A 106530-nucleotide genomic window follows, 5' to 3' on the forward strand; every position below is an offset into this window, starting at 1 on the left:
TTTGCATCTTTGGATTGCTGAGACAGCTCCAAGGTTAGCATGTTACTTCTAACACCTGAACAAGGTGGTAAAGATAAACAGAGAAATCACTCAAGAAGCACCGTCAAGAGTAAAGGAGCAATTGTTAGGCAAGGAATAGTAAAACTGAACAATAAACTTGGATAAGCACTGTAGACGGGAAGTCAGCAAATCTAAACAACTGAAATAAGAGATAAGACTTTGAGGATAGATAAGAATTCCCAAAGCTGCAGTTTGGCTGAGCCGTCCACATTAAACATTCCTTCAGATCCTCAAGGAGAAGTGGCAAAGGAGCCTTATGGGCAAATTCAAGTGCAAAAGGCAGGACTGTTCCCTGCAATGTGGTGCCTCGTGCTCCTTCTCTGGCTGGTTGTTCAAGTCCTAAACTACAGGCTTCCTCTACTACCCTGAGGTGATGATCCCATAATCTCAATGTTAAGATTTTTCCATTTACATGTAGCCCAAGTTTTGCTTCTCATTTTCATCTCATTCCTGCTATTTATATCTCCTTCCATTAAAAAGAAAATGTCCATCCTTACCATTTGATTATTATACATATTGGCCTTCTTTTCATTCTCTAGCTAAGCAGCTGTCATTAACAAGGGTGTATTTACTTCTCTGACAGCCTCTGTGGAATCCACCTGGCAGTGAGGGGTCCCTTCAGCCCTCCAGGACCAGGCTCACTGCAGTGGCTGCAGAGAGGGAAAGGTCCTTGTTTCTTACTTCCATCACATGATACCTTCAAATGCCCCTCTCAAAATGCACTGTTTTTTTCTTTTTTCCCCTTCTCCAATCACATGCTGAGTGCATGTCTAACCTCACTAGCAGTGCAGTTTCTTGCCTCGCAGAAAGTTTATTTGGTCCAGGTTATTTTTTCCCCCACCATCAGTTTTTCCATAGCAACTTGAATTAGGACTAACTGTCCCTCTGATTTGTCACAAATTCTGACAGCTGCCTACCCACCACCGAAAGCTGAGTGATGGCAGGACAGAGACGTCAAACACTCAGGCAACATCTGGGCTTGTTTTTACCTTCAGTCTTTGGAGCCTCAGCTTTCAGAGTGGAGAGTTAGTAAGGATGCTCTGCAGCTGCTCTTCAGCTGTGACAAAACCCAGACTTAACTCTGCCAAAGCCTCTGTAGCTGTAAATAAGACAGTTTTGGTAAACAGAGAATAATGCATAGGTCTGGGAGGAAAGAGGGGAAAATGGGGGACAAATGCTCAGTTGTGCAGGTACAGCAGGAGTTCAGTGCCGGAGTCAGAGCTACTGAGCCCTTCCTGATTCATCTCAAACAGGCCAGTTTGAAACACCTCAGCAGCCCAGAGTGGAGATTTGAGCTGCAGCCACATTCCTGGCCCTCAGTGGTACCCCCCACTCTGACCCTGAGGAGCAGCGCCAGGGACAGCGCTGCCCGCAGACCCAAGAGCTCCAAGGCTGCCCGGGGCTGGAGCTGCTGAAAGCCGGGCTGTGATGCAATCCTGCTGCAATCATCGGCTGCGCTGCAGTAACGCTTGCCTGGCTGTGCCACTTGTGCCTTCTATATCCCTCCTTTTGAGGAATGAATGCCATGTGCAGACTCAGTGAAAGGAAAAACATTTTCCTTGCCAGGAGACTGCATAGGCAAGTCTTGCATATTCTGTTGGCTGTAAAAATAGAAAACCCTGCTTGGTGATGGAGATGCCCAGTTTCTTCTGACCTCTCAGTTCCACACACAATGTTTTCTCAAAGTCTTACATCTTTCAGTTCAAACCTATTCCTTCTTTTTCAGCCAGCAAGATCTTGGAGAATACCTTGATGTTTTCCTCTTTGCAGCAGTGTTAAAAGTATCAATAGATAATTACCCTCTAATGAAATGGAATGGGATTTAGAAATATCAGCCATTAGGAGCCTTCAGCTAAAAGGGAGATGAAGTATGACAAAACCTTAAGTGTAGTATTTCAGGATTTAACTGGATTCACACTGTTAAATGGAAATTCCACAGCAAATGGAATTCTAGGCTTGCAAAACAACTTCCTCCCATTTATAAATGGTATCACTTTGCATATATTTGAATGGTCAAACACATATTTAGTCCCTGGAATTATTTGTTCTTTCATTAATGGAGACTAGATGAAAGCTGCAGATAACAGCTAATAGTGATTGAACATAAAGTAAAACCCCTTTTATTGTACAGGATCTGCAGCCCAAGCACCATGGCAATAATCTAATGATGCCAAAACTTGGATGCCCTTCAAATGCTCCAGAACAATAGGTGCTGCCAGCATGACCTACACGAGGCACCAGCGGCTGAGGAGCCAGACTCTGAAGTTGCACTTTAACTCTGCGGCCGTGGCAGCGCCCCAGGGGCACCCTGGAAGGGCTGTGCCTGCACAGAGCTGGGCAAGGGGCCAGTGCTGCTCAGACCCAGCCTCTTGGGGCTCCTTCTGCTTTAGAGCCTCTGAAGTCCAGCTGCCAGAACTCAGGAGAAGGGAAATCGGAATCCTCGTGAGGGTATTCCAGAGCAGGGAAGCCCAGCAGCTCCCAGGGACTCCAGCAAGGTTGGCCCAGCAGTGAAGCTCAAACACATCTCTGTTAGCAGAACTTCTACAATTTAAAGTTGACAGGGCTCGGTCTGGGTAAGGAGTGTGAGATGAAAGTTGCCTTCTCAGGGACAAACATGCAGCACACTGTGGACAATTAAATGCACTGATTGTGTGCACTCAGCTGTGCTTCAGCAACTCCTTTAGAAACATTGTCCAGCTTCCGTCATTTGATACCAAACCCCAAACTATTTGAATGGCTGGTGGGATTATTCAATGTATGTGCCATAAAGTCCACATGTACTCTATATAGCATGAAACTAAAACACTGATGGAGAAAATACATTTATACTAGCAAGCAAAAAGTGATTTCTCAGACTAATACTTGGAGTAGATTTGGTGCTTTCAGAGAATTTGTGGGAGTGGGAAAGGATAGGGAAAATAACAAAACCAAAACATGGTAATGTGGTGTAGTTAATTTCTTGACTATTATTTCCCTTCTGTCCACCAAATGGTTGCATTCACAGACTACCTAATTTCCAGAACAGAAATCTTGTTAATTCTGCATTATGAAGAAAGAGACCCCACAAAGAAAAAATGTGAGAACATTACAGACCATTCACCAACTGAGATCACAAAAGACGAGAAATGGACAGGGAAAAGGCCAAGTTCTTCAACAGTGAGACATTTCCAGCTGTACCACAGTATTTATTTCAGTTTCAATTTATGCCTCAGTGAATAAATGAAATGAAGGTGCAGAGATCAGGACCCACCAGAAATACCTCTACCTGCTGTCATCATATAAATCTGCATATTTTTCAAAAGCCTAAGTGGTCACACCTGTTATTAGTCCCGTTTCAAAGTGAAGATACTTCCACTCCTTAATGAGAGAGTGCTTACATTTGAGATAAATACTGGATTTGCAGCATGACCATTCTATCTATGGATAGGACATTATTATCTCATATTCTGTAAAATAAGCAGGGTCTCCTCAATACTTTTTAATATATTTCTGTTTTGTTATCAAATCAAGACAGCATTATATGTGCTGGGCTGGCATTCCTGGTTGTAGAGGACAGAAACTTGGGTCCTTTCCTTGCCAGCTTATCCAGCATTTATCTTTTCTCTCTGTTTTGATGGTAATTATCACTTTTGAATGCAAGAAACCTGAGGGGAGAAGTAACCTCTCTTTCCTTGCCATGGAACGTACTTCAAGGCTTTCAGTTTTTCTGGCCAGACTCCCATCCCAGATTTTTGGAGCTGCAGTGGAGCTTGCTCTACTATTATAGCTGCCAGCAGAGTGTATTGTAATATCCTGTAGTGTCCAACTACAGCTGAGTAATCCACCTTTACAAAAAAAGGCCTTTTCCAGAGTTTTTTTGCTCTCATGCCTGATACTGCCAGCCCCAAAAATAAAATAACCAAAATTGCCCTTCCAAGCTGTAAGACTGAAAAAACATGATTTTACAGAAGTACTTAAAAAATCCCCAAACCCTCAAAACTTAGTCCCATCATAAATACAGACTGCCTTTCAACTACTGAGTCATAGGTATGTGACAGCTAAACTTTTAAGACTCTGCTTGAGGACTGGACATTGTCAAGACAGTCTTACACAGATTAACTCTCAGGCTGTCCATGGGAGAAATATAAGTATCTTCAGCTAAAGACAAGGAAATTGAGGTGGAGATTCAATTTACCCAAGGTCATGCCATAAATCACTGGAAATGCACAATTAAAACTGAATACCCATGGGCTCACGAGTTCTGGAGAAAGATTCAGGGTCAGGATTTTTGTTCCAGCTAGAGATTTATGACAGAGGAGATCATGAATAAAACATTTTCACCACAATTTTCTTCTCAAAGAATGGTTGTTAAGCACCAACACTGATCTAAGTGAGTCTTACAGATGATATTTTAGAGGAAGAAAAAGACAACTAATAATAGTACACATAACAGAGAGAAAGGAAATATATGATCATATAATTTAAATGGACCCAGAAATACTTTTTATTTTGCTCCATCACACTGCTGTAAAATAAAACTAAACTTTTCCATGAGAGAGAAAAAATAATAGATTATCTTTCTCATGAAATCACATGGGCATAGATTGTACCAAACAGAGCTACCTCATTTCTTGCTTTCTGCAAAAATCTTAAGCATCCCTATTGTGTCTCCCAATCCTTACCTCTTCTACACTAAAAATTCCAATCCCTTGCACATTTTTTGTAGGTTTCTAAATCTCTTGTCATGCCCACTACTGTTCCCTGAATCATATTCAGTATGTCTGCCAGATCCAGTATGCAGTGCCCAAAACTAAAGCAAAGTTCCTGCTGAAGGTTCACCAGCATAACTTGGGAAGAAGTACTAATCTGTTCTTACACACTTCACCTCTGCTAATATCACGTAGGTGACCTTTTTTTCCAAACAGACATAGTGTGTTGATGATTCACTTAGCTTTCCTTTGAACCTGTCACCTTTCACATTTTTCTGCAATGAAACTGGAAAGCTACTTTGTATTTTTGTCTTTGGTTCCTTCTTCCTCTAGCACAAATCTTACCAGCTCCAATTTTCCTCATTTGCACCATTACTTCCATTTTCTAATAATTTTTAATTCTCATCATGTCCTACAAACAGCCTGCAAACTCCTGGTGTCACGCACACAGTTTATAAATACAACTACATCATCCAGCTCATTAATGGAAATAGTGAATAGAAGTGACAGAGAACTGACCTCAGGGACCTCACTTGCAATATCTCCTTGGTATGATAACTAAACTTGGATAACTCTTTTTTGAATGCAGCTTTTCTTTTTTAATTAGTTACGCATCAACTCCTTGTGATAGTTGACCATATATTCCCCCCCCCCCCCCATATATTTTTTTGGTAATAAAAAACATCATATAAGATTATCAGGATTATCAAAAATCTTACTGAAATCAAAAGTCATGCCACTTATTACACTCTTATTCACTTAGACCACTTTTACTGCCCAATGAGTGAGTTGAATTGAATATCTATCATCAGTCTTTTTCATATAAAGATTTTTCCCCAAAATGGTCCTTAAATAAGCACAGAATTTTTTTTGTGAAAAACTGTCAACATTTTCAATATTTCCTATGACAATGTAGTCTTATTCTTTTCAAAATTTGTAAAATCAATGCTGGTATTTTTTAGTAAATACTGATAAAATATAGCTAATGAATTAGGTCTTTGAGTATTTAGACACAAGTTTCTGATTAAAGTAACTAATCTGATTTCAGTTGAAACTCACAAAACCAGCTGTAAATTAACCTCAGCAAAGTGGAAACAAATAATCATTTCAACATCTTTTGACAGAGTGTTTTCTTGGTTTTCAGACAGCACTAAGAACCCATACCACAGCTTTTCATTTAACTTTCCAAAGCATTTCCAAATGCTTTTCTTCCTAGAGCAGACACTTTAGCACCTTAGGACATAAGAAACAAAACTACTTCTACTCACACCTTTCTAGGCAAAAAAGTTGCAATGATAGCGGCAGATCAGCAGCCAACCTGCCTGCACAAAAAGCCAACCTTCAAAAGGGCCGACGTAAAACAAGGCAGCTATATCAATATTTGCACAGATTTTTCCAGGAGTGGGCAAGTTCTTTGAGCCACAGGAGGCACGAGGGCCTGAAGCAGTGAGTCACCGCGGGGATGGACGGCGGGGTGTCCGTCAGGGAGATCAGCGGTGCTGGATGCCCGGGCAGCTGGCACACTGCCACCCATCCCATTTCTCCATTTCAGCTGGACTTTTACACAGGAGGCAGGAGGCCAGCAGGGAACTGAGGGCGGCTGGGAGGGAGAATGGGAGCAGCACCACAAATTGCATGTCCTTCCAGGAGTCCTTAATCCCATCTGACATGTGCCACTGCTTACAAATCTGCGGAGAGCCAGGCCTGTTTTCCACACTGCTGCACTGTGCAGAGGGACTGCCAGTGCCCTGATCAAGCACTTCTCTGCTGGCATTGCACAGGTTCAAATGGCAGCAAATTCTCTTTTCCTCTCTCTGGCTGAGTTCTTATTCAATTTATAGGATTCAATTTGACCCTGTGAGATGTATTCAGGACAAGAAAATCCAACTCACACCAGAACTCTGCAAGTTAGGTTAACCAGCATTCAGCTACTGTTGTAGGCACAAATACATCTTCAATTTGGAACCTGTGCTGGTCCATTGCTGGGTCCTAAGAAAGCAAGTATTTAAATTTAGCTAATTCTAGCTCTAGGAAAATATGACAACGCTCTGGAAAAACATACCAATTGTTCAAATGAACTAGGAATAGATTTCTTCAATTATAGCAATTTCCAATATGTTTTACCACACATTCAAAACAAACAAAAAAAAGGAACAAAACCACTAAAAAAAAAAAAAGACGAAAAAAAAGATAACCCAAAACATTCACAGATGTTACAGCACTGATCTTAGTGTGGGAAACTGGTGGAGTTCAAACAACTCAATGAAGCAACCTCAGCCTACAAAAAGACCAAACCTTGACAGTGTTTGACCAATGTCAGCCCCAATGTGCTGAACTAGTCATTCTTTCCTCTCCTTGCAAAATGTGTCCTGAGAACAAGCAACCTGAGCTAAATATTAGCTTTATCACCTTTGGTGGCAGGCCTTGTATGTACATTTAGGCTGGAAGATATTTGAGTCTTACAGCTTTCTTCTCCTAGTTATCATGGTTCAGGAGAAATCTTTGTTGATAGTGATGTTGGTAATGGCTGTCAGCATTACTTGTTCTGTATCACCTTCCATTTCACTGGCAAGAAAAAAAACAATCAATTCTAAGCATTGTTAAAAATATTAACTCTCCTGATGAAGGAAACTGAATCCAGTTTGATGACTGCTAGATGACAGCACAAAGCATCAGGAAATTGTATCTTACACCGTGTCTACATAGGCCTCTTCCTCCAACACAGAACCTGAACAATGAGCAGAACCTCAGAATTATCAGACAATTTTTTTCCTTGTGAATTGAGGCTACCCAGGATCTAACTGGAGCCAGCCAAGTCTCTAATTCTTGTCCCACAAACTGATATCAAAAACACTGCCTCAAGTAGGTCTCAGCAAGAACCAGGTGCCCAGGTTCCCAAACATGACTTGAAAACCCATACTACTTGACAGAGTGTACAAAGGGCAAAATGCCAGAGACTCAAAGAGCTGAGCTGCCATGGAGGGCTTTTTCTACTTTCAGAGAAAATCTAACCCGGACTGAAAGAACAGCAAGGAAAGACAACTGTAGCAACGACTTCAACCGAGTGTGAGGCAAAAGTGCTGCCTAGAGCCTCCACCCTCCTTCCCAGCACTGGCTCGGTGACTGGCACTCATCCCTAGGGAGCAGGAAGCCCGAGCCCTGGCCCTGCTCAGGACCAGCCCCTGGGTGCTCCTGCTCTGAGGAGTGAGGGTGCCCTTGCTGACCCTAAGGGCAGCCCACCTCCTTCTCATCCAAGCCTTTGGATACAGGCAGCCTTTGGGGTCTAAACTGGGATTCCTGATTCCGGGATGTTTCCCATGGAGAACATGGCCTGCAAGGTCCAATGAAGCTGTATCCTTGGGAAGCAAGCCAGTGCAGGGCCAGTGTTGCTCCACACCTTCTGTGTGCCTGCACACACCCACAGTGCATCACCAAGGAAAGCCACCCTGGGATGCTGATGCTCTCTAGCTCTGTCTCAGTTAACAGAAGAGCCACTTTCTGTCACCCTCCCTTGCAACCTGGACCTGCTCAGCTCTGCTCATGCTGTTGCTTAAGGAGGAGGGATGTCAGGAGAGCTTGGCCACACTGCAGAGCACATTTACTGCCCCTTCTGCCCTTTCCCTGATGTCACTTTTTTATTATGACATTATACTAAACAACAATGGGGATTAACCAAACCCGTATAAGCTTATTATAGACTTATGCAGCCTGCTAAAGCTTGGCTTTGGATGGCATTTATTTTAATGAACCTTGGGCTGATGTCACTATTACACCCACGATTGGATATCCCCATCAAGCTCTGAAATGAATGCAGAACATAACATGAAGTTGCTTTATGCAGTGTCTGTACAAAGGTGTCAAAATCCTGATGACATACACTAAAAAAAAAGCAGGCTCATGATGCAATGGCAAAATAAAAATGTTGAGGTGAAACTAAAGGAATAATTATGGTCCATAAAAACCAGCACTGCCAAGTGAGTAACACTTGGTGATGATAACAACTTGCATGTACTCTGCACAGCTCACCTACAGCAATGGACACACAAAGGCTTAATTTGTGCATTTTAAAACATGCAGCGCAAGCAAAGGAGCAAACCAGCCTATTCTACTTACCAAAAATTTGGAAGGGGAGAAAGAGCATTTTCTTCAAATTATATAGCTGAGCAGTGCTGAATTAGATATGTTTAGCTGTGGATTAATAGCAGGATGTTCAACATTGAAGATAACCTCCAGGAAAAGATGAAATTCAGTTTTATTTTACCTGAGAACTGAGGCAATTAACTTAGGATAAGCAGCTGAATGCAAGGACAACCTGTTCTAGTCTCCTCTGTAAGAACTAGAAACATTAAAAAACTGATTTGTAAGAAATCTGTACTAATTTTCTTTGCAACTCACAGACAATTTCATTGGAACTCTTTTACTATTATTTGATGAAACCAAGAGTCTTAAACATGGGCAGTAAAACAAATATGGACTGACCAAGAAGAAAGTTAAACCAGCACTGAATGTCTCAGCTCCTCTTATTAACTTCATCACCAGAAGACATGGCCAGGCCTGTGCTGACTCAGAAAATGTGTGAAAAGAGGTCCCTCAGTTGAACATGTCCACGGAACTTCATTAACTCTCCTTCTGATCCCAGAACAGTAGGATCTAAGCCAATATATTCTGCAACAATTTCCTTCCCAGCTAGTGCAGGCAGAGGTACTGAGTCTGCCATGTGCACTCCAGGATGCTGGTGAATGTGAGTCTGGTGAAAAATTTCTACATAACAGAAAAAGAATGGTAACACTGGGCTACCTTTTCTTCTTTTTCCTTTAATACCTGCATTTTATGTGACTACAGAGTTTTCAAACAGCTATATCATAACAGTCTGTCGCAAGCGTATTGGGTGTTTCAGTTTGCCAGACCTGTCATAATAAATTAATTACAGGATGTTGCAGAAGTGGCTGAGTTCCAGCAGCATCTTGCACAGTTTAATATAGACCTATTTCCCCATTTCGATGTATTTGTGGTTAGATAAATCCTCAGAAAATTTACAGCTGCTACACACTAGTTTATTATACTCCCTGCTTTTGCAGGCGATATAAATGCAACAAAAATTTGAAGTCTGCTCAGAGCATAGATTTTACTGATATTACTTTACCGGTGTGGAAACATTTTTTCCGCTAAAAGTGGCATCTGCAGCTTCTGCTGATTGTTGGCATTTGAGCATTACACAGGACTTGTAAACTTGCTTCTCACAGTCAAACACAGTGAAAATTCATTTGGCTTGACAAAGTCCTCACAAACAATCAGATGGACGAAGTTTTGTATGAAATGCAGAGCTGACACCTTCATCTATGACTGCAAGAGAGAAAATGTTTTCCCAGCCTTTAAAGTTAGTATACACTAATTTTAAAGTTAGTATACACTAAATACACTAATTAGTATACACTAATTACACTAGTATACACTAATTTGAGCCATGATGTTGTGGCTCAAAGGCTGTTCCTTGCAGATTTTGCTGGAGTTTTGAGTATAGGGGTCCATCTACTCTGAGCAGCTTGCAGGACTGGGACTCTATACAAACATCCCAGGGCTGGTAAACAAACCCTTCTGAAAGGGAGGGCAGCAGGCAACCTGCACACAACAGATGAACAAAAGACAAAACTCTTGTCAAAACCACTACGAGCAGAACACATCTACATGCAAGAAAGGGATCCTATGACATTAAATGTTTGAAAGAGCAGCTTGATTCTTGAAGTTCCAATCTCTGCTGCAGCTGTTTTGCACCAGATGAAGAGGCTGGAGAGGACTAAATCAAGGCAGAGGTGCCTATCACAACAGACAACTAAAAAGGAGCCTCCTGAAAACCCGTACCAGAAATCAGGGAATGAAAGCCTCATCTCTCCTAACAGCTCTGCATGTCAGACTACATGGAACTCTGCAGGGTGTAGCTCAGAGTTAGAAGACCACAGAGTTGAGTTACTGGAGAGACACAGAATGTTGTTCATGGGTCCTGAGAGTTCATCCCAAAAGTTTCTGTAAATGGCACAGAACAAATGTTTTAAAAAGTGAAGTGGTTAAATATCTGAATTTCTAAAGTCTAAAAAACATGACTGAAGCAACCAAAGCTCTGCTATAACACACCTACATGCTATCTTCTGTTCCTTCTTCTTAAGTTCCAATTTCTAATTGCCACATTTTTGCAAGTCTCCCCCAAGCAGCAGCTTTCTTCTCAAATTGCTTATTTCCCTCTCTCAGACCTCCTCTTGTTTCTCTTCCCTACATGCAGCAGTTTTGTTCCTAAAGCAGGTATGCTAAACTCCAAGCAATAAACCCCCTTGACTGAACTAACACAGTACATTTTTACAAGTGCAGGTGTAGTTAAAGTAAGTGAATTTGTTTGCAATATTCTGTATGGACTCTGGACAGAACGCTAAGGGAAAAAACCTGGAGTACCAATCTTTACATGAATCTTCCTGGCTTCCCTCCACTAGTCAGAAAATTTTTCTATCCCCTCCCAATTTCCACATCCATAAAATAGGTTGCACTGCATACATACTAATTTCATACGTGCTGGAAAAGGATCATTAAAAACCCCCGTCACTCTTTGTGTTTACCAAACAAGTGTTTTTGCTCTAGTCTGTTCCCGCCTTCAACGAAGTATTTCCTATTCACCTGAGTAATTAGAGCAGAAGGATGTAGTGAATGAAGTGCCTCATTATCAAGTTTGCATCCACGGTCCCTGCAGAATGACTACCATGCCGGCTATTTTTCATAGCTGTCTGCTTTTGCTTGTAATGGGCCATTGTTAACCATAAATGATCCTGACATTCAATTCTCCGTCAGACAATTGCGTCCAGCCGGCAGATTTAGTTCACTAGTCAACAGAGACTTTCGGTTGTCATGTTCCTCTGTGTTCTCATTAGCCCTTGTTTGACTGTGATCCATCCCCTACTGCCTTCTGAATTAAGTGATGCTACAAATACACTTATTATGTTTTATGATGTCTGTTCCTCAAATTATTTTAAGGAAAAAAATGAAATGCAATTTGATGGCTATTGGGAAACACAGGAAAAACACGGCCACGTATTTTCTTCTGCGTTGATGATTTACACGCAGCTCTTGATATCTCTGCCCTACCATAAAAACATAATAGCAGCTCTACGGTGTAACCACACACACAAAACCTACAAACACCAGAACAATGAAAGACCCACAATGATGCTATTGCCAGGCTGCTATAAATATCTAATATTCACACTTTTTAAAGCAACATTTTATCTGGTTTCTTCCAGCAATGAACTCGTGTCACCCTCTAAGGAAGTCTCATAGAGACTTATAACTCTTGCATTTTAATTCACACATCATAGCTCAGGAAGCAATTTTGCAGGACACTGTAATGCTTCATCTAATAAAAAAGGAAAATTTTCAATAGGCAATCTGAATCCTTCTGAAATTCTTTTCTTCCACTGAAATTTAAGTCCCCTAAGTACTTAAGCAATATTCAGCAAATGTACATGATATTCACTATAAAGTGATTTTATAAAATGTGTAGATTGCATTAACACAGAAACACGAAGTATTATATAAAGTTTTTAAATTAAAAACTTCCTTTTAAACCATTAAAGCATTTAAAAGTTTTATCCTTTTTTTAAAATTTAAAATCCCAACAGCACTGTCTGAAGAATAAAAACTCTAATAATACCAAAAAGCAGTTCTTCTAAAAATGAATGCATTAACCGTATTTTTGAACAAAAGGTAAAAACTGTCTTTGCCATTGTGCCACGCTCATAATTTTTTAAAGAGATTTTAGGGTGAAGGCTCTAGTTTTAATACTGGAGGATCATAAACCTTTTTAAATTTCAAATATTTTTGTTCCTTTTCTGTGAAATGAATGCAGAAAACTAGCACCACAGTGACACTGTGTATAAAGGAAAAGAAGCCTCTAAGCAACCATGTGGTAGGGAAGAAAAAAAAATTACAGAAGCAAAACAAAAGCTACAGCAATTACAAGAAAACATTATGAAAAGTTTATTTTCAACTCCTGCATTTTCATGTTTGGCTCTTATCTGATTCCTTCTGCTTAATTGTTATTTGGAACTGTGCCTTGGAAGACACTACTGCTGCCTCTCCTCTCAATTTGGAAAGTGTGGCAAAGCAGCTCTATTCAGCTTCAGAGCAGTGAACATAATTGGAGCCCTAGTTCGCAAGCATGAAAGGAGGTGCTGTGCCTTTGATTAGAACTACCATCTCTCCGTGGTGTTTATCTGAAGTGTTATTTCTGTCTTCAGCGTCGACAATGGCAAATTAACATTTTACAATGCTTTCCAATGAGCTCCCAGATCTTGGCTACTGCTCAGCTCTCCCTGATGTGGAGCCTGATGTCACGCTCTGCCCTTGTTTTAAAAGTGACCCAGGACATTTTAAGAAATGTAAGATGTCGAGATTTTTCCCCATTATAAAATCTCTAAATGCCACATGTCACACAGGATGATGAGCTGGAACGCACTGCAGGGACAGAAGAGGTGGGGAGCCTGGACAGAATCAGGCAGCCCCAGGACTGAAGTAATTTTACACCACCTCTGACCGGGGAAATAGACATTACTGAGTTTCCAGTACACATACACAAGCCCCATTTAGGGCAAGGCTCCATGCAAACACTCCAGGCAGAGCAAAGTTAGGACTTCTGGCAAATAACAACTACCAGTGGGGTGAAAAGAGGATCTGCTGCTGTGCTTTACTCAAAAGAAAAAAGTTTACAGATTTTTCTGGCTTCCAAACATGTGCAAGGAAGGTATTACAATATACAGCAACTAGTCCTCTGCATCTGGGTGCATTTCACACATCAGTGCCCAGCATTGTTATTTTCACTTCTTTTTTTAATGGAATCAAGTGCCCTGTCTACTAAATAAGGGCTTTCTAATTTTATGTTATTTATTGCTTCAGAGGGGGAGGAGAAAGAATTTCCTAGCAGAGTAAAAATAAACTGGACATAATCAGCCAGAAAAAATACCAACACTAACTGATAGAAAGTGTTTTGTTTAATATAAAATATAAATTATTTAACACTGTAGATAATTAGTGAAGTCATTAGTAAAAGTTCACAAAATAATACTCCAGTAAAAAAATAAGAGTAATGATGCTTACAAGTGAATAAGGACTACAAGTAAAACAAACAGCATAGTTGGATATGACATATTTCATTCAGACAAAAGAAAGTATATTTGGCAAGACAGCTGCCAAAACAGCCAGGAACTCTGACAAAACTGCAATGAATCTTTACTATGTGCAGCACACCTCATTTGAAAAATACAACTGGAATTTGCAACCCTAATTTATTTTCATAAGAACAAGTAGTCCTACTGAAGACAGTGTAGTTGCATAGGTAGTTATCCCACAACTCCCTTCAGAGCTGCAAAATGCAGTCCGAACACATATTTGACGTCAGGAAAATATTTTTTGAAAGCTTCTGTTTTCAGGTACATCTTAATGTCAGCACTCCTTTGGTATTTTACCATTCTGAACACTCTTCTATTTAACTTACAGCACACTTTAAAATGCTACTTTAATAACTTACATAGTGGTTGGGCACGTTTTGCTCTAGAGCACACTTTTTCACTTGATTCTTTGCTCACAATGGATTGATCTACAGCCTACACAAATGCCTAAGTACAGTTTAATCAGATATCAAATTAGGAAACATTGTATTTGACAGTTTCAGTTCTTTTCCAGTGCAGTGAGGAGCTGAACCTTCAAGTTCTGTTGATTTCAAGGAAGCCAGGGCAAAAGTCATCCAAAACAGGTCTGCACTATTGATAAGTCACAACTGGTACCATTTTGCATATTTAAGTATTTAAGTATTTTAATTTGTTTGTTGTTAATCCTAGAAGAGAGATCATAATTGCAGCCTTCAACGCGTGTAATGAACGTCGCCCCAGTATTCAGAAACGAATTACGCCTCTGCGTCATGGCGCTCGAGCTCAAAGGCAATATTTGTCCTTCCACTTGTGCTTAAGTTTGAGCCTCTCGCTGCCTTTTTCTTCTTCTTCTTCAATTCCACCCCACGGGATGTAGGTTCGTTTTCAACACCATTAGTTGTAACTGATGACAGAGGAGTATCGACGCTCATTAAGTTGTGCTGATTTTCTCCCTCGTTCCTTTGTACCCTTTTCTTCTTTTTCTTTGTACCTCTAGAGGAAGGTGGATATAAAAAGAGTAAAAGAAACACAAAGTTAGCCCAAATTTAGAGCTTTTTCCACCTACAGCTGATGTGTTAGAGCAATTGTCTGCCTGTCCTCTTGAGCACAATGCTGAAACAACTACAAAAACTACTGTTCCACAGCAGAACAAAGACAGAAAAACCATGAAGACAAAATATGAGACCACTCCACTTGTCTACTTTTTATCATAGCATTGCTTTGAAAATAACTGGTCATGATCTTAAAAATCAGCTCATCTTGATCAACAGACAACAGACGTAATTAAAAAATACAAATTAACAGTCTCCTCCTCTCATAAAAGCAATTGCACTTGTCTTTTTTCACTTTCCTAAGCTCAGACACCAAAATACTTACAATTAAGGAGAGACTCCTGGTTTATTTATGCAACAAGAATAAGACACACAGCCAAAGTGCCTAAGATTAGTTTTTCTATTTTAATATACTTGAACAAGGACAGAGTCAGAAATCACTTTAATGTCTATTTCTGCTTATCAGCCTTCATACAGTGCCAAAAGGATCGGTCAAGCTCCTGTATTCCAGTTGATGCCTCTAACTGGTCTTGCACATGATGGCAGGGATTATGCAGGTGTTACACCACTTCTACCATGAATTCCCACTCTTGGCAGAAGTTGTAACTTTATTTAACTATAAATACTTAACAATACTTTGACTCTAATCTTTCAAAGGAAGGTACTTGTCTTTGTTCAAAATTTGTATTGTGCCTAGCACAAAAACGTCTTGGTTTATGCCCTGAACTGTTTAATGCTGCTGAAACACATAAGCAAAGAGATGAATCAAGACTGAAGAATGTAATGTGTGTCTTTTCCACAAAAATGGCATTACAAGTGCTGCACTGTTGATGATACTGTCCTAATGTAATCAGGCTTTATAGATGAAAATATTTACACATCAGCCTTGCTAATGAACTGGTGAATATCTGCCTGCAGTTGGAACTTTTTTTAAAGCTAAATTGTATACCTATGAATATATGGATTGCTGCAGCTCTAGTACTGAAAGATCCTAAGGAAAAGGTCTGAGAGTCTAAGAACCTCTGTGTTAGGATTCCTAGAACAATTTGAGGAGTACTGCTGCATATGGAAACTAGGGTACAAGATCATAATTATTCAGTGTTATAAGTACCAATGCACCAAACCCTATGTTCAGCTGGGTCTTGTGTAAATTTATGCAGAGCACTACCTAGTGCAACTCAAGGAAATCATACAATGGGAACACACCTAAGGACATACTGGCTGTGCTGACAAGTAGCAGCTAATCATTACTATGCAAAGGGTAAGGTTACTATGCTATTTCCAATATAAAGCTACTTGAATTTTGAGAAGCAGTTTCATCTTTTTATTATTTGAATATCAGATGTGATGATGTACCAAAATTTCGATTAAAATCACTTAGCATAATTTCTCTATTTCTTCTAGAGTCTGCAGAAGACACATCAACTGCTTGGCTAAGATAAAATTCCACTGCCATCTTGTATAGAATTTGTTTTCCTATTGCAAAAGCATATTTTTCACCCAGAAATTCTCAAAAAAAAAGATATTTCATAAGGACTTGAGTTTCATGTTCTTTCACAGCAGGTATTGTGGCTGTAGTGAATAATACTGTTCTAATAAACTAACCAGTAATCATTCATTTGACTTAGCAAGTTGCGCAGGTATTAAAGTTTCACCTCTCTATACTGAAAGTGTGTACTTGACAACCACTTGATTTTTAGGATTTATGCAGTAAATAAATTTCATATCATATATGTCAATGTGACATGAATATTAAGTGCATTTTCACAGAAAACAGGAAAATAACAGCATGTTTTAGGTGGAACAACTATTTAAGTACAGATTGGACTGGATCTCAAGTCATGTTGATTTTGCTGTCAGATGCTGAAATATAAATATTTTCCAGTTAGGATGGCAACGCTTGCATGTATGTAAAATTTTAAGGATATTTCAAGACACATTGACTGAAGTGAGCAAGAAAACTAGAGTCCTGACAGGTCATGTTTTTGGTAACAATAAAGTGAGAGTTTTAATGAAAAATAGGCAGCCCTGTTTCTGATCTGTTTTATTATCTAATGTGTGCTGTATAAACACCTATAAATATTGACAGTTTTTCACACAAGTGGCATCAGCAGCGTCAGAGGATTTTTTTCTAGCTTCAAAATAAGGCAACACCTTGTAGTCTTTTCTGAAGAAAACCTGATCCACGTGGTCACTGTTGTGAAGTGCTTTGTCATGGAGCATGCATGATTTCAGACATGGAATCTCCATGATGCTCCTGCTCCCTACAGTTCAGGATGAAGGAGCACAATCCAGTGATTGAAGCATGCAGGTGTCTTCTCTCACCTTTTTGAAATGTAACAGAAATAATTTTTGGGCTCTATTCCTTCAGTGTGACATCTTCTCAGGATAGCCCTAGTTTCCATTAAAATGAAAATTTGTGTCCGGTATGACTCAAAATTCTTGAATTTTCTAAATCATTTGCGATTCCACATTTTCTATCCGTGGCCCCACATTTTTCTGTGGATGCCCTGGAAAGGTCACTCAAAATAATTGTTTCCTGAAGTCCTACCAACGGAGTTGAGTTATCCCAAATTTTTGATACTGACTTCTAACAGACTGTCAACCACCACAGTAACTGTGCTTTCAAGGCATTTCCTTCCTTAATGTATATACTACTAGAAGAGCTGTGTCCAAAATTCAACACTGAATTCTGTCAATGTGTGGTTGTACAGACCACTCCTCATCATGCTTGAGGGTTAAACTTTCCACTCACAATATATTTTCAAATCTAGATACAGCTGGAGATACAAAATTCAGATTTTGTATCTACTTATAATCTACACAATCTAAATAATCTACATTATGCTGTAAATGCAGATCCATACCTGAAAAGGCAGGTTCAAATGAGGTATGTATCTGCATTTACAGCATAATGTAGATTATTTAGATGAGGAGGGAATCAGTCTGGAAAATGATCAGTGAAATAACTATGCTTAGGTGATAGATACCATGGCAAACAGGGGAAGTATTTTCAGATATAAATTTTTGAATCAAAAATGTTTGCAAAAGCTACAGATATTGTGGAAGCTCCTGTTCAAAATGCTGAGATCTTATCTGCTTACAGCTTTCACACAACAGAGAGATACAATTTTTAAGAAAGCAAGTGTCATCATCAAAGGTGCTGCTGGGATCTTTTTAGAATGTAAAAACCTTTTGGAATTTACATTAATTAACTTTTAGAAGGTGCAAAAATAGCTTTCAGTCTGCAGCAATAAGTCCTAATACAAAGCTAAGGGATGCCAGTGAGCAACCACATATCCCTGAGTTTTGACTGTCATGTACATTATAGTCCTTGCTCCTCTGGGGATGTGCATATGTATATGAACTGTTATTTCCTTCACATTTTGGGTGTGAAGCACTCTCCCACTGATCACCCTAAAGCTAATTTCTTGTTTTGCTTGAAAAAAAAAATATCAACCCTTCCAACATTTCTCACAGTTTTCAAACAGTTGTAGGAATAATACTGCAAATTGTTTTAAGCATTTATTGCTTACTCTGTTGCAGGTGAGTCTCTATCTGTGTCATGTTTGGAGATAAATTTCACGTCCCCTGACTTACTGGTGGCTGGTGACATCTGTAAAAGAGACAATAAAAGCAGGAAGGTAAAAAGACAACAGACAACGGGGCCAACACATGTGCATAGAAAACCCACCAGCTTCCTGAATAAGGAGAGAATATACCTCGTTTGAAAAAGAATGTCTATCAGCCATAAAATGTTAACTCCTATGTGGTTACAAACAAGGAAACAGTGCCCTGCTATAAAAAAAAAGGCTGCTTGCAAATAAAAGACAGTTTTCAGGTATGTGTAGAAAAAAGAGGTTATGACTCTGCTTGAAGCCAGCTTAAAACACACAGTTTTAAAATAATTATTTGTGCTTCTACAAGTAAAAAAGCAGAATGTTATAACACCTTCTTATTCACAAGAAAAACCTGTCTTTTTTAATCCTGCAAGTTTCATTCAAAAGCAGTGCAAATCACTCCAGGTTACTCTGTAGTTCAGGGCTAAAAAGATTCCCCAAATCTGGAAAAGTAGATTCTCTCACTTTCAAAGTAATTAGAGGATCTCTGTACAACTTGCTCCCTCTACAAATAAACCTAATTCTTACAGGTCTCAAACTTAATGAAAGAATTCCCATAAGGAAATGTGAATGCCCTTCCTGAATCTTCAGGGATAGGTTATTTTATTAGTTTAATATTATTTTTCTGCTGACTTAGAATAAACAGGATCAAGCTCCCATTGACTTACTGAATTCATACATTTGCACTGCACACAGCCATGTTCAAACATTAGTCATTAGAATTAGTCTGCTGTAAAAACACAGATTGCTGGATTAGCTTGGACAAAAGTCAGCCTATTAGAATACAATAATGTAGCATTGGCAGGGCTAGGAAGAAAAATCATCTACTTCACACACAAAATCCTTGTTAATACAGTAATAAACTTGAGACTAAGTCAATGGTAAAAGTAAACACAAAAGAAGGAAACACAATACCACTGATATGAAAAATACAAGGGAGTGTTGTAAAGGGAATGACTCCAAGTAATTAATACTTCCTTCAGCATTTATAACCTTGTGGTTCCTTGCCATACATACAATCATTAATTCATTCTGTTCGCAATAAAAACAAAATATTTTTCAGAAAATCCTGTGTGAATGATGTTGAACCATTTTACCCACGTTTTTGAGCAAATATTACAGAATCTTCTCACTATACTAATACCATAATCAAATATGAACCATTCCAAAGAACTGTAGAATTCCCTGAAGTGCTGCTACAGAAGACTGACCTTTTATAAAAAATACACTAAGATTTTTAATACTTTCAGACACCTAAACACAGAAAATTATCCTTGTTTTACAGTTAGAAGCTAGAAGTATCCACTAAATTAAGCTGCTTAACTGAAAATTCTTATGATCTGTGTTAAGAAGAATTCATCACATAGCCTTTCATATATTAAAGCACAGCTTTTCAGTATGAGTACCACGGAAACAAGAGCACACAATTGGAGACATTTGAATAGCTGTTCATCTCACATAGCAATTCATGAGAATTCCTAGGTCTGCGGAGACAGATTCCCAACACTCCACAGTACTGTGCATGACAGCTTTTTTACTTCATTCCTACAAACTTTCAAGCATGTAACAAAGAAGAACTAGATACTAAATCTTTGTGAATCAGATCTTGCTGCCACTACCTCCTTTTGCCTGTCCCGAACACTTTTGTGTCCCTCTCAGCCTACTCCTTGACCTTCTTTTCCTATCCTACTGATGTAAGAAGTAGCAGCACTGAAGAAACAAGGGGATCAGCAGCAGATGCAAGGAGGCAGTGCAGGAGCTGGTGAAACAAGGGGATGAAGCATCAGGAGGAAGAAGTGGAGGCTGGGAAAACATGCAGGAGATCCTTGGCAAAGGAGGTGTGGTAACACACACTGGGAACTCACTAAGGACATGTCAATGTCAGGAGAAAGCCAGGGAACGCTGAAATACGGAGGAGTTGAGGAGGCTGTTGATCTCATCTTTGTCCATTTCTAAACCTCTCAACCACATGTTATGCATGGACAGATCTCCCAGGAAGCTCCAAACAGCTCTGCACTATCCTCACTGCCCCTGTACTAAGATGCTGGTGCTGGAACAGGCATGGTGTGAGCCATGCCACTCCTCCAGATTGCATTATTAACACAGCATTATTAGGGCACTGTTTGCTTTAAAGAAAAACACCCTAATATTTCAGACACTTCTAAATATTGTTCTGTTCACAGGAACAAATACTGAACACAGTACAAAAAATGAGCTCATCTGCACAGGGCCAGTAATGGTGTTCAATTTAGTTGCCATGTTCTAATTCTCCCCTTTTTGAGAGATATAGCCCACCAGAAGAAGAGAACATTAATTCATGTCAACTGTAGAAGCTTGACTTGTCTAAAGTTTTTGGTTTTTTTGCTTTATGATCATAGAAGTGAAAATTGTAGTAAAGTACATATTTTCCTTTTCTAAAGGGCTTGCTTGCTTCACAACTCTTTCATTTTATACTTAACATTCTCTCTTGCTGCCACATAAGAAGCAACCAAAGCAATATAAATAAAGGCAAAATACACAAAAGCATATCAAGTTCCTGATCCCTGCTATAGAATCCACAGCAGTAAATCAAGCACTAAACCCTTCCTCTGCAACTTGTGGGAGTAATCAGGTATTTCAGAACACACTTTCTAAAAGAACCTGAAGCACATGGAATCTAAAGGAAATACTAAGGACATAGCCCCATCCCAATTCTAGATTTTTTGGTGGTGCCTTCCTCTAGGCTGTGCAGAGTTGTCCCTAAGACTGGTCTGCAGATTCTGTGGCAGGTAGATAGACAGAATAGAGTGGTGCAGGGAATCTATTCAGATGATTCAAGCCATGACAGTAAATGAGTTTGCTCTACAGCCTACAGAGGAACTCTCCCACAGAAGCTGTTTCTACAGAACTTCACCTAATTAAAACTCATTGGATCACAGATGGCAAGAATGAACATGTCTCTGTGCCTTTTCATGCTCGCCTTTAGGACACTACACTCAGCACTAACCCTGTATCTTGTTTTCCATTAGGCAGTCCATGGATAAAAGATTCACAGCCACGTATTTAACTACCCAAAACTATGCCAATGCCTGCTGTCAAAACTGTTCTAACAAGTCAAGTTCAGGAGAAATGTGACACCACACCTCACTCATCATTTTCTTCCCTGCTATTCTGCACCCGTCCACACATTTCCCCATTAAATGAACAACTGGCAGAGACCTTTGCTAGCAGAATTACATGTGTTTCTTTTGCCATGACCTTCCTATTTAAAACGCAGTTAACTTACAATTGCTTTTCCCCCTCTTTAGTGTTTTTAAAGAACAAGCCTATGTATATCAGACTGATCATATTCTGGCCCTTATATCTAACAGTATTAGCTTAGATGAGAGAATCTAGAAGAACCATGGCTCTGTATACAAGACAGACATTGGCATGAATTTCCCTCTTCTGCATAAAAGGAAAAATCTGTTGGGTGAAATTGTAGTCATGGCTTAACACCAGCAAATACTGCATCTCAGAAATCAAATCCACTACATGAGTTTTTGAGGGATAACAAAAGGAGGAGGAGGAAGAGTGGAGACAAGATACTTCAGATTGAAGCAGTATGGCTTAGAACACCTGTTTTCAGTCCTAACCATTTGGCCTCTGGGAATTTATATGGGATCACAGCTTTGCATTAACATTTGCATAAAAAAAGTTCAATTCTCTTCAGAAAGAGGCTAAGAGGACCCAAGGAGAAAAATGGAGAAGGAAGAAGTCAGCTTGCTCCTGAGACAATATGTGTCACTTAACAGGACTTTTGGTTCTGCTTGACTAACTCAGTGGCTCAGCCTGATTCTTCCTGTCTTTAAACAGACTGGTTACCTACAGTAAACATCTATGCATGGTTTCCCCTTCTCTTTTTTTCCTCAACAGGTATTAATTTGCTTATAAACCAGTTACCTTCTCCTTCAACGACTCCAGTAATACTATAGACACGGGTGTAAATATTTCTTGAGACAGAACACATAGTTACCAGCTTAGAAAGCAAGTAGCAGCACACATGCTTAAGAGAGAGTAATTCAACCTGCATGTGCAGCTGACATGCTGGAGGGAAGGGATGCCATCCAGAGGGACCCCGAGAAGATTGAGAGCTGGGTCTTTGCAAACCTCATGAAGTTCTACAAAGCAAAGTACAAAGCCCTATACGTGGGTTGTGGCAATCCCAGACACACCTACAGGCTGGGTAGGGAAGTGACTGAGTGCAGCCTTGTGGAGAAGGATTTGGGGGTGATGGCTGATGCAAACTCAACATGAGCCAGCCATGTGTGCTCAGAGCCCCAAAGGCCAAATAAATCCTGGGCTGTATCGAAAGGAGTGTGGCCAGCAGGTCATAGGAGGTGTTTTGGCCCCTCTACCCTGCTCCTGTGAGACCCCACCTGAAGTGCTGAAGTGCTGCGCCCAGTTCTGGACATGGAACTGTTGGAGCAAGTCCAGAGGAGGGTCAAAGTTGATTAGAGGACTGGAGCACCATCCCTATGAAAAGACAGGCTGAGGAAATTTGGGCTGCTCAGCCTGGAGAAGAGAAGGTGGTGTGGAGACCTCATAACCTTTCAGTATCTGAAGAGAGTCCATAAGCTGAAGAGGGATTTCTTTTTCTGTGTCCTGATTTCAGCCAGGGCAGGGTTATATTTTATGCAGTAGCTGGGAAGGGTGCAGCCAGGACCCAGATGAGATAGGACCTCACATCACTGCCAGGGGTGGGGGAAAAAGGACTCTCTTGGAGAAGGGTGCTCCTTCCAGTCCCACACTTGGTGGGGAGAAGCCATCTGGCACTAATTTATTGTAGCAGGCTCCACAGAGAGCGTCTTTGGATGAGAAACACTCTCTCTTTTGTACACTTTTGTTATTAACATTGCTGATGTTACCGTTCATTTTCTTATCTCATTGCTGTTTACAGTAAATTGTTCTTATCGCAACCCACGATCTTCACCTTTTGTGCCTCCAATTCTCAACTTCATCCTGGCACAGTGGAAAGGGGGGAGGAAGCAGGAGCAAGAGAATGCTGTGTGGATTGGGAGAAGCTCAGTGGGGGCACTGAACTGGGGAGTACCATTCCCACAACAGCCTGTAACAACAGGACAAGGAATAATGGGTATACATCCAGAGAGGGGAAATTTTGGTTACATATTAGGAGGAAATTCTTTACTGTGAGGGTGGAGAAACACTGAAACAGGTTGCCCTGCGAGTGTTCAAAGCCAGGTCAGATAAAGCCTTGAGCAACTTGGGAGAGTGGGAGGTGTCCCTGCCCATGACAGAGGGGGTTGGGACTAGATGATCCTCAAGGTCCTTTCCAGCCCCTTCAAATTCTATGATTCTATCTCAAAACAGTATAAACTGCATTTTAAAGGAAAAAAACAGAGTACCAAGAAATAGGAAACTGAAGAACTCAAAAGCTAAAATATGTTAATATTGGGTAAAAACTAAGAAAAATGACCCATTCCTCATAGATGGTGCCATAGTAGCATTTCCTTCAGATGAACGATTTCTTAAAGAATAATCAAAGTAATTACTACTTCAAAAGTAGGATTTATAAAGAAATATCTATTTTATAATGCTATTAAACAATATATGTCGAAGACTAGACAGTGGCTTTGCAGACTGATTCTAGAAAAGCAGAGTTTCTTTCAGCCCAGATGTCAATACCTTCAGAAAGAGAGATCTGTAATCATATTAGCTAGGAATGAAGCCCAGAATTATGAACTTCACTTCAATACATTCTAATTCAATTGAAAATCACTTTTTTTCTGCTATTTCCCTGAACCTTGAAAATGAACAGACTTCATGATGTGTCAAAAGTCCTCAGATCTATTCACTGCAAGAATTTCATTGTATTAATTCCTTAGTATTTCCCTCATTAGCATAATCACATCTTTCTATTTCCCCCTCCTCTTCCTAAAAGATAATCAGACTCTGAAGTGTTCCTCAGTAACCTGAAGAAAGGTAACATTAATGGAGAAAACAGAAACAGTACAAACTATAAAATAAAAGTGTTTGATGAAACAAATAGAAAAATTTCTAGCTATTATTTTTGAAATATGGAACAAGCTTTCCATGCTTTTTAAATTTTTAGATTCCATAGATAAATTTTAAGCCCACAAAGTCATCCACATGTAGACAGCCCAAGCCCAGGGGAAAAGCATCAATTGTTTGGCAGGTTAATTTCAGACACACTGGGCTAAGAATTCACAAAGTCTGACAAGAACCTCCTCTAGCGGAACAAGAGTGAGACCATGAATTATTTATGTGAACAGTGATAATCTGTAAGTTTGTTTAAATACACATGGAATGAAGTTTTGATGACCTTTGGGTAGATTATTCAAATTATTGTGCAATAGTAATGTGGTTCTTGCCAGTAAGCCTTGTCTTTTTTTTTCTATTTACATCTTGACATCATTTTCCAAAGATAAATATACCAGAAAGAATACTTTCTTATAATTTTAATGGAAGTTTTAAATTTACTGTTTTGTCTATTATTACTTCCTACTATTCTCATGTAACATGGCATTGCATGTTTAATATTCAGAATCCAGTTACATGTATTTCATGTAGTGAGTGGCAGGCCATTGAATTATAAAATATGTTTACACGATCTTATAGCCAGTAGAAAATTACTGGGGAACAAAAAAAGAAAAAAGACACTATCAACTTTGAAATGTTTCTGATTGCCCAAAATTTTGCAAAACCCACACTGTGGTTTCTAATAGAACCCTATCTGAATTCCCGTCCTTTCCACCTTCATCTTAAGGAACATGAAAACAACACATTAACTGGAGCAGCCAGATTATAAGTCCATCTCTATTTCTTGGAGTTCTCCATCAGTGCAGCGAGAACTTCACTCCATGAAATTTCAATTGGCAGTTTACATGCATGTTGTAATTAAAGATGATTATGACCTAATTTTGTGGCTCAGGAGTTAAGTAACTCCTAAGGCAGGAAAACAAGGTTTGCATAAAATTATTGTTATGAATGCAAAACTGATGGTAGAAAGTATTTTGAAAGAAAGTTCTTTGAACTAAATATTTTCTAGAAATTATTTGCAAAGCTTAATATTGGATCTTAAGTATTACACCCTCTTCTAAAGTTAATAATTCCACTTTATTCACTCATAAGGCTCTGACGATTAGCTAGATATGCATGTGTAATATCTGCAGTTGGAAAACTATTCTTAATTAGAATATCTGGTATACTCAGTAATTAAAACCATATTCATAGTCAACATTTAAAGTGCCTTATTTAGTCTTGAACAATACCAAAATCTCACATGTAATTGCTAGGATGATTTTCGCAGTCACTGTTTTGCAGTCTTAACAGTGCTAAACATTTGAGTAGTCCTCAAAAAAACCCATAAAGAACAATAGATATAGCAGACCTAAGTATAACTAAGTATTTGGGAAAACATTCTTGTGTCCAAAAACCAGACAACTAAAATATTAATTTATATTTTCCTGCTTGTGTCAACAACTTAAGCAACAACCTAATTACTCAATAAATATTTTTGGATTAAAAAAAATAAAAGCTTTTCTACCAAAGCAAAAAAACCCAAGCCCAAACCCAACAAAACCCCAACAAAACACAGGGTTTTACTAAGTTTTTCTCATCTCCCATATAAAGGAAATTGGCATTTCCCTTCATCAGGTCTTATACTGAAAAAAAGTGAAAGGAATGGGAAGAAAAGTTGCTGTGTCACTGCTGCAAGACAGGAACTGCCATAACCGATGAGCCCCCTCAGTGGTCATCTCAGCAGTTTTGTCTCAGAAGTCTCTGGTATTGCCTAAAGCCAAAGCCCTGCACAATTTTCATTCATTCTGGCAAACAGCTGAATGACAAGTTGTTTCTTCTTTGCAGAACTCTGCAGCTTTTGTAAACCTATTACACTTCAAGGCATCATAAGTCTTACAGAGATTTGATTCGTCAGTTGGTTCAGCTCACTATCTTCTTGATGGCTTATACAGTGCTGATGTGACTCAAAATTTAAAAAAACCCACCACATTGTGTTTCCAGTTATTCCAATGCTTTTGAAATTTCAGCCATTACCTCAGCCTAAAACATGTTATTAAAGCAATTAATCCCTAAACACACACATTTAAGAGTGTCTTGTAGTAGCTGAGTTCACCAGGGTAACTAAGCATGGCATAAACAAAAATTTCCTTCTACCAATAGTAGATGTGTTCCATTCCAGCTTAATGCTTCCTGACCTTATTTAACAGCAGAAGGAAAGAAAAGTAAAAGAAAGAGGAGTGCATTGACTTCACATTAGGTTCTATTTTGTGCTCATTCTTTGCTAGTTTAATCTCATAGGTATATCCCCTTATATAATTTTTTCCAGGACCTATTTCACAATTTCCGTCCAGAATCTGTATGATTTTGTACTACCCTTGGCTGCTGTGCAAGATGAAAAGCAATGTATTTGCCTGGTTTTGGACTGATACTGAACATTTGATTCATTATGTCTTTCTTGTAGACTATGTAGACTACTACAAAATTCCAACTAATTATTAAATATGTAGTTAATTTAACTCAAGGCACAAGCAGAATTCAATTTAAGAGCATTTTAATTACATAATATTAAAACTCAGTGTTACTAAAACAAGTACTACCAGTAATAAAAAAACTGGTGTTAGAAAAGTATGTCAGCCATAGACACTTGAGAAATTCTGAGCAATCAAAACTAATAAAATGTTGCTTCTCACAAAGGTGAATAACAAATATGGGTTGCAAATGTTAATAAGTTATGTAGTTGGTGTACATAAAAGTAGTTGGTGTACATACAAGTATTGTGATGCAGTAAATTGACAAAATTCCTACCAGATTAAAATAGAAAAAAAATATGTGGATAACAAAGACCAAGCCTAATAGAAATAGGAATAACAGTGCTTCTCTCTCTTCTAATCCAGGTATGAGTGAAACTGGGTGATTCCAAAAACATCCTCTGGGATGCCCTCCTTGCCTCTAGCCATGCAGACAATAAATTAAATAAATCATCAGTAATATAATTTTTCTTGTATTTATTCCAATCTGCCTTTACAGAAGTATCTGGAAGTAGAGCACCCCTGTATTTCCTGGACAATGATTTCCCTAGGAATTTCTCAGCTACAAAGAGGTAAAGAATACTTCAGATTAATTACTACTACTCAGTGTAGTGATAAATTCCATTTTTCAAGTATGTTAGAAACAAACACATAGCAGTCAGCTTCAACAAGACTGCCAAGTGAGTAATCTGTGCTCAATAATTTATTAAATGCTACCTCTCTCTATTCACTTACAAAAAACAGAAGCTGCACAAAACGGTCAACAGAAATAGTCTTGAGTGTTTTAACCTTGAACACTGCAATGTCTTTTCCAGCCTAAATAATTCTATGATTGTATACACTATGGAGCAAAGATTAGATGAATCATTTGAGAAGAAGTCCCCAGAAGTTGTAACTAAGCAACACAGAATATGCTTAGAGTCTTGCAAATCAGACACAAAATATTAGATTCAATTTTAGTAAAGCACATGGAAAAGTCAAATAATTTGAAAGAAATCTGAACAACACTTTTAAAGTAGTTGTGTTAGTACCATTTCAGTACATGAAAATGAACAGTTGTGGAAAGCACACTTATTAAGGATACAAATATTTTGAAATAAAAATTTCTTGAATTCTAACAGTTGTTGAACTAATTTTTACTTATTTTATTTCCTAGAAGATATCCCATGTTTTAAGACAACTGTCAGTTTATTTCACAGAAAGGAAACATAGGCATGCAAAATTTCTAATCCCCTCAAGAAATGAGAGTTAATTGGCCCGCTTTGCATACAGTGGAATCTCTAAAATTCAGGAGAAAAAACACCCAGTCCATAAAAATCAAATGTCTACTTTTTTTCCTGGACTAAAAACCAGGTCCTCTTTCTTTTTCTTCTGCATATTCTGACTAACAAAAATCACAGAAAGAGGAATGCTTACACACGCATAACTTCTGTAAACTTGGAGTCAATGGGAGATTTGCCACCCATCAGAACGGTGGAAGTAAGCAGGATATTTAATTGCCACATAATGAAACAGCTGATTCAACATAAGATCAATATTAAACTTCTGCTTGCCTGGAATGAGATCTACATGTAAAATTTTTTTACATAAAGGCTCAAAAATTAATACATTCCATGTGGCATGCAAAAGGCAACCTATCTCTACTTACAGAATCCTTCCTTCTCAAATTATCTAGTGTCAGAAAACCTTCCTCTGCTTCTCTTGGTCCTTCTGGTAGGAGAGGAGCAGAATCTGGTATTAATCCTGAAGGTTGTTCTTCATATTCTTCTGAAAAGAGGAACCATAATTTGCCATTATTAGAGCTATGAAAGAATTTGTGAACCACCATGACGTTACAATCTAGCCAAAACCAGGATGTGAACGAAAACAGGTGAAAAACGTTTGAAGGCAAATGTTATATGAGAATTTATGAAAATTTCTCCCACAAACATTTATTTATACTAACAAGTTTAGATTTAAATGTGATTTATATATCGGTTACTGTATGAAAGCATTCAAACATTTACCTAAGAACAAAGTCTACAGTGTTAGGAAGCAGTGGATACTTAACAAACGTATCTTACGTATTTCTTTTGATTCAATAAGATGATTATCAACTGCAATAGCAATTATTTACCAGAAGTTTTTTTTTTCACAATTGGACAACTGCCTCAAAAACTTTGTTTAGGTTTTGTCTTTTTTTGTTTTCAGAACATTTTTTAAGGTCCTCACTGAAGACTCTTCCTTCAGACTTCCCTCTGGGTTATCTTACAAGGAGGAAATGCAGGGCAAAATGCACAGGATGACAAGGAGAGGACAGAAGGGAAGGGCATAGTAAATCTAACTTTAATTGACCTCATCAAGTGAGCACAGTGCTATGTGCAAGTGTTTTTTAGGAAAGAGGCTTAAATACTAGATTTCACTTTAAAGACATAGGGAGGAACTAAAAAATGAGGGAAACCATCTTGAGAAATGTTGGGTTAAAAGATTTCTAAATACCAGTATAACTGATACTTTGATAGTTTAGGAAGGCAAATTAATTTCTTGTAGTGTGCAACCACATGCTGTGTCCACAAGCTGAATGTTTACACCAGCACACTGAGCATCCTTACAGCAGTGGACTAAGTAGAATGCTTCCTATATTATTTGTTCAAATTCACCTATGTTTGTCTATATCAGTTTAATCAAAACAGTTTTAATGAAAAGGACCTGGTAGCAACTTCAATGCTCAGATGTGAGATTTAACCATTATTGTTCTTTTAAAACTTCACACTGAAATCCAGATATTTGGGAACTGAACATTCTACATTAGAGCAGGGGGAAAATTAAGTTTGTACAAAAGCTAGATTTAATGGAAATTGCCTAAGAAAAAACCCCAAGACGTTTGCGAAATGCTCTGATGTGTCCTAAAACATTGCTAAGCTGGGGCCTGAATTAGGTGGTTCTGCGTTAGAGGAGACAAGGGATCAATCCAGCTGACAGATAATTAAGTCAGTAATAAACTGACTTATTCCGTAAGCTGAAAGTGCTATGGTTAGCTAACTTAATACAATTTTTGCACCACAATAAGCCATCATTATGCCACATGTGTACTACATAAATTCCTATCTTCAGAACAATAAGCAGAACAACATGGTAAAATCTTGGAGCATCAGTTAAACCCACACCGGTATACCAGGAAGACAGCAGTAAACTTACTTTCACCAGCCACATAATTAGCTGGAAAATAGCCTTGCTGTCCATTTGCTAGGCTGCCAAACCACCAGTTATCATTATCTTTGTATAACACTTGGATAATGTCACTGCGATGGATGGTTAGCTCATCTGATCGATGCGCTGTGTAGTCATAAAGAGCCACTACCTAAAAGAGAGATAAGAACACCACAGCTTTATCACAACCATGCCACAGAGAAAAAAGCGCAACATTCACTTCCTCTTGCAGAAAAGCAGCTGAAACCAAAGCTGCACTTTGGTAAAAGCTGAGGCTGCCTCAAGTTTTGCTAATGGGATCAGGGGTGGTGGGAAAGCAGCAGGAGAGGCAAGATAAAGGACTGTGGGATTGCAGAAATGGTTAAGAACATTCAATTCACTAAGATTAGCTTCAAAACAGCAGCTGTTAGTTTTATAAGCAATTTGCTTGTGAAGCAAAAGGGAAAAAAAAACTTCATACAGTCACTTTCTCAGAATTGTTACACCACCTTCAGATCCCGTTCTCTCTGTGCTCATGAAGCATATGTGTTTGAATAAATACTTCAACAGTATGACAGCTTTATCCAAGGAAAAATTTAATACAAAAAGACACTGCAAAGTTTTCCTTTGATCACTCCGCTTTTTTCTTTTTTCTTTTCTATTTTTCATTTGTTTTGTTTAGCAATAAGCATTTGGATATACAATTTCATAAATATCTGCAAAAAATACATTTCTATTCCATGTCACAGATTAAATCCATTTGACAGTGAAATTCAGCACAGATATGCTTTTATGAAAAAAAGTACTAACAGTCATCAGAACTATGGATACTACATAAAATAAACTACTAGAAGCCTGCTTTTTACCCTGAATATGAAAATATCAAGTACAATTTCTTATTTATCTCCTATGCCCTATGAACAAAAATCTGTCCTAGTGAACTCTGAGCAGAGAAGCATGAAAGGAAAACAAATGAACTGAAAGAATAACGGAATTGTTCACTTCCCTCATCATAAGTGAAGAGCAAAATTATGACCTATTTTACACACAGAATGCTGCTTCCCTACCTACAATCTTCACCTCATATTCCTCTACTAAATTGTAAGTAGAGGTCAGAAACAGGGATCATTAGGAGCAATAGGAGGGTAACGGGATTGAAGGAGACAGCAAAGTTATGGTGATATGGATAGGAAAACCCCTTATTTTTTATTACTCATGCATGCATTTAAATGTTAAGACTGCTGAATTCCACAGTGCTTTTTGTATTTGTATTTCTGCTTCAAGCAAGATCACCTGCGAGTTGCGTGTGTAGAAATATAGCCAATGTCACTTGTATTTCCATAATTCCATGTCACCAATTAAACAGATTAAATCAGTTATGAATGGGAAAAGATGGAAGTGATTCTACCATTGTAAATTTTATGTGGCAATTTGTGAGCTGGTCAGCACCAAAGAATTAGTATCAGCATAGTTTTCAGTAGACTGGAAATTTACCTAAATATGCATTCAGTAGTCCTTAATTTACATAAAGAAATGAAACCGTGAAATGTGTTTTATCATAACTCTCCTCCCTGCATTAGGAAAGCTAACAGTAATTACAGGTGATGTTGGCAGTACAGAAATATGAATTGTAGAACAGAACCAAACTAAACCACACTAATGAGCACCATGACCATGTCCAGTAAGAGGTGCTCTGACAGTGCCCACTTCAGTTAAGTGACAATCTCATGCAAACCATGAGGTCACTTAAGGTAAAAAAAACCAACACCCAAAAAGGAATATAGGAATGTAACACTAATTGCTTGGCAGCATGAAATACAATGAAAGGCAGAGCATGAACTACTGGGGTTTTTTTGCAGGGTCTTTTGCAAGATGCTTCTGGTGCAAATGTTGTATAAAAAAACAAAAACAAAACCAAAAATTCAGTCACATGGAAATTGCCACAAACAGTTCAAACTAACCAAGCAAGTGCCACTGCCTGTCTCTCAGAAATAAGAAATTAATATACCAACGTGTCTTGTAATACAACTGGTTTAGTAAAGCTGGCAATTTAAATAAAATATGGAAATTGTCGTTATATAAGAAATGCACCTCAGAACCAAAGAATAATGTAAACCACTCACAATTACACCTAAAGCAGTGGACTTTCTTCTGGTGTAAAATTTAAAGATTTGTCAAGTTCTATTTGGGTCAACGTCCAAGAAAAAAATAAAAAAAATCTATATTCAAGAAAATTTTACAATATTGTTTTTCAAGATTGATATAAACTCAGAAGTAATATGAATATATTTGTATGAATTACAAAATCTATAGTAGAAAAAAATGTCCTTAGGATCATGCTAAAAACAAAAAAGGCATGCTTTCAAAAGCAGATACAATATAACAGGTACAGAAGATATTGCAAAAAATTACATAACACTTACTGTCTCTTGCCCCGGTGGACAACTGTTTCCTCCTCCCACTCCTAGTGCAGTCAGGCTGTCATCATTCTAGAAGAATAAATTGTTATACATTTTAATATGAAGCATTTTGCTAAACTATTATTATATTTTCATTTCTCCTGTATGACAGTAAAAATTATCCACAACAAAATGCTTTTTTTGAAAAAAGAAAAAGCAGAAGTGATGTTAAGCAATACTGAGTAATATTGGCTATTGGCTGGTAGATGTTTAGAAAAAGATGTTAAATTTTTCAAGTACGTACACTGCACTAAAGACAGCACTGGACTGAAGACTGTGCAGTCCAAGCTTGTTTGCATTGCAAACACTACAGCAGATATTTAAGAAGTTGTTGCAGTGTACTTTACCTCTGAACCAATATGCAAAAATGTCACTTCCATGTAATGGAGAATTTTAGGTTGGTCTTAATAACCAGTACTTTAATTCTAATTGTTCTATCCTCACCACTTGCTCTTCAGACTTTCAATGAATTCAAAAGAATAGCATGCACACATTGCAAAAATCAGGATAAGCCTGTACCTAAAAAAAAATTATTTTTGTAAAATAGTCAAATGCTTAAGCTAGAAGAAGATTTAGAACAGAAAAAATATGAAAATTAGCAGAGGAACAACAGACTAGGGGAAAAAAAGGAAGAGCTGTAAGTCCTTTGCTGGTGTTATTTAATTTTTTTTCAATGGTCTATCTTCACAAAGGGGAAACCAATTTCCCCTCTATTTTGTGTGCAAAGGATATACACTGCCATACATCAATTAAAATATTTTAGAAGTGTTAAATGTGTGCTTTGTGAAGTAAACATTTCCACCTCTAACAGATATACTGCATTCTAACCATTTAATTCTGAAAATTTTAATCCAACATACTTAATCTCTTTCATATTTTGCAGCCACTCCTTTATATATCTTTTGCATGTTTTCTTCTACTTTTAAAAAATATATCTAAAATGTATTGTTCTTTTTATTTTCAGTGTTTGCATTTAAAAATTTTTTTTTATTATGGTGGTCCAAGGAACACCATTACAAATTACAGAGAAAATCCTTGCAAGTCCTCAGTAGAATAAATGCCATTCTTGAGAACAGGCATTCTTGCCCTCAGTGTGGTTTGCATAATTTAGCTGGGTTTATCCCATATGGGAAAGAAATCACTGACTATCCTGAACTCCATCCAGTCTCCAGACTGTTTTGGTACTGCCACAGTAGTTACAGAAACACACTGCAGTTACAGATGAACTCAGTACAAAAGCAAACAGTTGCACTCAGTTCTTATAATCTACCAGAACATCTAAGCCTACCACCTAAAGAGTTCTGAATAATTATGTACATGCACAGAAGGAAAAAAAAAAGTAGTGTAACTGCTTGATTTGATAAACAAATTTTCAACAAAGACTGGTTGAGCTGCAGTTCAGAGTACACTTCTTGTTCAGTGATCTATTGGTAGTCAGCACTGCTGTACAGGTTTCAGCTAATTCTTATTTTTCCATTCTCAAGGTTAAGAGAACTGTGCAGGCAATGTGCTTAGCCTGTGGGATGGGAGTGCCTCCTGTTGCTCAAAAATGATTCATCAGAATTATTAGCAGTATTATTTTGGTATCTAGTTCAGGTACTCCTATTGCCCCATTATTGTGTCTCAATCTGACTCTCTCTCATTTTTAATAAAGTATTTATGTGGCTCTCAAACACTGGAGAACAGCTTGAAGAGAGCAAGCTGTGTGGAAATAACAAGCTAACATCTCTGAGTCACCCCGAGACTATGCTGAATGTTCTCAGACACTGCCCTAAACTTTCCAGGCAACAACAATCCAAAGAGGTGCCTCTTGAAGAGGTGCTGTGAGTACGTCACGGGCTGCACACACCTCCACCTCCAGCTGTCAAGGGCAATTGCCATGGCTGCCTACCACACACACAGCAAGGCTGCCTCTGCTGTGCCCTGCCATCCCTCGAGTGGTGCCAAGCCATTCCTCAAATAATGCCAAGTACCAGTTACACCACAAGAAACATCCAACAAAAACTAGTGGCCTTTCAGCTTAGAAATATCATTTTTCAAATGCGGTGTCACAAGCATTTTTTAAATGCTGTGTCACACATTTTCAGGATTTTGAAAAAAGCAACATATTGAATGGTATGAATACATCATTCTTAATACAATATTAATGTCTCCTTTTTTCATGGAGGATGGAAACTAGCTAATCCTTTTCTTGCACTGGAACAGATGTGGGGCTATAGTTTTGTCCTGAGGAGTTGGTCTTTTTGGGAGGCAGACCATCTGTGAGAAACAGAAACAAAATGCTTTCTGAAAAAGTGTGCTATGTCACACTGATCATGGTTGAACAAAGCTGTTAGGAGCTTTCAGCATTAAGGAACATCCTCAGAGGAAGACAAACACATTCATCAGTTGACAGAGAGTTCTAAACCACGGAGTATCACACTGGTTATCCGTGACTAAACTGCTTAGATACCCTTGACATTTCTAACTCAAAACCAAACAAAAATGTTTCAAGATGCTGATACAAAAGAGATCATTGCATGTGAGGGCAACTTGATACATTGTCACATCAAGTTTTATAGATTCCTGATAGTGGCCCTAATTAAAATGTTTATGGCTTCTCTAGTGGATCTGTTTCAGTGATTGCTCACATGGAGGTTTTGTTTTTTTGATGCAGATGTATACAGGACTTGGGCATTAGATAGTGCTCATTCCCTTAGGAGAAGGAGCACTGAGAAAGAACAAGTGATACCTTATTGCTGCTTTTTCTGTAAAAATGTCAGGATTTAATTTCTACTACCGAACCAGTATACTTCAATTACCATAATATCAAAATTTAAAGAAAAAAAATATTCTTATAAACTGAAATACAGTTTCATATGCATCTTCCTTATACATAAACATATTCTTCATTGTAACAGAATAAACAGACTAAATCCCACTTCTAATTAGCCATTAACTCTTAATAACAATACATGGAAAATAAGCTTTTCTAAGATTAATTTTAGGCAGACCCTACACATACCAGGGTGAACCCAGTATGCACACTTGGCCAAAGTCATGCTGCCTCCTTTTCCCATCAGTGACAGACTCAGGGACATGAAGAAGGACAAACATCTATTTCCTGGATGTTTCTCAGTGGCACTGCTTCCCTCCACTCCACCCCCCCCATACCTGCTGACACAGTGTAAGAGAAACTGGGAATATTACTCATGCAAACACTCCAGAAAAGACACAAAGAATGTGTGTTACAGCTTCTCTTGTGTGTCCAGTCAACCTGAGCCTCAGTGTGTAACAGTCAACATTCTGAGGCTGTTACCTTTAGCAGATTTCTTTTGTTGCTGCTTTTGGTTTTTGGTGGTTTCTTGATTAGTTTGGGGTTTTTTTTAAAGGAGAAAGAATAAGAAATTAACTTCTAGAGTCTGATTGAAAACTCTTGGTTGACTTAAAAGTTAATATGCAAAACATTAAAAAATTCTACAGAATAAATCTGAGATTTTACTGTTGCTCCATTGTTTTTTTCCTTAATAACCTAAAGGTTAGGGATTTACTTGTCTCATCACCTAAGACCACTATGCAATTCTCTTTACTAAGTGACGTTTTAAATTAAATACTATGTAAGATGAGACTTAGAAGAAAACAACTGGATACTGTTAGCACTTTTGTATTTTGTTCTTATTCTCTGGTCCTAGCTCAGGACAGCTAACTACAAATTTAGTCTATGGGAAACAGAAATACAAATACTAGTATTGATAGCTAAATTAAAATTATGCTAAAAGTATCAATTGGCAAGGATGATAAACTCTTCTTCAGTCATAATTAAAATGTCTGTAGATACTGTAAAGTTACTTCCTTAGGCTTCAGATGACTACAATCCTGATTTGATTACAGCCCTTCAATATTTAATAAGCACGGGAATCTATAATTCGCCTAGAGGAAGAAAGGACCAAAACTGCACTTTATTGAAACCTGCAATGTGCAAACAGAAATCAGAAATGCAAACACAGTTGCTGCAGTAAAACCTACAAGGATTACAAAAAAAGGAGAGAAAATAAAAAACAGAAAAAGACCAATTCAAAAACATGTTAAATACTCCAACTCCTGAAATGATTCAAAACCTCTTCAACTATTTTGCCTTTTCTAAAAATGCTAGTTTTTTACATTATTTAATAACCTGCATTTATATATATTAATGTGTTTATAATAGGAAAAGTAAAAAATATACTCAAAACCTTAATTTAGCCCTCTCAAAAAAACCCCAAAAAACAAAACTATTTTAAATTATCTGCTGCCTAGCATTTCACAAAACAGTTGGTCCTGCAAATGTTTATCAAGCTTGCTGTGGTGGAGAATACTACAGTACTGCTTGAACAATATATATTTTTCCCTAAAAAATTACATATTGATGGCTAAAAATTTGAAAACATGAAAACAGGAATCATTTAGCAACTAACACAACACCAACGTAAAACCACGCTTTCAACATTTCTTGGTGAATCCTGTGTATCTTACAAGCTTGCCACAACAGTCTTAACAGATTCTGTTAAAAAAGGTAGGTCCAATAATCCCGAAACAATTCAACCAAAACCAAAATTTAAATTGTAAAACAGATATAAATGACCCAAAATAATTTATGTCCATTTATTACATTTTTCTCAAAATTAAAATTAGTGCAATTACAACAGAAAATTAAACCATGCCATTCTGTCCATGGGAGCAGGAGGATTAACATCTCCAGTAGAACAGGCCCAGTTTCATGGAGACACAAATGCACTCAGTATTCAGAAGCACCACTGCTTCTTTCTTCACTAGTTTCTCCACACATTTTGTGCTTAATACAGGTTTATCAAATGTATAGCTGCAATTAATGGCATTTATAGATTCTGTTGGATTTTTATTATTGTGATCAGGAAACCAGAAATAAATGAAATAACGAATATAATTAGGAGAAGCTTACAATCAATATTTAAGAGATAAGCAATTAAGTAAACAGAGGATAGCTGTGATTTAACTTGTTACAAAAAGATGAAGTATGAGTAAACAATGAGAACATGGTGCTGCAGTGAGAATTTCATTCCAAGTTATTGTCTTTTTCTCTTAGCTACTCATCAACACCTGTTTTTTTAGTAAAAAACAGAAACCACATGAGTGTGATCTTATTTAGTTATTTCTAAACAACAAAAATTAAGTCATGAAAAAAAAAAAAGCTTTTGATTTGCAGATATCTGATCTCACTACCAGCTGGTCACAGCATAAGCTAATTTGACCATGTAGACAATTGGTTTGAAGACACCTCTTTTATGAATAAAGACAGGATAAAAAAACACCTCTCTACAATGAGAACTTGTGAATAGTGACATTTTATAGTTAAACATCAATTTAAAAAAAATGCAAAGAGAATTCCTTACCTTCTGTAGTCTACCCAATAGTGTTCGACTAAGAGGATTTCCTACTGGGCTGAAGCACCCTGTGAAAAGAAAAGGCTGTGAATTTTCTGCTTGTTATCCTTTTCCATCGAATAAACCATTTTATTTTAAAATCATTATGTTAGCAGGGTATGTTTGACAAAATTCTAATGAAAAGCAGCAGCATCTTTCAGTCACAACTATGCATCCTTCAGTCAGGAACAGTTGGAGGGTTTATTTAACTAACAGACCTGACACAAGGTTAACTAATCCAATATTTCCATTCAAATGATTTGGAGAAGTAGCTCAAGCTATGTCCACATGCCACCTCGTGCTCAAAGCTGACACTATTATCTAGGCTGTATTGCTTTTCTCTTCATTGAAATTCCAAGTAATGCATACAAAGTTTTCCAACAGAAATGATCACAAAAACTCACAAAGGAATTACTTCCTTATTTTATCTGAAAGAATAACTATTCCTATTCAGTGGTTCCCTTTGATCATCTGAGTTCCTATCACAACACATCTTGCTGTTTATTTTATTCACTCTCTACATAGCACACTTGAACAAGTACTTGTAAATTCTTTTCTTTTCAGACTATTACGTTAACTACTAAGCTCAGGAAAATCCTTTCATCATCTATGGATTTATCTTTTTGTTATTGGTCTCCTCAGCTGTATACTTAAGAAAACATCTTAAAAAGAAAAGATACAAAAAAGTCGGAAAATCGTTGAACATGACAGTGAAAAATGCTACAGCTTCACTGGAGAACAGTTTCTCAAGTACAGAAACGCCAGGCAACACAGAGTTAAGCTCACTGGATTTTCTCTGTGAGATACAAGCTTTGAAACAAATTTTATTTTCAAAGAAAAATAAGTTCTGAAAACTCATTTTCATTTGCCACACCAAAAACCTGCTTTTGAGGAGTCTAGCATCTGAATAAAGAGGACTTTTCAGATTCAGATTCCCATGTACTGGCAGAGCTCCACAAGGAAACTTGCACAACTCCACCTACAGTATATTTTCTAAAGCCTAGTGGTTTTGTCTTTCGCAGGAGATTTACTCACAAATGTTTAATCATTAAGATATTTAGATATTTCTAACTAGAATAAAAGCTGCAAGCTCAAATAACTGCAGTTAAACCATGCTCCTGCGCATCTGTATGTGACTAATCTACTTGTGAGAAATCCTAAATACATGCAATAATGGATTATTCAGCTTCATGTATGAATTAAAAACATTTTTCTAAATTAATAATTTAGAAAAATCTTGTATAAATTCTAAAATACTTTATTTTGAAAGGCTTTCTTTGCTTTTATTAATTTTTTCCACCTCTTTTAAGAAGAAAGAGATGAGAATGTAAACCATTTGCTGAATTCAACCCATATTTAAAGACAGTAGTCCTGAAGGCAACCTTTTTTCAAATAAGCTATTTGCTAAAACATTTTTTCAGCACTAACCAAAAGTCAGTGGGGATATTACTCTTATTAATATTGTTATCTACACACTCACAAAGTCAGAAAACCAGATGCTACAGAGATTATACTATGGATATACTATCACATACACGTGTTGTATCAAGTCTTTGAAGAAAAAACAAACTGAAAACCAATAAAATGTCTGCATAATAAAATTATTTTTTAGACAGACAATTTGAGCATGGGAGTGTTGTGCCAACTCACCCAAGCCCATATTAAGATAAAAGGTATACAAAATATTTGATAAAAACAGTTGTTTGTCTGGAAAAATATTCAAGTTTTAATTAAAAACAACACTAATCTGCATTTTTATCTGTAACATCATTGACCTTCATATTTTTCTAAGGAAAACACGCATTACTTCCAAGTGCTCCTGGACTGTATGTTTATGTATGTCAGTACTCCTGTTCAGCCTCTGTATTCAGCTGTTTATCAGGTGAAAACTGTGTGGTTAGACTGATATTCCCAATTCAGCCCCAATAAAGGGCAGTGCAGACCTGCTATGCTGTAAGTGTAGGACAGACAGATGTGTTACTCAAAGATATAAGGAGTGCTGTATGGAATTCTAGAAGCTGGCACTGGTTCAGACTCAGTGTTTTCCATAACTAGAGACAAAACAAACAGAAAATTCTTATTACTTTGCTTGAGGTATAAACAGACCACAGGACACCTGGGCACAAATATTCTATGATCATGCCTACTACTTACCCAAAAGTAGACTTTAGGGCTATCTGTTACTTGTTTTTAATTATCAAGCGTCCATTTTTGTAGTCCTTCCCTACATTCAAAATGGCCATTAAACACTGCCAAGCAAACAAAACAAAACCCAAACCTACTAAAAAACCTGTTCAAATCCTCCTCATTCACAAAACAAGCTCCATTCAGCAAGCAAGGGAATATCTATCCCTTCTTCCCCAAATGAAGCAGTAGAATTTTAAAGCAATGTTCCACAGCTATGGGCTTAATATGGTTCCATGCTTGACGAAGCATGAAAATGACATCAAGCAGGTGTGACTAACAGCCTCAGCAGTGCTTGCTTTGGTTCCCTCTCATCCAGGCTGTACACGCTTTTTAACTACTATATTGAAACTGAGGTCCACATTCCAGGAGAACATTTCCACCTGATCTAAAAATTAAGTTTACAAGACACCGTGACCTGCGGGGACTCTCGCTTAGTCTGAGCTCATAGAAAGGTCATTAAATCCTATGTAAGGTCAAGCTTGAAACAGCCCCAACACCCAGGGTAATCTAGACTGTCCTAAGGTTACCTCAGAATCACTAATGGAGAAGCATTTTTATTGATGCAGATGCTTTACTTATGCTCTCCAACAATCTTCTTTCTTACCTGCTGTCTTCACCTTCAAAATCATATACATCTTGAGAAGCTAATCTTCCCAATGGAAGTATCAATATTTGAGTAACTGCATTTTCTATTACTCTGTATTGATTCTCAGTGGTTTCCTTTATATGGAATTTTACATGAGAAGATCATACTACTTCTAGGAGAACTTACTGCTAATGTCTAACTGCGAATCAGGTATCTCAAACCAATAGATGCTAACCCCTTTCCCCAAATGATCGGAATTTTCACATTGACACAATTTAACAGCAGGACAGCTCTTCTTTAGTAACCCTATTGCTACAACTATGTTGTGAGCCTGTCAAAGAACTGGTTTGAAAAACAGTGTCTCTGTCTGCCTTGAGAGGAGTCTGAAACCCTGGTAGTTTCCTGTACAATTTGAACAGAGAACTGAAAGTGTACCCTCAGTTCCCCTCGGTCACTTCTGGCAATTTATTCTTTGCCAGTATAACTGCAGCCTAACAGGAAAGAAGGCAAAATCCAGGCAGTTGTCCTGTCCAAAACGTGTTTGTAATACCAAGTCCCCAGTTTTATTGCATGCTTTCACTGAAAAGCTGCCCTCTGCTCTAGATCACCTCACATCAATTCTAAGTAGTTGGACTGAAATGCACAAAGTTGATGAGTTCACTACCAAACAGATTTGACTTACATAGTAGCAACAGTGCCCCAGAATAGAACTTGCAATAATTAAGAACACTTCCTTTAAAATAACAGCATCCTAAGTGATTTTGTTTCAAACTAATAGCATGAGAAGCACAAGAGGGAAAGAAATATTTCTAAGTAGTTACATAATTCCACTATTATCCTACTGGACTGTCTATAATCACCCAATGTGAATTGTTTTTGTGAAAAAATGCTGCTATAAAAAATCTAGGAGAACATTTGTTACAGAACTCCTGCTTTAATAAATTTTTCAAAAGAAAGCTTTTTCTCACTTTCTGAAAGGTTCTCAATAAATTAATTTGTAATTACTAAAGGTATTTGAGCATAATAAATCTCTAAGGCTTCCAGTCAAATAGAATCTATAGCTAATAAAATAATCTGAAAGTTCATCCTGGAAAATTCCCAGGAAATCACAGAGCAAAAAACAAATACATATCTAAGAAAATTGAAATATGTTAATATTCAGACATTTCTGTGACAAACACCTCTAAAGCATACAGGGAGAGAAAAAATATCTTACCTACTCCGTTCACACACTATTCTTTTTTTAACTGAGTTTTACTTTAGGTTTATACTAATTGCTAATATCTCAAAACCCACAAAAAGTCCTGGAAGACATGAAAATAAACAATGCCTCTAGGAAATGGTATTTCTTATTGCTGACATTCTTATGAATTATATCACGGTCTCTTGCAACACACTGTAGTTAAAATACACTCAAATAACAAACACTGGAAAAAAAGTCAAGTCGGTTATAAGATGAATATGTGTAGATCAGCTCATTCCTCTTCCTACTCATCTTCTGTGGCTTTATAACTGTTTCCAGTAATGAGAATCAGATTTTCAACACAGTCACCTAGTGTAGTATGACCAAAAGTATGACCTTTGTGACCAAAGGATCTTTTAGTGTGCAGTATCATCTCTACTTTAGGTTTCAAATAAAGTTTTGAGGTTTTTAAAGTAAAAGCTTTCAGCTATTTCTGAAATTTCATTTTTCAAACTATGTATAATGTAAAGAAATGAAGATAATTTTGTAATGATCTAAATATATATTACTCTTCCCTCAAAGACTTTATCCTCAAACCAATTATGCTCTAACAGATCAAACAGAATTCATTATATAAAAAGATTGTTTATATATTGGGTAAGAACCTGTTTTCCTTTATTTAAACACATGATCACAAATACATTTAAATCCCACCACAGACATTTTCAGATGCAGTTCACACAAAATGAAAGGAGTGGATGCACCTACTTAACACAAGCATACCTTTTCATTCTACCAGCAAAGCAGATGTTTCACTAATATCCATTGCTTTAGGTGAAAACCCTAAACTTCCAACTCTGTTCTACATAACTTAATCTAGCACCTATGATTTTGAAGATATTCCAGACTGAACAGCAGAATTGATAGGACCAAAGTGTATTGAAAACTGTTTTTGTGAAGTTTAATCTGTATCACAGTGACAGGACAAGAAGAAATGGTCTCACTCTGCATTAGGACAGGCTCAGGTTAGACATCAGGAAGAATTTCTTAATGGAAGGGGTTGTTAAGCATTGGAATGGTCGGTCCAGGGAGGTGATGGAGTCACCACCCCTGGAAGTGTTCAAGAAATTACTGGATGTGACACTTAGTGCCATGGTCTAGTTGACAAGGTGACTTGGTAAAGCTTCAACTCAGCGATCTTGTAGGTGTATTCCAACCTAAACAATGCAGTGATTCTGTGATCTTGCAAACCACTTAAAATGCATGTGCTTAAAACAGGCAGCTCTCATGTGCTGTACATGCAAAGGTGCTGTGATGGCAATATTACTGAATGCAAAGGTCTTCTATGAACACCCGTAGGATTCCTGCAGTGTGTTCTGCACTGACAGAAGTCTACTCAGTGTCAGCCCATGCTATTAATAGCACTCTCCTTGTCTCTTCCCCACCTTTTTCTCCCACGAAAGCATCCAGAAAATGTACCTCCTCAATGTCATTCTCATTTTCTAAGTGGGGTTCCAATTTATTTAACTAAATCTATTCACTTAAAACCAAAATGCAAAATCTATAGGACAAATACAATCCCTCTCTGTTTACTATCTCATTTTTTGTAAGTTATATAGAGATAAGCATATGTTTATTTATTTTGCCCATTGGATATGAGAGCTGTTTACATGCTATATACACTTCAGTAAAGTGAGAGACAAAAAAGCTCTGGCAGCTCCACTGCTGCCAGACGTCACTCCTCCAGTGTGGAGATAGATCTAGATGGCAGGCATTTAAAAAATCCTCAAATCCACCCACCTTACCATCTCCATATTCAGTTGAAACAGCTATGCTGATAGGTGGAAAAGCATGGCTTATTTTTGTTTCTTTTCCCCATCCCTATTAATACAGTGAAAAATTGTAAATGAACCGAATAATCTTGGGAAATTATGTCAACAGATCAGGCTTTGTTTGCCATTCGGAATACTAAACTGTATAGAAAGTCTGTACAGAAGGATATGCTTTCAATGAAAAAGTAAGTAATGTTTACCTTTGCAAACAATTGTTTACTAAACACTGGTATGAAAAAGAGTTATCTAGAAAAAAACCTCTAAGGAGTTACATAATTCAGCACCATAAAGCTCCTTACATCGTGCTGCAACTTCTTTAACTCAGCATGTGATTTCCCAGTGGATGCCTCAGCTGCAGCTACTAGGAGAACCCTGGGTTCCCAAACCATGAGCAAGTCACAGTTTTCCTGAAGTGAGAGACACAACTGCTCTGGTGTGCTTTAACACAGTAACTTCCTTTTTCAAGGATTGATGCAGTTATCTCTAGCTAATGCATCTGCTTTGATTTCACAGCTCAAGTGACCAGGTAGTTTGTCCTTGCAGCAAAGTTAAGTAAACACTGGAGCAGTGGAAGAGAGCAAGGCTTAAATTCACACCTGTAGATCCAGAGAGAGATACCTTTGCTGTAACATCAACCAATTCCAATCCTCATATAAGAGACCTCAGAATCAGACAGCACTAACATGAAAACACTGTGCTTCTGGCAGTGCCAGATCCCACAACATAATTATATCTCCCACCAGCCAAAAGAATGCATAGAGATATTCATTCAAGGTTAGCCATCATTTTCATTTCTGGTTCAAGGTATACAAGGGCACATGCATGTGTTTGCTCTGAGAAAAATCCTCCACGAGGAGGACTATAGAGATAATCTGTCTGTCACTGGCTAGGGTTTCATTTGAAAACATTTATTCTGTACTTAGGCACAATGAAGAGGCAGAATTTGGCCCCTATTTACCAAAAGTATAATGAAGTTAAAACTATTGCATCACAAAAACAATTAAAAAATCCAACTTTTTAATTAGAGATTACAATCAAATACATTTAGCAGCCTACACACCCACCTAATTATTTCTGAGTAATCTTATCAAACCATCATCTTACATTTTTCTTGCAAATGTTAAGTTTCTACAGTACCACATATATAAACAATGCAAGTAGTAGCACGTGTCCCAAGCATTCTTTTGAAGTAAAGAACATTTACTGAATTCATGCTAATCAGGAACGTGCTAATTTACGACAACTTCTAACATTACATCACAATGGCAGTAGATATCACCGAAAATGAGCACAGGTTATAGTATTCAGTTGTTTCTTTCTACAGCTTGGGGAACAGAAGGTGATCCTACAGCAAACATCAATAAGCCTGCACAGATACTATCAGCTTTCTGAAATCAGATTGGCAGCATTATTTACAAGTTTTAGATAGCAGATAAAAAAGATGTAAGGAAAATGCAGACTATGACGCATTCTTTGTATTAATAAGAGTTATTTTTCTTCTAGTACTGCAGATATCCTGAGAAAGTCATTATTAGTTTTGCTAAGCTCACATGGACTATTTAAAAGCAAACAAACTAAACCAAAATAGAAAAGAAACTTATTTTGTATTCTATTACATGTAGTTGGTGGTGCTCCCTATCAAAGAAATACTTCACAAAATATAAAAACTGCAGTCCCTTGGAGCTGTAGATGCCCAACACTGAAGTAGCAACGTTCACTTTTGGCTTTAATGATATTTTTGCCTCTTACTTTAAATTACCCTCCCTGAATCAGAGGAAATGGACCTCTTAAGCAGGCTTTATTATTATCTGCTTTCTAAAAATATGTAGATCAGTTAAATTTCATTTATTAATACAGGTAATTCCTATGTAATACAGTTAAAATAGAATTTAACTCTATCTGCTACTCTCAAAGCCAAGTATCTTATGACCTCGTAACTCTACTTGTGTCTTCAAAAAAAACATACTTAATTACAGGTAAAAGACAAAGAATGAAAATTATGCAAGGAAGCAAAACAAAGTAATTTTTTCACATGGCTCTTCCCACAACAGGAATTCAGCAATGGCTAGTTACTCAGAGTTACTTAAATCAAATTAGCTTGCCATTCTTCAAGTGGAAAGCTGTAAGAAAATATGCTTAGGATACCACAATTATCTTTCAAAATCAACCATTAACACACTTCTGCAATGCAAAGTCTTGTCAGCTAAGTAAAAACAACCAGCTACTGCATAAACTACTGAATTTCTATATTACCCAGTAAGCCCCACAATATCAAATCACACCTCGACTGGAAAAAAAAAATCTTAAAAAAAATTCAAATCTTGTCAATGTTTATGTAGCATTTTCCTAACATTTACATTCAAGGTAAAATAGCATCACCAACATCATATGTAATATGTTGGAAAAAATAAGTCAGCTTGGTATTTCAGGTCTTTATCATGACCAGAATAGCCACCACTTTCTCTATGACATTAGCACTTTCAGCCAGTACTGAGTATGAATTCTGACAAAGTATTACCAGAAAATTCCATTAAATAGCCAAACAATTCATACATTATCAAAACTGAAGAATGCAGGACCATTGGCAAACACTATATCAGGAAACCACTATGTAAAATTTTTAATTTGGCCTCAAATCACAAGAATAAGGGAAAAAGTTCATAGCAAATGTACTTCTATATTCAGAAATAGATCATGTCTTTAAAAGACATCCCCAAGTTTACTTTCCATTTTGTAGTTCAGAAATTAGACTGGTCAGATATTTAATGGAAATATGTGTGTGGTAAAACCACGCTACCCCATGAGAGTTTTCCCACATGCACACTTCTTCAGTTTTCAGAAAATTTATGAATAAACTACTTTTAGAAGGTTTTTCTACATATCAGTGAATAGAACATGTATGAATAAGTAAGCCCTTTCTAATTAGTATCTAATTGTATAGGAAAACAAAATAATGGCCTGCAACCACTTTGGTAACAGAAATCTGAATATACTTCCTTGTAAATAACATATGAAAACTTGAGACTAATATTGTTATCATCTGTTACAGAGGAAAATATACAGAAATGTTATGTCCAACATTAAAGCAATGCATTGGAGATCCAGCTGGACACGGATTTCAATTACACTGATTTTTCAGTTTCCTTTACCTACAAGGTCTGCAAAGCTTTTTAGAATGCAACAGCAACCTGTTACTACTTTTACAGCAGTGGAGTTTTAGAATGTTTGGGTCTTAGATGGGGGATATGCAAAAAGAAATAAGCATAGCAAATGTTTGCATTGAACATAAATAGGCAGCAATACTCCCTTCAATTTACAACAGCAGTACCTGATCTGAGGAGAAGTAAAAGAAGGCAAATCAAGACTGGCAGATTCATAAAGAGTGGCTGTGCCCAGCTTTAGGCTAAGATCACATTTCTAAAACTCTGGATTATCCTGGAGGGAACAGAATTCTCTAAAAGGTTCAATCAGGAACACAAAATGGTACAGCTGGGATTAGAAGACAGTAAGACTTTTCACTGTCTGTGGCGAGCTAAAAAGTAGAACAGTCCCATCCAGTGAATTAGTATCTTATTTGTATAGGAATTTTACAACCAAGACTATTTGCACAGCAAATCTGAAGATGTAAACACAAATAATAATGAAAATTAAATTCTGAATGAAGAAATACTGTTTGACTAAATATTTTTTACAGTATCATGAAATACCATATAAGTGCTTAATATAATACCATACTAGCTTTTTCACATCATCACTTAGGTAGTGCCAAACTGTTAAAAACTACAGTACTTTAACATGTAAGCCTAATTATATGACCCATCCCCTCTGGTTTGACTATCAGTTGCTGCTAAAATCCCTACTGACTACGCTCATACAGCATCTCCAATAAGCCAAAACCCAGACAAAAGCAGCAAGTGCTAAGTTTCCACAATGACCAGTAAGAGGGAGGTGATTAAGGTCTGAATATTCAAAGACAGGAAATTCTTCTCCATAGCCTTTTCTAAAAGGAACCACTCATTACTATGTATTAAGAATGATACCTGAGTTTCTTTAAAACTGACTTCATTGCCAACTGCTACAAACATTTGCTTCTTCAAAAGGACCAAACAACTGAAAACCACAGAAAATTGTTTAGTAACACTCTTAAGTTTGGAAATCTCAAAGTATATGTTTAATAGCCTTATTCAGTAAAACTTCCTAGATGGTTTTTGCACACATTTACGTGCCAATTATTACCTCAAGAACTGGTGATACAGACAACCCTGGACACACCTTGTTCTCTTTGAGTGATTACTGGAACTTATTCTGAAAATTGTTTTGGTAAGAAAAGCTGATTTGCAGGAAGAATCTTAATTGAAACCACAGTTCCAACTGCTGAAGATCCTTCACATGTGTGAGCAGCAAACAAAGATGGAAGTTTCCTTTATGTTCTGTACCAGAAGACAAACAAATTTCCAATAAAGTACTGTTATCAAGATACACATGATGTAGTATGGTATAGACATGCATTAGGTGGGCACTACACCCCATATCTTGCAAGTAACAGTAGAACAACTGTATTTCTTCTTCTCTTGTTGTTGTTTTTTATGCAGAAGCAGCCAAATCAGAAGCAAATACAGTTTGGCAGAACATACATTATATTAGATTAAATTGCTGGACACAAAAGTGAAAAGTTGTCACCAATTAATCAATATATGTATTCAGAACTTGTGTTTTAAATTTTTTCAAAAATGAAAAAGTACAAGAACATGCTTGGAGGCCTTATACAAAAGAAATACCTGCTTGGTTTTAGCTAGGGCCCAGCTCACAACAGAAGTTCTTCAATTAGCACCATGCATAACCCTGTTACAACATTCTCCTGAACAAGCAGAAGAGGCGACACACCTCATGAATACCTTCTCTGTATAGAGACAGTCACCAAATAAAAACCCACTGTAAGGATAGGGTAATCATTTTTAACTACAGAGGTGAACTGTGCTTAAATGTGATTATCCATTAATGAAAACTCAAAGATGCAAGGAGTAGGAAAATGAAAGCTATTCAAGGTCTTCACCTGAAAATACAACACCTCACAAAGTGAATCTTACTATGCTCTGTAGGTGCATAGTGACAACCACAAGTTTGGAGAATGAATTCTCATGACATGTCGAATTGCTACTAGACAATTTGTCACACCAAAAGATGCCCAACACATATTTTGAAAGAAGCTCCAATTTAATGTATGTTATTATTTGGCATATTAGCTGCAGCAGTCTACCTCCTTTGACCAGTCAGGCTCTGAAAGGATTCCAGAAAGACCTGTATCAACATATGCCACTGCAACACCCTTCAGCTAATCTGTAAAAAACCCCAATCAATGAGGCACCAGAAGCTAGAATAGATAGACAGCTGGAGTAGAGATTGACAGGACAGGAAAAGGGGATGTGCTATCTAGAATCATATGGGGATGCAGTATGCTGGAGTCAATCTTTAGATGACATAGAGAGTGTCAAATACTATCTGTTACATGGTCGAGTAAGAGCCTTCTGCAAAGGGACTGTCCAGCAAGCCAGAACAGAGCCCTGGGTCAAGTGAGCAGGGGAGACACTAAAAGAGTTTTTTTTTAATTTGCCTGTTTCTCACTTGAATCTTTTTTCTTTGCCTGAGGAAGCAAAAACTGAAAAAAACTGAACCTTAATTATGAGAGGAAAACATGAGAAAAGAACCTCTGCAATCCTGCACTGCAGACCATAAGGTTGCAAAAAACACCCAAATACAAGTTTTCAGAAGCAGAGTTTTAAGAGAATTCTAGTGCTTCATTTGAGGCCAACAAGGAATGAGTCACTGTTCCTTGCAACCTCCAGTGAGCAAGCAAGCTAACAATGAGCACGCAGGCTCCAGTGAAGCTCTCGTTTCATCTGCATCAAGGCAGCACATGGAGGCCAGCTCTGTATGCAACAGCAAACTACTGTGTGACAGCAGCAATGTCTGACTTACACACCTGTGGAAGCCCTCACCTCTCTGCACCTGCCTTCTACTTTCTTAATGCTTTCCCAAGCCACCATCCTCTGTCATTGGTTTCTACAGGACCAACATGATGGGTATCAAACTACAATGACCAAACTGCATGCGTACCACAACTACTGCAGAGCATACTACAGATCCAGATCACATACACCCAAAGTTAACTTAAAAGGTGTTATATTCACAGAATTAATCATGTCAGGGAAGTTCGCTCTCACTGAAATTGGTGCTTCACCAACAAGAGTAACAAAGTGCATGTGAATCCATGGAAATTTAATTGCTTCACACATAAAAACTATCAACAAAATAAGCAAAGGCTTTTTAAAGCAGTTGAAAAAGTATGCATGTGTACCAAAATGGAATGGATAATGTATGTTTAAAACATAGATTTTTTTTTAATGTACTTAGGATTTGCTAACTTGTCAGAACCGGCGATGAAGTCAAAGTACTTTGGTCTCCTCTTGGGAGATAGAGCTGTCTCCCTCCTGTGCACCATGTCTGCCACTGGGGCTCTTCCACAGTCCTCCCAGCTCCTCCGGACAGGAACAGAAGGACTGATCCCTGCTTGTGTTGCTCCAATTTCCCCATTTTATTCACTCATGTTTACTGCTATACAGACAGCATCCTTGCTGATGTGAGCTTTCTGCTGGACATGAGAACTGACACTTTACTGCACAGCCCTTGGCAGAAGGACTGTTTCCCCCTCTGTGACCAGCTGAAATTTCATTCAAGCATGTTGTTGTGTCATGGCTCAATAGCCTAAAATTACAGACAAGCTCAAAGTGAAAACCGTGAACAGGACCTCTCTACTTAGGAATTAATTAGATTCAGTTGTTTTAGGATCCACATAACTGAGAAAGTAAGGGCACACTTAGGCCAAATCTCTTTTGGCAGAGACTTAGCACAGTACGACGTCACACCCTGATTTTGCAATCTATATCCATTGCTGCCAAACAGAGAGTAATGCTTCATTTAATCCACACCCTTGTATAATTTGGCTGAGAGTACTTCCTTTAGCCTGAAGGCTCAGCAGTAATTACCCTAACATACATCAATTTCAAGTAAATATAAATGCTGTTCTTTAGATAAAGTTTTTGGAATCTTCAAAGATTGCTGTTATTGTGCTTTGTATTTAGTGTAATTTTTAGAGAAATATTTTAATTAACTTACCTAGAAGAAATATGAGAAAGAACATATAAAAAAGGAACATGTGTATCTTTGATCTCAGTATAAACAATTTTAGCAAGTTTAACTAGAAAATATAAACTCTTCTGACATTTATAACATCTTATCAATCAGAAGAAACTGGATAAGCAACCTTTTACAATAGAAGAACTAGATTGTCATTAATGTTAATGGTTATGTCTCTGTGTCTTTACTATTCTATTGGAACATTTTTGTGGTTAGATGAATCTATTTATACAACTTATGTTTTCAAATTAAAAAATAATTTTTACCATTCATTTTTTAATGTAAATACCCAGCTCTTCTACCATAAGACCAGGTCCTGTATTTGTGCCTTGAGCTAGAACTCTGACATTGTCCAGTGATGTGGGCAGCACAGCAGGGTCACAGAGCTCTGAGGAAGTTCCTTCCCCTGCAGAATGGCCTGAGCTGCCTCTAAGCCATGATGAAGGCACAGGTGTGTCCTGACACTCTTAATTTTTATTTACTGCCAAAGTCAGCTGTAAGCTGGAACATCATGAGCCTTTTAAATCCATTTGCACTGAAGAAACTGAGTCACACCTACTTCAAAATGTAAATGGTATAGCAAAATAGGTTATAAAAGAAGGAGGTATACAAAAATAACGAACATCTTGTGATAGATGTTCCTATTGCTTTATAGGAACACTAACTTTGAGAAAATTTCAGTTTTTCCATAGCGTTGTAAGCAAATAATAACAAAAAAAGGTTTATTTTCTTTCTGTCTTCTCTTACACATTTCCCTTAAGTCAAAGTGAGAGATATGAACATCTTAAAATGAATGATCATTTTCCCCAGGGGAGTTCCCATTCAAATTAACAGACATATATAAAAAAGCACTTTAGACTTAATGTTCTTCTGCTTATGGTAAAAATACTTTAAGCAAATATCAGTATAATTACATCAGTTGACACTTGCTGAAAGCTGCTCTGTGGTGTTGAGCTGGTGATTTCTCTCTACTGAGTTCTCCTACCATCTTTTAAAAAATAAAGAGAAAATCTGCTAACTGGATCTAAAACTTAATTCATTATGATAAATTCTCAGTGACTATGCAGTAATCTTTAGTTAAAACAAAGGCTTATAATGACTGTAAAGGTATATTTATCTTTGGTTAACAGAAGGAAAAAAATCACACAACAGAATAATATGCTCAAAAACCAAGAGACTAAAATAAGTCATGTTTACTCACTTAGAAAGTGCTAGTGTTCTGCATTATTGCTATAATTATTGCTATTTATTATTACCAAGTTAATGTTGGGGATGTTTAAATAATTCAGTTTCCGAAAGAAAGAAAACACACCAACTTGATCCAGCCACAGAGTTCAAATCAATTACATCCCCCAAATTACAGAAAATGTGAGAATTCTTCAAAGTAACAGTAAGATATTTCTTGCAATAACAGGAAGCAACGTGCATTTCTACATTTAGGAATGTAAAAGAAAATACTAGGCAAAATTCTTAATTTTTTGGCATCAGTGTCTCACTAGAATAATTAAATGAAAAGGATCACATTTAAAAAAATCCATCCCCATAAAAAATATAAGAACAGTTCTCTTGAGAATTTTTTTAAGTCTCAATTTCTGAAAAGTGTGTCAGGCAGAATTAGTTCTTCAGATATGTGACAGAGCAGGAAGACAGCAAACTGTGTAAGACCATAAAAAAAACCTGCAAAGTGAGAGTACTAGACACTTATTTCTTTCATCTTGATGCACATTCCCCTTTTTCAAACACATGACATAATCTACTAGCAGCAGATTGCAGCTTGCAGGAAGCTAACCACTCCACAAGCATTTATTCTCATGTATCACTTCCTATGTTGGCAGCAGCTCTATAGCACATACTGAAAGTGCTCTGCACTTCTGTCCAGTTCCAGACTCCATGGGTAGCAGACTGTTAATCAAATCATATTTTGCCCACTGGACTGCCTGATCACATCAAGGCCATAAGGAATATCCCTTACTGAAGGGGGAACTTGCATTTCTTCCTCTGTAGAAGAAGGAAGGATAAGAATAGTAACACAAATAATCAGAAAAGATAAACAGATCAGGCAAATAATGAAAAGACTACTAAATTATTTTGCACAGGCCTCATAACATCACTTCATTATTTTCTCAATCAATAACAAAAAAAAAAGGCCAGCAGACTCATCAACACTAAGGAAATTGAGAAACTTTGTGAAATTATTATACATTACCTATTTCCCTTTTGTAATTTTTTTCCTAAATAAAATAAAATTAGTTTTGTATCATTACCTACAGCAGATTGTACTACACTCAAACCACTTCTAACTAATAGTGTGGGTTCTGAACCTATCTTTTAGGTGTGTATTTGGTTCTCTTCACCATAACATGTTTCTGCCCCAATTTTAAGAAGATGTGGGAATAAAAAGAAAAATGTCAATGGAACTTAGACATTATGCCAAATTGCTACACCATTTCCATAGCTCTGATCTGTGCAGCCCTGCAGGCTTAATTGCTTTCACCACCACAGCAAATCTAAATGAAGCTGCTGGGTGAGCTAATGAGGCAGCATACATTACAATTCAATAGGGAACCGATATACCCAATATTCTTTCAAAACAAAATTGAGTTCTTTTCTTATGTTGATATTCTTGGCAAGAAGTCTTTTACACACACTTTAGAGATTCTCTTAAGAAGTGGATAGGAAGACATTTTACTCCTATGTTAAAATATGATTTTTTACAATACAGTATTAACACTAATATGCTAGGATTAAAAAAAAAATATATATGTATTCAGTGTGCCATTCAATTTACCTGCATGGATTGGATCCCAGTAACAGATTTCTCCAACGGGCACTCCCACTGGCACTCCCTCTAAATAAAAAATATTCCCCCACCCAAGGTCAAAATTACGTATTTTCAGCACAGTAGTGCAGGGAAGATGGCAATGCTGCCACCTGTACCACATGGCTTCTTTTAGTCATCTCATGTCTTTCAATCACCTCTTTCAAGAGATACTACATATACTGCATTTCATCTTATACTTGAACTATATAGTACACATACATGCACTCTTCAGTTAATATAAACTCTGTTGCTTTTTTAGTATCTCTTTGGAATATTTTGTTGATGATTATTCTGAAATCAGAAAAAAATAAGTAATTAGAAAAATGAAATTTAATTAAATTGTTCATTTGATACGTGTACAATTACAGTTTGTGTAAGTCTTCTTTCCCCTAAGAGTTTCTCAGTAAGAGACAAAAAGAGTAAGGCCACACTGAACAAGCTTTCTGCAGACATTCTTCCTTGAGTGGCACAACATTGTGTGAAAGGCATATATGCACCAAAAAACCCAAACAAGTCCATTCAATTCCTTCAAGGCTGTTGCAGTACCAAAGGATAGATATTACAGAACTGGGGAGAAAGTATGAAATATACTGGGAGGGGGAAAAAAATAAATGATTGATTTAACGTAAATATCAGACTGCAACTTTTGACATGTATTTCTGCAGCACCTCTGCACAACGTGAATTTTGCTAGTTGGTATAGCAAAATTGTATCTCCTTTTTCTGATTCTAAAAAAAAACCCCAAGAATAAAAATGGTATTTTAAGAACATTTAACTGATGCATTAATATTTCTGATATCTCTGATGCAGAAATCTATTTCACCATTTGCTTGAGACTGAAAGAAGCAGTTTTAAATAGTCTATCAAATGTAACCGAGGACGTAAATATGAAATCAGTTTTGTTAATTTTTTTAGAGAGCAATAAAGACTGCTTTGAAGCTTTCCCTTTATATAAGTGGAAAACACCTTTGACTGTCAGTTGTGTTAATGGAGAGAAAATTTCTAATTGTTCTCAACCCTGCCAAAATGTTTTTTGTTTTTGAGATTTTCTTTAAAGATACAAGAACCATCACGTTTCTAGCACATACGTAATTAATTTTTAAGAGCAAGTTTAATTAACTGGTTTTATTGAAGTCCAAATTTCAGTGAACAGATCTGTGTAGTATTTATAGTCAAATTTCAATCTCCCAGATAATTAACAATTAGGGTCACCGTTAATTACAATGACTTGAAACCTAAAACTTATTTTAGAAAGCATCTCCTGAACATAATGGTAGTTACTGCACAATCACTGTTGAATAAAGCCCAAAGATGCCGGATATTTCTTTCATGGCATGCCACAGACCTCCAAAACAGTGTCTCATAGGAAGGTGATTTCACTGTCCAAAGATGCTCACAGTCTTAAGGAGGAAAGGCAAACAAAACCAGAGGGGATTTTAAAGTCTGTCAGCCAGAATGAGCAATTGAAAATTTGGAGTTTTTGCTACTTCCCTATTTGTTAAAAAAATAACAACTAGGAAATGGGTCATGCTGGAAGAAGTTATGAAAGAGGAGCATATGAGAAGAAAGAGACAGGAATGTTTAAGACAAAATTCTGGATAATGCTACAGTGCAGTGCTGCAGAACAGCACTGCAGGCCAGGTATGATAAAACCAGCACTAAGCATGAGTGTAGCCAGAGCTATACAGCACAGGCAAGGTAAAACCTCAATTCTGACTATCAAAGACAGACCTTAATCAAATTGTGTTACCCAGGAAGGAGAAAAAAAAAAAGATAAAATAAAAAAAAAGGAAAGCAAAGGAAGAAGAAAAGAAGTTCAGCAACCTTAAATATTACATACCTTTAGGGACAGACTTCTTATAGTACTAAACACCCATAAGACTTTGTGAATCTAAACTACAAATGTAAAACTCAAAGGAGATTACTTTCTCCAAAGACAAACATCTAGCAAACTTTTCAAACTACTGACATTGTTATGAGCACAGCTATAGCTATACTGAGGCAGACACAAAAATTATCCTGATGTGGTAAAATGAGTCACAATCCTGATGAAATATTTCAGCAAACAGGCTATTATGACAGACAGTAAGAAAACCTAAGTTCCATGCCTTTCCCTCAAATTTAAAACAATCTTTGTGAGAGGAAGGCACACAACAGAGATTTTTCTTTAATTAATTCTGTTAAATTTGATGAAATGTCTCTAATGAAGTGCTTTATACATAACACATAAAAATAAGTGGATCCATGTATTGTACCTGCTTTGTGGTTCTTATTTGCTATTTGACAAAATGCATTATGTTTTTCTAGTAATTCTAACTATGCTCTTGACCAAACCATCTCTTGCACAGACCTGCACAGAATCAACAGGAAAGCAGTAGGTGTTGTTAACCTTGAATTTGGCAAGACTTTCAACACTGTCCCCCACGACATTCCCACAGGCAAACAGCTCAAGTGCGCACTGTGTAAAATAGACAGTGCAGCAAACTGCAAGTTGGCTGAGCTGGAGAGTTTAGAGGTTTGGAACCACCCACATGAAATCTAGCTGGAGACTTTAGACCAGTGGTACACCCCACAGGTTGATACTGGTGTCCACACTTGAACTTTTCCATTAATGACCTGGATGATAGGACTGAGTGCACCCTCAATGAATTTGCAGATGATAAAAATCTGGGAGGAGGAGCTGATACAGCAGAGGAACATGCTGCCATTCAGAGGTGCCCTGACAAGGCACACAAATGGGCCAACAAGAACCTGCTGAAATTCAGCCAGGGGAAAGGCCAAGTCCTGAACTAGGGGAGAAATAATCCCATGTACCAAAGCAGACTGAAATACACAAAATATAATTTAAAGATAATTAAAAATCCTTTCCTGTGAGAACAATCAAATATTGTAATAGATTGTCCAGAGATGTTCTGGAGTCTCCACCCTCAGAGATTCAAAACCCAAATGGATACAGTCCTGAGTTCTAGGTGAATCTGCTTTAAGGGTTGGGCTCCATGGTCAATAATATCATGATCTTGTCTTTACTCCTCTCACATAAAGAATATTCTGTCATTGAGAAAGATACTGAAGCTCTCTATCAGATGATTAAACAATTAATTACTTAATTTAGAGCAAAATGGTTGGAAACAAAGGAAGTCCTGCCTCGGCATCCATGAGCTAACTGATCTTGAGGGAAGTGGGGAAATAGCAGAATAAGACTGGGGCTTCGTTAAAGCCTATAAATCTGTGAAATTATGCACTTGAAGAAAAGCCAAAACACATGATATGTCAGGGTATACAGAACCTAATTATCAAAATGAACACACATATTTAAAATCATAGCAGTGAAACTTACTTTCATTTGAAGTATAATATTAGAAAGCCACAAACAGCTAATTCTGCAAATGTACCTGGATAGGACAAGATTTAAACATCAGGAAAGATCTGCTGTGTTACTGCTACTGCCCATATAGCACATAGATGGAAACACTGTTTTTCCATAGTTTCCTACCTCAGGCAAGACTGAGACAATTAAACCGTATTTTAAAAAGAAAGGGCTGCATATATTCAGGATGCTACACTGCCCATACTACAACGTATCAGCTACCACCTTACCAAACTATTAGAGCATGCACATACACCTGTTACATGGTTAAATATACTGCCAACAGAGGTTTACACATGTAAATGGGGATTCAGCATTTTGCTTTAAGAAGCAGTAAATGCACAGTAAAAGGTGACAGAACTGAAGTATCAACATAACCTTCAGGAATATGTAACCATCTGCTGGATCTCTAGTACGGGCCATTGTTAACAATGCAACATCCCCATTAACATAAGTACAAAATGAAAATATATTTTGTATATAAAGCCAACACAGAAAATAAAGGTTCTGTCCTCACAGCACAATCAATAAATCAATAGAAACATTTAAGTACAGATTTTCTATTATTCAAAAGTAAAATTTATCTGGCAGTTAGGCACTACAAACACCAGCACTTATCTTCACAGTATATAACCAATGGGGAATGATGAAATAGATAAGTAAATCTTTTTCATGTTTCACTGAAAACAAGTCTACCACAATAGAACAACTTGGAGGCCCACAAAATGACAGAGAAGTAATCCACAATTTTAAAACATTTTCTTACAGAAAAATCTATTTCAATTGTGGCCCATTAGTATTTTTATGGTTCCCTTCCCTTAAAAAAATTCCTGTTCTCATGGCTTCTTCTTTACTATATTTCTTGTTTTACGACGCTTTCCTTGTATAAATACTTTCCTGTATACCTGTGGATCGTTTTGGAAGTATCGGTCAGCTTTGGAAACAAAAACACAGAGTGTTCATACACAGCTGTAACATACACCTATGTTCACTCATGCTATTTAGGAAGTCTCCATCAACACTTTTATCTGTGCTTCTGCATAAAGTAAAATTAAAGAAAATAAAATTCCTTGGTTTGAGCAATACTAGGAATAGCCATGTAGAACAACTTAAAATCATATGTTAATGTTCTTTAAAGGGTTAGTCCACTTTTAAGTATTCACAATATGTAAGCATATGCATTCTACTGCCTCTGTAAGATTTACACACTCTGGAAATAACGTGCATCCGCTGAGCAACAGATGAATACTATTATGGCTCCAAGCTCTTTTGTTTAGGTAGAAAATAAAAAGACTGAAGTTAATTGGTGTATGGCCATTTGCATTGTGAATTAGTGACTAAAAGTGATTCTGAGACCAGTGGTCTGTCTTTTAGACCATGCTAAGGACCATTTCCCCAGCTGCTCAGAAAAAGTAATCATAACTTCATTTGCGAAAAAAATTGCCTGCCTTTAGGAGATAATTCTGTATAATTATAGAGATTATTCCTATCTTTACTATCTACATTTTAAATCTCTATTACGTGTTTTTATTTCATTATATATTCCACCCTCCCTCTGGAATTCTTTTTACTCTTCTCAAGGATACAAAACAAAAACACTTTGAAATTGAGGTGCCAATTTTCTGTCTTATTTTACAGGTGCCCAGAAAAAAATGGCATGAAACTATAAATTTTATTATTAAATACTGTGATTATCAATGAAACAGATATTATTAGCAAAATAAGCATCACAAATGTACACAATTGCATTACTTTTTTCTCAGAATCTTTCAATACAAAGTATCTTTAGGGAAAAAAAATCTAAAAATAGATTAAAAAAAACTGCAAATAGACTATCAAGCACTATCAAGCACTAAGGTTCTGTAGTAGTGTATGTGCTTTCAAATTCTATTATTTTTGAATGCCCATGTTTAAGATGCTTCAGTAAGCATAAAAATATTACCAAAATATTACATTAAGAAAAGCTGGCAATCTCATCCTCTTCTATGAACTTACAGCACTAATAAATAGGTGTACAGCTTAAAGAAAGAAAAATTTTATGAAGAAACAGCATTGGACTGTATCACACTGGACTTCAAAAACAATATCACATATAACAAAACTGGGTTAGTCCTTGAAAGAGCTGCACAGCAAAATTTTAAAAGGCAGAAAATAAAAAAATCCTCATCAAAGTTATCACCCCTTCCCTACAAAGAGTGAAGAAACAAAGAAACTTACCACTTTCAGCAGTGAAAGAATACAGAGGATTCAGTGGAATACCCAGAGCACCCGGCAGTCTTAGCCTGGAGTGTGGTGACAGAGATGATGGTGCAGGAAGCAAGAGATTTGAGTTTGCCTGTAATAGGAAGACAAATCAGAAAGTGAAGTGTAATTTCCTGGGTCACTTACTGACGTAATAGCTAGAAGAGAAATATTTGTTTACTGTAAATAACTATTAAATTCCAGGGAAAAAATTAAAACTCAATTTGATGACGACTAACAACTTCAATATTTATTTTTTCTTAGTATTTGGAGATACAGACTAGGAAAAATTACTGGCACAGCAATAAACGGAATTGTGTGTTTATATATGGACACTAACTGTCAAGCAGTGCAAACAATGAAACAAAATTGTCTGAACCAGCATTTTGTTGCATCTTCGTGTATAAGAATAGGAAGACATGCATATGCTCATAAACTTATAAATATATTGAAATAATTTCTCTTTTTTTTTTGAGTACTCAAACTACACTACATCCATGAAGAGATACTTAGCACTACAGGAAAATAAAAAATTTAAACCAATCCTAGCACAGAACTGATTTCTGTAAAGAAATAAACACTAAAATCCCAGGCACTTCCTACTTGTAAATTACACATAATATAGCTCCAGTTCTAATCTCCATAGCAACAAAGATAATGTAGTTAAAATCTGTTTTCCTATGGACTTTCTTGATATACATAGAGTTATTAAAAAGCAAAAGCCCTTCCCAAATTTTATTCTTGTCATATTATCCAATACAGTCAATGAAAAAAAATTTAACGATCTTAAGTTTCTGGTTGATCCAATTGAGAATTTTATTGGTTGTTAAGTATTTTTTCACTGCCTTAATACACCAAAGCCAAAGCAGAAGAAAAACAGGACTTAAATAAAATATTTGCAACTTTCCTCAAGCAAGATATTAGTATGCTAAAATTCTTGAGAGTTATTCACATAAGATAACATAATTCTTGACCCTTTCAAAAGTCAAGCCTATTTCATCATATAGAATAAAAGCATATGGTCACTCAATCCAACTAAAATCTCCCAATCAGCAGAGCACTACCTTTGGCCCCAGTAAACTCTAGATGAGAACTTTAAACTTCAGTGATGGGCCAGTGATATTTTGCAAATTTTCAAACTACTGGCTGGTAAATTCTGTTTAAAGAAAGTTCAACCAAAGTGAATCGGTGATTGTCTCCTATCTCAAAAGTGAAATATTTTATAGAACTCTAATTTCTGCAATTCAATAAATATTATTCAATTCAATATTTGGGTATTGGCAGGTGTACTGAAATGCAGGTAATAAAGCATAAAAATGTGTGTTGAATTACTTGACTGGGCCAGAGGGTATCTGCCACCAACTGCTCTGCACCACTACACCTGACCTTCATCTTAATGTGTCTGGTTTTTGTGCAGGAATATGGATTTAATTCTAATATGGAAAGTTTACAGCAAATATTATCTTTGACTAACAAGGAATCTTGCAGCAAAAGTGCACAATTGTAATGACTATACTCCAAAGCTGACAGAAAGAAAAGTAAGACAGAAAATCAGATTAATCATTGAACATAATTTTAAAAAAGCATGAAACCTACTAGATTTTACTACAGTGTACAAATTTAAATGAATGCTAGTAAACAGTAGCTGGGAAATGTAATCAGAATGGAGGCCTGTTTTTCTGAACAACTGCAACAATAAATCAATCTGCTTTCCTTACATTTACATATGCAAGCAAGTAAGCTTCAATAATATAAAGTTTTCTCTGATACAAAAGAATGGTGAAAAGCCATCAGCTTACATATTTACACTCAAACACAGAAAAAATAATCTGTTCTGCAAATGTTTTGATCTCAGCTTCCCAGTGTTTCATTTCTTCTTTAATCTACTGTAAACTCTAGGGAGAGCCTTTTTCCCTAGATAAATGAGATCTCCCCTTTGCATGAATTTCTTGCTAAGTGCACACTACACCACAAGACAAACAGAGGCTTTCCAGTCAAATACTTTAATGGAAGTCTCTTTCAAATTTGCTATCAAAAATTACATTTCAGATAACACCAGGAAATGAAGACAGGTTGAATATACTGGCCTTCGGAAATCAAGCTAAACAGGACAGAACAAACTATTGAAAACTAACACTTAATAGATGCTTCCCTACCTCATCCTGGAAAGAATTATGAAGCTAAGCTTGTCTTGATTCTGGTCCTGGAACAAATTATATAAGGGATGTGGAACTCTGTGTAAGTTATTCCTGTACAACACTTAATTCACTTCTCTTTATTTTCCTGCTGTATTATGCAAACACTCTCACAATACATGCCAAATAACACACTTTGAAATCAAATGCAACAAGACACACAGAAGAGAGGACTGAATGTGCAGTCTCGAGGATTTAAGAAAATCACCTGTTCTAAAATGCAGTCTAATTTCCATTAAAATACTTCCTTCCTGTTCAAGGTCTTAAAAACAAGATGAAAACCTTTTTAATAAAATATATTACAAATTAAGTTTTAAGTAGGCTTACAGGAAGTGATTCATTCCTCCCCTTGATGGTAGTGAAGATGAATTCAGGTGAGCTATAAAAGACTGCCCATCCAAAGCAGAGACAAAACCAGAGTTTTAATGACCTTTCTGCCACTAGCTCTTATGTATTATTTAAATCTCTGAGAGGCCCAAGGAGGGAAAAAAGGCACAACGTTGTAACAGAAATGGGAAGCAGTCAGCCAATAAGTGAGGAATTATGATTCCAGCACAACTGCTTCCAGGTGAAGTAAACTATTCTGTGAAAAATAATTAATGCTCCTACAACAGGCAGACATAAGACTATTCACAAAACAAAATTACTTTTTTTTTTTTTTTTAATGCCTGTTGTGGGAAATCATTGCTAAATACCATTACAACAATAAGCAAAGTTGGCTAAGAGAGCCAACCATGAATTTACTTATTTTTCACAAGAGACTCTGCTTTCTTCATGCACAAACCACAGCTTTATCAAGGACAGAGTTTACTACTACTGTGAATTGAGTAAAACTAAGAGTTAAAACATTCTTATTGTTTCCATCACAATAAAGATACCTACATAATTTTTGCCAGTCTTAAAAAAATATTATTTGCATTTTCTTTTCTGTGTTAGGGCAGCTCTGTGCAAATTATGCAAATACACACTTTCAGTGAAACTGGTTTTCACATTAAAAGTGAATTGCATGAGACAAAAAATAGAATGGTCTAAGACTTGACAAGGTGGCAAAAGCATATCTTGAGAGATAAAGCAGCCAACATGTAATTGATTCCAAGACTAGTACTAGAGTATTTACAGATGCTATTTGTAAGGGCTACAAAGGGGTCAGACATTGAAAAACCAAATTTCAGATCTAGAATACTACATCTTCAAAGAAAGCTCTTCTCTCCCTCCCTACACAACATATATCATGCCCTTGTTAGGGATAGTTTTAAACTGGTTTTTTACTGCTAGATGGAAGGGAAATTAAAAAAAAAAAAACATAAATAGTAATTGAATGAAAAACTCTTGTGAGCACTTCCAAGAGCCAGAGATGAATTAAATGTTTTCCTATCAGAAACCTCCATTAACAGAACCACACATTAGTATTAGTTTCTTGAGGTAGAGATAAATAATAACTGCTTCCAAGATTCACTACTCTGTAATTTCTCTATGTGGTACAGAAGCTAATTCTGCATTCTGGTTTCATACAAAAATTAATTTTTACCTTTTGTATCAAAAGATCTTAGCTTTTGTGAATTGCTAAAGCTTTAGCACAATAGCCAACTCCTGGGTCTAATTTCTGGGTTAAGAATGGCACTGCTGCAGAAGAGAAGAAGCTTAATCTATCTATAATTTGTTAAGGTTCATGTTCAGGCAAAAAGAAGAAAAACAAACAAAAAAAATTATTGGTTCTAACAGGACCTGGAAAGGGAGCATGGGTCATAAGACAAAGAACCCAAGCTTATACAGGATCAAAGTATTCTCTACCTAGCCTAACCCAAACTTTAATATATTGACATCACATTTTCCAATCCTGTATCTAAGTCACAGAACTCTAAACTCTACACTTTAAAGTTAGTTTTAAGTCCAGTAGCCATGCTGTTAAGTTGACACATGTTAAAACCAGAGCCTCCCACCTTGGCAGATTTGCTGCTTGTGTGTTTCAGCACCTTTGTCTCATAAAACATGACTCCAGGTGTGACCGTAGGCCAGGTCTACAAGGTATGCTGCCACTATGCCTGTCCCAACATGGCATTTCCTATGTGTCTGTGACAAGGGCATGCAAACATGACCCAAAGACCAGGATTACTCTTCACTGGGGCTGCCTCACCTTGAGTGCCTTGTGCAGTTTCGGGTGCCACAACGTAAGAAAGACATTAAATTATTAGAGAGTGTCCAAAGAACAGAAACAGAGATGGTGAAGGGCTGGGAGGAGAAGCTGCGTCAGGAGTGGCTGAGGTCACTTGGTCTATTCAGCCTGAGAAGGGGAGACTGAGGGGAGACCTCAGTGCAGTTACAGCTTCCTCATGAGCGGAAGAGAAGGGGCAGACACTGCACTCTGTGGTGACCAGTGACAGGGCCCAAGGGAATGGCCTGAAGTTGTGTCAGGGGAAGTTTAGGTTGAATTATCAGGAAAAGTTTTTCACTCAGAGAGTGGTTGGGCACTGGAACAGGCTCCCCAAGGAAGTGGTCACAGCACCAGCCTGACAGAGTTCAAGAAGTGTTTGAACACCTCGGGCACATGGTGTGACTCAAGGCTGGTGCTGTGCAGTGCCAGGAGCGGGACTTGATCTCTGGGGGCTCCTTCCAATTCAACATATTCCATAGGTCTGTGAAATACATATAAGGTAACACCTGTGTTCTCATCTGGATTTTTAATGCTCCAACTCGACCACAGGGCAGCAAGCCACCCTACATGTGGTTTCCTAAAGTCGACTTTCTCCATTTCGCTTGTCTGCTCCCAGAAATATTAACACATTCTCACACATGTGACTGAGTGGCAACTTTTAAGAGTTCTACTTTGACAAACACTTTAGCAAACCATTCATCTGAGTGTGCATTCTAATAAGCCTTCCACTTACATACACGTGTCATTTTTCATATGAGAAAGGGAATTGCACACACATTAAAAACTAATTCCCAATTACAAATTAGTAGCAATTTTAATGTTGTACATTTTACTCTTGGGCTGTCCAAAATGTGATAAATCAGGCAAGCAGTACTGCAGCCAGACGCAAAAAATTATCCCATGCCTGCTTGAAATGTATTTACCACTGTCCCCTGAGTCTCATGTTGGATCACTGAAAAGAGTAGCATCAAGACTCCTTTCAAAGAAATCTCCTCCCCCATATTCCAGTGGTTCATAAAGTCCTGCAAGGAAGTGCTCTCAGTGTTTATAATCACTACTGCTATGTGACAGATATCAAACTGGATGTGCATTCTTTCAACCACCATCCTGTACTGTTTGGAAACTCACATAGGGAGAAGACTCCGATGAACTTTTTGACATCTCCCACATCAGTAGAGGGCTTGGAGGATGCTGTCAAAAACACTGATCATTCTTCTGTTCACAGTGGACTTACTCATCCCAAACTAGTCAATGTAAATTTAGGGTTACAAAACTCCAGTAGCTGAAAGTTATTCTTTCAAACACAGTTGTAGGCTTATCTATTTGATCTAGTCACACAGTAACATGGAACCTGTAGATGCTTCTGCTAAAGCATCTACAGGTTTGTCTTCCACAGTCCAGAAGCACTGGTTCATCAGGGAGTATATAGATGCAATGATAAAGGCCTTCATAAATTCTCTACCCCATCTCTTTCTTCATATGGCCAGACATCCAGAACAGTAAAAATTTATCCTGGAGTATCTTCCTGGAATACTTGTCCCAGACATAAGGCTACATGCTCCATTCTATCCATGTTGTGCCTTTCTCTGATAAACAACTTGACAACACCAGCACTCACTTTGTAGGTGAGCAAAACAGAATGAGCAGAAAGTAGAAACAAGGTTTGTTTCCTTGTGTCAGGCCACATGTAATTGGAAGGTAGAAGCAGCATACCACTGTTATCCATGAGAGCTACCATGTGGTGTTTCATGAAGGGGTTCACTGGGAGTTCACAGTTCAGAAATCTGTGGTTTGTGTGAAGGTCTGTGGCACAGCTTTCCTCCAGACAGTTTCAAAGTTCAGGCCTAATGGGGATGCCAAAGCCAAGGAACCAGACTAAATCTAATCCAAAGTGAAACCCCTAAAGCATGATGACAGTAGTTACAGCAACCCCAGCAACAACCACTTTCATCTACTCATCTGTTTCTTTTGTGATTCACTACTTATTAATGCAGACAAAACCTAAAATTACATTAAAAAAAACTACATGCAATCAAAAGTACTTCAAAATGAAAAACAGCAAATGCAAACTAAAATGTGGTTAATGTCATTGTGAAAATTAATTATAACTTCACAGTGCTATTCAGGAACATTCTGCATCCTTGTTGCATGCAAAATTGTCTCAAGTTGGGGAATTTAACTTAATTAAATTTATTGCCAATTACAAAAGCTTTAATTACCAATTTGAGTATTGAGAAACAAGACAAATAGTTAAAACACCCAACCAAAGAAAACACTTTTCATCCCTCTTTGTCTCCACTTCAGGCACCTCTTTTTTCTCCTTTCTAATCCCCAGACTCCTTGATTTTGCCATTACATAACACTCAGTCCCTTTGGAAAGGCAATGGAAGGGTGGGGCAGTAGAGTAAGACGAGTGCATAGTACTTGCTCTTTTTGACTCTTTTTTTCTCGCTCTTTTCAACTGCTTTAGTATGGATCCTCCACCAGACAACATCCTTTGGGACTGTACCTTTCCAGCATGGATTAGTCCATTGTTTGCAACACGTTCAGAGATGTACCATCATCTATGTTTTCTTTTGCATGTCCTTGTGTATCTCCCGTCTTTCCCTTCAAGCCTATTCTGTTCTTTCCCTCTGTTATTTCTGTGTTGTTTTGTCTCTTGCATCATCTTCCTGCCTCCTTCTGTGTCTTCTTTTACATCTCCTCATTTTACATGACTCCTCGCATCCCTCCTCCTGTATTTTTACTTGTGCCCCCTGACACGTTTTCCTTTGCATTTCTCCTCTGCTGTGGTGTTTCCTGTCTCTAGCAGATTCTGACATTTCTTAAGTTTGTTTTCTCAGAGATGCCATATCCTGTTTGGTTCCAGTTTCAGTTGTGCAGTGGGTCCACACTGCCCTTCAATGAGCTCGCTTTAAACAGCTGTGCCCAGCACAGGACATACTCTCCTCCCTGCCCTGCAGCTCCCTAAAACACCTAGCATGTATGCCACATACAGTTTTTAAGTTTTTATCTCCACCATAATGATCTATGGATCCCTGATTTCACATAAATGGACAAAGAGCAATGGGTACTAGCACAAAAAAAAAAATCCCGTGTCATCAGTACTTGAAAAATGGAATTAAGTTTTTTATGATTGTTCTTTTCTTAAGAGCTATTTACACCTGCATTAGTGTGAGAGATGTATTCACTTCTAGAGACCAGATGCCATGACAACACATGTGTGTTTTTTTAGGTATACCAGTTCCAGAATATGGAAAGACTACATACTTCTGACATTAATTAAATTTGACTTACCATAACAGAATCAAGTTTTTGTTTCACCTTCTGCATTCTCATTGAGGCTCTTGCAGCACTGACAAACTGATCTGCTGGAGACATCACTGAGTTTTTTTGTACAGGAATTTCAGAAAAACTGCTAATGAAGTGTGGCCCTCTTGGTGCAGCTGTGGTAAGTGATGAACTGAGATCTCTTACGAGTTCAGCTTCCTGTTGAGCAACTGTAGAAATAACCAATATTAATGTCTCAGGTGAAGCCTTACATTGCCATGGGAAAAAAAAATTGAAAGATCACAGCCATTTTGCCAGCCATGTCTTCAGTCAAATACCATCAAAAACTGTACCAACAGTGCTATAGAGAAAACCTGAAAGTGACATGAAATTTTCCCCTTACTACCCCATTTTCCCCCTAACTCTTCTGATCACAATATCTCACTTCAGTTATCTGTGTTTAGTAATCTCTCATACAGAACTGGTATTTTTGTATTGCTTATAAACAATAATGTTCCTCATACAGAAATATGGCATTGGGTGGGGGGAAAGAGTGGGAAGAGAAAGGAATTTTTCAAAGGCAATAAAGATGTAAAGCCTGCACTGAGTTCAAGTTGGTGACATTTCACATTGTTTCCAGCCTAGTTCAAGTGAGTTTATGATGCCTGAGTAATATTTCATAAGTTGACAGACAGGCACAGGACACACTGACTGACAAGTTGACTTTTGCAATTTTTTGTACTATGGTCTCAAGCCAGTAAATGTTGAAAGAATTCTTTATGGACATTCTGCCCATTATATTAATGAAACTGTTGGTATATCTAAAACACATGCTGTCAGAGTCTTAAAAATTAGTATTTTAGTCAGAGACTAAAATTAGTATTACTGTACTATTAACTCTTTCAACACTGTGGCAGTATGACTATTTTCTGAAAGCAAAAAGAGTGCTTTTAACTAAAAAGGAACACAAAGATAGTTACCAACAATACAAAAAAAGACCACAACCTATGCAAAGCCTTACTGTCAGCAGTTAAGCAGTCAGAAGACACAAATAACTAAGACTGTGCTGTACGGTCTCTAAATGTGTATGCACATATATATATATATATATATATTTCAAAATACTACATTAAGTTTTTTAAGATTCACGGTCTGTTCATCAAAAAAATCTGAAGAAACCCTTCACCCCAAAAAATTTCATTGTTTTTTAAAATACCAATATCCTACTTAATTGAGTATAGCACTGAATATTAATGACAAAGTCATTCCACTTAATGTTCCCATAAAAGTCAACCAATTCAACAAATAACCTACACTGAGATTTTATATGAGTAATCCTACTACTACATGTTACTTAAAAAGCCACTGTATAAAGACAGGATTAGCTTTACAGATCTATGTCCCCTGCAAACATAATTCATACCAAAAAATTACTGCATATTAATTACTGGGGAAAAAATGCATATTTTAATATATTAAATATTAAAATTAATAATTAACACATTAACTCTCTAGATGCAAATATTCTTAATTGAACACAACTATCAATAAAAGCCTGCGAAGGACAATCTGAACTATACTTTGTATACCAAAAATTCCAATTTAGCATTTATTACTATCTTCTCTTTAATATAACATGGGGAATGAGCATATCTCTGAAATAATGACATCACAGCTATAACAGCTATTTCTCATAAGTCTATACACTCTCATTCATTTCTATACAGCTCCTCAACATTATTTTGTAACATAACTGGCACAAACTACTCATATTCTAATTAAGCTAGTAATCAGTCTTCCAAATAATTGTATTTTCTGGATCCATAATCTATCCTGATATTGCAAAAAGGGCTTTTGTATAATGCTGCCTATATATGATAAAGTGCTGCAAAAATCACACAGTATGAAACACAAAAAAAATTGAGTGACCTCTGGTGATTTTGGCTAGGCCAAAACCCTTGCTTAAAGCAGCATCACATAGAACAGGTAGTGCAGGATCATGTTCAATTCAGTTTTGGTATCTCCCAGAAAAAAAGATATGCATTATCATCAAATGACTGTTTTCTTTTCCTCTCAAAAGAAGTACAAATACTAACAAATTTCTTCTAAAAATAAAATACTTACAAGTGAGTATCAAGAAAATTTGTACTGTACCTTTATAATCATAAATGTATACAAGTATTGGATGATTTTGACCAAAGGCACAAAAAGACACCATGTGTTCATGTGGATGAAAGGCAACATCACGAAGTGGAGATGTGAAGGAGAGATCAGAATATATGGCCACCTGATCTCCTGCAGAAGTGAAGTAAGTGTATTAATGCCATGGAAAAATATTTGAAATATTCAATACAGCACAATAACAGTTGGTTAAATCTTGCATTACTGCAATGTTTGACACTGTAAATAAACATTCTTCAGTCAATTTCCTGATTGAAAAGTTGTATTTTGGCATAAGACACAGGAAATATTGCATGCTTTTAAGTTGTTCAGTAAGTCAGAAAAGTCAGTGCTGTTGCAATAGCTGCAGGAAATGCCAGAGGAGAATGCACCAGGTTAGATGAGTTCTCTCGTTCTGATAAGCACGTTCTGGAAAGGTGGCGTTCCACAGTATTTGTTTGTGCTTGCATTGTACAAAGATAGCCATCTTACTTGTGGATTTCAGCTATATAACACTGATAACAGGAGTGAAAGTTGAGGAGAGAATTATTAAAAAATATAAATAAAATTACGTCTTCAGCTGATGGCACTATAAATGCAAATATAGTGTGTAAACAGAAGTCAAAATCCAATAAAAACATACTAATAACAAAGTTCCTCTTTCCTTTGAGTTTTATAATTTTTAAAAAGTTTTCAGGCATATTATGTAGATGCAGAGATGCAAGCTAACATAGTCGGAAACACGGAAAGAAATTCACAACAGAACTATTAGTTATCTGCCAATTTCAAAATATTTACCCTTTTTATTTTAAAATACTATATAAATTACAATTACAGATAGAATATAATGTCATCAAATCCAAAACAGTATTCTGATACTTTCTGCTCTTATTTTCATCTCTTTTACCTCCTGTACAAGAAACTCTACCCTACATTTTTGTCACATTTTTTCTGAAATATTTTGGTAGCTATTTTGAAACTCCTTGGCCTGTGGACTAATTCACAGTGAAATCTTATATACCACACACAAAAAATATTCAGTCTCTGACCACCCACCACAGAGATGAAGTGGTTCTGCACAAGGGCCTGTAAACAACACAACAGAAAAACTTACCTGACTTAAAACATTTTTTGTGCATTCCATCTTAAGATCCTCACCACATGTAAAGAGCTGCAGTATACAAAAAGCTGAGCCTCAGGTGCTCCAGTCATGCTGGATATTACAAATGTTACCTCTATTAATTTCCTCTAGAGAATTAAATCTCAGAGATTAATAACAGCTATTTAGAAGGTGGAGCTAAAGCTTCAGGATTTAAGAATGTCTTACCAAGTTTTATTCCATATCAAAAGTGTTTCAATAAACCTCAAAAAATCCTTTCCCCCTCAGCTTTGACAATTTGGCTTAAGCCCATAAAATAATTAGTTACCTGTTTCTGGATTCCAAACATAAGCCTTTCCATCTTCACTTCCTGAAAACAGGAACGTACCACACGGTGTTAAGGTGCTGTGAATCTTTTCTCTGTAATTTGTGGCACCTACATATTTCTTTGCCGCCAAGCTAAAGAAAGTTTGCAAATATAGAAGATATATTCAGGATAGACAATTTAACCTTTTAAGTGTCACTTTCCCCTCTATTTCTCAGAAAAATCAGTACACCTTGCATCCCAAATAGATATGCAAGCACACACTTTTTGCAGAGTGAAGTACTTATTTCCCCTTTATTTTCCTTAACCTTCATAATGCACCTGACAGTATAGATAAAAATGTACATCCTTGTCTTTCAGAAGAAAACGGAAACCCTCAGATCTAGACAACAGATAGAGATGCAGTAATTTGCACTATCTTGATCCTGGGCTTTGCAAAAAAACAGGGAAATTAGCACTATTATACCAAGCTCTGTTAGAAAAGCTTTCATTATGGTTCTTGAGCTTGAATGATTAAACCTATCCAGTAGCTCTCTTCAGCTCTTCAGACTAATGTCTCCTTGGTCAGAAAACCAGCAGTACGATCAACAAATTTCAGACATAAATGCTGATTTGCTATTAATGTGTTCAATATTATTTTTGAACTTAAGTATCCTAATCTTTTTTCAGTGAAACACTATTGGTCAGCACAGTAATAATGATCTACTACCAAAGTCTGTCAGCATCAAGTAGGAGAGAATCCACAAAAGGATGGAAAGAGGATATATCATCTTGTAAGAGGCATAGCCTGGAAAAAGATACCAAAGTTCAACATGGACACTAACCCAGCAGCAGTACTACAATGCAGAACTCATGGCAAGAAGAACACCAATAGACCACCATGCCCTCAAGGACAGAAGACAGCATTATTTCATATTTGTTACTGCAAAAACAATGGAGGTATGCTGGGAGAAGTGCAGTGCATTTAATATTACAGGAAAATTATTTTAAACAATATTCCAAATAAATATACCCTAGATGATCCCACAGCAAGTCCATATTAGCCCAAATACGAGTTTTAGCAGTATGAATAAGAAAGATAGTATCTCTGAGATGTCATTAGAAGAGCCCTGCAAGATGTAAAACAAACCTTCATATGAAACTCTAAGGAGAGGGCTGAACTAAAACCAAATCCCTGATCACATACCTAAGTGACAGGACAGCAGCATTATCCAAAAGATCAAAAAAGCAAGTTGAAAGAGGAAAGTTAAGAGCGACCAGCTGTCAATCAAAGTGAATTGTGTTCATCTGTGACCTCCACCCCCTCTTTTCTCATGCAGGGAATGAACAGTTAATGCTGACGTGTAAAATTATCACTGCTGGGTATCTGACCCTGTGGTTTATTGATAGACTTAGAAGTCAATGTAACTGTGGGCTGTGGTCAAAGTAGCAGTCCTGGTGGTGTCCTCTCCACCCTTATTTTCCCAGGCTCTCCCTCATTTCTTCTCTAGTGTTTGGGCAGCTATCAGATAAATTTGATCAGAGATTTGATTAAAATGAAAATTAATCATTTGCACTTGTAGGCTAATTTTTAGTTGGATCAGCTCACTGATCTGACTTACCCCGCATCACAAGATCTCTAGAAATGATAAAAAAGAAATGCTTGGAATACACAGCTAAAGGTGTGGGAGATTGCAGGAGATGGTACCTCCTATGGATAGATTTGCTTAAAATAATTTTGAAGTTGCACCCCACATTAAACCCTTTCTTACAGATTAATATGCCTGCCCATCTTTCCCTCTCAAACTAAAACTCTCTGCACATTTTAGTAAGAGAAGCAACAGCAGAACACTGCCTAAAAAACTACAGGTTCTCTCTCTTAATTCAGCAATTTCATGCTTTGATTGAGTGGATAGTTCAGCCTCTAGCATGGTCATTATAATTTATCATATACAGAAAAAGAGAAACGTCCACCATAATACAGTAAAGTCCTCAGCTAGTTCAAACATTCAATCCACTACAATAACAGAATTGCTTAGTTTCAAAATGACCTTCAAGCTCATTAAGTCCAACTGTTAACACAGCACTGTCCCATCCACTACTAAACAATATACCTAAGGGCCACATCTACACAATTTTTAAATACTTCCAGGGATTTTCTGTGTGGTGAGGGGTGGAAAGAAACCTGCAAAATTAAGGATTAAACATTTTAGAAAAGTTGTTCATATCTTTAATGTGACTTTCCAGAACATAGAGTTCAGGTGCATCTTATATAAGTAAGCGATTGGTGAGAGACTCTGCTCACTCCCACCCACTGAAAGTACAAGAGGGAATGCACATAAATTGAAATATAGCTAATTCTGTTTAAAAAGAAGAGAAAAGTCTTTTATTTTGAGGGAAAATGAACACTAGAACATGTTGCTGACAAAAGTTGTAAAATCTTCATCCATCGAGACATTAAAAATCCAACTGTATAAAGCTCTGAGTAGCATCTTTAGAAGACTAACATTGTATTCTTCATGCCACTTTAGGCTCCCAAGTAATCTAGGAAATTTTAGATATTCTGTTCTAAAAGACTTACTCAATATCACCCAAAGACTTACTCAATATCACCCAAAATGTAACACAGCAGTGTTTTGAAATAATTTCCTAACCCTAACATTTCTATCCTTGATTATTAAGACATCTTTTTTCTCCCCAGCTACACAACTAATACCTTTGCAGAATTTATTACCCCATGTAAATTTTAAAACATAAAGGAAATACACATTTGTCACCAAAAATACCAACATTCTGAGATCCATAATTCTCAGGGTACTGTCTTTGGCATGGATTAATAAACGCCTTCCATTTGGATGCACTTCCAAATGATTTACTGGTGTTCCTTTAATATCATTTTCTTTTATTTCCTACAGAAGGATGGAAAATAAAGAAAATTATATAACTTTGTGGTTTAAAACTCGTATTTTGACACATTATTGCCCATTTTTCTCTTGCATCACTATTTTTCTACTCAATTCATTTTATTTGGTTAAGGAAAAAGTTCATTCCAGTATTAAGGCATTACGTCCTAGACATCAACATTTTAAAACCACGAGGCAGATTTTGTTGTGACTGAATTTCTAAAAAAATTAAGCTGATGACGGAAATGCTGATTTAACATTAGGGCTCTAAGGTATGAACAAATGTGTTTTTTAAAGCCTCTGGTCCATTTTATTTTTGTCTCTAGAGAACAAAGCATTTACCTGTTAAAACAGTGCTATCAAACTCCAAGTATCTTCATGTTTTATAAATAAAAAAAAAAATACAGAATCACAGACTCCTAGAAAATCCTTAGTTGCAAGGGCCCCCACTATGAACATCAAAGATGAACTCCTGGCCCTATACAGGACAGCCCCAAGGATCACACCGTGTGCCTTGAGAGTCCAAATACTTCTTGAATTTTCTCAGGCTTGGTGGTGTGATCACTTGCCTGGGGAGTCTGTTGCAGTGCCCAACCCAATTAAGTTACAAAACAATTTTAAAAAATTAAGTCAGTGAATCACTGCACACTGTATCAGTTCTTCTATACCATTTTTAAATAAAATACACCTCTGCAGTTAAACAAAAGGTAATGTATTAAAAAAAAATTAATTCAAATCAGATTTCTAGATTTGGAATAGGTCACATAAAAATTACAATGCTCATTAAGAAACCTGTTTACCTTATTGACCTTCCAGTGTTGAAAAAGGTGTGGAGAACTTCCTTTGACAGGTGTATCCCAAACTATTATCAGTCCTGAACTATCTCCTGAGAACATGTGGTGTCCTGAGAAACAATGTCTTATAAGCAAAATACCACAAAATAATAGTACAGAAAATAAACAATATTTTGTTCTCTTATTTTTGTGAACAGACAAATACCAATTCTTCCATCTCTTTTGCTACTGTGCACATGCATTTTGCTCATATCACATAACATAAGCTGATACCACAAATCTGGATGCAGCATATACATTCAAAACAGAGGTGAAGAACATATTGTTAATTTTTTTTCATTTTTATTCATATTCTAAAAGATTAATTCTAACAGAGAGTATTTACAGCTCAATGAGCTTCACATGATAGCTCAATGCTTACTTACACATTGAGCACTAAGAGAACCTTGAACTAGAACATACAGTGTTTTCCAGCACTTGTTCTTTAAGCACAAATATTTATTCTTTATAAAAATACAGCTTTCCTCTTTGTAGTACCTACTCCAGTGACTAAATGAACCACCTAACTATTAATGATGTCACTAATACTAGAGAAAGTTAAGCTTTAACTTTCACCCATCTTCAACTCTTCCTCTACTAGTACATCTCAGTACAACATTCACTTTCAGCTGTTCAACCTGCCAGTTAACATGACTCACAATGGTCAAATCACCGTTCTTTTCTCTCCATGTCTCCTATTCTCTGTCAATATTGAAAATTTAATCACCTTCCCACTTCTTCAGCCTAGAGCTAAAATTCTCACAATCTAATTACTACCACCTTGTTTTCTTTATCGATGGATTTGGGTTGAAAGGGACCTCAAAAATTATCTAGTTCTGATGCCCCTAAAATAGGGAGGGACACCTTCCACTGGAACAAAGCCCAGACCAGCTGCCCTTGAACACCTTCAGGGACAGTGCATCCACAATTTCACTGGGCAACCCATTGTCTCATGTCTCAGTACGCTCCCAGTAAATAATTTCTTCCTAAGCAGAATACACTGCCTCCGTGAAGTAAGGAAAACTAGTAAAACTCAAGATGGTCTTCAATTGGAAAGACAACTATTTGTAAAAGCAATATTAACTACATACCTTCTGCATCAAAACAAAGTGTGTTGATGAAACTTTTATGGCCATCAAGCTCCTGTAGCAGTTGCCCATGGATTTCTTTCACATTTGCATTCCAGATTCTAATCACTGAGTCGTAACATCCTGTCACAACCAACGAGTCAGCAACTGGGTGGTACTTGGCAGTGTAGACAAATGAAGGATGAGGGAAAACTCTCACTGCAGATGCTGCCTTCATTTCTATTTTCCACATTCTAAAAGGAAACAAAGTAAGAATTTCTGCTGTATAAAGCAGTCACACACAGAGGTTTAACTGATGCCCATATTTTGGGCTCCTTATTCTAGAGGCAAATGCTTGCAAGCACTTAACAATACCTGTTTATCCCGCCAATTTGTTCCACCTCTTTTTAATCCTTTATTATGGTACTTTCTAATAAGAATGAAGAAAAATTTACTACTTTACACAGTATTTGGTCTTCAAAGCAAATTAATGACCGCTTACTCACTTAATGGATATATTTCTCATTTTAAAATACTCACTCATAAAGAATTCCATTAAATGAATTGGTTTCTTTCTTTCAGGAGTTATAAATAAATTAAGCTCTTCTGGGTTATCATTCATTTAAAACAATATCAGAACAAGAAAAGCCATAAAGGAACATTTAAGGCCAATAAATATAAATAAAATCCCAGAAAATTTTAGAATAATGATTACCAGCCACACAGTCACCATGACCTCAACGATGCTTACAACACCTAAATTAACTTCTAACTGTTCATCTATTTCCTATCCTTTGCTAACCATAGCTGTAAGATCAGATTTTTGTTAGCGTTTTCTATTTCATGGTATGCATTTTATTAGTGAGCCATCCACAAAGAATAAAACAGTACTTGGATCACTAAACACAGGTGAGCAGCACATTATATACAGTATTCAGTTACAAAATTATTGAGTTGTTTTAGTGGCACCCACTTCTGGTGAGGCAACCACACCTGGTGGCTATTGAAGAATTCTAAGTTTACTCAGAGGTGACTTAATCACAAAATTGTAAAATTGTTAGAGTACAACAATTAAGCTGCAATTTGATGCAGAAAGGTCAAAAGGAGTTTACCTATCTTTCAGAATGGTTTTAATCTAACAAAATAAAAATTAATTTATTGCTCACAAATAATGTGGGACTAACCCTTGGGAAGGCTTGAGGAAGACATAGAACACTATATAAAGAAGAATCCACAGAAGTTCATGAATTTACCTTTATGTTACCTTAGAACTCAGTATGAGATAATCCAAATAATAAACTGATAATGACTTTAAAGCAATGGGGTGCTGAGACTTTTTAAGGAGCTGAAGGCAACTCACAAAAAATACAGGAACTAACTCATACAGTGACTGCACACAGTACACAGAAAAGGAGGCTGACCACTGCAGTTTCAACTTGCTGCCACAAATACAAGAATTGTGGAACAGCTTGGCCTTCTTACAGGCAACATAACTGACTGAAATTGATATTTATCTCAATATAAAAAAATTTTACTTAATCCACTCCCAAATTTAAAAAAAAAAGTGCTGAACTCTCAACACACTCTTTTTTCTGCCTAAATACAAGCAGCAAAAAAATACTAGAACAGTTCCACACATACAACATATCATTTAACAATTCTTCTGTCATTTCAATTATGCAACTGCCTGTAACATTACTGAGCTGCATATCAGAAATAATAGATAGGGATCTGAAGGCCTAAAAAACCAAAAAAAACTCTATGAAAATCAATGAAGTTGTTCACAATAAAACTGTACAGTGTCCCAGCAATATTTCCATGTGTATGTACAGCTTTGAGGGTTTTGTTTTTCAAATCTGAGCAGATCAATATTTTCACATTAACACTGTAGGGAAGTACACTTTAATTATAGCGGATTCAATTTAAGAAATAACAGTATCAAAATTCATTTACAGAAATTCAAGCTGAATTACTTTACTAAGTAAAAAAAAACAAAAGAACACCACCAACATTTATACAAGCAGAGTAGTAAATTTACACACATAACTTGAATCTTAAACTTTCAATTGCCTGCCTAGTGTTCAAATTTGCAACCTTAATACTGCATTCATAGTATGGCAATTTCTCCAGGAACAGACTATTACAATTGTCTCAGTGTCTTCTCCAAATAAAAGGTCTTTCAGTTTTTTACGGCACTGTAGATTTAGACTAGTACTAGAGTTTTTGGAAAAGCTTTCATTTCAAATACAAATATATTACAAACAGTAAATAGTGTAAGTGATTAACCCAATCACAATTTTTATATTATTTAAGTCACACGGTAACCAAATCTTTAATTAAAACATTATAGCACAGTTTGTAGTAAAACACTGTATTAGACCACTTTCTTTTCAACTTCTGATGGTATCTGCCAGAACACCCCATCATACTGACCTGACAGTGCCATCAGAGGAAGCAGTAAGAAGGTATTGATTGTCTTTTGACCAACAAAGATCATACACTATGTTAAGGTGACCATAAAATTCTCTCAAGAACTGTCCAGAAGGAATTTCATACACTAGGGAAGTAGAAATAGAAAAGTTTTGTAAGTATTTGCAGTCAAACAGATGTACCTACTAAAGCCAAAGTTTAGTGCAATCTCAGGCTGATCTTCTGCTAGCATAAATCAATTAACTTTCTTTATCTTCTCATTTTGAGGCAACAGGATGAAACAATTGCTAGGTATGAATAGACAGCAAGCATATACTTCCACCTAGTGGTTCATGGATGTCACAAATGTCTTACCCCCTAAGAAACACCTTATTTGCCATAAATTATTAGAACCAGATTAGGATTATGCTGGTTTTTTGGGTTTTTTTGTAATTCTGAGAACTAATTGACCAATCTTAAAATATTTTAACACTGAGATAATTTTATGGGGCTGCATAAAAAAGGAATCTAGAATTACAGTTCTTTGCATTTAAACACTTTGTGTACATTTAAGAAACTGCTCTTTCTAAATCTCAAAACTTTTATGCAAGGTTTAAGAACTATGCAGTTCAAGCTACCGTGATGAAGCAGTCAAAAATTTGAGTTACAAGAAATGTTTGTACTTCAACTGAACTGGATCATGGGAGACAGCAGCTTCCAGTAGTCTGGCGATGGTAACATTCCGGTATCCAACTTTACAGACAGGTTAGGAGAAAACTTTACATGAAAAGTGTGTAAAGTGGAGGCTTAAAATGTTATTTCCCTCAAAACATTACAATCAGAAACTATGCTCTTTCTGCAAACTGATTTAGTATTTCCATTAGGCCTCTGGGCAGAAATGGTGTAATTTCATACCATTAAACTGTGTATGTGTAACCAGATAGGAAAAGCCAGTTCCAGCCCTATCAACACAGAAAGAGCATTTTCCTCAATGCTCTTTAACACACAGAACAATTGTCTAATCACAACTACAAACCAGAAACTAAAAAAAGCACAATTTAAAAATTAACTTCCCTTAATCTTTAATTTCCAAATACATGGATTATAAGCAAAAAGTCAAAATGTATTTAAACTTACAAGCAATGGGATAGCCACTCCTTCCTGCACATGCTGCTGCCAGCGTTCTCCCGTCATGAGAGAAGCGGATGCAAAAGCAGCCCATATCTCCACCTCGCAGGGAAAACAGGTGCTTGTTGGGTATCCGGCAAGCCTGGCTTTTCAGGGAACAATTGGTAGGAATATTAACTATCCAGTGCAGGGAACACACTCAGCTCCTGACATGCAGGAGCTCTAAAAGGCTAGTAACATCTTAATGGCATTCCAAAGTAAAACTCAGTGTATTATAAACAGAGACAGTTTTGCAGCACAACCGAGGCCCCGTGAATGTGTATCTCTTCCTGCCCCATTATTGCAAACAACTAACATGTTTAAAAAAACCTGAAAAAAACCCAAATTGAAATAAATTGTTTCATCTTAAGAAATGCTTAATAACGTCTACCATCAGTGATGTAAGCTGTGGAGTTAGACTGTAAGTCAAGGTTGTTTAAGGAGCCTAAGCACACCTTTTAGTCACCTAATGACTGCACTGTGAACTCATAACCTTTCGTCTTCCACCAAATAATTTTAAAATTCCTCATCTGTATTTAAATATCTGACTTTTAAAGGCAGAATCAGAGATGAAGCACCTCAGAAAACTGAACTGGTATTTTAGACCCCTTTCCTTGCTCCCAACATAATACCTCTTTTTGACCCAATGGCTTTTTCCCCAAAACTAAATTCAGAGTTTAAGGTGAAGGGCAACATCCAGAGTAGCTACGTGGTTCTTCAATGCAAGCTCTTTCTTTTTTCATAGTTTAAAGATGTCTTCAACAAACAAAAAGAAAAGTCAAGAAAATGTATTTCTAACCAAGCTGAAGTCTGAGAACTGGCTTCCTGTCTTACTTCTTACTCTTTCAAATTCTTAGCAAATTCTGCAGATTCTGACTATTCTGGTAAAAAAATGCATATTTGCTAAGGTTAAGCCTCCTCTACTATCTATGAGAGATCTTTGTTTTGTTTAATATCTTTGTTAATTATTTTAATTAATTGCTTGCTTCATAATACTTATAAAAATATTGAAGTTATTTTCATTTAAAATTCAAAGAAAAATGCTTCACCTGTCCAGGCAATCTTGACCATTTAAATGGCTCCTTTTTCTCCTCTAAAGAAGGTTCACATCCTTCTCTCTGGAGCTCAGACAGCGCTGTATTACTTTGTTCCTGTTGAACAGCTGCCATAGAGTGAAAAGAAGGACCAACCTTAAGGCAAACAAAACTAAGTATCAAAGAAAAATATTTTTAAAGTGAACAGTGTAATTTCTAAAAAGGTTAAGAAAGATACTTTTAATTTAAATGTCTTGCATTTTTATATCTGAAACACAGAGACTGGAAAAGGTTAATACATGAGAACTGCATTGCAAAATGTCATTTAAAGTAACCAGGAGTCAGAAAGTAATCAAAGCTTCCAAAGTTGTGTCAATCCAATGGTATCACAATTTTTTCAAATAATTGATTATCTCCTATTTTTAGTAACTATCCAGGTCAGTGAAAATTAGAATTACTCCACTATTGTATTGTATTGTGCTACTGAGAGGGTGCATATCTCACCAGGCTTGCACAGCCCACCCTTCATAGTACAAAAGTGAGCAGAAGAAGTTATTATCACAGTTCTAAATACAAATGGGAAATTATATAATAGAACAATATTGTACTTGCACCAGAGAAAAGAAAACACCACAATTATCTTGAACACCCATCTCAGCACATACCAGTGTAAGCCTATTTTTAAAGCAACTTTCATATGTGAAAAAAATATAGCTCACTACAGCTAGAGGGTGCAGGGAAGCAAAGATAAGTAACTTATCTTCTCAAAGAATTTTTACACCTGCATGAGGTCAGTGACTTAAAAATGGCATTTCTGCTAAGAAGAAGAAATGCTCATCTTCAAGAAAGTACTCTGAAAGTTTTCAGAATGCCAGTGGTAAACATTCAAAGTTATAGGTAGGAAAGTATGCCTATTTTTCAAAAATACCTATGAAGGGCTGAGTTTGAAACAACTATCTTGAGATGTAACATTCTTATTATATATTTTATATCCTGCATGTAAGCACAGCTTTTATACACCTGCATACAAACAGACTCACATGCTCTACCTAGGTACTAGTTCCTACAGAAAAGTCTGCATATTTGCAAATATATTTAAATATTATATACTTAACTTACATGATCTGGCAGTTTTAGGCCTTTTATAGTTACGTATAAAGTTGATGGGTAACGATTTCTAGGACATTTTGCCCACCAGTCATAAACCTCAACAACATTTGAATGTGACTTGGTCCTTGAAGGTGGGTAATATAATTGCAGACGAAGTTTTCCACCCACATTTAGAACTCCATTTGCACCTACAAGCTGGAAGGGTGATTGAAAAGAGGAAAGAGGAAGAAAGATGAACACAAAAGTAATTGATAATGTCTAATATCTAACCTAACAGCATAAACTCTTGAAATCATTTCCCATTGCAGAAATATACTAACTCTAAAAGTGACAGCGAACTAAGCATGTATTTAATCCCCCCAGGATCAAATAATGAAGATTAAATCTTAGATGGCAGCCTAGTTTCAAAAGATGCTTCACAGCAGTAATATCTTGAAAGTAAGAAGACCTCTGCAGTATTTATTTTCTTTTTTTTTTTTAAAGTACTTGTTAAAATCAACCAAATCTCAAAGAACTGCCAATCCATAAACAGCTTCTTCCAAATCTGTCCTCTTTGAATGCTGCAATGAAGGGCATTGGGTAGGTTTTTGTTCAGAGCAAAAGATACAGCAGTGTAGTACCCTCTCCAACTTCAGAGGACACAGAGTCATCTCTACTGAACCAAAGAATAACAGAAGCACCTACTGCCATTAACATTGGTCTGTCTTGAATTGAGACATTTCTACTCTGACTGATACAGATGAAAGGATAATGCAGGCAGATGCAGTAAGAATGAAGAACAGGCAACAATTTTATTCATAATTATGAGCTGAAAATTTATTCTTCCCTCCGTTCAGGAGTAGGTTGTACTGAATGCCTGGATGCACAATTCCTACCAGCTCTAACAGGCCTGGGATAGCAGACCCCTGATTCCAGTAGATTTCTCCTGGGCAGAGCTCAGAGGAATCTCTGTGTTGAATTGCTATGGAGGCCCCCATCCCTTCACCTGTACTTGCAGTCCATTATCTTCTCCTGTATTTCTCACAATTCCTCTATGTTGTGGACTGCTCAATGATTGCAAATGACTATCACACACAAGGGTAGGTGTAAATAAACAATCCTCAGGAAAGTGAAGTATGTCAGCTCTCAAAGAACTAATTGACACATTCAAGTTTCTCTTAAAAGGCTAGAAAGTTACACATGTGCTGGCTAAATTACCCATATCTCACATTTGGCACATTTGTATCTCAACAAATGTATTTCAAACTCTGCAACTGAAAATGAAAAGCATTCTATAATTAAGTTAAGGAGTCTTATCAAAGACTGGACAACTGAAAATGCCACCAGAATACAGAACAGCTGAGGTACAAAAATTAGTGGATTTGTCATTTTCTTCACATTCACATAAAGAAAACCCTAAAAGAAAACAACTTTCTGCACTTTATGAACAAACAAAAAACATGTTACACGTTCTACACTTCCTTGAAAAAGACATATACTTTAATGTCAAGCCTGTTACTGTGTTGATTTTATGGGGTGGAAGAAGAGGAAAAGGGGAGAACAGCCGAGCAAACAAGGATTTTTTTTCTTCTATCTCTGTTGCTGACATTATTTTAAAATGCTTTCCTCCTTAGTACAGTTAGAGATTTTCAGATAAAAATATTTATGTCTATTTTTTAAATTTAAGTCTTTACAATACCTTTAGAAATGCCCAACAAATTTTTCGGTAGCGACCTTCCTGAATTCTTACATCAGAGCTGGCTCTCACTTCATGCATACCTGGAGAATCAAGGACCTAGAAGTATCAGCAGGAATATAAATGTATTTCTAATGAATGTATACTTCATGGTAAATAATAAAAAACTGCTGAAAATATGCTCAGTCAATTCATTAAATTAAACAGATTTAAATTTTAAGAAAGTACAAAACCATTGTTTCTTCCACACAAAATAGAAATAATAGGTCCTTATGCATTTTCCTGATGACTATTTATAACTTTCATTAAAAAAGAAGTCTAGTCTTAAAAAAACTTATTCTTGCTCCCCTTGGGTCTCAATAAAAGAGAAAAAAACAATTGTGTGTAATTTTCTTAATTCAGAAATAATTTAGATCACAAATCTGATGGCTAAAACCAGCTGCATATTAATCTAGATGGGAAATGGCAGTCAAAAAGCTAAGTTTTTCTTTCTTAGCTTTATCAGTTTTGTCATTGAATCAGTTATAGAACAATTTGGGTTGGAAGGAGCCTTCAAAGATCACAGAGTTCTGAGCCATGGGCTTGGACACCTTTCACTAGATGAGGCTGCTCAAAGCCACATTCAACCTGGCCTTGAACACTTACAGGAATGCCTATGATTATTAATTTTTCAGTCAAGGACCTGGATTTTCCCATATTTCACTACTCCTGGAAGTTTATGTGGTATACAGAAAACCCTTAGAATAATAATTTTTTCAAACTTGTATTTCATAAACCACACTTAAGTCAAACAGCCTTTTTTCAGTGGAATCATACTTTTGGTTCCAACATTATTTCCATGAAGAATCTTCACATACAAACATAATTAGTTTTGTGTTAAGCAATTAAGGATTCTTAATTCTATAAATATGTTCATTTACAAGCATCACAAAGCATTAAGAAACATATGGCAATAAATTATATTCAATCTACTTGAAATAGGAAAAAAACCAAGGAACGAAAAGTATTTATTGTATTAGGTTTCCATTTTTATGTTAATTCTACAGAATCTCTCTGCACAAATATTGAAATGCCTAAGCAAAAAATTACGTTGAATATATAACCTTATATTTTTCCTTTAAACATAACTGTATTGGAGGACAAATTAACAATTACTTTACGAAGACTGGGACAGGAGAGGTAGATGTGTAAAATGTTAATGAAATAATGCTCATTGGTACAATGTGGTGCTGCTACACGCAGACAAATTCTACATTTGAGTTTCTTGTACCTAAACCACTTTTCAGATTTCAAGAATCTGAAAAGAGTGATATCCACCATATCTTACCAGCCTTCCCCAGAATGAGAGCTGATTTTGTAAGAAAGCTTTGAATTCCTTGTTACTATTAAAACAAGTTCCTTTCCTATAAAGAACCCCACTTTTGGTATCTCCACTTGTCTTTGTACCTTAAAGCTATGCTATTAACCCAATTTAACTGAAATAAAACACCCGATTCAGTCAAATAGATACTGTTGAAGAAACAAACCAAAAAACAGAATGTGCACAAATCAGATGCAAAATATTTCATCTTACCTCAAAAAACAGGATAACCTGAGGGTTTTCCTCAGTGTTTTGAATAAAATACGTAAAACGCTCATCAAATATTACTTGCTCTTCCCACTCTGGAATTGTTGATTTAAACTTTAGAAAGTCACATGGTTGTGTCATTATAGGAAGAATGTGCTCTACTTCTTGTTCATAAGATGAATCTTCCTTCTTGCTGTTTGAAGATTTCCAAAGAATTACAATTGTTAGAGCATTTAAAAAACAACCTCAAACAAAACAATATTTTCATTTACTGAAAGCTAAGAAACATACAAGACACTATTTGTCTGATTCCAGATAAAATTTTCTAAACCCGCAAAAAATTGAAGACAATTTGCAATGCATATAGAAAAACTAGAGTTGAAAATCCTAAAAATTAAGTTACTGTTAGCAAATTAATGCATGATGATCATGGTAGAGTCTTCTGCTTAAGCGCCATTAAAACGTGGTTTCAGGAAAATTATGGATAATGACAATGGAAACAAGCAACTGAAGTAATTAAGAATATAAAGAACCAGACTTCATTTAAAGATTTTAAAAGTTCTTAATATAAAAGGCAGATGCTATTTATGCTACAAGAATTTTGCTTACATCTTCTTGGCTTTTACATACTTCTGACACTTGAGAAATTTTGCCTCTGGGATGAATACAGAATGAACTATGTTGGAAATAACACAGATTCACAGAAGATGCTGAGTTGGAAGGGACCCACAAGGACCATCAAGTCCACCTCCTCGCCCTGCACAGCACCATCCCCAAGAGTCACAGCATATGCCTGAGAGCATTGTCTAAACACATCTTGAACTCTGTCAGGCTTGGTGCTGTGACCACTGCCCTGGGGAGCCTCAAGAACAACACAGCAGAGCAGAGCATTTAGAAGTGTCAAAAGGAAAAGAAAAATATCATCCTCATTTATGGTATGTATATATACATACACATTATCATAGATGTAGAAACTAATGAACAACTACACAAGCTTAAAATACTCCCTTGTTTTCATTTTCATATTTAATTTTGTAGGGAAGAGTATACCTATTTATTGTAATCAGTGATAAGAAAAAACAGTTTATTAAATGTCACCTATAATCCTTCTTCACATATAAGCCACTTCTCTGATCAACAATATGGATTTTGACCACAGGATGAGATACCAAGTGATCAATTTTAAGTTGATCCGATCGATGGATATAAACTCCCAAAACAAGATCATCTCCAAAACCAAATGCAGACTGAGTTGAAATTTCTGAATTCTTCATTTCTTCATCATTTTCTGCAGCAACTTCCATGGTTTCTTCTAGAAATTGGAGCAAAGTAAACAAACTGTCACTAGTGGAACATAGTAACTTCTGTGTCAACTCAAAACTACTTACTGTAAATGGAATTTAAGATTTTAGATTGATTTATCAAACAAAATATCCTCACAAATGAGCCTCAGAATTGGAAGAACAGAGGTACAATTGAGTAACTTAAGAAATACAAGTAACTCAAACAGCTCGATCACTTCTGTGCTACTACTACAGACAAGTATTTCTGTAGCAGCACAAAAAAATGCACAGCTAAGTAGGTACAGTATTATAACATTTTGCTGGCAGACCTTTTCTGCTTTTCTTCTTAACCTTCTTGGCTTTAGGTTTCTGCCTTTCCACGCTTCCCTCCAGTTTCTGTCCTTCTGACATAAGTAATATTTCAGGTGACTGACTTTCATTGGCACCTGCTTCTGGATGATGATGCTGCAGCTCAGAAAGGGACATTGCACTGCAAGGTAATGGATCACTGTCAGCAGCTGAAGTCCACTGCATATATTGATACAGTCACTCATTGCTATTATTAATCCACTTGAAATTCTGCAACTCATCATCTGTGTATCTTGAAAACGTAACAGCCCCCAGCCCCATAAGTGTCTTGCCTTTTTCAGTGCTCTCCCCTCTTCCTTTCCCCCTAATTTCCAGACAAGTGCAGAACCGTTTATGTGAAAAGTTAAACAAGTACCTTTTTCCCGGATCACAGCCATCACTTATCACCAAAAAAAAACATGCATAAAACTATCTTATGTTAATTAAGAGCGAGTCGCACAGTAAACAAACATCAAATAGCAATGAAGAATATTTTTTTAAAAAGTTGAAAGGAATCCATGAGCTAAATATGAATCATGACAGCCTTTTGAGAAAGGATTTAGTACTATTTTTTCATAACAGAATCATCCAGTTAATCACTTAGAAAATATGAACAATTTATCAGAAAGTTGCTGCTTATCTTAAAATGAAACCTTTTGTGTAAGATTCACAGACATACTATGTACAGTTTGTCATGTTACCTTGTTTCAGCTTCACTTAAAACTGCTCGCTCTTTCTTCTTTTTCTTCTTTTTGCCCACTTCATTATTCAATGCAACTTCATGCCTTTGAACAGTGGAGGTAGATTCAGACATCTGTTCTTTAAGTTTCTTTCTCATTTTTGTTTTAATTGCATTTGCCTCTTCCTCAGCCACATGCAGCTGATAGGCTTGAATTAGCTGCTCTTCCTCTTCTAATTCAGTTACATTTCTTACTTCAGTCAAGGAATTTTTGATCATTCTATCACCATCTTGATCAGGTACATCTGTTTGTGATTTACTTTTTGTTTTCTTCTTTGGAAAATCATTAGTCTTTTCTTCAAAACTCCCCAATTTAGCTTCATATAAATCTTCCTCCTCATTAAATTGTTCTTGTAACAGTGATTTCTTTTTCTTTCTGTTCGACTTTGGCTGCTTGTTCTCTTCTCCACTAACAATATCATTGTTTATTTTCTTTGCAATCGACGCTTTCTCTCTTAATTTATTTTTCGTAAATCTTGGGCTCTCTTCTTCAGGATTATATGTGTTGTTTATAATTGCTTCATCATTCACACTTTCCTTAGACAGATCAATATTATTTCTAAAGGTATCAAGCTATAAATGAAAAGAACATAAAACACATTTTTACTAAAAATCATGTTCCAAGGATAAACACTGCACTTCATGTTATTCCTTCAGCCACATTACTCAAAGTAAAATTAAATCAAAGATCTAGTTAGTTATTTTGTTGTTTCAATTTGACAAGCAACAGATTGAAAGTCAACAGAAAACTCACACTGAAAAAAAAACATTTGGTATTTGGGCACCTCATTCTCAATGTCACACTACGTTTTCATATGACTTTTACACATATCCAGTAAAAAAAGGAAATCACCAAGTCTACTCCATAAACAGATGCCAGTGTTTCACACTGTGGAGGAGGAGAAGACTTCATGCACCACAAAAACAAATACTTTCATGCACTGAAAATCCAAGTTAGAGACAGATTTCAGGCTCGTTGTTTGCGGTCTCTTACACTGAAAGCCACTTGTCAGAACTAAATTTCAGTTAAGGCATTTGTTTAAGCACTTCTTGACAGTTTTATAAAAAAACATTATAAACTTTCCTCTCTCCTTCAAATTTCTATTTCTGGTTACTAAAGGTTACAGTGCCACTTCCTGGCCTCCTTGGATATGTTCAAGCTCAGTATGGATGCTCTGAGCATCCTGATCTAGTTCAAGATGTTCCTGATGGCAGGGTGCTTGGTTTAGATCACCTTTAAAGTTCCTTTCAATCCAAACTATGATTCTATGATAATACCAAAGAACACAGCAAGTAACTGAGGTCTAATTCTGCCAGGTCAACACAGAGATCTCTGTTCTTTGATGTAACTTCTGTAAAGTCACTGACGTTCATTTACGCTGTTGTCTTACAGAAAACTCTCAGAGCTTCAACATGAAACATTAGAAAGGGCTTTAAAACACAACGAAAGCAAATTTAAGTTTGGAGAAAATATATCTGCCTACAAAGTTTTATTTGCCAAGACCTTCTTCCTCAATAAACACTGATATTGTTCCTTTCTAGTCAGGATACAACTCCCAGTCATAGAACCATGTTTGTCTCAAACATTTGTAAAAAGGGACAATATGTGTAGTAAGTATGAAAAAATTGTCCTTTCATTTTCATCTTACACGTGCTTAAAGAAACCACTAACATCATATTTATTTATAGGTCAATTATTCAAGAGGATGGGGAAAACTTCATAGAAATAACTTGAAATACAGAACAGAGTAAGGAAAATAAAAGAGCAAGCTTTGTATAAACTAAGAAAAACCCCAGAACAGAATAATGTTCCAAGCAGATTGTTCACTTCCTTATCTTTATTTCTGTGAATAGCTTTAACTGTAGAGTATGAGAAATGAAGATTAAAACACACAGACAATTAAAACCGAACAGTGGCCAATAACTAAGGTCTTGGTGATTTTTGTATTTGATAAAACATCAATCCACTAAGTGCAAGTAGTAGAATTATTTGAGAAATCCTAAACCTCTTCAAGAGTTTCTAAAATAACTCTGATACTCAAGAATAATCTCCTTAAAGGAATCTACCAGATGCAAAAGCTGGCTTGAAACACTTACGTGTCACCCTGATTTTTTAAGATTTTCTAAGCCTTCTGATGTTTGCATTCTTGTAGCAAACTTTCTTACACTTTCTGTAAACAACTTATTGTTTTGCATTCTTTTATGGAAGTGGAGAAATTTGATGGACTGTTAGTTTGTCCAGTGTCATTGGAGAGGTGGTACTTTCACCCTCCAATCCACTGTCACCTCTAGAAATCTAGAAATGTTTGAGTCAGAAAATAAACTTCCCTTTTTCCCGCCTTGAGAGCACCAGCATGTCTATGTCGTGTTGTCTCATGCCCTATAGTGACTTACTAGAACTTGTTATTTATTATTGCCTGAAACCAAAAAATCATAGATTCATAGAATCAGTCAGGTTGGAAAATACTTCTAAAATCATCAAGTCCAACCAGTAACCCAGCACCACTAAACCATATCCCCAGGTGCCACATCCACACGCCTTTTGAACAGCTCTAGAAATGGTACTCCCACCACTTCCTTGGGCAGCCAATGTCTGAATATCCTTTCAATTGAGAAATTTTTCCTAATATCTAAACCTCCTCTGGTACAACTTGAGGCCATTTCCCTATAATGAAAACAAATGACAGTCTCAGACTACAGCAGATTTCAGGAACATTAATAGATACTGCAGGCAGCACAAAGCTGCTTCAGCAGTTCAAACATAAATTCCCCAGATAAAGATCTCAATTCAGGCCACCTTTCCCACTTGCTGTAATTACATGACACAATTAAACAGAGAGAAAAGATGTAGAGAAGTTACAAAACAATGAAGTAAAACCCAAAAGGTTCATAAAAACCTTGAGATTAGGATTCTGGCAGAGGTGGGAATACTGGTATAGATTCTCTAAAACACAGGACTGAGAGGTATCAACTAAGAGAAATCATCAACACATAAACATTGAGCTGAATTAGAGAAAGGAGTTAGGCTGGAAAAGCAACTCAGTAAGACAGACCTGTCTCTTGAGTAACTCCAGAGGGCTGCTGACCTGAACCTGGCTTTCTCAGCTTAAAATATGGAACAACTAAGAAGGCTTCATTTCAAAAGAGCTCTCTGGCCACATTACACCAGGGCAGAGGAAGCACTCCCCCTGAAAACAGCCTTGCTTGCACTACTGGCTTGAGAGGAGCAGGTGATGGGCACCAACCAAGGTGCACACACGCGGGCTGACACTCAAGGCTCACACCACAATTAGTCAGTCACAGGTCACATCACTGCCATTCGTGCCCCAGAGCTGTCAGCAGGGCAACGCCTAAGAATCTTACACCTTTTCACAAGGACTTCTCAAACACGCATGAGTGGAAGCTGGCATCGTACAGAGTGAGTTTGTCATGGGTGTTTGGAACTTGTGTAACCTGATTTACAGGGATACCTGAATTTCTACCCATAATAACACAGGCACACCTTGAGAAACTGGGGATGGACACTGCCAGTGCACTGAAGGCTGATATGTACTGGTTGTAAAAGACCATTAACTTACAGTTCAATTGTTACTGAATGTACTTGTGATGATGGCTTGTTGGGTGTAAGAAAATCTTAATACACTAGGAAACCAATTTTACTGCCATTGCTTGTGTAAGGCTATAAAATATAGACATACAAAGCTAGAAGAACTTTTATTTACAGATAAGATGATGGGCTTGGAATTTTTCCACCAAATTCTAACAAAAAACATTGAGAAAATGTGTGGATCAGTTATACAGTCAACTATTATCAGTTCTCTTATTTTAGGCACAAGAAACAAAGGGGTAAAATCCAGTGGAAATCTCAACAATTATTCAGCATCTTTCAGCCTACAAGCCAGATATATCTGCTGCAGCCCTGCCTTGAACACAAAACCCAAGTTACCAATGCCTGTCCATCCCAATATTGTAATCTGATCAGATTACAGTCTAAGAAAGAAATTTTTGTCTCCATACAGTGATCTAACCTTTTCATCTGGTAGAAAGTTTTTAAACATCCTCTCTTCAACCACAGAATTTAGACTGAATGAAATAAATTCATTCATTTCCATGATGACTTCAGACAGATTAATCTACCCGGACATTGCCTGATCTATGACTTGCCTCATTCTAACAAATTGTAACAGGAGCCACAATTGGTAAAAAATAAATAGGGTGGCTGCCCTAGAAGGGACATCAGCAAATTCACTTTCTGACTGTGTCTCAATTGCTTGTTTTTTCCACAATGCCTTTAGGTTTCACACCCACTGCCCCAGTAGCTATTTACTGAACAGCGAAGCAGAACTTTCACTGGCTACAGCTGATGTGTATTTCCATCTCCACTACAAGCTCTTCATTCCTATCAGTTGTGGCTGCAAACTCATCCTGCCATCAACATTTCCTCTTCCAAGCAGACTGCCTCTCTGCTGTCCAGGCAGGCTCTCCAGGCAAAAGGCACACAAAGCAGAGCAGGCAAGCAGGCAGGCACTATCCTGATCCTCACTTCTGTCATTTAAAACCAGAGCAACCCCCTGCAGCACCAGAACTCAGGTTTCAAAGAAACAGTGGACTGTAAGGGGAAAAATCTTATTAATCTTTAAAAGGCTAGAGCAAAGACAAAGGAAGGAAAGGGACTGGAACATTTCAAGTGGAAATAGGTTCTGAACCATGACCTGTTTTTGATCAAAGCTGGAAGACCATTTATGGCAAGTACATGACATGAAGCCAACCATCACTGATAAATTTCACATTATTTCAAGATATGTGAAACTCTGTACAGTGAAATCATATGAACTGAAGAAAACGGGAACAAAACCGGCCAACCTCCTCCACCTACCTACTCTTCCACTCCCACACACATTTATTTTTTACAGAGACATGACTTTATTTGCTGAAGCTTTTACAGAAATTTCTACATGAATGCAACCACCATGAGCTCCTGCAACTTTGTCACACTTTAAGGAAATACTCCAAATGGTCAGTAATATGTTTCAATAGGAGCTCTCCTCAAGTCCTTAATTTTTAAGTGGTTTAATTTGTAACATTTATAGCTTCAACAAAGCCAGAAATCTGAGCTTCCACACTGATCTTAAAAATGCTTCCTAATTTGCTTGCATACCACAGAGTTTTGATTCTTGTCACTGTGATTTTAAGTGTTTCTACATAACTCCAAAACACTAGTGTTTCACATCAGAGACTTCTGGAATAGAAACCAATTCTAAAACCAAAGCAATTTTAAAATATTTACAAGTAATATGTAGTTGCATATAAACATACAATTATGTGTTCAAAATACTTATATATTACAGAATTAAAAAATCACATTTCATAAAAAAAGTAAACTTAACTGAGAAAGAACTTAGTCTTTTATCTATATACATCCCAGTAAATAAAGAAAAACACCACTTTCTAACTCTCTGTACTATTTTTAGATATCAAGTTGATTCTTTGTATAGACTATTGACTAAATAGCATATATATCAAGGAATATAAATTTTTTAAAATCCATACAAAATCTAACTTCAAATTGTCAACCTAAGAGCAAATATTTAGCAATACTAAGTTCAACATATCTATTCTGAATATACTCAATATATATAACTACATGTAACATTTATGATATTACATGAAATACCAGCCATTTGTCTTAAATGAGGAGGAAAATAAAAAATCAGGACATCTGTCTTCTAAAACAATTTACTTCCTTTCCAAATTCCAAAACTTCTAAGTCAATGATCAGGTATCTACAGAACAAGTTCATACTGAACTTTTATTCCCCTCTTCAGAAAAAAGACTACAATATGAACCATAACTCAGAGGGATTTCTGAGGCTCCTTTAGTGACAGATATGCCACAAACAAAAATCTAACTATAAAGTCGGGGTGATAGAATCCTTCCTAAGCTGCAAGTCACAAGCTAAGGTCAAAATCTTCAAAAAAGAGTTGACATGTGAACAAGGAACCACTCAAGACACAAAGCTCAGCACATGCAGATATTCACTGATTACTGAGATTAAAAAAAGTAGAAAATGGAATAATTAATTATTATTTCCAATATTATTATATTTTCTCATCAGTTCTCAATTCACAGCTGTTTTAGACAGATATACCTGTATTACACAGATGTAGTACTCTCAAAATTAAATACTCTCACAGACATAATTCTATTAGCCCTCAAACATCTAATTAATTCCCAGTAAAGTCAGTACTGAATTTGAAAAATTTTATGAAGAAGGGGTATGGAAAAGCAAGTACTGGTGGACATTAAACAAGTGCATGCCTGCATGTGACACTTTCTTTTCACCACTATTAAAGTCCACATCATTTTGGCATAACTCCAAGCTATAAGAATGCTTTGCTGGTACACAAAGAAGAACATAAAAGCAACACCAAATCCAAGGGGTATATGCAGAAACCTATTTTACTCTTCATTTTTTTAAAAATGCTTACACCTCCTTTCTGCAATGTATTTTCCTGATTTGCCTTCCTTAACAGAAAGAAGATCACGCTGCATGTGTTGTAACTCACCACAATACTCTCTTGAGAGTCAAACTTCTTTTTCTTTGGTTTCTTTGTGTCTACTAGGGCAGCATGGTGTCTGAAGATTTCCTCAAAGCGGACTTTGGTTTTTGCCTTCGCCTCACTTTCAACTGCAAAAAGAAATCGAGAGTATGATTTGCTATCTTATTAATCACCACTGCTAAAAAAATGAATAAAATTGCTCTAAAATTGCAAAGGATGAGAAGTATTTATCAGGGAACGTTTACCAAGAAATTCACTTTGTATTCAGTTAAGAAGTTCCACTGGCAACATAACCTATATAAGGATAACTCAGCGCAGACACACACACACCATTCTCACTTTTGCTGAAGTCAGCACCATCTACCCTGTCTCCTGAAGAAAGCACATTTTAAAGAGCACGCACATCAGCACCAGCTCAAGACTTCGGCTAGCCAAAGCAGAGAACAGATTACTGCCCTCCCTGTTTATAAGCAGAGGTGACACACTGTCTTCCAGGAGAAGCAGCAGCTCTGGGTCCTTCTGCAATCCAGCTCTGCAAACCAAAGCAGCACCATCATGAGACAGACCTGTAGGAGCCAGGAGCTGGCACTCTTGCCTTTCTGTGAATCATGATACTGCCATCAGCAGCATCTCAACCCTTGAAGCAGTAGGTGTTCCAGTTCCCCTCAGGTAATGCTTAATTTGTAATTAAGAATTCAAAATGCAACCTGGAACACCACTGAAAAAGGCTGTTCAATCTTCAGCTACAGCGTATTTACCACTGTCATTACAACTTTTTGCAAGAGCCCCTAAATTTAAAATTAAAAAATAACACTACTTTGAAAATCAGCTATAATCATGAACTCAAAAAGGTGACAACGGAGCATAAAGGATTTATATAGGACAGAAATAACTTCTATCATTTGCACCTAGTACTAACTATAAAATATGTATAGGAAATCACACACAAAGTATCCTTACCTGCTCGCATTTTCAGTCCTCAGTTAGAAGTGGCTCAACACAATAGCTGCTTCTTCCTCAGAATTCACCATTCTATTCAAAGTATTTAATAACTGTCATTAGCATAAGTGGTCCACAGACTTCAAGTTAGTAATTAAATCTATGGTAATTAGTACTAGGGATGACTACATTTCATTTTGAAATAAGTATTTCCCCATTTGTCTAAAGTATTAGAAATTTTCTGCTATCAAATCCCATCTCTGATACTTATTATTTGAGGGCAAATAAAAAACAACATTACAGGAATTTAATTAGCTATTTGGCTATTTCTGGTTGGCAGCCAAATCATTCAGGACTGCAGTCCCCCCGCCTTCTAAAAAATCCAACAGTTTATTTAAATAATAATGACCCATGAGACCATTTATGTTGAAACCATTCTAATCAGATTCCTCTCCTGACAGCATCATTGAGGAAGCTGGGTGATAGTTTTCAATACAAAGGTTAGTATCTGCCAGCAAATCTAACTTTATTACAAATCTCTAAATATTTATGTTTATATAAAGCATTTGTAACTTTATAAAGCAGACAAGCAACGACATGAAACTCATTTCTCTAAAGAAAAAAAAATTGTTAGGCCCTCCTGGTTGTGGAAAAAAGCCTGCAAATGCAATCCAAACAAAGCTTGAAGGCAAATAAAAATATCACACAGGTTTATCTTTTCATCAAGAAAATTCAGACTGCTCTACAAAAAACTTTAGTACAAAGAGCTGTTTTGTAAACAGCAGAACTAATGAAACGTAGGTTCCTATGAAGGTGTGATGTTCCCCTTAGCCTTCCATGGTACCTATGTCCCTCACAGCCCACCAGGTAACAGCTCCCAGTTGTCCCTAGGTAACACCTCCTGTTAGACACCAGTAACTCAACACTCACTGCACACCCAGACTACACTGATCCTCACAAATTAAGACGCAGCATTGAACACTGCCAGGATGTGTGGTTGCATTATTCTCTGCTTGGTCCAAGCCACTAACACTCACCCAAACTATGCCTGAAATGACACTGATGAGGTTGCAATATTTTCACTATCTAAAACGTGTTCTGACTCCTACAGCAAAAGTCTGTGTCACAACTAAACCAGTAACTGCTAAAAATAACACTTCTTACAATAAATTAAAAGAGAAAATACCATTGAAAAATAAAACTGCTTTTGCAATTTAGACTTGGTTAAACCTAATGGTCATTTTAAAAGTACTACAGTTACTAAGTGCTGCTTCCCAAGCAGTCAATTCACAATTTGCTAGAAAGCCCATAATTTAGAACAGTAGAAAACTAAGTAAATTAAAAAAAATACAGTAGATACTATCACTTTGATCACTGACTGACGACCACAGAAACACGGAAAAGTATCTCATAATTAGCTGAATGATTTCAACAAGCCCTCAAAACTAATTAGAAACAAGAAATGAAATACTGAAGGGTTCTTAAAACTAAAGCAAAAATATGAAAGACAATACAATACTCAAAAACGAAATTAAATAAGTGCATACCTATTCTAAGTACAGAAATAGTAAAGAAAGTTTCTGGTCAAAATCAGTCCACCAAAAAACCCAACCAACCTACAGGTTGCTTAAAATACTAGTTTTACAGATAGTTTTTGATTATAATGGAACAAACATCTTACCAAACACTACGGTCACCTCACGGTTACAAACCCTCTCTGTAAAGTGAAGAATTAGCACAATGAGTGCATCACTGTTTATTTATTCAGTGTCTACCCTGTTGTGGCAATAAAACTAAGAGATAAAGTCCCCTGATGACAGTGCTATTGTTTAATAGGCATTTCCAATTTAGAGCTTCATTGTCTTTGACATGCTGCATTAAAGCAACTATCAGGCTTGTGTAAATATAGATCATTAATCAACAGGGATAAGAACAAGGCTGTTTACTTAGCGTAATCTCACCTTAGAATAGGAGAGATTTAATTGTGTATCAAAGTTCAGCAACCACCATGCCCCAGTCTGAGCAAGCTCAGTTATCATCAGTTTTGTAAAATGCATTTTTGCCTGAACAGATTGGATCTCTTCCATGTTAGCAAATATAAGACAATCCAAGACTAACAAAAACACATACCTGGAAAGTGACATAGTCCAGCCAGCAGCAATAAACAGCAAAACAAATTCATAAAGCCTAAACTTCCAATTACTATACTTTTCTGAAAATAACCTAGTTTGCTCTTCTCCAATCTTCTATTTGTAAAGTGATTCTACATTAAATTCTTGCTCTCTTCACGGTATTTTGCAACATTCATTGAGTTGCTGTATTCTACATCTGTAACACAGGGATTCTGTGCTAAACATGCCACAAGGGTCACCATACACCCACTTTTACTGATCTCTAATAAATTATATAAATCAAACCCATACTACAATGAGCAGAGCATACAGATTTGCAGTATGCAATGGGAAGTGAAAAATTTCCTACCTAATTATAACCATTGAGGAAACTGAGTCGACAAAAGATAATTGCACACTAAGGATTTTCCTGAACTAAATTCCAAGTTTTTCTTTCTTCTCAGTGAGTGAGCATAAACTCCAGTGGCTGAAAACCAGAACATCAGGCCTTGTTTATTTCTCATCTTTTGGATCATAGAGGGAAATCTTGGGTTTTACTAGTAGGCATCTAATTAAGCTATATGTAGGGATCATTACTCTGAGACGTGAAAGAGCTTCAGCTCAGAATAATACAGCAAAATTACAGAGATGAATCTGTTCCTCTTCATTATTGAAAAATCTGACATCAAAAACCAATCCAGTTTTATTAATGAAAATTCAGTATTTCAGTCCAGAAAATTGACAGATGAAATAAACACCTATGCAAAATCCAGTAAGAGTGCACTAGTTTTCTACTAGCTCAGATGTGCCTGTAAAAACCTTATGCTCATATGAATAAAAGAAGATGTTTTAAAAGGTTGGTGTGATGTTTTAAAAGGTTGGTGTTGCCCTCAGTTTTCAAGTAGTAACAGAAAGTTTTTGCTTCATAGGAACTATCACGTTGGGTGGGGTTTTTAAAGCAGAAAAGTGGTACCTTTAGTCAAGAGAAAGTTGTGAACAGACTCTGATGGCAAAATTACTCACTTCAGTTCCACACAAGGAAATATAGGAGACTTTTATTGTTTATTAAGCTTTAAGTTTCTGCTTTATCTTAGCTGCTAATTATGAGAAAGTGTTCTCGGCAAGAGACCACCCTAAATATTTTAATTTCCAATGTGACATTCTGCTGTGCCTGGAGGAATGGTGGTAGATTTAAAAGATATAAAGGGACATTCCCACCACACACCACAACGGGGCTAAGCGAGAGAATTACTCAACGAGGATGCGAGGCGCATCCCCGCTTTGGAGCCAAGGTGCCGGGCATGGAGAAGCGCTGTACGTCCACTGCTACTGCCCACGCATGTCACCCCGGCGAACTACACAGCTCGTGAAAAGGGGAACAGGGAGGGCCAAACCACTCCGATCTGGGTGTCAGCGCTTCCCGCGGCACTGCCCCGGCCGGCACCGGACAGCGACAGCGCGCAGCTCGCCCTAGGCCGCCGCTCCCGCCGGCCCGGCGGAGCCGCTGCGGGGCTGCTCCGGCCACGCCCGCCAGCTGCGCCTCCCGCGCCCGCTCCCGCTCCGCACCGCAGCGCGCCCGGCCCGCCCGCGCACCCCGGCCCGGGCTGGCTGCCGCCCAGCCCGGCCCCGCTCCCGCCCCTGCTCCCGCTCCCCAGCCCAGCCCGGCCCGGCCCGGCCCCGCTCCCGCCCCTGCTCCCGCTCCCCAGCCCGGCCCCGCTCCCGCTCCGCGCCCGCGCGCGCCAAAGGCCGCGGTCCCGGCGCGGCCCCCGCGCGGCTGCGGCCGAGCCCAGCCCCAGGCTGAGCCCCCCGCCCCGGGGCGGGAAGGGGAGCCGGGGGAGGGAACAGCGGCGGGAGGCGTTACCCAGCCCTACCCGCCCCCGCGGCCGCGCACGGCGACGAGCGGCGGCGGACGGCCGGCGGGGCCCGGCCCGGGGCGCGCCCCGCTCCCCGCGCAGGGCATCACTCACCCCGGCCCCGCCGCTCCCGTGGCGGCCGCGACGTGGCCCGGCGGCTGGTGCGGCCGCCCCGCCTCCCCCCTTCCCTCCGCCAGTGGGCTCTTCCTTGGCCCCGCTCCCCCCTCCGCAGCGCCGCGCCGGTGGTTCCGCCCAAAACAATCCCGGCTCCCAAGGAAACGGCGCGAGCAGGGAAAGGGGAAAACCACAAAACAAAAGGAAAACAAACAAACAAAAAGCGGTGAAAAGCATTGGAAACGGGAGCCCTCCCACGGGTCCACTGTAAAAGAAAAGTGTCGAAAGTACACATTAGCTCTCAAAATTCAGGCTAACAAAAGTTGCTTGCAGAAGAATTGGAAGTCCCTGGGTAGTGGGCTCTGCGGGGCTCGGCAGGGCAGGTGGCAGGTGCTTGGAATGTACCAAAGCTTCCTGCAAATAGCCAGCTATGGAAATACTGGAGAAGCTTTTATTTGTCGCCCACTTTGGCATTTGATTTAAGCAGTGTTTCGGAGGATTTTTTTTCCTCTCTTAGGGATAATTACCTAATAAGCTTAAGCATATTTGTCATTGAAAACTTGTAAATTCATTTCTTCTGTGTACAATTTGATTAAAATTGTAGATGTCAAAGGTCTCATACGCTAGAAGGTTTGAGAAATCAGTGCAAGGTTTTTGATGAACGTGGTTAGGGTTTTTTTCAGAAGTGGAGTAAAATTAGCCTTTAGTTGGCAGCAATTTGCAGAAACTAGAGGTGAGCAAATGCTTGATTTCCTGAGCTTGTGACATAGTTCCCAAGCATTGCATCCCTCCGATTCAGTCAGTGGCTTCCAAAAGAATGCACCTTCTGAAGCCTGGCGTCCCTGTTCCTCGTGTGTTGTTAGTGACAGACACTATCATCTCTTTTTGTGCCTACCTGTCCTCTGCTGTCTCAAATGCTTGCATGCCCCCAGCTGACAGGTGGGGATATGTCTGGTTTCCTTAGGCAGGTGTCCTGGGTTGCCTTGGCATAACACAAACAAAAAACAACTCCTCAGCATTTTTGTGCTTCCCTGTATCCTCAGTGTATCTCTATTCTTTTATCTCTCTGTCCTTCGTAGCACCCCAGACTCCATGAAATAATGGCCTTGAACAACGTGGTCTCACTTTCAGGCTGGCCTTGCATTGAACAAGAGATTGGACCAGAAATCCAGCTATTCCTTCCTAACCAACTTTCTGGCAGCTGAGAGGCTCAGCTATGGCAAACTCCAAACCAGTCATTTTTAGTCATTGACATGGAAAGCAGATTTGATATTGTCTAATTTGACCAGCAGTAATGGGTTATAAAGCCTTCTAAATAAGCCTGGCACAAGACATCAGCAGGTTTTCTGTTACTACCAAGAGCTTGCGTAAAGTTTCCAGGAACACTGGTTTCGAAATAATGTCTTAAAGATTTCTGTGACCATTACACCTTTGACAAACGTGAGGTATTTGTGCCATCTGAGATCTAGCAAGTAGTGGTCAGGGCCATTTTCCGTGTCAGGGGAGAATAAATCTGACCTCTTTAGCTGACTTGTTTAGTTGGGTTTTGGCGGGTAGAGACAGATGACAATACTGCAGTTCTTACTCATAAGTAATAGATAAATCTATGTTAAATTTGTTTCTTTCATCCTGGACTAGTTAAAAATCACTATTCTGGAGTTAATACTGTTCCAGACAGAAAGCTGCTGTAAGCCAAGGATTGTCATACTGATGTAAAGAAGACTTTTTCACCTCGTGTTACTTCTTACGAGGTCCTGTGTCTTACAGTTCTTCTGATGTACTTTGCACGGTGCAAAACATGACCTGCTGATATTAAGCAGTTCCTGAGGCTGCCAATCACACTTTCATTGCAGCTAAAGATGTTGCAATGTGTGTTCCTGTGTCAGTGTCACGAATATTTTTTTTTCCATTTCCTGGCAGTGAAATTAAAAAAAAAAAATATTTGGACTTTGCTCATTATTGCAAAAGCAATACAAGTCAGGAGCAGCACCTAAAGAATGCAGGGCAACCTGTACAGCAATAAAATGAGTTTTGTCTGTACTTTGATGGCCTGTGGAACAGACCAAAGAAAAGAAAGCAGACTCCAAACACAACACATCTTGTTCGTAAGCAAGTGTGCAATTTCTGTTCTGCTAGAAGCAGAAAACCAAGACATTTGAAAAATGCGGAACACGTATGCAAGGAGCTTTTCAATGGCTTCAAAAGCATATGCTCCCTGTGTTCACCTGATATTTCAGTTGCCGGGGCTTGTACAGAGAAAGCTTTCCATTGTCTTACATTTGGGATGTGTGGGAAGTAGGAAGGGACAGTTTGGAGATACCAGATGCATTCTGAAAATCTCACAGGAATTACAGGATGATGAAGAATGGATCAAGATTCTTCTCAGAGCCTAGCTTTCAACAGAAGGTAAAATCTGTCACATGCAGGGACAGCCTCGAGGTGTCGCTCAAGTGCACAAAATAGAAACAAGATCTGGAGTTTGATAACTTAGAGAGTGCTAAAGATGCAGTGATATTTTGGCAGAAGTTAATTGTTTAACTGATCAGTGGGTTATTTTCTCTTGATAGCAAAATATAATCGGGTTTCTGGTATTAGGCATTCTGAGCAAACAATCTGATTGTTTGATGCAAGTTGGAGCTTGAGTTGAGGCAACTGAACGAAAAATTTTACAAATATTATATTGATAAGAAAAAGAAGGGTCAAAAAGTTAAAGTCGATAATCAATTTCTTTAATGATTAGAGAACAATTGTGCAAGATGTTCTGCATCCTGAGATGATTGCATCTGGCATGCTAAATTTCCAGTGCTTTGAATGCAAGTCATCAGGACTAACTATGCTAGAAAGCTGATGTGCCCCAAATATATGGAAATTGGCAGTAGAAATGCCTGTATGTGTTTATTTGGAAGTCTAAATTTCTGTGTCTGCTTCTCAGAGATCTGAAAGTCTTTGAACTGGAAAGATTTCCCTGTTGGTTCAGTCCTCAACTTGTCTTCTGGTCCTGAAGTGGGTGCCTTAGTTCATGGGGGCAAGCAAGCAGTCCTTTCCCAGAAGAGAGTTTAAGAACGTTCTTTATCCCCATTGACTTTGTTGAGCCACATTTACCTTCTCAAAGTCATCTCCAGAGTAGGTACAAGACCAATTATGACCACAGATTTTATTTTTGTTGTGTATTATCAACTTCTTGTGGGTGACAGTTCTCCCAAAGCTAAAATTCTGTAATACAGAAAAGTTTTTTCACAGTTTACTAGAGTTTTACTTGTAGGCCAAAAGCAAAAAAAATCTTGCATTAAAATTTAGCAAAACATCTAAAGAAACCTAGTTTCTTCTTTCTTTTTGAATCTGTTTTCAGTTTAGGGCTTTAAAATGTTTTGAGAAAATCAAGTCTTATTAATGCAGAGACTTGAAGCAAGGCTGGAATTATAAAGTGGCACAGTCCTATGGATCTGGTATTAATAAGGAATGCAAGACTCTAAATTTTTAATAAGTAATTTTATGTATTTTTAAAAAGTTTGTTTTATTTTTAATTGGCTGAAGTTATTGGGAGAGTCACATGAACAGTCCATCGTATTTCAATATGTTTAACGTACTAGAATGTCTGTTTACTTGGCAACACGAGGAAAAGAAGGTAAATACATTTTATTTCACTGCCAGAAAACTAGGTTTCAGAAGGGACAAGTTCAAATTGTATGTCCAGACAATGATGTCATGAATGCTCTGAAGACATGTTTTATTGTGTTTTCAGTATTAGTGTTTCCTGAGCAACATCCCCTGAGGTATAGCTAAATCTCTGCTGATGTTTTACTGTCCTCAGAACAAGAATGCTAAGGCTTTTTGAAAGGTTATCATTTGGAAAACCCTTGTGTTCTCAGGAAACTTCAGGTACTTTGCCACAGGATGGCAGTGTAACAGCACATGTCGTTAAGTCTAATTTTTGTGAAGTGTTCTGGAAGCTTTGGATAATGGAGCTGGAATTTGTCTGTAACTAAGAGCAGCATTGTTGCCTTTTAACTTTTCAAAATACAGTTGTTCCCCTTGTACTGTTAGTGCATCTTTGCATATGTTTTTATTAAATTATTTTTCCTTTTGTGCTGTTTATTAGCTAAACAATAATCTTTAATAAAGAGCAACAGAGCTCCTTAATATCCCTATTGTATCCTGTGGTTAACAATATTTTATTTATAGACTAAGTCCCACAATAGGTTTTTTTTCAGAAAAGTATTTATTCCTTGAAATGTACTTGTTTTGTTTCAGAATGTAATTATTGATGTAGTTCACCAGATTTCTTTCTTCTAAAGGCTTGGTTTTTAATCAAGTCCATTTGGAGACTTTAGTTTGTAGTCCTTTGACATGTTTTTATAACTCTTTTTTTCAAGATGTTCAAGCCTATCTTTTTAAACATTATTATTTATCTCTCTGGGATATTTTATTCTTCAGTATTTTATTAAGGTTCTTTTCATTCCCTGCTTCCACTGACGTATTGAGTGAGAATCTCTATTGTCAGCAAACAAGTGGCCAGTTTTTAACTTGGGAAATACTTTAATAGTTCTGTTGCAAATATGGTGTTCACAAATCTTGTTCACAGTCTAGCATTAAAAATCAGCCCAGTGGTGTCCTGGTGCCCAACTCCCACCAGCACACTTGGCCTTGCTGAGCTATATGCAAGGGATGTCCTTCCCACCCCATTTGCCAGACCCACCTTTTTAATATTCCACCTGTGAAACAAAGCCAAGGGTTCTTCTTTGTATGTGCATCCATAGAATATGAAAAAAAAGAACAAAACCTGTTCCTGTCTCTGAGTTTCACTATAAAGCTTCCAGAGCTTGCTGTACTTTCTTCCCCTTGTCATGTCATTTAGTGACAAAATTGATGTTATGAAAATAAATATAATAGTCACTCTAATATTAGTGTAAATCATCAGCATTGTTAAGAAGTGCTTTTCTCTAGCATAGACAGTAATTATTGGCTTTCCTCTCACCTTTTTCACCTTTTTCCTATTTCTTACCTTGCAATTTTTCCTTTTTTTTTTTTCTCTTTTGTTCAGCTTGCCACATGGTGACAGCTACTTCTTATCTTCTGGTGATCACAGGCAATAAAATGCTACAGCCTAGATTTCTTCTGAAGTCTATTAGGATGGGAAAATCAACACATCATTTTTGCATTTAAGCAGTGGGAAAGAGAGTCCTGCTATGTCATGCAGCTTGGTCACAAAATCAGCATGGAGAGGGAGCAGAGACAGAATCCTACATCTAAATAAACTGTATTTTGGGAAAAGTCAACCTTGGTTTCACAAAATCTTGCTTGTCTGGAAAACACCTTAAGTTTGAAGGAGTTCAAATCTATATAAATCTAGGCTAACTCTCCTGCAGAGGAATGGAGAAAGAAGCACCCACAGGTTACTCAAGCCTCCCAGAGCCATGGAATCAGGCCTGGGTGCTCCCCAGAGCAATGGAAAAGGATTGGCACTGGAAGTGTCAGGAAACTCTGGGATACTTCAGGCAGTACTGCAGTGACCAAAGGAAACTGAGTGGGGCATGTCCCAGCAGCAACAAAAATCAACAGAAACACATCTGACCCCTAGACTCCCAGTCAGTAACCAAAGCTAATTCCAGAATTTTTAGGTGTTGTTCTAGTTTTCTGTGTATCATGTAAAAACATACCACTTCCAAACAGAATATGTATTGACCTACATACAAAAAAAAAATGTATCCCTGCCCAATAGAAATGGACCACTAAATCTGAACAAGGATATCTGTATTTTTTAAGTCTTCCTGTTGAACACTGATACAAAGTATATTATAAATCTATATCTAGTATTTAGGTATTTTATTATTGCTATAAAGAACCCTACAGAGATCAGGCTCTGCAAAAACTCATCTTGGGATTTTTAAAAAAGCTAAAAAAAATTTTGCAGACTCTCTGCTTACTCCTTAATAATCTTCATCAATGATTTATGGCTTCCATTCTGATCCATTCATCAATTTATTTTGTTTGAATAGCTCTTCTGTAACAGCCTTCCTTGACAGCATCTTTTCCTTGGATTCCTTCCAAGTCCTGAATTTTTTTTCCTGTCTCCAAGCTCCTGCTCTCCCATTCAGTCTGCCCTTAGTTCTGTGTCCCCACCATGGCCATAAGAGCAGGCTACCTTTTCCAAGCATGTGGGCCTTGGTGTGGAGTTTCTCACAGTACCCTTGTACTCTAACCAAGGAATTCTGGAAATGGTGGTGGCTCTCCTCCACTTTTTCCTGCTTGATCATCTGAACAGGTACAGGGAACCATGCTTCAGCCGACAGCCACTTCTGCAGCCTGCTGTTACCATTTCCTGCTGTTACCAATGGGACAAGGTCAGAGAAAAACCCAAAATGTGAACTCAAAACCAGCTCCCTTTGCTCAGGTATAGCACTCAGTGTGTCTCTGCCTCATTCTCCCGTTGTACTACAGCCCCAAGGGCTTTTCTTGAGCTTCATGCTCAGTAAATTTGGATGCTTTCAGAACCTGTTGAGCACACCATTTCCCAGAGCACACACAAGGCTTGCTGCCATCTGGCACTTGCTTGCTGTCCCCCATGCACTGATGGCTTTGAAACTTCTGCCAGAAGTGCTGTTCTTTAAAAAAACATTGGCACCAATTCTCTGTAATAACTGGCCAGGCCCAAAAATTGTTCCTGTTTCTTTTGGTTCCTGTGAGACATTCTGCAGGTCCCATGGGCACTGTCTAATGGAAATTTCTGGTATTTGATACTGTCTTTTGCTAGCAGATGCTGAACTGTGCCTGCTGGGGATCTGCCCCCCTAGTGATGCTGTTGCCTGCAGAGGCTTTGCACAGTCTGCCTGTAGGGCACAGATCACAGCAGGACAGACACGAACACAACAGCCCCGTGTCACTGAAATGCTGCTGCAGTTTCATGTAAACCAAAGGTTCTTGATTTTAAAGTTTAAAAAAGGCTACTCTTCTCGGACACTTCTGTCACTGTACCTCTCAGTGCTCTTTGATTAGACTTGAGGTGGCTGTCAAAATAACCATTTTGATGGTATTAAACATCGCATTTGGAAATCAGATTTCTTGCCCAGGAATCTGTGTGACTCATTAACAGCCCATCCTCTTGCTACAGGATGTTCTCAGGAGCTAAAGACTGTCAGGCCTTCACTTTGCAATATTCTGTGAATCTTCCTTGACTTGATTCCACAGCTATTTGCATCTTTTCTGTGTGTCATTTTGTGACTTGGGATTTTTTTTTTTTTGGCTTTTGTGAGAATAGAGTCTGGATATCTTGCATTATTTTGTCCAGCTGAGAAAACTGTTGCAGTTTTATCTGTTCTCTAGCAGCATGGGAATTCTTGATTTATTATTAGTCATCTATCCTAATTCAGGCACCTATTCGGGTGCTACTTCTGTCACGATTTCCTGCATTTTCCAGTCTTTGATGTGCCTAAATAATAAATCTTTTTTCATGTTTACAGTTGAATACTAGGACTGTGTCATTACCACTTGGACTGTGTCAGTATATTGCCATAGAATGTAGGAACTTGGACCCTGATTCTGATGATAACACCAGGACTTTGTCATTGGATGGGACTCTGCATCCTTGGCACATGAGTACCATCCTTCTCATTTCATCTGTCTGGGTCTGCTTTGGTGATCTGTATGTCCTTATTCTGTCACATTTTCAGATGTATTTCCACTGGATTTTTTTGTTTTTCTGTATCTTAACCCTGTAGACAACACTCCAAAGCATTCTGAGTGCTAGAAAAGCATTCTTTTTTTCCAAGAGGGTATCTTACACAGGTTGTCAGAAGACTAATGGTTAGTTTGTAACTAGGGAAGGTCTTGCAGAGTTTGAAAAACAAGTTTGGAAAAAGTTATTAAGATAATTCCAGTTGCTGACAGCATCATCTGTTTAAATTTTTGCCCCACTTTCATCCACCTTCCACCCTACTGTTTGTGATGATTCATATTTCTTCACTTTCTATGCCAAAAATAGAACACAGTTTGCTACAGTCTTTGGGACACACAGCACATGTAAATGTCATATCTT

At 37.3% G+C, this 106530-nt stretch overlaps 1 protein-coding gene across 4 annotated transcripts; it reads right to left on the reverse strand.

The window, feature by feature from the left end:
- Positions 1 to 13756: 13756 nt before the first annotated feature.
- Positions 13757 to 98579, reverse strand: AHI1 (Abelson helper integration site 1). Of its 4 annotated transcripts, XM_064413257.1 has the most exons (26): positions 96551 to 97384; positions 96102 to 96137; positions 94442 to 94513; positions 93488 to 93609; positions 86884 to 87494; positions 86164 to 86324; positions 85650 to 85863; positions 84558 to 84744; positions 82988 to 83083; positions 81319 to 81504; positions 80215 to 80355; positions 79136 to 79268; positions 78023 to 78146; positions 75614 to 75843; positions 74490 to 74593; positions 73577 to 73695; positions 70811 to 70941; positions 69378 to 69518; positions 67251 to 67453; positions 59583 to 59700; positions 38166 to 38224; positions 32743 to 32808; positions 30329 to 30491; positions 28800 to 28918; positions 18519 to 18598; positions 13757 to 14923 (listed from the first exon to the last, which is right to left on the reverse strand). In XM_064413257.1, exons 3-26 carry the CDS (start codon positions 94449 to 94451, stop codon positions 14686 to 14688), a joined length of 3756 nt encoding a protein of 1251 aa, XP_064269327.1. In that variant the 5' UTR covers positions 94452 to 94513; positions 96102 to 96137; positions 96551 to 97384; the 3' UTR covers positions 13757 to 14685. The 4 variants fall into 4 exon arrangements, with proteins under 4 accessions (XP_064269327.1, XP_064269326.1, XP_064269329.1 ...); XM_064413256.1 differs by lacking the exons at positions 96102 to 96137; positions 96551 to 97384 and adding an exon at positions 98499 to 98579; XM_064413259.1 differs by lacking the exon at positions 96102 to 96137 and having other exon boundaries at positions 96902 to 97384.
- Positions 98580 to 106530: the final 7951 nt, after the last annotated feature.

Source organism: Passer domesticus, chromosome 3, assembly GCF_036417665.1.
Source record: "Passer domesticus isolate bPasDom1 chromosome 3, bPasDom1.hap1, whole genome shotgun sequence".
NCBI lineage: Eukaryota > Metazoa > Chordata > Aves > Passeriformes > Passeridae > Passer > Passer domesticus.

What these genes read in the sequence shown, in the direction of transcription:
- AHI1 (XM_064413256.1), bottom strand. An exon ending in TCCTCTGATGGCACTGTCAG is followed by an intron (nt 75,844 to 78,022) that starts GTCAGTATGATG and finishes GTTTCCTTTTAG; the next exon opens with AATGTGGAAAATAGAAATGA. An exon ending in ACTTTGTTTTGATGCAGAAG is followed by an intron (nt 74,594 to 75,613) that starts GTATGTAGTTAA and finishes ATTGTTTCTCAG; the next exon opens with GACACCACATGTTCTCAGGA.